Here is a 141,651-nt window from a genome sequence, read left to right on the forward strand (position 1 = left end):
CCACATCTCTGTTGGAGAGGCGTGGCTTCAGTACCTTGCACCGGTAGTCCATGACATCCTGGTCGGTCATTTTGGGAAAGGCCTGCTGGAACGTCGCCGTGTGACGAATCCATGTTCCGTACTGCTGGAACAGGGTCTTCTTCAGTGCCTCGGGAAGATGCTGAGAGAAGAGCTTGTCCTTCATGGCTTCCTCCACAGCCTTGGCTGTCTCTCCACAGGGGACGGGGACACCAGCAGGGCCAGCCTCATCAAGGGACTGGTACAGCCTCAGCACTCCCTCCATGACACACTGAGGGACGGCGGTCAGAACGGCAGGGTCTTTCAAACCTACCAGTTTCTTGACCTTGATGACGGTGCCAAACTTCTCCACCATGTCGCTCTGCAGTTGAAGCACGGTGCGCCTCATGTTGCAGAGGGGGGCAGGAAGCTTCTGGTCCACGGAGACACCGGGGACTCTCTCCAGGGTTGCCAGGGTGACAGCAGTCATCCTGATGGTCATGGCGAGCAGTTCCTGCTGGCTCAGCTGCTTCACACCACGGCCATTCAGAGGGTGGAGCTTCAGGAGGAAGCTGACCAGGAAGTCCTCCACCAGCTTTCTGCTGATGAGGAACTTGGGAGGGAGAGGATGGGATGCAGCCGCTCTCTGGCTGATCAGTCTCTCCTCCTGGTTGGCCGACAGCTGATCGGGGACCAGCTGGGCGATGCTCAGAGCCACCAGATGAACCAGGTAGCGAGACAAGATGTTGGAGCCGCTAGCCAGAGCTCTTGCCAGCACAGGCCTGGGGGCTAACACCTGCTCCAGCCTCTCCACAACCGCCTTGGCCACCTGGTAGGCAGCGGAGGACTGCAGGAGAGTGTTGGCCATCTGCTTCTCCTCGGTCACCTGGACCCAGGGGAAGCACCAGAGGCGTTCCTGGGTGTCGAGGACGAGAGAGCTTGTCTGCGGACAGAGCCCTTGCTGGAAGGCCTGGTGGTTGACCTGGAGAAGCACCTGGGAGATGATGTGCTTGATGGTCTGGCTGTGCACCACAACTTGCCTGGGCATCCTCCTGGTCTGGGTCTCAGCTCTCCTCACCCTGGAGCCCATGTCAGAGAGGGCCCTCTGGAGGGTGGTGTGGGTGAGGTGCCCTGCGTCACCACTCATCAGAGTGGTGCAGGCTGGCAGCTGGAGAAACACGAAGCATCAGCTTACATATCGAGACCTAAACAAGCCCACAGACCACTGTGATGGCAGTAGAGTGTATCAGAGATTAAAGCATGTGACTGTACCTGGTTGGAGAATGGAGAGGACTCGCATGCCTGCGTATGAAGCTCTCGAAGAACTCCCTGCTCAAGCTCTCTGAGCCTGTGGTAGGCCTTCACCTTCCACATCTGTGTGGACAAGAGCAGGCTGACTTTAGCATGAGCGATACATCTTAGACTTTGCCCATGAATTGCTCATTTTCAAAGCAAAAATGAATATTTTGAATGTGTCCTCATATCTGTAGTTAGTTAGTTAGTTGGTTAGCTAGTGAAAGGTAATCTGTTCCTCACCAACTCCATGAAGTGGAGAGGGTTCCCTTCCACCATTTCCTGAAATCTAAACAACACAATGAATGTATTATCAGCACTTTAAGATGTATGAAAGAGAGAGAGAGAGAGAGAGAGAGAGAGAGAGAGAGAGAGAGAGAGAGAGAGAGAGAGAGAGAGAGAGAGAGAGAGAGAGAGAGAGTATGAGTGACTGTGTTTCAGTGTGTGCGTGCGAGAGTTTGTTTGTGAGTGTAATAGTCAATAATTCTACCAAGTGGTGAAGGTGATCAGTGTGACTACCCACCTGTTCAGGAAGGCGGTCCTGGCATTAGACAGGATCCATCCCCTCATGAGGTGGATACTGATGTCAGAGGGGATCCCCCCCTTCTCCTGAAGACTCAGGAACTCCCTGATGAGCTGTCGCTGGAGACAGAGCAATTATTAGCAGTGAAACCTCTGAGCTAGGACACACACCTCATTTGATTGGCTACTGTAGGTGCAGGCCAGTTGTATGGTGTGGTGAGTGTTGGGCCTACCTGCTCATCAAGGTAGGACTTTACCCAGAGGAGAGTGTGGTTGGACATGGAGTCCATGATCACTCTGAGGGAACATGGATACCACAGGAAACGAATTAGAACCAGGAGGATATGGAGGGTACTTGGATACTGCTGACCTTTATCAAGCAAAACAGCTCAACAGAGATGTGTTCACCACTCTCCAATCACATTTATAAAATCATCAACTTCTTCAATGAGTAGAATCGACCCTTTACAAATATTTCAATCCAATTAAAGTGCATACCTTGGATGGATCTTTGAAGTAGAATATTGATATGAAATCAATACGAGTGTGCAAGAATGCAACAAGATGTCGAGAGCTATACAAACAGTAGTAAATACGCAGGAGTATATCGCTGGTGTGTATCGCAGGTGACTGACACGATTGACTCATTTGACCAGATTTTCCTGACTGTGTTCTAATTCTAAAGTATGACATCACAATAGGTTGCTAAGAAATAAGAAATGCTCCTTTTCGGATAACACTTTACAGTAACATGACATGCATTAAAACTTGCATTAATACTCACATATATGAACTAATGATGCATGCTAATCACAAACTAATGAAGAGCAAACTTTAACTATGACTTCATGTGAGAATGATGACCATCTTCATCAAAATCAAATCCTTTTTATTGTCACTCAACCATATACCGCAGTTCCAGGCAACATAGCAGTATAACGATTACCCTAGATTATCATTTACGCTTAACACAAGTTACACATCTGTTACACAACACAATGTACAATATACAGGAGATAAACAAAAGTGGCGTGGCGACATGTAGCTGTCGGTATATAGTCATTTGCCACTATGTTGTGAGAGCAGTATAGAATGTGAACTCAGCCTGAGGCTGATAAATACGGTGCAGATATACAGTATATAGGTATGTATCGTGAGCGATCAGCAGTTCAGAAGTTTGATTGCTTGGAGGAAGAAGGTGTCATGTAATCGGCTGGTGCGGGTCCTGATGCTGCGATACCGTCAACCTGATGGTATATTATTTCTGCAGGGACAGAAGCCCATGGCTCGGGTGGCTGGAGTCTCTTATGATCCTCCAAACTTTTTCCACACACCGCCTGGCCTACATTTACACTTTGTCATTTAGCAGACGCTCTTATCCAGAGCGACTTACAGTAAGTACAGGGACATTCCCCCGAGGCAAGTAGGTGCCTTGCCCAAGGACACAACGTCGTTTGGCACGTCCGGGAATCGAACCGGCAACCTCAGGGTTTGAGTGGGAGGGTCAACTTTTCTTTCGGGTCTCTATGTGAAATCGTAAAAAACATGGGGGTCCACAAATGCTTCTATTGTCACGTGAACCTGTGATATTGTATGGAGTCTCTATATCCACCTCTCCAGGGTCCTGCTGCGATGTGCACCCTGGACTCCACAAAGCCATGACAAGTTGGACACCATCATCATTTTATAACTCTACTTTGTGTTTCTGTAAAATTCTGTTTGACATCATTACAATTCACAATCTGTTTCCTCTTCATATCCTACATGATGAGGTTGCTACGGTCTTTTGTTGCCTAGACCTTCTCCATGAATAAATCTTGTTTGACTTTGAAGACCAACCGTTATGTGAAGACACATTTTTCATCTTTGAAATGTGAAAATACAGATTCAGTGGAAGATTCACAACCTGTTTTCCAGGTCAAGGGGATGAATTTACTACATGTCTGACCTCTGCGGGGAGCAACTCTGTTAAGCTATACTTATAGACCTCCCACCTTAGCCCTATTGTACTAGCAAACTGTAGGTCAGTGTTCGGTACTATACTAGAGGACAGCGTAGCCTCACTATACTAGCACACTATTGATCAGTGTATATTATTTCACTGGTATGGGTGAATTATAGATCAATATGTACCACCATTGTACCACATGAAGCAACCCAAAATGTCACGCTACACTAATACATTCAAATATTTTATTGAATCAAATAGAATATGAAAAGGGAGATTGAAAAACAATTGTGCATTGAAGATTCTATCGTGTCATATCTACAAGAATTGTACACACTTTCCTCCAATAGGAGACAATCTCCTCGATTAGGAGATGATTTTCAGATGTCCAGGACATTGGGAAGTAGAAGATTCACTTCAATATTAGATTCCCTACATCAACTGCATATGTTGTGCCATAGTAAAGGTATCTTCAGTTCAAGTGTAGATACTCTTCTCCGATATAGGAGATCACATCCTTGACTTCCGCCTGAACAAGCTGCATAGCCAGGCTGTGCAGCTCTTCCTCTTCCTTCGGGAGTCTTTAGGAGAGTAGCCGAACGTCTTCCCCAGCTCCTGGAGCTCCTTGGGCAGGGCCCCGTTCTCGGTGTATATGTCGTGGAGGCGCTTCCCCCAGTACTCACGGTCCTGTCCAGAGACACAACGAGCCCAAGGTGTGAATGGGTGCATGTCTATGTGTCTGAGAGTGTGAGTGTGTGTGTGTGTGTGTGTGTGTGCTCAGTCAGCTTACCTTTACCACAGGGGTGCGGAGTTCCTCCAGGGTGTCTCTCCTGTGCTTCTCCACATGCATCTCCAGCCAGGTCTGGGGCCTGTCTGAGCTGGCCTCTCTCTTGACAGGGAGGTTGATGCAGTAGGGAGTGTCGTCTCCCTTCTTGGTGCCGCTTGCAAAGTGGACAGAGGGCTTCAGGTTGGCCATCAGCTTGGCAGCGACCATGCTGCAGAAGATTACAGCTAGCTGTGGAATCTTTAGCAGGTTGACTCTGTTCAGCTTCATGTTGGGTAAGAAGCTGGAGGCTTCCTCTCTCATGGACCAGGCTATAGCCTGGCAAAATGTGGTCTCCTCTTCTGGGTGGGTGAAATGCCGCAGGGTGTTTAAGAAGACACGGTTGCGTCTGTACCTCTCTGCCTCCCTCTGCACCAGGAGGTGAGTGTGCTCCACCAGCGCTTCATGAAAGTCCTGCTGCTTCTTGCGTTCGGCTGTGGTCCAGGGCCAACAGTGGTGTTCAAACACACCAGTCAGTACCTGCAAGGGGAAGGAATCTTTAAGGTATGTTGACCTAATTTGCCTCCTTGTACACTTGCAGTTTATTAAACTATATCTTGTACAGAGTACAAAAGACCAGTTCTAACCTTTCTGATTATTGACACCTGGACCAGAGGCTCGGCCTTCTGGCCAAGGGCTATGATAGGCTTCTCTTTGTGGTCCAGGGGTGTGGTCTTCAGCCATTGGTTCCCTGGTGTGGTTGGCAGAACCTCAGGACAATCCCCTGCCCATGGTTGGCCTGGAGGTACGAGGGGCCCAAAGCGACGGGCCACTCTGATGGCCAACTTCTGGTCTCGAACCTGTTGAGGTATCGGTACAACGTCTAAGACAATCGGATGTATACACTGAAACAATAGAATAAGAGGTTTATCTACATGAATAGACCATATTCTCAATAGCAAAGGCTCAAAAAGTTGATCTTATCTTACCTTCGCTGAAGGCTTCTCCACACCTAGGTCAACCTTGGAGACGTCACCCTGGTCAGGTGTGACATCTTCAAAGAAGTCAGCCCGGGGGAACTGCCTATGGAAGGCAGCAAGGCTGCAGTCCAGGGCTAGGTGGTTCTCCATCAGAGTGCTGGCTGGACGCACCTTCCTCTCCTCCTCCTCCCTCTCCTCCTCCTCCTCCTCCGCCTTCTCATCACAAACAAGGTACCTGTGTTCCACCCACACCACATCTCTGTTGGAGAGGCGTGGCTTCAGTACCTTGCACCGGTAGTCCATGACATCCTGGTCGGTCATTTTGGGAAAGGCCTGCTGGAACGTCGCCGTGTGACGAATCCATGTTCCGTACTGCTGGAACAGGGTCTTCTTCAGTGCCTCGGGAAGATGCTGAGAGAAGAGCTTGTCCTTCATGGCTTCCTCCACAGCCTTGGCTGTCTCTCCACAGGGGACGGGGACACCAGCAGGGCCAGCCTCATCAAGGGACTGGTACAGCCTCAGCACTCCCTCCATGACACACTGAGGGACGGCGGTCAGAACGGCAGGGTCTTTCAAACCTACCAGTTTCTTGACCTTGATGACGGTGCCAAACTTCTCCACCATGTCGCTCTGCAGTTGAAGCACGGTGCGCCTCATGTTGCAGAGGGGGGCAGGAAGCTTCTGGTCCACGGAGACACCGGGGACTCTCTCCAGGGTTGCCAGGGTGACAGCAGTCATCCTGATGGTCATGGCGAGCAGTTCCTGCTGGCTCAGCTGCTTCACACCACGGCCATTCAGAGGGTGGAGCTTCAGGAGGAAGCTGACCAGGAAGTCCTCCACCAGCTTTCTGCTGATGAGGAACTTGGGAGGGAGAGGATGGGATGCAGCCGCTCTCTGGCTGATCAGTCTCTCCTCCTGGTTGGCCGACAGCTGATCGGGGACCAGCTGGGCGATGCTCAGAGCCACCAGATGAACCAGGTAGCGAGACAAGATGTTGGAGCCGCTAGCCAGAGCTCTTGCCAGCACAGGCCTGGGGGCTAACACCTGCTCCAGCCTCTCCACAACCGCCTTGGCCACCTGGTAGGCAGCGGAGGACTGCAGGAGAGTGTTGGCCATCTGCTTCTCCTCGGTCACCTGGACCCAGGGGAAGCACCAGAGGCGTTCCTGGGTGTCGAGGACGAGAGAGCTTGTCTGCGGACAGAGCCCTTGCTGGAAGGCCTGGTGGTTGACCTGGAGAAGCACCTGGGAGATGATGTGCTTGATGGTCTGGCTGTGCACCACAACTTGCCTGGGCATCCTCCTGGTCTGGGTCTCAGCTCTCCTCACCCTGGAGCCCATGTCAGAGAGGGCCCTCTGGAGGGTGGTGTGGGTGAGGTGCCCTGCGTCACCACTCATCAGAGTGGTGCAGGCTGGCAGCTGGAGAAACACGAAGCATCAGCTTACATATCGAGACCTAAACAAGCCCACAGACCACTGTGATGGCAGTAGAGTGTATCAGAGATTAAAGCATGTGACTGTACCTGGTTGGAGAATGGAGAGGACTCGCATGCCTGCGTATGAAGCTCTCGAAGAACTCCCTGCTCAAGCTCTCTGAGCCTGTGGTAGGCCTTCACCTTCCACATCTGTGTGGACAAGAGCAGGCTGACTTTAGCATGAGCGATACATCTTAGACTTTGCCCATGAATTGCTCATTTTCAAAGCAAAAATGAATATTTTGAATGTGTCCTCATATCTGTAGTTAGTTAGTTAGTTGGTTAGCTAGTGAAAGGTAATCTGTTCCTCACCAACTCCATGAAGTGGAGAGGGTTCCCTTCCACCATTTCCTGAAATCTAAACAACACAATGAATGTATTATCAGCACTTTAAGATGTATGAAAGAGAGAGAGAGAGAGAGAGAGAGAGAGAGAGAGAGAGAGAGAGAGAGAGAGAGAGAGATGAGTGACTGTGTTTCAGTGTGTGCGTGCGAGAGTTTGTTTGTGAGTGTAATAGTCAATAATTCTACCAAGTGGTGAAGGTGATCAGTGTGACTACCCACCTGTTCAGGAAGGCGGTCCTGGCATTAGACAGGATCCATCCCCTCATGAGGTGGATACTGATGTCAGAGGGGATCCCCCCCTTCTCCTGAAGACTCAGGAACTCCCTGATGAGCTGTCGCTGGAGACAGAGCAATTATTAGCAGTGAAACCTCTGAGCTAGGACACACACCTCATTTGATTGGCTACTGTAGGTGCAGGCCAGTTGTATGGTGTGGTGAGTGTTGGGCCTACCTGCTCATCAAGGTAGGACTTTACCCAGAGGAGAGTGTGGTTGGACATGGAGTCCATGATCACTCTGAGGGAACATGGATACCACAGGAAACGAATTAGAACCAGGAGGATATGGAGGGTACTTGGATACTGCTGACCTTTATCAAGCAAAACAGCTCAACAGAGATGTGTTCACCACTCTCCAATCACATTTATAAAATCATCAACTTCTTCAATGAGTAGAATCGACCCTTTACAAATATTTCAATCCAATTAAAGTGCATACCTTGGATGGATCTTTGAAGTAGAATATTGATATGAAATCAATACGAGTGTGCAAGAATGCAACAAGATGTCGAGAGCTATACAAACAGTAGTAAATACGCAGGAGTATATCGCTGGTGTGTATCGCAGGTGACTGACACGATTGACTCATTTGACCAGATTTTCCTGACTGTGTTCTAATTCTAAAGTATGACATCACAATAGGTTGCTAAGAAATAAGAAATGCTCCTTTTCGGATAACACTTTACAGTAACATGACATGCATTAAAACTTGCATTAATACTCACATATATGAACTAATGATGCATGCTAATCACAAACTAATGAAGAGCAAACCTTAACTATGACTTCATGTGAGAATGATGACCATCTTCATCAAAATCAAATCCTTTTTATTGTCACTCAACCATATACCGCAGTTCCAGGCAACATAGCAGTATAACGATTACCCTAGATTATCATTTACGCTTAACACAAGTTACACATCTGTTACACAACACAATGTACAATATACAGGAGATAAACAAAAGTGGCGTGGCGACATGTAGCTGTCGGTATATAGTCATTTGCCACTATGTTGTGAGAGCAGTATAGAATGTGAACTCAGCCTGAGGCTGATAAATACGGTGCAGATATACAGTATATAGGTATGTATCGTGAGCGATCAGCAGTTCAGAAGTTTGATTGCTTGGAGGAAGAAGGTGTCATGTAATCGGCTGGTGCGGGTCCTGATGCTGCGATACCGTCAACCTGATGGTATATTATTTCTGCAGGGACAGAAGCCCATGGCTCGGGTGGCTGGAGTCTCTTATGATCCTCCAAACTTTTTCCACACACCGCCTGGCCTACATTTACACTTTGTCATTTAGCAGACGCTCTTATCCAGAGCGACTTACAGTAAGTACAGGGACATTCCCCCGAGGCAAGTAGGTGCCTTGCCCAAGGACACAACGTCGTTTGGCACGGCCGGGAATCGAACCGGCAACCTCAGGGTTTGAGTGGGAGGGTCAACTTTTCTTTCGGGTCTCTATGTGAAATCGTAAAAAACATGGGGGTCCACAAATGCTTCTATTGTCACGTGAACCTGTGATATTGTATGGAGTCTCTATATCCACCTCTCCAGGGTCCTGCTGCGATGTGCACCCTGGACTCCACAAAGCCATGACAAGTTGGACACCATCATCATTTTATAACTCTACTTTGTGTTTCTGTAAAATTCTGTTTGACATCATTACAATTCACAATCTGTTTCCTCTTCATATCCTACATGATGAGGTTGCTACGGTCTTTTGTTGCCTAGACCTTCTCCATGAATAAATCTTGTTTGACTTTGAAGACCAACCGTTATGTGAAGACACATTTTTCATCTTTGAAATGTGAAAATACAGATTCAGTGGAAGATTCACAACCTGTTTTCCAGGTCAAGGGGATGAATTTACTACATGTCTGACCTCTGCGGGGAGCAACTCTGTTAAGCTATACTTATAGACCTCCCACCTTAGCCCTATTGTACTAGCAAACTGTAGGTCAGTGTTCGGTACTATACTAGAGGACAGCGTAGCCTCACTATACTAGCACACTATTGATCAGTGTATATTATTTCACTGGTATGGGTGAATTATAGATAAATATGTACCACCATTGTACCACATGAAGCAACCCAAAATGTCACGCTACACTAATACATTCAAATATTTTATTGAATCAAATAGAATATGAAAAGGGAGATTGAAAAACAATTGTGCATTGAAGATTCTATCGTGTCATATCTACAAGAATTGTACACACTTTCCTCCAATAGGAGACAATCTCCTCGATTAGGAGATGATTTTCAGATGTCCAGGACATTGGGAAGTAGAAGATTCACTTCAATATTAGATTCCCTACATCAACTGCATATGTTGTGCCATAGTAAAGGTATCTTCAGTTCAAGTGTAGATACTCTTCTCCGATATAGGAGATCACATCCTTGACTTCCGCCTGAACAAGCTGCATAGCCAGGCTGTGCAGCTCTTCCTCTTCCTTCGGGAGTCTTTAGGAGAGTAGCCGAACGTCTTCCCCAGCTCCTGGAGCTCCGTGGGCAGGGCCCCGTTCTCGGTGTATATGTCGTGGAGGCGCTTCCCCCAGTACTCACGGTCCTGTCCAGAGACACAACGAGCCCAAGGTGTGAATGGGTGCATGTCTATGTGTCTGAGAGTGTGAGTGTGTGTGTGTGTGTGTGTGTGTTTGTGTGTGTGTGTGTGTGTGTGTTGCTCAGTCAGCTTACCTTTACCACAGGGGTGCGGAGTTCCTCCAGGGTGTCTCTCCTGTGCTTCTCCACATGCATCTCCAGCCAGGTCTGGGGCCTGTCTGAGCTGGCCTCTCTCTTGACAGGGAGGTTGATGCAGTAGGGAGTGTCGTCTCCCTTCTTGGTGCCGCTAGCAAAGTGGACAGAGGGCTTCAGGTTGGCCATCAGCTTGGCAGCGACCATGCTGCAGAAGATTACAGCTAGCTGTGGAATCTTTAGCAGGTTGACTCTGTTCAGCTTCATGTTGGGTAAGAAGCTGGAGGCTTCCTCTCTCATGGACCAGGCTATAGCCTGGCAAAATGTGGTCTCCTCTTCTGGGTGGGTGAAACGCCGCAGGGTGTTTAAGAAGACACGGTTGCGTCTGTACCTCTCTGCCTCCCTCTGCACCAGGAGGTGAGTGTGCTCCACCAGCGCTTCATGAAAGTCCTGCTGCTTCTTGCGTTCGGCTGTGGTCCAGGGCCAACAGTGGTGCTCAAACACACCAGTCAGTACCTGCAAGGGGAAGGAATCTTTAAGGTATGTTGACCTTATTTTGCCTCCTTGTACACTTGCAGTTTATTAAACTATATCTTGTACAGAGTACAAAAGACCAGTTCTAACCTTTCTGATTATTGACACCTGGACCAGAGGCTCGGCCTTCTGGCCAAGGGCTATGATAGGCTTCTCTTTGTGGTCCAGGGGTGTGGTCTTCAGCCATTGGTTCCCTGGTGTGGTTGGCAGAACCTCAGGACAATCCCCTGCCCATGGTTGGCCTGGAGGTACGAGGGGCCCAAAGCGACGGGCCACTCTGATGGCCAACTTCTGGTCTCGAACCTGTTGAGGTATCGGTACAACGTCTAAGACAATCGGATGTATACACTGAAACAATAGAATAAGAGGTTTATCTACATGAATAGACCATATTCTCAATAGCAAAGGCTCAAAAAGTTGATCTTATCTTACCTTCGCTGAAGGCTTCTCCACACCTAGGTCAACCTTGGAGACGTCACCCTGGTCAGGTGTGACATCTTCAAAGAAGTCAGCCCGGGGGAACTGCCTATGAAAGGCAGCAAGGCTGCAGTCCAGGGCTAGGTGGTTCTCCATCAGAGTGCTGGCTGGACGCACCTTCCTCTCCTCCTCCTCCTCCGCCTTCTCATCACAAACAAGGTACCTGTGTTCTACTCACACCACATCTCTGTTGGAGAGGCGTGGCTTCAGTACCTTGCACTGGTAGTCCATGACATCCTGGTCGGTCATCTTGGGAAAGGCCTGCTGGAACGTCGCCATGTGACGAATCCATGTTCCGTACTGCTGGAACAGGGCCTTCTTCAGTGCCTCGGGAAGATGCTGAGAGAAGAGCTTGTCCTTTATGGCTTCCTCCACAGCCTTGGCTGTCTCTCCACAGGGGACGGGGACACCAGCAGGGCCAGCCTCATCAAGGGACTGGTACAGCCTCAGCACTCCCTCCATGACACACTGAGGGACGGCGGTCAGAACGGCAGGGTCTTTCAAACCTACCAGTTTCTTGACCTTGATGACGGTGCCAAACTTCTCCACCATGTCGCTCTGCAGTTGAAGCATGGTGCGATTCATGTTGCAGAGGGGGGCAGGAAGCTTCTGGTCCACGGAGACACGGGGGACTCTCTCCAGGGTTGCCAGGGTGGCCCTCATGGCCAAAACAACAGAGAACATGAAATCTGGAGGCCGGGTAGACAGAGTCGTCCAGAGCCGGCCTTTCTTTCTCTTATTTGGAAGAGCTCCACAGTTGCCCATCGATTTGTTATTTAATCTTGAACCTGAACAGCAGACACAGACGTGACAGGAATACGCACAGACCTGGGCTTTTCATATGCAAGAGGCCTATTGCATCGCATCAGAAAATAGCAAAAGCTGCTCAACGAAAGAAAAAAAGCATTATGATCGGGGTTTCAAAGAAATCGTGCTTGAACCAGGTGACCACGTGGGGAGCGAAAGAGAGACAGCATATGAGAAGTTTGGAAAAACATCGAAGTAAAGAGGGAGTGGCGGTCCTAGCACATTGTGCTTCCAGGGCGAGTTTATCACTTGCACCCCCCGCCCCCCCCCCCCCAAAATGCCAATCCCCCACAAACTGAAACGATAGATTACACAAAACCACACAGAGATTTCTTTTTTTTAAATGCTCGTGTTCCCCCCACTTGACATGAAAAAAATGCCCGGTCTGCCCTTGCCTAAAACCGCCCCTGTAAAGAGGCAACATAAAAGGGTTAGTATTCATTTTTACATGTGGCCCTCCTCTTTTACAGTTTTTCAAAAGAGCAACTTCGATTTTGGTCCCATTTCCAAAACAAACTCAGGGCTCTCAAGTTTTGAAGACAGGCAAGAGTGACTTTCCCCCACCCCCAAAATATGACATTATATTAAAAGTTAAAAGAATTATTTACATTCTTCGCTGGATTCGATCCTACCACCTAAGACATCCCAAGCGCCGCCACTACCAACTACGCCAACGAAAAGCTAGATAGAAATGGTGCGGATGGCATGTTAGTTACCTGACGAGTGAGTTTCACTGATACACATGTTACATCTATGAACTACTTGTTCTGAGCAGGTGTTGTCAGTGAACAGGCTGTAAAACTGTTGGTTAAAGAGACTCGTGAAAAACTGATGCTAATTATCTGGGAAACATTTTTTAACAGCAGTCAAGTTGTCATTGTTTGTGTCAAACAAGTTGTGAATTTGTTGTAGCATTAAAACAGGATATCATGACTGTGCTCAAAATACTCGAGCTCCAGCGGTTTGCTTTGTAGGTGAACAAAACTTTCGGAAGACGTAGCAGAATCCCGAAAATGACAGGATATGCTTTTTTTCCATTGTTGCATAAAATCTTACCCAGATACAATGGTGCTATTTTCCGATTGGCTATTGTATAGACCCTTTCTTTTTTTTGAGAGTGGGGCGGCCAGAGTAATTTTGGTTGGGTTCTGCGGCATATTAAATATATTATAAATATTTTTTTTCGGCGTGAGAAATACAATGTGTGGCGGGAGGGCGTGACTAAAGACCGAAATGAGTGACTGTCACTCTCAATGCGTGACACTTGAGAGCCCTGAAACCAGAGCTTGTTTAAGGAGAGCCTGCCCACTCCCTATAGACCAATTATTTGTTTGTAAACAATCGGGATGCGCGCGCACTGTGGCTGCAGAAAACCGGGAAAGGATAGCATTTTAAATGGCAAAAGGACCACGCGGATAATACAAATAGTTAGATTTAAAAAGACCAAAAGCGTCGAGGAGGACATGCCTATAGGAGAGAAAGCGATTACCCAATGATCTGTCGCATCAGAATTTTGATTTGGGTCACGAAGGTCTTGAAATTTGAGTGAGAATGTCGCCCGGTACAGACCGCATAGTCGAGCGGCAACCATGTCTTCACGTCATGTCACAAAGTTCATAATTTTACACTTTTACAGTCAATTCTACATTCAAAAAGTCGAGCAGGGCAGCTTTCAAGAGATATGGGAATTCTGCTTTTAGTCAGCTGGTCCGATTATTTTTCTGATTTGTTTAAACTGGCAATCTGACTCAGATTCTGAGTGAGACTACATCCCAGTTACACTGTTTTGACGTTAGACTCAGTCAGACTCGCTCACTGGCAGTGTGCACAATGTTGTATTTCACTCCATTCTACACCATAAACGTCAGGGAGGACTGCCTAATGTAGATACGAGTCTGGTGAAGATAGCCAGAATCTCGGATTTCTTTAACCTGTCTGTTTCATTCGTCATTTGCCTGAGAAAGCGACCTTCGTTAGCCAGACTAGTTTTGCCCGATCACTTGGACAGGCTATTTAAGGGTATCGGGGTCAAGTGACTTTTGTGCATAGACAAGTGAACGTAAATGTATTTGTCCAAAGGCCAAGAGCCTCAAAAAGTTAATATCAAGCCCTGCAATCCAGTGGCCAGAGATATATGATGACCTGAACGACACTCCAAGAGTAATAGAACGGGGAGAAGTTCGTCTTTTGCAACCCACATGCACAGTTGAGCCTGCTTGACAGTTGTGTGACGTAGGGTGATAATTGGTCTATTAAGCCCCATTGTACCGAATTTTGTTGCAGTTCAGTTGCAGTTTGTTGCAGTTGCAGGGGACAGATGGCTGACCGGTGAGGGAGTCGGGCTTGTAATCAGAAGGTTGCCGGATCGATTCCCAGCCGTGTCAAATTACGTTGTGTCCTTGGGCAAGGCACTTCACCCTACTTGCCTCGGGGGAATGTCCCTGTACTTACTGTGAGTCGCTCTGGATAAGAGCGTCTGCTAAATGACTGAATGTAAATGTAAATGAATGTAGTTCCACCAGAGTTCCACTGGGAGTGATCGTGGTCGAGTGCAAAATGAATGGGAGTCTATGGAGCTAAACGGCTAAATTTGTCTCTTTCGCCTGATTGTTGTTGATAAATCTCAGATTTGATTGTAGTTTTTGCATGTTCAACATAGATTACAAGTCAAAAGTTGAATGAACGACTACTTACAGTGCCCTCCAAAAGTATTGGAACAGTGAGGCGAATTCCTTTATTTTTGCTGTAGACTGAAAACATTTGGGCTTGACATCAAATAATGAACGTGAGACCAGAGATCAACGTTTCAGCTTTTATTTCCAGGTATTTACATCAGGATCTGATGCACAACTAAGAAAATATCACATTTTGTTTGAATCCACCCATTTGTCATGTGAGCAAAAGTATTGGAACAGATATACTTAAAACATATTTAAGTGAATAAGACTTAATATTTAGTTGCAAATCCTTTGCTTTCAATAACTGCAGCAAGTCTGTGACCCATTGACGTCACCAAACTTTTGCATTCTTCCTTTTTGATGCTTTCCCAGGCTTTCACTGCAGCCTCTTTCAGTTGTTGTTTGTTTTGTGGGGTTCCTCCCTTCAGTCTCCTCTTAAGCAGGTAAAATGCATGCTCTATAGGGTTTAAGTCTGGAGATTGACTTGGCCAGTCTAATACCTTCCATTTCTTGCCCCTGATGAACTCCTTTGTTGTTTTGGCAGTGTGTTTTGGGTCGTTATCTTGCTGCATGATGAAGGCTCTGCCAATCAGTTTGGTTGCATCTTTCCTTAAATTGGCAGACAAAATGTTTCTGTAGACTTCCGAGTTCATTTTGCTGCTGCCATCATGTGTTACATCCTCAATGAAGATTAATGAGCCCGTCCTAGAAGAAGCCATGCAAGCCCAAGCCATGACATTACCTCCACCGTGTTTCACAGATGAGCTTGTGTGTTTGGGATCATGAGCAGTTCCTTTCTTTCTCCAAACTTTAGCCTTTCCATCACTTTGGTAAAAGTTAATCTTTGTCTCATCAGTCCATAAAACTTTGTCCCAGAATTTTTGAGGTTCATCTCTGTACTTTTTGGCAAATTCCAGCCTGGCCTTCCTATTCTTCTTGCTAATGAGTGGTTTGCATCTTCTGGTGTAGCCCTTGTACTTTTGTTCATGAAGTCTTCTGCGAACAGTAGATAGTGATACCTTCACTCCTGCCATCTGGAGGTTGTTGCTGATCTCACTAACAGTTGTTTTAGGGTCTTTCTTTACACAATGTTTCTGTCATCAACTGCTGATGTTTTCCTTGGTCTACCTGTTCGACGTCTGTTACTTAGTACACCAGTAGTTTTCTTCTTCTTCAGGACATTCCAAATGGTTGTACTGGCTATGGCCAATGTTTCTGCAATGGCTCTGATTGATTTTCCATCTTCTCTAAGACTCACAATTGCTTGTTTTTCACCCAAAGACAGCGCTCCGGTTTTCATGTTGTTTTCACCTCTGAATACAGTCTGCATAGACAAAACCTATCTTACCCAATCTGAACCTGAGTGTAGACATTCAGTGGTATTTATTGATTGAATAATGTATGTAATAGGACACACCTGGGCAACAAAACACACCTGTCAGTCATATGTTCCAATACTTTTGCTCACGTGACAAATGGGTGGGTTCGAACAAAAAGGTGATATTTTCTAATTTGTGCATCAGATCCTGATGTAAATACCTGGAAATAAAAGCTGAAACGTTGATCTCTGGTTTCACATTCATCGTTTGATGTCAAGCCCAAATGTTTTCAGTCTACAGCAAAAATAAAGGAATTGGCCTCACTGTTCCAATACTTTTGGAGGGCACTGTATATCCTTTCGATTTCTTACATGGTAAGTCGTTGTGGCCCATAACACGCTAGCATTCTGCTAACGAATGCTGATTGGTTAGTGAAGGACTGACTACGACCAGAGATCCCGCTTGATGGCATCCGAAGCAGAACCAGAATGTCAGAGCATTAGCAACATTAGCAACAACATTAGCAAGCCAAAACAATTTCTAGCATGTGTATTGACAGGGAGAGCCTAACCTGTCAGCTGTGTTGTCGATGCCTCGAGAGAAAAGTGGAAGTAACCAGAGCTTGCCGTCAAGCAGTAGCTCTGGTTGTACGTTGTGTATGACGTCAATGCCATTTTCTAAGGTTTTTTTAGAACAGAAAGGCGACTTAAAAAAATCACCCCATGGCGTGTATTTTTTTTGCATCCCCTTTCGATTTCAGAATTCAAATTACTAGACAAAAAATTATATCCTGAGAAAAGTGGATTTTGAGGGGTATAGCTCCATAGACCTCCATTCATTCTGCACTCGACCGTTAGCGCCCTCATATGGAACTTGAGTGGAACTGCAACCAGTTCAGAACCCGGAAGTTTCCCTAGAGTGGGAGTTCTCTCTTTATTAGACATTCTCTGCTGAAACTTCTCAGATGTTCTCTCTCTCTCTCTCTCGCTCCTTGGGGCCGAAAATCAAGCTGTTCCATTTAGCGCTCCCCCTAGAGGCCTGGACAACATTTGCAGCGCGTTTGCACATGTCGGCCACCCTACATGACAACTTCTCAGACACTGTTAGCCTATTGGCGGAGGCCCGAAAACCACATTATTTGGGGGCAGGAGGATCACCAATAAAAAAACAGTGAAAGTGGCGTCAACTGTGCCAGTGATACATCGAGTCGAGATACCATTTGAAAACAAAAGTGTTTTGTTTTGAGTAATCTATTAAAAGTCTGGACTGATAACGAGGATGTAGAATGTAGCGATTGCGCGGGAGCTTAATATAACGACTGTATTTCCAGTTTTTGACATATGATGATATATGCACAGTATTAAATACATATATTTAGTTATACAATGTGTTCTGCAGTTATCTAAAGGTAGGATATGGGATGTTATCCTGTATTCCATGCAGTCGGGCATCTCCCCCTCCTACACTAGCCTGGTCCTAACCAGACCCTCGTACATTTCATTTGTACAGAGGGTCTGGGATCTCTCCATTGACAAACGTTAACTTCCTTGAAGGCGGGTCCTCTGTTGAAGTTTAAAACTATTGGATCCGCCCAGAGCCACTCTGATTTGCCATAACCAATCGCAAGCGTTCGCCTTAGCCAACTCCTTCACCACTACTGTAACGAGCTAGCTGCCGTAGCTGGAAAATCAAACTTTTCCCGAACCCCGTGGGGAGGAGGGCCACAACATCATGGCCACCAACAAAACTCAGCTAGGAATGTTCTTGTTTCGGCTTTAACCTATGGATATATGGCAGCATTGCCACAACCGCAGAATAGTTTCGCTCTCATCTTTCTCCGCCGCCATTACTGAACGACTCAAACTAGTGCACGACAGTAACGTCATCGTTCTCAGCCACTCCCTCTGTTTGCTGATTGGACCTACAAAAAATGTGTTTCTGAAAACCGACTTCAGAGCCGAGCCCCCAGACCTAGTACAGAAGCATAATCCAAATTGAGCGGAAGTACGTAGGAGGGCAGAGCCAGGCTACTCCTACACTCCCGTAGTGGACAATCTGATGGTGAGACAGCAGGGGTGTTATTAGACCCTTTTTACTTGGTTCGTGCCCCAGTATGAATCTGTTGTGCCCCAGTAAAATCAAAAGTTTGAGTGTTAACAATTTATTTTATTAGTCAGTCCATTCATTTAGATTGATAATCCCGGAAAAAAATTACGTTGTATCCTAATCAATGCTTGTAAAATCAAAGCAGTTTAACTGAAAACAAACCGATGACCGCAGAATTCGATTTCAGCGCGCCTTTCTGAGGTTGCCAAACAGCCACTGCAGCACGCACACAAAAGTCCAGGTGTCGGACTTGGCACACAAGTCAGAATTGAGGTAGGCTAAAAAAACATTACAAAACTAAAGAAAGTTTTTAAATGATAGGCCTACCGCTCATCTTATTTTGACTAAAACACAAAAACAATATTACATGAAGCTCAAAAAACACAGTATTTGTGCTCAAATGAATGCGAAACAAATGTGCGTGCTTGCATTAACTATTGATGTCCCTGCCAAAGCTGATTTCAAACTTGCGTCCCTGAACTATTGTATAGTCGGTTATGCAAGGGGAGTTTCTATAGCCGAGTGCATTCTGCACAGCAAGCTTGGAAGAAAACAAAGGGATATGAATAGGGGCCTGTGCCCCAGTAGAGCTTTATGTCTAACAACGCCCCTGTGAGACAGACAGCGCTGAATTTTGATTAAAAATGTTAGTTGGATTGTACAAGATGTTTATGGACCAATTATCACTCAGTACAAGCGCAAATAACACTGCTGGATTTAATCTTCATGATAATTATTACATTTAGTCATTTTTAGCAGACGCTCTTAATGATGAAATCGAGGGAGAAAAAAACATGTGTGAGGAAAACAAAATATATAAATATTACGAGTAATCGTTCTTCCCACATTTACTTTCTGCAGTCTGACTATAGTACGGTAATCTGCGTCGCCAATTCCAACTGTTTCCAAAATGTGCGTAGGCCTACGGATGGGTCAGAGTTTGCGTGGAGGACCGCACATTCTCCCGTCAAGTTAGTTTTTTATGAATCACAACCTTTGCGTGGAAAATGGCGTACGCACATTTTTAGCCCCGTTTTGTGTATATGCAAGCTTTATAAATGAGAACCCAGAGCTTGCAATAAAGCAGTATCTCTGGTCGTACGATGTGTATGACGTCATTGACATTTTAAAAGGCTTTATAGAACAGAAAGGCAACTTTTAAAACATTTAACACCCAGCAGTGTGTTTTTTGTGTACCTCCCCTTTCGAATTCAGGATTCGATTCGTTCTACACTCGCTTGTTAGTGCCCTCATATGGAACTAGAGTGGAACTGCAACCAGTTCAGAACTTGGAAGTTTACCGAGAGGGGCAGTTCTACCCATTCTCTGATGTGTCTATCTCAAGCCCCCATCCCACGCCTCTCGGCTTGAGGCAACAGCCCCAGTGGATGTAGGTGGTATTGCATTTCCGATTTTCAACCCGACTCGTCCGGTCGTTTTTATTCTATTAACTCCAGTCAACATATCTAAAACTATCTCCCCCAATAATTTTTGTTTGATTCTCGAACCTGGCTCATACTACTAGCTTTTTCATAGAATAATTTTTCCTGATTTTTGCTAAGTTTGAAACCAATCCGAAATGGGTAAACTAGCAGCCCATTTATTTGCTTACGTCAAGAAAAGTTGCCTGGAAACGTGTTCGCGGATACGAACAGGGGACGCGCACAAAAGGCAACATCAGCAAATCGCTGATTTACCTGAGCTGAATGAGAACAAGGAGAAACATTAATGTTTCCTCTTTCCTTCCAATCAAAACGATTAAGTTCATGATAATGACAGAGTTACTTGGACTAGTTGTTTGGTTATCGATGTTTACGTTTAACACTGCAATTTATGCTTTTGCATACATAGCCTATGCTACATGCTTCGATACCCAAATAAATGTTCTGGTGCACGTAACTCTGCCAGGCTATTATATTTTGTACTTCTGTCGATCAATTTCTTATTTCTTGTTAGTTAGCCTACTGCATCCAATCAGCGCTAAAGTGTAGTACCTACCCTTTCTGTTCAGAGTTAATGTAATGTGTTTTTGAGTTAATGTAATGTCGTTTTCCATTTGGGCGAGCGCATTTTTGTATTGGGGGGAGGTGAACAAATCATCCGATTTGGGGGGAGTTGACTCGTATTGGGGGGGAGCGCGTTTCTGTATTGGGGGGAGGTGAACAAGTCATCCGATTTGGGGGGAGTTGACTCTATTGGGGGGGAGCAGGTTTTTGTATTGGGGGGAGGTGAACAAGTCATCCGTTTTGGGGGGAGTTGACTTGTATTGGGGGGGAGTATTTTCATTTGGGGGATGTACTCATATTAGGGGGTGTGGTTTGCACTTCAGGGCCACCGTAATTTAGCGCTCTCGCTTGCCTCACTGCGCCACTGAGCACTTTTCATAGAAATGAATGGGGACGCCATCTTGGAAGACAGAAGTAGCTGTCTCTAGTTATATTAACTCTATGGTCTATCTGGGCCACCTTTTCTTCTTTGCTACATTCACTTATACTCTAAACTGGATTCATTGCGCATAGCGCCACCTAGCGCTAAGATTGAAACACCACACTTCCCATCACCTGTAGGAAACCTCAAATTTAGCCCATTGTAAGCATGGACGGATTAAGAAACCACGGGCCCCTGGGCCTGGACGTGTCAAGGGCCCCCCCTCCCCCCCTTTTTTTACGCTGTTCATTTTTTTATCGCGAGATTAACGCGAGATTCTTTTTTCTTTTTTTCTATAAACTGTTAAAAATACAAAAATGTAAGCTCATGTAAGGAATCTCACTTGTCCTGAGTAAGGCCTACCAGTAAAACATATTTAAAGGATCATACAGTGAAATGTTATGATGTGTTTTGATTGAGGGGCTCCATTCAGACAGATCAGGGGTGGATAACATCATAATGGGGTCTTCATGAAGAACAACTTTACAGAAATGCCACATAAACAGCGCATTTGTGTGTAGGTTGGGGGTGGGGGTGCTTAGACAGAGCTCTAATGCTATTGTTTTGCACTTGCTTTTTGGATTTCTCCCTACAGAGTTGAAGGGCCCATATTGCATGGAGTACTCAGCCACTCTAAAGTCCTATAGATAAACTGAGGGGATAAACACTCACTTGAAAGGTATCATGATGGTTTCTTTCTTGTGACATCTTCAAAGTGAATGTTTAGGCTATTCTTTAGTTTTTCAGTAGGACTTTTGGGGAACTGTTATTGGCATGAATGACTTAAGCCTCCATATGTTCTGTGTACTTATATGTTATGTTATTCCAGGTGCTTGCGTTGTCTTGTCTTAAGAATTTCAGTGCCCAGTCTAACCTTGTGTTGTTCTGTGTACCTGACAAATAAAAGACTTGAACTTGAACATATACCGGCTATGGCACATCATGTCATATCATCATAATAATACAAAGTTAATAAAAGCGACTTAATAAAAGCGGCTTAGGGGCCCCTAACCAGCGGCTCTGGCTTAGGGGCCCCCTGAGCTCATGGGCCCCCGGTGCCGGTAGGCTCATTTGGTAATCCATCCCTGAGTAGGACTATTGGGGCCCTGTTACTGACATGAATGATTTAAGCATAGCATATACCGGCTACGGCGCATCGTATCATATCAATACAAAGTTAATAACAGAGACTTTACGCAAAGGATCTGGCTTAGGGGCCCCCTGAGCTCATGGGCCCCTGGTGCCGGTAGGCTCGTTCGGTAATCCATCCCTCAGTAGGACTATTGGGGCCATGTTACGGACATGAATGAATTAAGTCTGGCATATACCGGCTACGGCGCATGGTGTCATATCATCATATTCATATCAATACAATGTTAATAACAGCGACGTCACGCGCGGAGGCTATGGCTTAGGGAACCCCTGAGCTCATGGGCCCCTGGGCCTGGGCCCGGTAGGCCCGTTCGTTAATCCATCCCTGATTGTAAGGCCCACATCACATTTTCTCTACTGGAAGGGGCTTCCTCTAGGAAACCTCCCTACATTCTCTCACCTGTAGAGATACCCTATGCAGCACTGCATCCCATGTTTTTGTACTGGAAAGGGCATCCTTTTCACAACTGTCATGTATGGGCACCTTTTTCCATTGAAGGGAAGAGCACCCACCATCACAATGTCGTGTTTAGGGAACATTATAGGGTAATGCATAATGTTTTCTGCACTTGAAAGGCACTCATGAGGACACATTCAAAAAAATGCCCAAAAAAGGAACATCATTTCTTGCATGAAGAGGCATCCAGGAGGGCACTCAATCATTACTTTACAACAGCACCCTTCACAAGTGCCAAATGTGGAAATTGTTTTAGAGGTCTTATTCGATACCATACTGAGTTTGGGTCTTACCAGAAATGTTACAAATAAAGTAATCAAACATATCTTACATCGAAACGCTTTCCAGTCAGAGCAGTCATGCTTTCCGGTCTACAAGACTTGCCTCTTGCACTCACATCACTTAATCTTTGTATAACAAATTATGTTATATTATGTTTGTAATGCATTACAAATATTTTTGTTGACAAAGGTTAATGCATATAGGACAAAAACAATACTTTGACTCGTTGCAATGCTGTTACCCACCATTATTTTACCTATAAGTTACCTATGAGTTTCAATAATAGAGCTATACACAAAATTCCACCTTGTGGAAACCAAATGTCTGCCCATCTGATTTGTTCTAGAACCGAGCCTGGTGAAATAGATCTCACAAAAACAATGAATGCATGGAGCAAAACAAGTAATTTTGGTTCAATACTTGATTTGCTTAATTCACTTTAATCTTTTTTTGTCATCATATACGTTCTCTTAATTGACATAAGTCAAGTTAGGCAGTGTAGAAATATATTCACTACTATCAGATTTGAATACCAATAATATAAAATGCCTTTCAACATGTTCCCTATGAGATGGTGCAGCCCCTACAAGGTAAAGTCCCAAGTACATGAAACTTCATCTCAAGTATCCTCACATATTGCCTAACACCACCCATCTAATAGTTTACATCTGAATATCAAATTCATCAATAGTTTTAAATGGAATAATGTTGTGCCCAGTGACAGATTTGGGAACCATAAAAGCACAGTCGGCCAGATCACTGCTGCTGGTCCTCCATGTATCAACTGGTACCACATGATCAGACAGAATACTTGTAGAGAGAAATTGAAAAACTAGTTACACGAAAAGCAGTGAACTTTAAGTACTACTTGCCTCTCACCCAAGTCACAATAAAAAATACAATGAAACTCTCATGTACTGTAGGTGTGTAAATTATAATGCAAACTTAGGAGAGAGATTACATTGTTCATCTGCATCCACTCCAAAAATGACAAAGGGGGAAAAGTTTGACACCGGAGTATAATTTGAATGTCTTTCTTTGCATTTTCTCACTCAGTAGCAAAGTGACCATCTGGTATTAGTGTTCTGTGTTGGCTGGAGGTGGACAGTTGTTGCTTGCTTTATGTGATGTCCTTCTGTCTTGGTGGCCGGTGGATGTTTCTGACGACACATTTCACCATCCACTCGATACCTTCATTCACACCATCCCTGAGAAATGAAATATAAAAATGTATTCTCAGACTACACTAGGAATTTGCCTCAATGATTTGGAAGACAAATGTTTTGTATTTACAGATGTAGTACAAGAAAATAAATGTTCCTCTTTAGTACATACTCATGCTGTACAGCTAATATTAAAACAAGCCAATATAATACATCAATTAAACAATACATATGTAATTCTGTCATCCATGCCAACAATGTACCATCATTGTTACAGGAGATTATAGTTTATGGTTCAGAAATGGTGGCTCACCCTGTTAGGGCAGTACACGGCTGCACCAGACAATCTCTTTTCCCGATCTTAGGAGCACAGTCGCTAAAAGCAGTTTTAATGTCTGGCACCGACATACAGTTCTAGGAGAGGAGGATTCAGACATTAAGTGATCACCCAAAATCTTTAGACAGGAACACTTTTTTTGTTACTTTTGCCAGAAATTGGGGCACAACTAATCCTAACACTAACAGTGACCTTAAGGTCAACATAACATAAGTAAACATAAGGCAGTTTGCTTTAATTTGAGGCTATTAGGCAGAGGAATAGGTCAGAAACACTGTTCACATGTACATGAGTCCCACTCAACGATGAGAAGATGATTAGCAGTTGAACAAAAGGAACCTAAAACACAGCGTTCAGAGAAAGGACCAACTCGCAGGCTTCTTTAGCATGTCCAGCGTTTAAAATTAAACGTTGAAGAATGCTGGTCTCCATGAGAACTTCTGTGCATGTTCAAAACTTTTTTTTGGACCAGCGTTCTCCGTCGATCACCAGCGTCCACACAACGCTCTTCTGGTGCTATACCAGCGACCATGGACGATTAGCAACATTTCCTCTAACGTCATAGAATGTCGACCAGAACGTTATTGTGTGACGGGGCCTTAAGGCTATGTGGCCAAGTAAAAAGGTTTCCTGTACATGATGTTTATTGACTATTGTTGGAACTATGTACTAAAAGTGCTAACATTATCAAACATGTAATTAAACATATATGATAAACTAAAAACTGAAATGACACCATGATACCTTATAACTATCACAATCGAAATAAACTTAATGGATCTTTCCAAGGACAATAATATAAATTAAAGAATGACATCCAATAACTTATTAGACACACCAAATAAGGTAAATACAAAAATAAGGTTTCAAATAAGGTTTCATCATAACAGGGTTTACTAGGGTTTTTGTAAAGCTCTCTCTTGGAAGTCGCTCTGGATAAAAGCGTCTGCTTAATGCATAAATGTAAATGTACAAGCACTTTGTCTCAGCTGAGTCAGTGTTTGACAATATCCATACCTCTACATCCTGCTTGTTAGCCAGCACAAGGAGTGGGACACCTTCCAAAACCTCACTGCTAATCATTTTTTCTGAAAGAGGAAAAGGAAAAGCTCAAAAGTAATAAAGAACACCAACATGTAATCTAATTGGGAGGATAACCGATCATTTTGGCCAGTGCTTAACACATTCTTAGTCTGGGATAAAATGCTGTAGTAATTCAATAGAAAGTTCAAATAGCAGATCCCCATTGACATGTTTTAGTTGAAGATACTCAAAATGAAGAAGTTATACACTCACCAAAGGCATCTTTTGATTCTGACAGTCGCTCCTCATCAGTTGAGTCGATCACATAGATCACTCCATGGGATTCTGCATAGTACTGTTGGAAGTTCAAGTCATGGGTGTCAGTGCTTCTCAATACGTATGGTGATCTTTACATTAGACCCAATAATACCATTGTACAAACGTGCTGACTTTGTCCCATAGAGACTGCAGTTCCTCTTGCCCTCCAAGATCCCAAAACATCAAGCGAGCTTTTCCTACATCGATTGTCCCAACTAGGAAAACAGATGAGCATAACACAAATAGATTACCTTTATTGAAAATCGGTGCATACATACATACATACATACATACATACATACATACATACATACATACATACATACATACATACATACATACATACATACAATGTGAAAGGACTTACTGTTCAGGCCAACTGTCGTAGTGATTTTGGAAAGATTCATTCCTTTGTAATTCTTGCTGAACCTTGTCTTGGTCTGTTCCAAAAAGGTCTAAAGAGTTGAGAATAGAATTACAATTAAGTCAATGGAATAAAAACAACGTACAACTTTGACCGGTGTATGAGTAAAGAAAGATTCCAGTCTCCAAAACAATATGTACAACTGTATGCCATTTAACCTATACAGTCGGAAGTACCATACTATGGTAGCCTATGGTCCATAGGCTACAGTAGCCTTTCAATTTAAAAGACAAACGTCTCACTTACCGTTTTCCCTGCATTGTCCAACCCAAGTATTAATATACAGTATTCGTCCTTTTGGAACATGTACTTATACAGGCCAGACAGTAAAGTATACATCTTCAAATGTTAACAGGAACGATATTACTGTACAAAGTTAGCTAGCCTAGCTAGCTGGGTAGCTAACGTTACTTAGCTAGCTCTAGCTAAACTAACTAGCTAGCATTTCTAATTGTTAAAAAGGACGACACATTAGCTCATTGTATCAAACAATAGATTGTAACTAGCTTGATGGCCATATCAAAGTATTCAATTTTCAGGTACTTTACGCAACGTAAAATGTCTAACTTTAACATCAAGGTATTCTGCATAAACCCACATAACCAGAAGAAGAACGATGTTGTTTATACGTGACGTAGCAAGGTGAAGCCAGGCTCTGAAAATACATTTCCGGTAGATTTGTTCAAAATTCTTCAAAATAAAAGGTTATGAGGCCGTTTGTACTTTTTATTATTTGAATGGGGAAAGAAATGTTTTTACCCCAAAATGTACAAAATATATATATTATATTATTATATATACTGAATACAATTTACATTAAATAATGCAATTAAACATAATGCCATTGATATGAACAATGTAAAGTACTCACTAAAGAAAAATCTGGAACTATCAGGATGTGACACATCATGGGAGACCAGGAGAGCTGCTAGGAGGGTCTCAGGAGTTTGGGCATTGCCGTGCAGAGAGTGAGGAAGTAATTCTGAGACTATGAAGGGGAGAACGGTTATACAATTTGACTAAAGGGACAGATAATTTAAGAGAGAAAAAAACTAAGATAGTGCAAAGACTAAGCTAAAAAGAGTAGTAGCAATGTCAAAAAAGATAAGAGAGAATTCAAAAGAATTATGGAGCAAGTTATCAAGTGGGTTGTAGGAAACCGATTGGGAAGGAAGACACAGCAAATGAGGCAGAAAAGGGGTGGCATTTTTTAAGTATGAAAAGATATCCAGTAGATTACAGGTATTGCAGAATTGATTGTACTTGTATTAAAGTATGTGCCAATTAGAGAGACTTACAGTAAGTACAGGGACATTCCCCCGAGGCAAGTAGGGTGAAGTGCCTTGCCCAAGGACACAACGTCATTTGTCACGGCCTGGAATCGAACCAGCAACCCTCTGATTAATAGCCCGATTCCCTAACAGCTCAGCCATCTGACCACATTTTCTTAGCTTATATGTTTATGTCTGTGTTCTACTCTCTAGATCAGGGGTGTCGAGCTCCGGTCCTCGAGGGCCGCTGTCCTGCATGTTTTAGATGTTTCCCTGATCCAGCTCACCTGATTCGAATGAATGGTCGTTATAACAACCCTTTTAATTGAATCAGGTGTGTTGGAGCAGGGAAACATCTAAAACATGCAGGACAGCGGCCCTCGAGGACCGGAGTTCGACACCCCTGCTCTAGATGATGAGACAAAGAAAACTGGCAAAGGAAAAAAGATCAAGGCCAAGGCAAAAGTAGAACCAATGATAATGGAGGAATCCAGTGATCGAAAGCAAGAGAAATAAGTCTGAGGAAGAGGTGAGGATGGGAAGCAAATGCTGAATGATGGAAATAGTAGAATGTGGGGGAGACAACAAGACCAGCAGTGTAAGGATTTACCTCTATGTTCGGTGTATGTATGTTCTATATACAGGTGGGGATAATGTACATAGACATACACATATTACAAAAAATACAAACAATACAAACAGTGTAACATAGTGCAATATGCAAGGTGTCAAGGTGGCATTGTGCAGATAATGATTTAAGTCAGTGGGGCTGTATTCTTTCTGAAGTCCACAACCTCTCCACTCTCTTAAGAGTATTGAGCTCTAAGTTGTTCTGGCTACATCAGGTCACCAGGTTCCCACCTATAATCAGACTCATCCCCCCCAATGAGGGTGGTGTCGTACACAAACTTCAAGAGTTTGACGGATGGGTGACTGGAGTTGCAGCTGTTGGTGTACAGGGAAAAGAACAGAGGGGAAAGGATGCGGCCCTGAGGAGCCGGTGCAGATGGACTGGGAGTCAGAGACTTGTGTTCCCAGCTTAAAGCACTGCTTCCTGTCAGACAGAAAGTCTGTGATCCACCTGCAGGTAGAGTCAGGCACGTTCAGCTGGGAGAGCTTTTCCTGAAGCAGGGCATGGATGGTGGTGTTGAAGGCACAGCTAAAGTCCACAAACAGGATCCTGGCGTTGGATGCTGGGGAGTCCAGGTGCTGTAGGGTGAAGTGGAGGGCCATGTTAACTGCGTCCTCCGCAGACCTGTTGGCTCTGTAGGCAAACTGCAGGGGGTCCAGTAGAGGGCCTGTGATGGATTAGAGGTGTGGCAGCACCTCAAATGAGCTGTAGTCGGATCAAACGCCAAATATACACCATTTCCTGTTGTCTTGTTGTTCTCCCTGTTTCCTAACTAGACATCGTAGAGTGAATGCACTGCTATGAACCAAAATAATTTTTCCATCCCAATGCCTTGATGATTAAATTAAGAATAAGTAACTAAACACAGATTTTAGTTGTTATTTATTTCAAAGCTCTTTTATTAAGAACATGTACATCTGTACATGAGTTACATTCATGCATATGTCCTTTCCCGAAAGACAGAAAGTTATTTTAATGGAGAAAAATGTGCCCCCCCCTCCTTAAAAAATATCTCCAGTGCGCCTTGCAAGTAGCAAGTGCTTCAAAACCTACACTAGCCTAATCTAACAATATAGGCAGGCTGTGTGTCAGTGGCTTGATTATCTCAAAAACCTGGCACTGTATAAAGTTGAAAAATAGTCAGTGTATTGCCCAGGACCCAAGGACCAGCAGTGTCACGTGTTAAGTTGTTTGGATGAGCTAAATATTCAAACAAGTTGCCACCATGATAGCTGCAGTTCAAGCGATGATTGGGTTGGGCGGATAAATCCCAAAATGCGTATGGTGGTCTATTGGCCTAGTGTATTTTACTATATTGAAAGCCATATGGCAGTGCTGGGCAACAGAAAAGTGTGGTATGGGAGCTGCACAGACAGGGACCGCAAGGCCCTACGAAGTGTGGTCCGGTCTGCTGAGTTCATCATCGGCAGGAAGCTCCCAGCCTTACAGAACACCTACCACACACGTTGCCTAAGGAAAGCCGGCAGGATTCTAAGAGACTGTTCCCACCCATCCTTCAGTCTCTTTACCCCGTTGCCTTCTGGCAGGCGTTACCGCAGCATCCGGTCGCGCACACGCTGACTGGACAACCGTTTCTACCCAAGGGCCATCAGGCTTCTGAATGGACACTGATATGGACATTGATTTACTGCACACTAGTCACTTATACACTGTCACTTTCAGCTACTGGTTGCACTATCAGCAACATTGCACTACTGTACCTCACTGTACCTCGCCACCAGGCTCCTGTATGGTCATTGACTTAGTCACTGATCTGCAAATTTGCACTATTGTACTGTACTCCACTTAGGTTAGAATAGGTTATAGGGTTGAAACAGGTTTTATGTGCATTAGGGTTAGTATAGTGTACTATTTATTGCTATCTGTATATTTAGGAAGTTTCACTTATTTAAGCTCAGCATAGATGTAAATTATGTTCCGTGTACTTATATGTTATGTTATGCCAGGTGCTTGCGTTGTCTTGTCTTAAGAATTTCAGTGCCCAGTCTAACTTTGTGTTGTTCTGTGTACCTGACAAATAAAAGACTTGAACTTGAACTTGAAAAAACAATATTTTTCAGATTCCCATTATATGCTAGAGCTGGAAAACATAGGACATTTGGGACATAGGCCCCTAGGAACATGTGAATAGCACACTACTCTTTCCTGTACTCACACGCAGAGGTGGAATGACCATCCCATTTAACAAACCTTCCACTGTGGTCTCAAGGCCATCGCTTCTTGTGATACCAGCAACGTTTTCCTTTCCCTACACTTCAAGATCCTGTTATTACACTGTCTGGCAAGAAACTGCACCCATGAGTAGTTGACGTTGCGCTGTATTAGGAATTACACTGTATTAGACACAACTGCAAACTATTGAGATGTAGTTGCAAGACTATAGCTGAGGTATTAAGATGTTGTCACTACACTGTAGTATTATTATTTTTGTTTACCATACATCAATCAGCTAGCTATGTAATCGAGATGTAATAGTTGCGCTACAGTTAAGCAATTTAAATGTTGTAGTTGCAATGTAGTATACTCACTCTTTATTTAGGTTCTTTTCACCTGCTAGCTGAGATTTTGCCTAATTACTTTTCAAAGTGGCAAGTAAATACATACTTTTCCTTGACTCTAACCACAGAAATGCTGTAGAACTATGCACATCTGATCCTTGATCTTCTGTTGTAGGCTACTTTCTATGCACTATCTGAATAAAAGCATTGACAAAGTAAATACAATGTAACGTACTGGACTGTGTTGCAGTCAGAGCCATATAAATATTTTCTATGGTTCTGGTTGCACTCAATGTGAATTTGTGAAGGCCACGCCCCAGATTTCAAATAAATATGCGTGGTCTCCTTAAGAGTAAGTTTACAGTCACGTGTACTAGACTAGCGTTAGTTCAGAAAGTTGACAGCAGCAACAGGGTTTACAACATCAGCCTGCTACTTTACGTCAATGCTAGTTTTTAGATAACTAATTACATTCATCATTTTGCCGAATGTTTTGGATAAGTTACCCTTGACATAGTTTATACATTTTAGAAATTCGTAAAGTTACTGTTAGCTGTTTAAAGTCACCATGGATGTTTTTCAGGTAGGACACACGAGCTAAAGATAGACGCAAGTGCTAACAAACTTTAGCTAACGTTAGCAAGCTAGCATAAGTAGCAGGAACATTACACATTTCGATGTTTGTAATTCAACAATTGTCACGTTAACATAATCTTAATCAGCCAGCCATCATATACGTATCTGGTTCGTATATGAAGCTGTTCGGAAAGAAACGATAATACTGTAGATAGCACCACTAGCATTACTACTGTAACTATTCTCTAGCGATCAACCTTTCAATGATTCAGGTATTTTTTCCCCGTCATTTTTTTGTATTATCAGAGGCTGGTATCTGGATTCAGGCTGGATCTGGGACCGCTCAAAGAACCTTTGGGGTTTATTCGGGTATTAGAGTGGGTAAGTTAGACATTTCTTTTATTTTTTATAGTTTTGTAGGTAGGCCTGTCTATAAAAACTAAACTAAATGCTGGACATAATGCGCAACATTCAGTTTATTTTATTTCTCACATCTGTTTCCATCTGTGAATGTAAGTAAGGGTACCGTAGGCCAACACTTATTTGTATTTCTTTATGTTGCCAGCAAGTTGGGCTGCGCCCTTTTTAGTAGTCGTCAATGTGACTTCTTAGTTGGAATTCAGCAGTGCATTGTTATTTTAATAAAACAGCTTCTGCATATTTATGAATTACATTTGTGTGATATGAGGATCATTAAGGATTCTCTCCTTGGCATTTGACCTTCAATAGTTAAATTGTGTCTAAGAACATCTTGGCTACTGATTTCTTAATAAGGGACTTCTGCGCATTGTTGTCTCTGTAGTGAGAGTGCATAGTTGGAAGCAGCAATACCTGTGATCAGCATTAAAACAAAGTGGGACACTTATGATGTTCATAAATCATACCATTATATATTTTAGCGACAGCATGCATGCCTTTGCAACTAGTTACTAGTGTAGTTGTTTACATTTGCAGTGGGATTTGCCATGAGACAGATAGTGAAAATGCCAAACTGTCAGGACATTAGAGGGTCTTAACACTAGGACTGGTAGTGTAAACGTAATTGCAGTCTGAGTTGCTAATTAGCCAAAGTCAAATGTTTTTAGTTGATAGTCATTTTTATATTGGGATGTTGCTTGCTTGCTTTGTTGAAGAATGCCAGAAGCTTCAACACAGATAGCTTGGATTGTATGATCTGCTTTTTTCACATTTAACTAAGAGGTAAATGTGACTTTCAGCATTTAGGGTTTTGCCTGTAACTTGCTAGGCTGACATGGCTTGGATCGCTCTGTCTGTATGCTCAAGGTGTGGACTGTAACTGTTAAAACAGTCCACCCTGCTTTGGGCAATTAACATAGCCTTATCTTATAGGTTGGAGTTTGAATCCTCCTGAAGTCTGTTTGTGTGACTATAGCCCTAAGCAGTTCACATCTAGCCATACCGAACCCACAACACATAAGCTTACTTACTGTGTTTTTGCTGTTTAGCTATGCTAAATGTATGCTTGGTTTTTAGACGAATAGAGATGTTATTTGTCTGCAAAGTGAAGGTCTTTGAATGTGGTTAACTATCGCAAATGCACATTACAGAAATTTGCCCCTAATGTTCACTATAAATACAAGTTTTAATTTCTGTATAAAAATAATAATAATCTGTAGTTGCACAAAGAACATAAAGCATGGTTCCAATTGACATCTGTTCCAGAATGCTTCAGTAGCAACTAATTTGAACATAACTAAATTATCTGTAAACATAGAAAACATTTGCACATCGGCAACATTTCAAAGTCCATGCATACTTAAAGCACCATTAAGAATCATCATCGGTGTATTTCGTGGATCATAAACCCCTCTCCTGTTTGTTTGTGTCAACAACATACCTCTCCAGCAATGGGGTGGGGGGGCAGCATTTACCAGGAAATGCTCTGGGAATCCTACGCATGGCTGTGCAACCACATTCTCAAAGTGTCTTTCCAGGGGCCAGGGTTACTCAACACACTCACACATATAGACGACTGATCCACCCATCTCGCTGCATTTTGAATGAGGGTTGTGAAATATTGTATTCAAGTTCAAACAGGGTGACCTGTAAACCAGTGTTCTAGGGATTTGACCTACAATCGGTAGTCTTCCGGGGACTTCAAAACATCATCATCATCATCATAGATGCGATTGAATGGTTATGAAATAGATTTCCCACATTTTTTTGCATTTCATCAAGTACTTAATTTTTGTTGTTGTTATGCATGTTGCCAACATGAACAGCAATAAGGATGGTCTAGACTCTAGAGCTGTTTGCACACATTTTCAAAGATTTTCTTTGCTGCCCTATTATGTCACTGACATGTATTTTTGTGTGTGTTTTCACATACTTGTGCAGTGTTTGTGTGTGCATTGAACTTGTGGCCCACCTCTTACTATTTCGTCCACTTTCTTCCTCCATGGGACTTGACAATTTAACTGCTTCATTTAAATGGTGACCATGTGGGGACAAGCTTAACCTTATGTGGGCGGAACAAGCGGAACAAAGGGCATTATTCTGGAGAGTAAGTCCGGACACGCCACACGCCCCTATCAACTGTTTTAATTGGAGGAAGGGTTTCCTCACAAGGCTCCCACTCTAACACTAACCCAGACACTAAACGATTGATTGTTTAGGCCTACATTTAGACTTGGCATTGGCCATATTTCAGACAGTGACAAAGTCGTTCAGTCCAAGATTACATTTTTGAAGCAGGATATCATATGCAGGCATCAACTCGGTATGCAAACTACTTCCATAATGTGTGAGAAGGATTGACTAGGCCTCTCTTCCAAACCATTGATTCACAAACTTGAAAGAAGGTATCGTATAGAAGAGTTATCATACAACGATGTATAAGTTGACAAGTTGTTCAACCACTCATATTAAAAGGGCTGCTGGCGAGAGGGAAGGATCATGCAAAAGGTAGAGAATTTAGTTGACTTTTTTTTTACCTTCTTCTTGTTATTATCAGTGACAGCCCTTCAGCGTTTACTCTTTGGGACAGGCAACAGTAGCCAGCGTCTGCCACTCTGCTGCACTGTTCATCATTTTAGCATTAGCAGTGTGCACTCTAATCTCAGGCCAGGAGGGAGAGAGCTTCCTGTGTGGAAAGAAGATGTTGGAGGGGGAAGTTGAGGAACATCATGGGGGGGTCTTTACCCTTTGTTTAAATTGAATTAAGTGGTGTGTGGCTACTCTTGTCCTGTCAGCAACACAACACAGAGCGCTACAGAGGCAAACAAGTTAGCCGCAGCATCCGAGGGGCCTCTTCCTGTTAAACCCTGGTTCCAGTCAGGCGTTGTTCTTGAACCTGAGCTTGCTGAGTCACCAAGGCGGTCTGACTCCTCTGAACAATCCTCCTGTGCAGCATCAGGGACACCTGACCACCTTGATCAGCTGCACATCCCAAGCTTGGGAAAACAATAAATCACCGTTTGGTTTAAATAACGTTAATACAAGCAGTGGGGGAGTTGCGAAGATCCACATATTTCTAAATGTCAATCTTCAAGAGTTAAAAGCTTTATAAATTGATGCACTGTTAAAAATAAAGGTAGATGCCCTTTTTTTTCATTCTGAAAAGAACTTCACATCCTGATGGCAACCAATGAATATAAACAGTTTGACAGTAAAATAAAAAATATCTGTTGGCATTGCAGGACTGTAATAAACATGTTTGGACTGAACTTAATGATTTCGAAGGCATTTGGACTGAATGCAATGTTTGGATGGGCTACTTATCTGTCTACCTACCTACCTCCCAGCAGTAGTCAGGCAGCACATTCATGTGCTTTGGGGACGTGGCTTTAAAGGAAGGGGGTGGGATATTTTGGTTTGAATCCTTTCGAACTCAAGCCAAAATTGCTAGCTTGGCAAAGGTTACCTACCCTGCCTTTAAGACACATGGATTAGGGCTGCATTCAGTTGAGCATGTGCATAATGCTGAAAGAAAGTTAATGCTTGCAACTGAAACCCCATTCAAGCTCCTTTAAGCTACCAAAATATTTGTGTTTTTCACAGTCCGTGACCAGGTGAATGTACATACACTAGTTTGTGAAGAATAACGCTAACCTCTGGTTCCTTCTCCTCTTGCTGGACAGGTGTTCACCATCTTTGCCTTTGCCACCACAGGGGGGTACACTGGGACCTCCCACATCACTAGTAAATGTAATGCCACCGCCACTGAGGTGGACGTATCGGCTACATTCGGTTACCCCTTCAGGTGATTGATCAATGCCACCATTTTATGTTTTTCTGCATGAGTTCACTTACACTTCTCAGTGGTTAAATTTCATTGTTTCCATCAGAGTACTGTATAGGGTATGTAAGAGTTATTGACACAACTTTTTCTTAAGGTGATAATGCTAATTTCGTTATCCATCTCCGCGAAAAACCTTCTTTCATATATGATGGGCTTTCCGACTCCTTAAATGTTTTCTCTGACCATGTTGAACATTTCCATTCAGATAGTCTAGAAAGGAGACCTCGCACTGGCACTCCTTGACAAACTATTCAGAACCTCTTCAGGGGGACAGTTTCTTGGGAATAAGTCTTTCTTTTCTAATAAGAATGTCCAAATTCTGCTTAAATTAACGTGCTTGATCTTCATTTCAACCAAACAATCAGACACCCTGTAAACACACCTTCGTCTTATTTTTTTTAGGATGCCGAGCACTCCGTACCTTGTGCCAACGTGCATCGGTGGCGGTACCAACACAACCTACCTTATGGGTGACTATTCCTCCTCAGCAGAGTTCTTCGTGTCTGTCGGTGTGTTTGGCTTCCTCTACTGCACAGCAACCCTGGTGCTGTACCTGGGATACCAACATATCTACCGTGAGACCAGCCGTGGACCCATCGTAGTGAGTACCTGTGTGTTCGTTTTGAGTTTGTGACAACTTTGGCCACCCGTATGCTAGCTGCAACAGCAGCCTCAGACACATTATTGTGACAACATGAGGGGTATTTCCGGGTAACTAGAAAGCAGAATCTACTATGTAGCAGAAGGACAGTTTTTTTAATTTTAGTTTTATGTACTTTTTCAAACTATCAGATCAGCCTGTGATGGCCTGAAACAACACTATGTTGGATGTTAAATATTGCTCATCAAACTGTAGTAGTACTATAATTGTAGTAAAGTTAAAGCTTAATTTACCAAATCTTCTAGTTCAACTACTACCAAGATCAGCTCTAGACTCACTGTAGTATCGGGCTAGATGTGTGTGCCATCATATGCCGCTTTCATTGGAAATATTTTTGGTTCAGTTCTAGCCCCTATCAGAGGCTTGGCAGTCAATCTTAATCCAACATCCGTACTGCAGAGAAGCATGCAGTTACTCCACTTTCATGTTTCAATATTTGCATAAAAACATTTGGTGCAGTAAAGTAATATTCGTACTTTATAGATAGAATTCTCCAGTAAACAATGTTTTCATACTGCGCTCTTTCCTGCCCCTCAGGACCTGTTTGTGACTGCAGCCTTTGCCTTCCTGTGGCTGGTGTCGTCCTCGGCCTGGGGGAAAGGCCTGACCGACGTGAAGTGGGCCACCAACCCTAACAACTTAGCACAGAGCTGCACCCCACTCTGCACCCCCGGGGCCTTCCCACCCATGGGACGCCTCAACGCTTCAGTGGTGAGGACAGGTTTTCATAGCACAGTATTATTGTATGCACTGGTGCACTGTTTTTAAAATATGAATTCAAATTATATTATAGTTATATAAATGTTTTTTTATCGTTCTATTTATATTGTGGTTTTTAAATAGTTTCATAATTAGTATAATAATAAAGATATTACAAGGCAGTAGACATTTCAGGGAAGAGGTAGCACTCATAGCCATAGCAAACTCTTCTTCCAGTTGAAAAAAGTGCAAACAGTGATAACAAATGATCCTTAACAATGTTTAGCAGACATTCTTATGAAGCCGCAATTTGTCCTCCAGCTAGTTTGATTTACACATAAAATAACAGAATTTAACAGAGTTACTCTATGATCTATATTTAGTTTTGTAATAATTGCCTTTCTTTTTTGCCCTTCCCATAACTAGATTTTTGGGTTCCTGAATCTGATCCTTTGGGGAGGAAACTGTTGGTTTATATACAAAGAGACTCCTTTCCACAAGGATCCTAACCCACCTTCCACTATGGAGGAGGGCGAAGTCACCGGAACCTAATTCACTCCTGAAGGTCCCCTTGCTACCCAAACCTACAATATCACAACAATGCTTGGGGTCCCACACTGGTTCTTGTGTAACGCCGCTAGATAATACAACTAAATCACCAAGGAAAACAATGCTTTTTTTTTTACTACACTAATCTCACTTTTATCATTACAGGTGTTCAGCTCAAGTTCAATCCTAAGTTACATTTCCTTTTATTTCAAATTGATCAGTTTATCTGATGTACAGACCTACTCCAATCAGTTCTACCTCTTCCGAGGTGAAAACTAAGTGCCTTTTTGAGACCTTTTTAAATGATGATGCCAATACAAAGTGCCTTTACCTTACATGAAATGTAGTTAGATACTGTAAGCATGCCTTGAGCTGAATACTTTGATAAGAAACTGTCCATCTATAATATTGCTTGCCTCCTACTGAGCAGGTGCATTCAGGTCTACATGAATAATTCTGTTAACTTTTTTGGGGTATTATTACTAAGTAGATGTTAATAAATTCAGTAACTTGCTGTCGGTCACTCAAACCCCTCTATGTGCAAGGTAAGGGAGACAGACATGTACAACTTTAACACACCTGCTGTACATTAAACCTATGACTATGAACCAGGATTTGAGTAGTAAAGTAAGAATAACCTTTGTTTTGCATTTTAGCGTCACTTCCCTTGTATACGACTTCTATATGTTTTGAAAAAGACTTCAAGAGTGGGTGGAGAAAAGCACCGACCTAAACTGTGGTGGCTACTTGAACACACAACGGTGCCTCATGCTCATCCATAAACATGTTTATTGTGCGAGACATGGCTTGTATTTTATTTCTTAGTGGTATTGACATGGAGAGTGCCAAGGTAATTACCACCAAAAATAGCAGTAGCTCAGCCCAGCTGGGCATCCTAAAATAGAAGACATCTCAATTTATGTTGACTGATTTAAGTTGAGCTAGACACAATGCTAGACGCTGCCAAATTTAGACCTTCATGGGTGCCAGTATGCATTGGTACATTATGTTTAACTTAGCTTCCAAAACCGAGCTTACCATGTTCAGTTATTTTGTTGCATTTCAAAACAACAAAACTAAGTTTCCTCAGTTTGTGACTTTTCCTCTTGAAATATTTGTTTGAATAGCAATTTAGATGTTGTTATTTATGCAGTTGTTTGTTTTTTTACGTTTTGGTCTTTAATGCGTTTCCCTAAAGTAAACGTGTTTGTGTGGCTTCTCTGAGTAATTTGTTGGACATTGTGGTTGTGATTTCCTTTTTGCTGTTGAATTGTCATACCACTGGGCAAGCTGCAGGGTTTATCGTGAATTTAGGTTTAAAAAAGTGAGCAGAACATTTAGCAAAGTATTAGTGCCAAATAAATTAATCCTGCTGTATTCCTTCATTTTTACTGCTATTTAATTTAATCAAATCATTGGCAATGCATTTCATTTTTCTTTGTAGTTCATGTGATCTACGTCAGCCTCACTGTAGGGAAAGTAACAGAACTTGTTTTAGCATTTTTTTTTTGCACTAAGGGTGTCAGTTAATTAAGTCTTGTAATATGTAAAATGGTTCTAATTTTGAGGGAAACTGCTACTGTTCTGTATAATCTTAGTATGTAGTGATTTACAAAGAGCAAGCCTAAATCAGTCTTTGGAGTTAAATTAATTGTGCCACATTGATTTTTAAATAATAATTTCATTATTTAGGGTAGACTTATGTTTGTTTTCTGTTTTCCAACATTATCTCTGGCATTTGACTGTTTTGTATGTTGTGCCTTGTTTCTGAAAATGTAAATGATAAGTGCATGTCTTTACATCTGACAAGCATTAAAAAATAAGAGTGCACTGGTCTTTTTACTATACTGTTGTACTGTAGTAAAAATTGAAGTTTATTTTCTGACCTCTGGAAGGTTCAGTACCAGTCAACTCAAGTAAATAAGCCAGTCAACTAATACATCTGGAAAGTTTTGTCCAGCAGGTGGTGCAGTTTAGTTAATTGACGAATTGTTCTACTGTGACAACATGGCTTCTAAATCTGGGTGCTAACTTTCATGTCAATTGCATTTGTAACCTATTAAACAATCCTCTGGTTCATATCAATCATTGTTGGGCTGGAATAAAATAGATCAATAATAATGTCCTAATAGGTCCCTATCCAGCCTGTGATACCATACAGATTCATACAGAAGAAAAAAAAAAAACTTCATCAGAAAGGTCCTTCATGTATGGTCACAATTTGCCTTGTTGGAATATGTTATGTATCATAAGTAGTGAGTATCAGGTCATCACAGAAATAACTGACTGACTAAAGCCTGAAGTCGGTAAGTACAGTATGGGGAGGGTTGTATTTATCAGCTGAACAAAAGTACAGGCTGTCTCAAACTGTTTCTCCTGTTCACATGAAGACATGATTCGGGTTATCTTTAAAACACAATCAATATAAAATTCCATATATTTAACCCAAAAAATATTTAACAAAATTACAAAATATAATCTGTCCTGTCTTGCACTCATGCAAATCAGCGTTCCCCCTTCCTCACGCTGCGCGTGTGGGTGGTTCTTGAACGCGCACGCAGGTACTTCCTTTCGGTTCCCATACTGTCGGGAGCGCGAGATATGACGTAAGTCACTTGCCGCGCAGTGATGATGGCGGTACGTGAACGCGCAGTAAAAGTAATGGCTGCTCTGGAACGGCGGGTGCCTAGTCTCGATGATTTCGTGGGGCAAAGCTGGAGTGCCTGGGCCGAACGAGCCGGTGTGACCGCATCGGAAGGTAAGGGAGTATTATGTCATCGATATTGCGCGAGATTGCGCGAATTAACCGAAAGATAGAGGTTTATTTTCGTGGAAACGGATGGCAGCGCTAACCATGTTACCCAAACAAAGACCCTGCTGGGTCCTAGCGCTGGGTGGATAACATGTTGCTCTCTCTCCCAGGTCCTAGCGCATACGGTGTCTTAAAAAAAATAAGTAATAAAATTGTTTTTACGGCCTATATTGTCTCCTAATGAAATGTATGTAAAAAATGTCATGGCATCATCTAGTTATGCTTATATAGCAATGTATGAAGCTAAACAGTTTGTGGCCCAAAAGCGGAAGGCAGCTTATACATGGGGATGGTTGGGCGAGCAACTTCTTGCCATGGAGAGCTAGCAAGCTAGCTAGTAATGCTAACAGCAGGATACCGGCGACGGAGGAGGAGTCTGATGCTGATACCACCATGTAAATGCTAGCCTAGCTTTTGATCTCAATTCGGGGTGTGTGAGGTGTATTCCATAATCTAATGCTCGTGTCGTCTACGAATACAATAAATGCTTACAAAACATCGAATTAAAAGCACAAATACTCATATCTTTGTATTTTAAAACGACACTGTGTTTCCCCATAACGCTCCAAGTGTGTACACGCACTCATTGTCTGGCGTCTCTTCAAGTGGCACTCTTCACTTAACTTTTAATATAAACTCTCTGTCCCCCTCATAGGATACAGATACAGACTGTACAGGCGCACTTCATATCCAGGATCATGAGGGACAGCCACATTTCCTTTTACAACAGTTGCATATGTGGTCCTCCTTGAACCAGTTATAACGTGCCCCAGCGCTATTGTTAAGCCATGACTCATTAGCCCGTCATTAAGGAAGCTGTCTCAAGTTCTAATTATCGAAAATGATGTAGAAACAGTCTAGGTTCTACATCATCTACTTGGGTCCATCCACATGTAGCTTATTTCCCTTGTTATCCTGACCTCCTCCTCAAGGAGCAGGTGTGTCACATCAGCAGCCCTAATAGGAAGGAGATGCCTATCCACTGAAGTCAAATGAGACGAAGGTCTTGGATTTTAGTCTGGTTTATTGTCTTGTCCAATATGCGTTTTGCGTGTATGTGTGTTCTAGGGCACGAAGTGGAAGACTGCAACAAGAATGGAAAGAAATCTGCTGAGGCCATGTCACTCCGGAAGGAGGGTAAGTTATGGTACACTGCTGAGGCGACACTTTGTATTATTTGTCATCTACAATCAATCTGATATGTTGTACAGTTTTTTTCTTTCAGTTCTCTACAAACCTGACTTTGGTACATATACATGTGCATATGCTTGCCACAACAGTGTCTCTTTGTGTTTGTGTGTGAGAGATGGATTGATGAATTGACTACAATCAAGAGTAACCCTAGCTCAGACTCCACTTGTTAGCCTTCCCAGGCGAGAGTGGCAAATGGGGAGCTCTTAGACAGGGCTGAGGAAGGGTGTGCACAGGGGAAGGGAGTGTGTGTGTGTGCGTGGGGGGGGGGGGGGGGCGTGTTTAAGTCTGTAGACTGTTGTGCCCTCTGGCAACCAGGCTGGCAGTCTGCAGCAGCATCTGTCAGACAGACGCTCCCTGGTGTGTACATTTGTGTTTGTCAGATTGGACAGGCAAATTATTTAAAGGGATATACATATTGTCTGCACAGCATTGTTGTGCATGTGTGCTTGAATACTCCTACACTAACCTGCAGAGCAAACCTGTACACCTGCCCTAACCTACAGCATGTGTGCCTCAAGTTTGTTATACAGCACACCTTCTCCCATAGCCCATTCATCCTCCTCTTCACTTAACTCATTTCATCATACCTCTTGTCCTATCAGACATGTCCATTTTTGGCCACTATCCGGGTCAGGACGATTTCTACCTGGTGGTGTGCAGCCACTGCAGCCAGGTGGTCAAGCCCCAGGCCTTTGAGAAGCACTGTGAGAGGCGACACGGACACCTGGGCAAGCTCTACGCTCGCCTCCGCTCCCCGCCGTCTGCCCAACAGCAGCGGCCCCGCCACGGCCACTCCCCGTCGTCCGCCCACACCAACTCGGCCTCCTCCTCTTCCTGGGACGGGCGGAGCCAGGGATCGGGGCCGCCTCGGGCAGCTCCGCCCTCCCCGTCCACCCCCCCCCAATACAGACACTCCAAGACTGGCAAGGAGGGAGTTCGGTAAGATGGGCGAAATGACAAACGGTGTGAAGGGAGGAATTTGGGGATTGAATAGAAGGACGTGGTGGAGAGAAGATGTGATGGAGGGAGACAATAGAGAGAAATGATGAGGAGTATGTACATGTAACCGGTGTGAATCGGTGAAACTCACTCCTAAGGTATGTAATGGGCCACCCGCGTCAATGAATAGCTAGCTGTTCTTTGGCGTATTTGGTTGTGGTTGCACTTGGAAGTCGAGAGGTGGCAGGTTCGACTCCCCGTGGGAGTAACCATTGGTCAGATACCTCTGACGGAGCTTGCAAGACCACGTCTGTTACAAACCCGTTACATACAGTAAAGTACTGCGAAAGAGGGAGGGGGGGTTTCGCAAGGTTGAACGTTTCATGTGACCGTCCCAGATTTGCCAGGTATTTCAACCTCTCCTTTTTTCCGCTTCTCAGCCACTCCCCTCTGGACAAGTCCTCCCACGGCAGCCAATCGGAGTCCCCCATCTTCAAGCAGCCCCCGCCTGCTGAGCCCCCGCTGAGCACCCCGCCCCCCTCCCTCAGAGACCCTCCCTGGCCACACGGGGGTACCCCGCCTGGACGACCCTCTCCCAGCGACAGGGTCCCCTCCCAAAGAAAGGAGTCCTGCTCGGCCCCTTCCCTCCAAGGGCATCACCGAGTCCCCAGACCCTACAACAAAGTGGCCTCCAGTGAGTACAAATGGCCATAGAATAAAAATAAGCTTTTGAATGTGAGCCCACATTACATATGTGGATGAATAGTGGTGTGAGTTCAAACAGGTTGCTTCCTGTTACATTCCCTGGTAATTCTGGTTTTACAGGAACAGGAATTAAAGACTCATGTCTCAGTTGCTAGCCTCTCTGGTGCTAAGCATGTCCTTACATTTAGTCATTTACATTCACATTTAGCCCTTATTTGACCCAGCCAGAGATGTTGCAATAACAAAATGACTTGACTTGTGACATGTGATTTCTGAGACACCCAAATCAGTCCTGACTCTCCCTGGTTGTCGTCCCCCCACCACTCCCTCCCTCAGGGAGAGAATGTGACCTAGACAAGCACTGTGGAGTCCTGGACCCCGAAAGGAAGAAAGTCTGCACACGTCTGCTGACCTGCAATGTAAGCTCGTCTCATCTGGCCATCAGGCTTTCCTCCTTACCCTCCTCCTGTTAGTAAACAAAAAGCTAACAGAACTGTAGCAGGGCCACTGGTCCCAGACCCAAGGCTGCAAGTGATGATAACATGTCAGACTATCCTTTTAGAAAACACTGCTAGTTAAATTTTCCAGCAAGTATTTTTTATCCATGACACAAAGGCACTTTTGATGAAAGGGGTGATGATTGTGGAGTGCTTGCTTTTTGCTTGACCTGCACCTGAGTCACATTCCCAATTTGTAATACTTTCTCTGTCCTAAACTCCTGCATTTGACTAGCTACACTCCAGTCCTTTTTTTAAACTATGTTTACATGACTAAACACTGTGTTGATTCATATGTCAGGGTGACAAGTCGTTGAGCATCTGTAGAGTAGTAGAGCGGCAGGAACGTGTGTACGTCTGAAAGTGAAAGACGACGTACAGCTGTGGACAGACAGGATGGACTGAATCACAGGAAATGGTAGGAGGAAAGGAAGTACAAGAAGAAAAGAGCATCCCTCACGCATGTGTCTTGATGCCTAGAGTTGTACAAAGTGTTCTTGTTCATTTTCTTACTTCACGTCTCATTGTGGTTTGCTGTGGGTACTATGTTTGCACAAACAAAAGGTACAAAGTGGCCCAATTCGCTCCATGTACTGAGAACTTCATTAAAAACGACATAAACGTGTAGGCAACAACTTCTTATGCTTCCAGCCTTGGTACAAATAATGCAATTGTAATCTTTGCCTGTCTAGCTATTATTTAACGGCTATGTCGGCTGCTGTAGAGCAGATCAGATTTTGCTTGGCTTATGTGTCTGTCGCGGCACTATTAACATGCTAATGAAATCCCACGTTGTGTTGAGACCCATCTGTGCATCAGATGTGACGAGGAGTTTAGTGGACAGTATTACTCTCACTGTTAAACTTGATGTACTTCCACTTGATTTATATCAGCACTAATAAGCTATTAGTGTTCCATCTTCCATTTTGTGGAATTGGAAGGTTTTAGTTTGGTCAACTCTCTTTAGAATGTTGCCATATCTCCAGTGTTCTAAGATTATTGAGCTTCTGCTCACCCTTTCTTCCTGGTCTCATCTGCCCTCCACAGATTCACTCCATCCACCAGCGTAGGAAGGTGGTTGGCCGGAGTAAGAACTTTAACCAGCTGGTCGCTGAACTGAAGACAGGGGCCAGGATCCGTGAGAGGGGCGGTCCTGTCTCGGACGGGGGGGGCAGGGGGCGCTCTCCCAGCCCGGAGACACCCAGGGACAGGGACTATTCAGGAGCCCCACACTGCAGGAGACCCCTTACCAACTGCCCTGCCTTCAGGTAGGGGAATTTATAATAATAGTTTAGGGTGATCCATCCCATAAGGGATTCACCTTCCATCTTCAGGGAATTCCTGATAACCAGGACCCATTTTCAAGAACAGTGATGATGTAAACAGTATCACTGCATTGAAAATGTGTATGTGTGTGTTAGTCGTTCCAGGACATCTTCAGAGAGTGCCCTGGAGGAAGACAAGCCTAGGCAGGAAGAGAGCGGTGTTGGCGCCCTGTCGCCCCTCACCTACGGACGCATCTCCAGTGACGAGAGTGAGGCGGACGGTTCCGACGAGCTTGCCGAGTATCCGTCTTCTGCCACGCACCCCAAACCACTGGCGGTAAGGAGACACTTGTGCAATATCATTGAAAAGTCTTTGTAGAACTAGGCTATCTCTACATTGATCCTTAAGTCGTGTGCTTTACTTTTAATAACCTCACTCCTCACAGTCGAGGTCAAATGGGAGAAAACTGTTTGTCCTCTAACGTCTTCTCAGAAGGAGGCATGGATAACACATTTAAGAAATGTAGTTTAAAATGCCACGGTTACAATACCGGAGTGCTCATATTACAAACGGGTCTTTATTGTGTCAGGGAACCCCATTGGCCAATCCGTATGTGTGGTATAAACTACGTGTTACAACCTGCATTTTCCTCTCTCCAGCGTTGCTCTTTTGGCAGCCATGCACTGGGCCATGGCGTGTACACCTTCGACCGGAGACTGCACCACCTGCGGTCAGCGCTCAACAACATGGTTGAGCAACACCTCAGTGGCCATCTCTGGAAGTAAGACTACTATTGGTCAAAACAATAAAATAAATAAGTGTCTGCTAAGGAAGTTGATTACAATGTAATGTAGCAGAAAAAAAGTGTATCCCTCTTTAATTGAGATCATTTCTTTTGTTCCTGTTAGGAAAATACCTCAAGCCACAGACCTTCAGTCCCACAGCCCCTCGACCAAGACACTTCCCTCCTCTTCTCCCTCCTCTTCCTGTTTGTCCTCTCTGCATTCTAAAGTCAGGACAGGAAGTCACATGAGTTCGTCCCTTAGGACTTCCATCTCTCTCGGACCAGCGAGGGAACCACGTGGTCATCTCTCCACCACTACCCTTAGTCAATCAGAAAACTCTGGTAGTTCTAGTGGCCAGCTTGTGGCCCCCGTGACACCAGCTGTGCGTCAGACAGGTCCTGGAAGGCCCAAGAACCCGGTGGGCCGCCCCAGCAAACAGATGCTCCGCCTCCGAGAGGAGGCTGCCGCCGCTGCAGCCGCCGCGCTCCGCAAGCGCAAGGCGTCATCGCAGGAAGGCGAGCACTCGGGACCCGACAGGAACTGCATCATCCCTCAAGACCGAGGCAGGCCCCCTTCTTCTTCGTCCTCGGTGACCCCCAAGGCCGCCGCCCCCTCCACCATTCCTCACGGCCAGACCAACGGCACACTTTCCCCCGGGGGGAAGCTCCGCCCCCAGCCCTCCCCCTCGGAATCTCACTCGCCGTCTGCGGCGGCTTGGGCCTTCAAAAGGACACACTCCTCCGCCTCGTCGACTCACTCCTCGCCCCCTGAGGCCACCCCGACTAACTCCCACAGCCGAGCAGGGCCGGGAGGAGGGGACTCAGGACTGCACGTGCGGGGGGGAGGCGGGGGCTACGAGCACAGGGGACTGGTCAAAAAACGCAAGGGGGGCAACAACGGTGAGCCCTCGCCCCCTGCCAAGCCCTCGCACCGCCCACCCTCCTCCTCTTCCACCTCTCCTCGCTCCAACTTCTACCCCTGGAAGGACAGTAAAGGGGGGGTGTTGCCCGGAGGGGTGGAGAAGAAACTGGGTACACAGAAGGTGGGTCTGAAGGGGTAGGAGGCCACCAAAGCATAGTTCGGCATACCTCAGTTTTTCTTAAAGCATTATTTGTCCTGGAAGTAGTTTAGACTAGAGACAATAAGATCTATGATGTACGAGTCTTTGCATAGATTCTGCCTCAATAGTTGGCTTTCATTGAAAAGAATAGGGCAGTTTGGTCTGTCCTGACCACTTTTTTTTTTTTTTTTTACTTCTGCCTATTCACACAACAAACAAAAGGAACGTTTAAGTGTAGAATTTAAGGAACATTCTGTTTGAATTTTTGGTCCTTTCCATTGTTCACACTATAGAAGAGCTTCTTGCTGACTTCCATCTCTCCTCTTCCCAACAGCCAAAATTGCACCATTAAGTGTGCCTGCCTTACAAGCCACTAAGGGAGCCAGCTCTGCATAGTCCCACACCTTGCCTCTGACTGTGGCAACAGGACTGGAGAGAATGTGTGAGTGTGTGTTTGGTGTCATGGTTCTCAGAACAACATTGCGTATGTATGCCTTCAGATGTCTGTTGAAGCCTAGATGTGAGTGTGTGCGTCTTGTGGATGTGTGCGTGCACATGCGCACAATCAATACAGTATGCGTTCCAGAATGTGGAGTTCAGTGTCTGAATCAGATGTTGGGATGTGTGTCACTGACTTTGCAATGGTTATGTGTGAGTGTGAGGGGAGGGGGGTGAGAAAGTGGACAAGTGAATTTTTGTGTATGCATTTAGAAATACCTCAAGACCTTCTGGTTATGCTGCTAAATGAATGTTTGTTTAAAAAAAAAAAAAAACGGATTAAAAGTATCCTTTACACTTGAATATCACTTTTTTCCTATCGTGACAGGCTTTTATATAGGCTATACAGAAATGTTCAGATATCAGACTACTCATAATAGAAACACTTGTCTCAAATGTGGGAAAAGGAATGTCAACTCAAGAAATATTAATTACATTTTTAAGTAATATACAGTGCCCTCCAAAAGTATTGGAACAGTGAGGCGAATTCCTTTATTTTTGCTGTAGACTGAAAACATTTGGGCTTGACATCAAATAATGAACGTGAGACCAGAGATCAACGTTTCAGCTTTTATTTCCAGGTATTTACATCAGGATCTGATGCACAACTAAGAAAATATCACATTTTGTTTGAATCCACCCATTTGTCATGTGATCAAAAGTATTGGAACAGATATACTTAAAACATATTTAAGTGAATAAGACTTAATATTTAGTTGCAAATCCTTTGCTTTCAATAACTGCAGCAAGTCTGTGACCCATTGACGTCACCAAACTTTTGCATTCTTCCTTTTTGATGCTTTCCCAGGCTTTCACTGCAGCCTCTTTCAGTTGTTGTTTGTTTTGTGGGGTTCCTCCCTTCAGTCTCCTCTTAAGCAGGTAAAATGCATGCTCTATAGGGTTTAAGTCTGGAGATTGACTTGGCCAGTCTAATACCTTCCATTTCTTGCCCCTGATGAACTCCTTTGTTGTTTTGGCAGTGTGTTTTGGGTCGTTATCTTGCTGCATGATGAAGGCTCTGCCAATCAGTTTGGTTGCATCTTTCCTTAAATTGGCAGACAAAATGTTTCTGTAGACTTCCGAGTTCATTTTGCTGCTGCCATCATGTGTTACATCCTCAATGAAGATTAATGAGCCCGTCCCAGAAGAAGCCATGCAAGCCCAAGCCATGACATTACCTCCACCGTGTTTCACAGATGAGCTTGTGTGTTTGGGATCATGAGCAGTTCCTTTCTTTCTCCAAACTTTAGCCTTTCCATCACTTTGGTAAAAGTTAATCTTTGTCTCATCAGTCCATAAAACTTTGTCCCAGAATTTTTGAGGTTCATCTCTGTACTTTTTGGCAAATTCCAGCCTGGCCTTCCTATTCTTCTTGCTAATGAGTGGTTTGCATCTTCTGGTGTAGCCCTTGTACTTTTGTTCATGAAGTCTTCTGCGAACAGTAGATAGTGATACCTTCACTCCTGCCATCTGGAGGTTGTTGCTGATCTCACTAACAGTTGTTTTAGGGTCTTTCTTTACAGCTCTCACAATGTTTCTGTCATCAACTGCTGATGTTTTCCTTGGTCTACCTGTTCGACGTCTGTTACTTAGTACACCAGTAGTTTTCTTCTTCTTCAGGACATTCCAAATGGTTGTACTGGCTATGGCCAATGTTTCTGCAATGGCTCTGATTGATTTTCCATCTTCTCTAAGACTCACAATTGCTTGTTTTTCACCCAAAGACAGCGCTCTGGTTTTCATGTTGTTTTCACCTCTGAATACAGTCTGCATAGACAAAACCTATCTTACCCAATCTGAACCTGAGTGTAGACATTCAGTGGTATTTATTGATTGAATAATGTATGTAATAGGACACACCTGGGCAACAAAACACACCTGTCAGTCACATGTTCCAATACTTTTGCTCACGTGACAAATGGGTGGGTTCGAACAAAAAGGTGATATTTTCTAATTTGTGCATCAGATCCTGATGTAAATACCTGGAAATAAAAGCTGAAACGTTGATCTCTGGTTTCACATTCATCGTTTGATGTCAAGCCCAAATGTTTTCAGTCTACAGCAAAAATAAAGGAATTGGCCTCACTGTTCCAATACTTTTGGAGGGCACTGTTTATATACATCAAATGTGGCTACCTTTTTTTGTCCTGAATTCCATAGATTGTGGTGTATTATCTTGTAGTGTGAATCATGCTATAGTAGTATAGCCTTATGGTAACCACGGTTGACCTGTTGGATATGGCTGTGAAAGGGAGATTTGCTCATGGAATTACTTTTTTTGTGCCAAATCAAAGAATTCTAGAATACTTTATGTAGCCTACTCTACAGAACTCCCAATTGTTCAGAATCAGAAAGGGTTTTAATCGCCATGAAAGTTTGCACAGACAAGGAATTTACTTTGGCAGGAGGGTGCATATATACGAGTAAATCTTAAATAAGTGGTGTAAGTTTAAGCAAGTCTAACTACTATACTAAAGGTGCAAAGTCTAACTAATACTAAGGGGGCAGGTTTGTAGAATAAAATAAATATAAAGTAAAGCCAACATAAGTGATACCCGAAATGACACCTAGGATAAATGGCAAGAATGTCCTTAAAGTAGCTTAGGCTACGTCAATCGGCGGTAGGGCGTGTGCTGGGGGAAGTCGCTTTCCGCGAGAACAATTGTTTATGATGCGGCTAAACATCGTTAATAGATGCCTGCCTAATCTGACGGGAGAGTCAGTGACGTTGCCATTTTCTAAACGCGCCTCCTAACCATGCGTGTCCACTACAGCGGAGCGGCGCGGAGCGGCGCGGAGCGTCGGCTTCCAATTCATTTTCAATGAAACCGGGCGTTGACGCTCGTGTAGGGGCATTGTGAGAGCGTACGCGAGTGTCAACGCCCGGTTTCATTGAAAATGGATTGGAAGCCGACGCTCAGCGCCGCTCCGCTCCGCTGTAGTGGACACGCACGGTAAGACTCCTCTTACAATCCCGGAAGTAAAGTCAACGGCCCACCTGATCTTGAAACAATATCAGATTTCGTACACAGGATGAATGAAGACAACCAGTTTGCTGGTTTCGTTCTCTACGGTATAGCCTGAGATTTGTGGATATATCTAATTCAGTCTACGCGTTTTCTTTAGGCTCTGTGCAGGTCAAGAGCAGAACACTCGCTGTCGTCGGGTAGCCGAATCTTGGAACCGAAAAGGATTTTCATTGCCTACTAATCCAGTGAATATACTATTCACCATCCGATATAATCGTTTTGAATCGTAAATTATTACGGTGTCCCATCTAATATTTCGTTTTGACAAATTTCCCATTATGTTTGATGTTAATATGTTCATAGACTGCATTTGAATACATTTAACAAATGCACTTAAAAAAATGATGGACCTGTATCTGCAACACTGCAATACTATAAATGCTTTCGGCTCAACTATTGCAAAGCCTGCAAGAATACCCTTGAGGTAGCCTGAGCAACAGAGGCGATGCGGGTCGATATCGAGTACAGCCCGGTCGGCGAGGGGCTGGTTATGAGCGAGTTCTGGCTTTACGTGTGGATGCGAAGAGTCTCGGTCATCGCTGCGCATGTCATTGCCTTGGGTCTGACCATTCTGATTTCGCTACTGTCCCGTCCTGGAACAAGTGAGTTTTGTTTTACGTATGTGCTACTGGTCTTTGTAGCATAAGCATGTTTAACGAGCATGGTCAACATCCCGCCCGCTTTATCGCAGTGCAGACCTTGACAGAGACTCAAACTGTAATTGTACTCGCTCTCAGTACCAACATCTGATGTATTTTTGACTACGCATTGTATTCAGTTGTGTTTGGTGTTGGTCAAAAGCTGCATAGGGTTAGAAATGTTGGATGTCATCGCAGCCACAACTGGCATTGAGAGCACTTATTAATTGGTATACATCCCCTTACTGAGTACAAAAACACAGTTCATTGCATTTGTATTGCAGGTCTCTTCTCATGGCATCCAGTCTGCATGTCCATCGCTGTGAGTATACACTGTTATCCACGAGTTGTTCAGATGTGGACCGAAATAAAATAAGATTGTTGCTTCTTCTAGGAGTGTAGATTCTGGCCAAGGTATCCTAGACCTACATAAATTATGTATCATTCTTATCCTCTCTAGCTTCCCTTTCTCTCGACACCACCCTCCCTTTCTCTGTCCCGTCTCCTCCCTTTTCTCTTTCGTTCCGCTCCTCTGTTTCTCTCCTTTGTGAATAATAGATAGGAACAGAAGGAATAAAGGCAGGTTCACCCGTTGCCCATGGCTAATTATGTCATCCTCAGATATTCCATTACACGTGACCCAGAATACTTTGGGTGCATACATTTATATAGGGGCTGATATATTTGAAAGGGGTAACACTATATAGCTGCAGTGAATAGAAAGTTTTGTTTTCTGATTCTGCATGTTAAAATGATCTGTGTCTTCCATGCACCTTCGTCATTTGGTCGCTTGCTCCCCCCACAAAATGGACACACTCGCAACCCAAATAAACAACAAGGCTCCAAGCCTCTTTGTCTGGGTATATAGTATTCAGAAATACAGTATCCTTACACACAGCTACACACCTTGTATGTTTGAGTGTGCTAACCTCTCTCCTCTCCTCCCCCAAGTACTGCCTGTGCATGACCGAGGGCATCCTCCTCTTCTCAGCCGAAGGAAACACCTTCTGTTTCAAGTCGCGCAAGGGCAAAGTCCGCCTGCACTGGTTTCTCCAAGCCCTGGTCCTGGTGGCAGCCACGACGGGCGTGGGCTTCATGATCGCCAGCAAGAACGTCTCAGAGCGCCCCCATCTGGCCACCTGGCACAGCCTTCTGGGGGTGGCGACACTGGCGGCCACCTTGCTCCAAGCCGCCTGTGGCCTCTGCCTTCTCTTACCTCAACTCAGGGTAGCGTCTCCACCCAGGCTGAAGCTCTACCATGCCACCTGTGGGTTGGTGGTGTATCTCCTGGCGACGGTTACTGTGGTCGCAGCAGTGTTCACTGATTGGTTCCAGGCCACAGTGAAAGGGTTGGTGTGGTATGCCTTTGTGCTGCTCCCGCTATTTCCAGGACTGGTGGTGATGAATCAGATTACGAATGCTTATCTGCCTCGCAAGAAGATCACTACATAGGAGGACACCTCGGGAAGGGATCATCAGTCACTATATTTTGAAGTGGATGGTGATATAGGCAACTACTTCCGTTAAAAAGGATGAATGATGACTTAGTTGCAGAAGTTTGTTGAAAAAATCATACTTGCAACTCAGACACACCATGTGTACACACATTTAAGGCAGCTCTGACATTTACAAAAAAGCTAACATACAGCCTGTTACACACACACCTGCACACAGTACATAGTGTACTAAACAAAAAGCTGTAGCTGGCTCTGGATGCACTTTTACATAAATACCAGGGTGTGGGGATCCAGAAGAACTTGTATGGCTAACCTGTCCTATGAGGTAATAGAAAAATCTGCACTGGAACACATAGAATTGTAACTGAAGTCAGGTCTTCTGCTCCACCTGTTACCTCAGAGGCCATTTTGCACAATTCAAACAAACAAAAGAGGGGCACTGTATACAGTAACAAGACTGGTTTTCTCTAAAACAGGGAGATTCAAACGTTTTCCATTTGAATCTCTGGGGAAAAAGAGATAACCAGTGTTTTTTAGTGTGTGTCTTTAAAATGTGGACTTGGCGTCAACTGCAAATGTCTTTCCAGAGATCAGCAGAAGAGTAATTTAGCCGCCCAAGCTACACCCACAGGCTCTATAAGCAGAGAAATATTTCCTTTATCCCAAAATATTTAGTGGGTGCCCAGTCTTTAAACTAGCTACCATTTTATTACATACATTTTATTCTTTGTGACAACCAACACTGTCAGGTATTGACCTTCTCCCAGCAAAAACGTATCCTAAGCCAGACCTATTTTTCTAACTAAGAAATCCCTTGGCTCTTGCACTAGGACCTATTGGATGTATCGTACCTATGAGCTGTCAGCACGACACCTTGGGTTCTCTGTCTCGTGTCTATTTCTGTCGTTTGTTCTTTCCATCACCCCTTGCTCAGAAAGTATGCAACATGTGGATCACTTTGCCAGCGTCTATTCCCAAAATGTTTAACACAAATACCTTAATACATGTTGTTCCTTAAAGGGGCCACTAATTATCCATGGTTGTAAAAGGAAAGTAAGGTCAAAACACAAAACTGTTATAAAGAGGTTTCCAATGAAAAACGTGTCTTGTGTCAATCATGCCTGTGGTAGTTTTTTAGAAAGCGGGATATTTCAATCATTCAATTACTGTCATTGGTAGGATTGACACATTTTTGTATTCAGAATCCCTTGTTATTGGTCAGATATCTAAATATGGCATTGCTTTCAAATTGCACACAACGTGTATATCTATGGTCATGTACCTTTGACAATGTTGCTGATGGGATGGAAGACTTTTAGATCCAGACCAGTTTTTTTGGTATGTTTGCGTTTGTCCTCATATGAACTACTGCAGTTTATTGTGGACGGATTCATACAAATTAGGCTAACCTGGCTATACTTGACCTGCAAGGATAATCAGTATAAAGTATAATTTATGTTTAAGCATGCATATCCTTCAGTTTGGTTCTACTCAGGGCTGAATCTAGAAACTTTTTAATGATTTCACAAGCTGAGTATTTAGGAGGGGAGATCAGCCAGTTGTGGGCACGACATGTGGTGAAGTGAGTCAGTTGAAATGGATATTTCAATAAAGTCATAGTAGCTGTGTGGTTGTACATTTTGATTTGGGGACTCTAATAACATGACTATCATCTGAAAATATGATGATTTGATCAAAGTAGATTTCAGCATATCAGTGGGTAGGGGAGGACTAGGAGAAAAAAGCATCCCAGGAGTTACTGTCAGACCGGCCCACTCAAAACACGGCGCATTGCCCACTCAATGCATCGCACATATCGACCAGTCATTGGCCTACTTGGAAAAATACCCATATACACTTTAATACATTATTTTGGATGATTACAAAGAAATTCCATCATATGTTTTTTTCCCTCGGTATTCCCGATGGCCAGTCCGCCCGTCAGTGGGCCACAGTTTTACACAGTGAATGATTGCTGTATCTTCCAAAATCAAAATTTAGAACGCTAACTGGTACAGCACCCAGCAGTGTTTTAGAAATATTATCAAGTTTATTAGACACACATGCTTCCCTCTCACACAATACCATAGCTTCATAAATACTGTACAATGATGTCTGAAAGATTGAAGAAGGTTATTCTTGTAATAGCGACTGTCAGTGGTCAAATGTTCTCAGATTGGTTTATATTTCCTTGGAAAATAACCAAAGAGGTATCAGTGGCTTGGTAAAAGCTGTGTATTCAAGCAGGATTCCACCGATCCATTCATAATATCTGTGGTGATCTCAAGGAAGGAACCCTCCCATGAGGATTGTGATGGGGCACGCGTCTCTGACGACAAACACTGTTCAGTCAGAGCTTAGGGTCAAAGTTCAAGGGTCACTGGCCATCCCTGCAGATGAAAGTGACTGTTCCATTGAGCAGGTCCTCCACGTTGACAGCCAGCACCTCTGTTGGGGTCTCGCCACCCTCCCCGTCTCCCAGGGCAACGTACACCTGCCGCGGGGACCCGCCCATCTGGGATTGGTCTAAAGAGATCCCCTGATGCTCGGTATCATCTTCCCGTTCTTTTATCTGAATGATTATGGACGACAAAGTATACATTTTTAGTATAGGGAGCAATGAAGGGTATGGCTCAGTGCTTAAACCACTGGACTGCAGACCAAAAGGTCACAGGCTCAAATTCTCAAATGTCTGCTAAATGAATGCATCACATTAGTATTCATAGTAAGAACATTCTCTAAATCCAGGGTCATGTACCTTTGTGTCTACAGACACCACGGCCATTATTTACAATGTGTCCTTCCTTCAATGTTGCCTCTCGTTGGAAATAATGTCATAATCTTACACTGTTTCAAAAGTAGGCTGCAATACATGGCTAAGAAAAAACTTGAGAAGCTTTACTGTCTGAGATGTGGAGGCCTCCTCTTCTCCGTCCTGTAGCGCCCCTATGTGGCAGGAGAGGAAGTGCTCCTGGAGTTGCAGCTGAGAGGGGCACACCAGGGGGCACAGAGAGCAGCCGAATGCTGCCCCCTCCTGGCTGAAGTGTTCACTGCTGGCGTGCTCCTGCATTTCCTCCTCGCTGGGGAACAGAGCAGGGCAGTACGGGCACTTCACCGCGCTGGAGTCTGGGGAAGGAACACGTCGAGTGAATTATATGTAGAGACACAGATTCACAATAAATCTAGAGGATGTTCAAGGTTTAGTATATTTATCAATATCATATGTTAATACAAATTTTTGATACAATATGATGAGCCTATGTTTTTTTGTCATCACATAGGTTAGATTAGATTAATGATTAGTATTTAATATGCATGTTAAATGTTTTAATGGACAAACTATTAATGTGTATCCAACACATGATTAATATTAGATTGTCAAAGACTTATGATATCAGTAGGACATTCCAACCCTCACCTGAAGATAAGTCACATCCAATCACCAGCCCGTCAGCATCAGTCACGCCTTTAGAAATGCAGAAGTATTTGACAGGATTTAAAATAATCTAAAAACTAAAAACCTATCACACTGAAAGTTCTGTTTTGAATTTTCCTCCGAAAGACAAAACAAACATGTCAAATCGGCCGAATGAATTTCATCAAGACATACTGACATTTTGTGCTAGAGTGCATTTTTTCAAACTGAAGAACGAGGCTTGTTTGTTTGTTGACCTTGTAAACAGCCTTTCCTGGGGTTGTGTGGGGGTGTGGTTGGCCTCACCTGGGTGATCGGCCCTCGTGTGTTTGGCCAGGCTGCCCGGGCTGGGGAAGAAACGGGGGCAGGTGCTGCACTGGACCAGCGTCTTTAGCTGCTTGTGGCTCTGACCCGCAAACACCTCCGGATGAGTGGTCCTGTTGTGGTACCACAGGCCTGACAGTTGCTGTGATGAGAGAGAACGGAGGGGTCATTGTGTGGGTTTGGTCACACAAAACATGATCAATAAAATAAAGAAAGAATGGGAAAAATCGTCCTCTTACCTGGTAGGACTTCTGGCAGATTTTGCAGCTGAAAGGTTTGCTGCCCGTGTGGCTGGCCTTGTGTTTGTCCAGCAGGGCGGCGCTACTGAATGTCTTCTGGCAGAGGAGACACTGGTGGAACTCCTTAGGGTGGCTCTCCTGGATGTGCTTCCTGTGATCCTCAAGAGAGGGGAAGCTCAGACGACACTTCTGACAGTCATAGGGCTCTGTGATGTCTGAGTTGGAGGAAGGGAGAGAGGGGGAGAAATGGAAACAGGGATGGAGTGAGAGGGTGAAAGAGAAGAAGGGTGAGAGGGTAGAGGGAGAGGTTAGTTGGCGAGGGAAGGAAGGAGGAAGAGATGGAGGGATGACAAGGGAAGAGTGACAAGTGTTAGAACAAAAAAGAGAGTGCACAAGGAAGAGAAATCAAGTTTGAGTGAGAGAGAACATGAGTGAAAAAGAAACAAGAAGAGGACAGAAGACGGTCAGACGAACCAAACAGGACATCGGTGTCACAAATGAAAAACCAGCAGCACTTACCTGTACATAACTTCTCGTGGTAATAATTAAATGAAATGTCTTGTGCAAGTTATATGTCTTGTACTACTGACTCGAGATATTACTTTCCGTTGAGTCTATGGAATCATGCGGTATTGTAGATGAGATGATACTGCTGTTGCACTGTCTTGTAAAATATAGACCGTTCCTAGTCACTATATGCTGTTAGAATGATGCACTTCGATTTGCTGCACTTGCTATATGCACTATGAAATACATATGAAATATATATGCATAAATGTAATGTATGTGTGCATTGGTTAAATATGTCTGTTGTGTTTTATCTAATACATCAAAGAAAACTCAGAGCAGGTGAAAGACACAAAACGTTTAGCTGTGTCCAGCGCTGAGGGTGTGGCTGTATGTGGGACTCACTGTGGAAGGTCTGCAGGTGGACAGAGAGCCCGTTGGCCTGACTGAAGCCTTTTCCACACTCGCGGCACACGTACGGTTTGTCTCCAGTGTGCGTTCGCACATGACGCGTTAGCTCGATAGACTGGGCAAAGACAGCCTCACAGTACTGACATGAATACATCTTCCCTACAAACACACAGGCACACACACACATCAGGGCGAACAAATCGCTTTTGGGGCAGCTGGTTGTGTGTATTGTGTGTGTGCATGACGTCGTTCGGCATTCGTGTGAAAGTATGTGTAGGATGCGGGCGAGTAAATGTGTGTGGGTTCGAGGCTGAACCTTCGGAGTGCTTCTTCTTGGTGTGGTACGCCAGTGCTGCGGCCACACTGAAGCTCATGTCGCAGTGTTTGCAGTGGTAGGGTTTCTCCCCCGTGTGCAGACGCATATGGTTCTTCAGAGAAGAGTTGGCGGCAAACTTGGCCCCGCACTCCTCGCATGCAAATGGCTTCTCCTCAAAGTGTTCTGTGCGCTTGTGGTAAAGCATACCTAAAATAAAAATAAAAAACAGAACAGCAGTCACTGGACACGGGACTTTTAAGAATGATTAGTTCCACATTCATTGGGCAGCACATACACAAAGCGCTTCCAGTCCAAACACTGCATTAGTGAAGCTCGCTGATATCTAACCTGAGGGGTGGGCAAAGGTCCTGCCACACAGGTCGCACACCACCTTCCTCTTGGCACAGGCGGCCTCGGGGTGAGCGTGGGCGCTGTGACGCTGCAGTGCCCGCACAGTGGGCAGCACCTCTGGGCAGTGCGGGCACCGCTGTTTGGCCTCCTGGTTCAGGCAGCAGCTCTTGGTGTGGGCCAACAGACGACACTTGTAGGCGAAGGCCTTGGAGCACCAGCGACAGGAGTAGGGCTGGGAGGAGGTGGCTTTCGCTTTGGCCTTGGTTTTCCTCACTCCGTCATCCTCGTCATCTGCCGGTTCCCCGTTGTCTCTCTCAACACTGTCTTCTGCTTTGTTCTCCTTGCCTTCCTCTTCCTCGTTGGTGCCATCGTCTGCAGTGCTGGAGGAACAGGGTTGGGTCTCCTGTGATCCCACCTCTGAGTCTGGAAGGCCCCGCCAGCAAGATTGAATTCCATATAAATCGTTTGTTGAACATGTAGACATGGTCAGAGCAGAACACAGAACCGGCAGTTCAGCGTGGCCCCAAACATCCTACACATGCACCCTTGAGTGCATCCTCACTGGATGCATCACAGCATTGTACTCTAGCTGCTTGATTGTAAGACTCTGTAAAAAGAGTTGAAGACTGCAAACCGCCAGCAGGCAGCAGGGTGCCTAGCCTAGAGGACATGTACCTAACCAATAGAACCCATCCCTAACCTACAGTACACTTACCTGGCTTACAGGATACGTACCACCTGCAGGAAAGTGGACTATAGCCACCGAGCCCCCAAACGGTCTGACCTCTCACCGTCTGGCAGGCGGTCCAGGGCTCGCACTGCCAGACTCAAATACAGCCTCCACGTCCAGGCCACTTGACTCACTTTACTAGGCCATTTGGACATTATAACCTAATGTTTTTTGTTTTTTGCACCTGCGACTGCACTACTAATTGCACTGTTCCTCAATTTTATTTTTAATATTTGTAACTCTTTATTTAATCTAAGATTGATTAAATAACTGCACCCACAGCCTCATCTTAAGAATTTTAGATGTCCAGGTGAAACTGTCACTGTTTATTTGATAAAAAAAATATATATATATTTCACTGTGAATGGAATAATGACCAACACCGTATTGTATGTGAAAGCATACATACAAAACACACCCAAAAATACCCTGGATGATACATTACCTCCAGCGTCCAGTGCGCCAGCTCTCCCCACCAGCAGCTGGCTCAGTCGGAGGGAGGGAGTGGGGGCCATCTCCTGGATGGTGTAGAGCAGGGACTCTAGGCCCTCCTCACTCACAGCCCCCTCTTTGACCTGCCCCATCAGCGTCTGTACAGTCAGACCCGGGTCTCCAATCTCACAGCACTTACACACTACCTGTAAACCATACAAAATACAGTAGCAGTAATGGCATTATATTAGAGGATGTGTGCGTTTGTGCTTGGGGCTTTGGCCGGCAAGATACCAACAAGAACAAAAGAGAATCAACCATGCCAAATCTATACATGTATACAGTACAGGTATGTATGGAGACGACACACGTGTCGTCCCATGTAGGTGTCTGTCCGTACTTCTCTCTCGTCCTCCCCCAGACAGGTCCTGGCTGCCTGGGCCAGGAGCCCAGCGATGGAAGGCAGCTCAGTGAGAAGCTCCATCAGCTCAAAGTTGCGCTCCAGAAAGATGCTGGATCCATTCCCATCCCCTGCCGACACACTCGGCTGGACCTTCTCCTCTACAGACTCACTCAATGTGGTCTCCCCAACTGGAGACACGCTGCTCTGGGCATTTGACTCGTCAGGTCCTGCGAGTCATAACTACGTGTAAGATGCACTCTTCATTTTTGCATGTGTACATTATTTTGATTTGTGTAGCGTAAGCATCGGAATAAAGTTTTGACTGTTCATTTGTATGGATTTCTTAACTTATTGAAACCTACCTGTGCATTCTGGGAGTTGTAGTCGTGGTCTTTTACAAGCGGATACATCATTTTCTTCCTTGGCCACCTCCTGAGGGTCCTTATCTACTCCCCCGACTGAAGCCCCACCTTCCTCCACCTTCTCCTGCTCCCTTTTCATCTGAGCTCCAGAGGGGCCAACCGTGGCCTCATCCTTAGCTAGGGAAGGGGCAACCTTTTTAGAAGAGGTTATCATCTCAGCCCCCTGGCTCTGGAGATTCGTAGCTTGTGGCTGGATGGTGACCGACGTGGTTGAGGGTGAGGTGGTAGTTGACCGCTTCATCAGACTGGTGAGGATGTTCTTGCAGCCCACCGCTACATCAAACATCTGCAGGCTGTCTGCAGCTGCGATGATGCGGGTGAAGTTGTGTTTTCCCGGCGGCAGTTTTCCGCTGTACACCATGTCCAGAAGGCAGGAGAACTCCTGGTTCGAGACCACAGTTGTGTCTATGGAGATGCTGTCAGAGCCCTCCAATAGAGACCTACGAGAAGGAAAGTGAAGGTGTTTGCTCTAGAGGGTTAGGCTGTTCAGGTGTTCTGTTCAAACGCGGGAATAAAACACCTTTGGTGAATTATCTATCTGTTGCACTAAATGACTTGTTTTAGCATTTACAAAAAAACAATAACCTGTGCATGTACAAAGCAAGGTTGGGTTGTTTTTAAATTGCCAACTTTTATCAACACAAATGCAAACTTTTAATTCCTTTGTCAAACAGCTCATAGGAACCTGAAGAGTAGACTGGCTGCAGCCAGGACCAGTTTGTGGGCTTGGTGGGGGTTGTCTCCCACCATGATGGTGCAGTCACAAAACTGTCCCTCTTTCCTCAGGGAGAGCAACTGCTGCATCAGCTGTCTGCTGTAGTTAGGAAGCTCCATGGCTCTCTGCAAGCCGTCTGAGAGGGGAAATGAATACAGACAACGCACATGAGTTTTGTATATTTGGTATGTCTATGACAGGGGTGTCGCACTCCAGTCCTCGAGGGCCGCTGTCCTGCATGTTTTAGATGTTTCCCTGCTCCAACACACCTGATTCAATTAAAAGGGTTGTTATAACGACCATTCATTCGAATCAGGTGAACTGGATCAAGGAAACATCTAAAACATGCAGGACAGCGGCCCTCGAGGACCGGAGCTCGACACCCCTGGTCTATGACAAAGGTCGTGTTATGTCAAGTTTGCACCGAGACAATGAGCCAAGTGTCGCGTTACGAGGCTAGGTGAATACATTTCTGGCCCCCTTGGACTATGAACTCTGGAACCTCTTTAGCGTAATTTAGGTGATATATAAATCAAAGAGTCAAGAGACTTGTTCAATTAAATCTTATAGTTTAACAAGCGTTGCTTTTGGTCGAAAGGGGAATTTGGGGATTTATAATGACTAATAGCTGGTTGGCAAACCAAGCAAATGCAGGTAGCTACTGTCAATGACATAGCTTGCTAATCTTTTCCAACATTAGATGACAAACTAGCACAGGAGCTAAGTGTTCGTGAGACCATATTTCACTGAAATTCAGCACTGCAGTTCCACATGCAAGCATCGCTTTCTTTACCTTTAACGTAATTCAAATTATCCGTCTCTTTATTTAAACTCAAATGACAAACAACTGTGTTTTCACAGCGCAATAAAGCTTCGGCGTTTTGAAAATGGCGATTCTATGGCTACTTTCACGTCAGAAAACCTACCAACTGCGCATGCGTACTGGCACCCTGTCTGGCCAAAGACAAAAGACCGATAAAAGAGAATACGCTTGACGAAAAACACCTATTTACGTAACAAGCTTTTAAACCGCTGAATAAACGGAGCTACCTGTTCTCTATTGCACTCTGCAAGTGATAAGGGCTGTTCTCCAGTGACAGTAACAAAAACCTCTATTTCATAATAATGTTATGGAAAAACTACTGTAAAATAGAAGAAACAATTACTTTATTGCCAATATGAAATAAAAGAGAGAAAAAAACAATTCACACCAATGCCTGCTTTCTTGCTCTGGATGCAGAACAAACCTAATCTAACTTCAAAATGTTTTTAAGAAATATACAGATATCATTGCTATCTCCTCTAAATGTCATAGGGGGTTATCATATTTTATTTATTGTTGAGGTAATTCACGTTTATCCACCAAATAGTTATGATTCCAATATTTAACAGTTGCTCATGCATTCTTTAAATGTGTGTGAAGAAAATTGCAGTGACACCACAGGCTTCTATCAAACAGAAAGATGTTTCTTGGAAGGGTAACTTTCAGGGTAACTTTGCATCCTACAATGAAAGATGCAAGCCTCTTCTATGAATGGCATTGATTGGAGAGCACTGGAAAATGTTACTGAACTTTCTACACCCAATCACAGTCCGGGGTAAGAGCACAAACACAGTCTCAGAGAATGCATAAGCGTCTTTAAATATTAAAAGCCAGCAATAATTTTGAAAACAGGTAAACGAAAAAGGTTTGCAACATAGTCACAGTTTAAAAAAAGAACAAAACAAACAAAAAAACAGAACCAAATTAAAGCACTTAAATCCAAGTATGGACACTTGACAAATTCAAGCTTTAGATATTCTCTTCTGACTTTAGTCTATCAAGGGCATCTTCAGCAGTGTTTTTCTCAGTGTCCAAGAAGCCCAGTGCCTAAAAAGACATACAAGACAATAGTGGTTAGATAGAAAACTATTTCAATTCAAGCCAAAGTTGTCTACATACCAAAGTAGTGTTCCTATGTGACAACAGGAATTTTATGAGCTGTGCTTACCTTTAAATCCTTCTTCAGGCATACCAACTGGGAAAAAATAACCCACAATTGATTATTGTTGAAGTTTTGTGCTACAATTCTCAACTACTACAAACCAACCATAAACTGGAGTAACATGTCCAGCAGAAGTCACATGAATGAGCACGTACCCTGATAAACATCGTCCATTGCTGCATAATCTGCTATGGGTTCATCGGCCTGCAAATATATCATCCAATGAAAGTAAGAGACAAAAGTTTTTTTTTTAAAGTTTGAGGATGATTCAGTTGCATACTTCTAAAGATAGCGGGTGTTTACCTTAAGGCAGATGATACTATCTGGGATGACACCTAGACTTCCCAGCGTGGCCGAATCATCTGTTAGACACCGCCCGTCGATGGACAGGTTCTGGTCGAATGGAGCCACCGAGAAGGCGTGCATGATCTGAGGGCCAACAGCAGATGGTGCAGAAAGGTTCTCGTGGAGGTACAGAGTTTGGTCATTGAGGGGACTTCCCCTCAAAGCATGAACCCTTTTTTCCCCTCACCTGTATGGGCAATATTTTCTTCCTGGAATCAATTAAGTACTACTCTACTCTCATATACGGGAGAAGTGATTTTTCAGGTTGAGGTAATTACATTAAGATAAAATCATCACCATGTATAGCTTTACTTTAACAACAAGATCATAATAATAGGAGTACTAGACCCTTTGCTGGCTACTGAAATATATAAAGGCTATGAGTGCACTAAGTTGAATATGTCAAGGTTGAGACGACGACATCATCACAATGCGAAAGCTCGGATTTCATGGGAGAAGTGGTAAATGCTTCAGAACTCATGGAACTCGTCACTTCCAACAACCAAGTTCTCATAAATCATCATATCATGACAAGCATCAATGTAGATTAGAAGCTCAATTTGGCTAATCCTGCAAGCTCCAGCCCCACGTCTTCATATATTCAACCCAGTGTGTGCATAGAGATTAGGGACAAGACATACGTAACACATACAAGTATTTTATAAACTATTAGTTTAAGTTACTATAATATCATAAGAATCATGAACGGTCCTTAACCTTGGCACACGGACCTTGTTATATTGTTTCCTCCCAGTAAGTCACAAGATTTGGACAGATTTTGAGTCCCTACCTGTATCTTCAGCTCCTTGAGTGTCTGATTGGCTGAGACAATAAGAGCTTTCTCCCCCCGCAATTTCCTGTGACGCGTGCTCCGCCGGATGCTGCCTGCTTTGCTGGTGCTGGTGCTGGAGATGGGGGCGGGGCTTGGGGAGGTTCCGGCTGCGACGTCATCGCTCAGTTTCAGACGCTTGGCCCCGTCTTCTGACTGGACGAGACATGGTCATGTGAGGGGGAAGCGAGAGTGCCGCATGGCAGGGTCTTTCGTCTAGTAAAGGCCTCTTACCTGGCTGAAGTCTGGGTCCCTCTCTCCGTCTACTTTAGTAGGCTCTTCCCTCTCCTCCTCCGCCTCAGATCCGCTCACATTCATCTCAGGAGCCGTGTCCTTTATCATCTAAACACAGGTCCAGGGGTTAGAGGGAAAAAAATCCTGAGACAGAACTTTTTTGAGGGAGGGGGGTTTGGAGAGAAACACTTTTTGTCTTCTGCTAGTTTTCTACACAGGGTGACCAGTGGCTAAGAAATTGTGAATGAAAAGTCATGTTCCGCAATAAATGTGCAAATGTAAGTCGCAGACACGGTCAGTCATAGACAACAGTGTGTGAGCTGTAACAGTTGCTTCCGGCACCGTCGTGGTAAGTTTGAGTGCACGGGCAGCGGCTCTATGACATGACGAGCAAGCACTTTCTTACCGCTGCTGGCATAAAGTAGCTTCCTCGAGCAAAATGTGCAGAAACAAGCACCAGGCTCTCTCATTTTCTGCCAAAAGGCTCGCCGTCTCTACCTTCTTCTATCCACGTCCAGCACCATTTATTTTTTAGTCATTTATCTATGGGTAGGACATCATCCCCCAGGCTTCATGAATTTGCGCTCCATGCTCTCACCGACAACGCCAATGTGACGCATGGATCTCATTCACACTGTCAGGACCCGCCCTGCTCTGCTTCCGATAGGTTTGTAACGTTAGTTATAGCTGCGTTCCTCTCATATAATTGGTAGGGGAAATCAATTAAACCGCATGCAAGTTCCCCCCCAAAAATTCTCATGGCCGGACATCCGGCACCAGAATACTTTGATCCCTGCAGGTGTTTACTGCTGTTATCCTGAATGGCTGCGAACGGACAGGCTGGCGGCGGGACAATGCACACAGACAGAGAGAGAGTCTTACCCTCTTGTCATCGACGACTTTGCGGACATAGACGGTGGCCTGGGCATACTCCCTCAGGTCTCTCTGCTGCTGGAAGATGAAGCCGTCTCTGCACTCCCTACACAGCTCTGTACGTTGGCACGCGTGGACACAAAAGCGGGGGTCAAAAAGTGACACGTTGTATACCTCCACACACTACGGGCACATCCCACTCCCATATCCCCTTTACCAGGCTGAGTGGTGTACTCCACAGTGGGGCCAGTGGGCGTGGTTTGGCTGAGGCGGCAGATGGAGATTGGCTGGTCTACCAGGAAGAGTCTGCTGATCACCTCCCACTCGCTGGGCCAGAGAAGAGCTATACTGTGCAGAGAGAGCCGCACACAACATGAGAGCGTCCGTCGCCGGCCTTCCTCTCTCCTTCACTGCAAATATTCTACAAGACTTGTGTAAATCAAACAATTCCAATATATGAAAGAGACAGGTTGTAAAGTATTATGGAAATTGACTTAATCAGCAAGGTATGAAACGGTAAGCTTTAATTTAGTTGAACTTTTATGAATAAATTATATTTGAAGCACAGTGAACTGAGAATAATTTAATAAATTACATGCTTCCATATCATGAACTATTATTTCCTACACTTACTATGCCTTAAAAGCTTATAATGTTTAGTATAACTGGCAAATACTAAGATGACATACAGCCTACATTTGTAGTTTGTCTTGCTAGCAAGGCAACTTTTCAAGTACCGCTGATTTACAAGAGAAAAGGTCTTAGCTTGATTTGGTGGCTGACACTCCACTTGAAAAATATATATCTTTATTGTAGTCATTTTGTAGTTTTTAGATTTTTTGTAGTTTGTAGGCATACTGCTCAGTGTCCACCGTTTAGAAAGACTGTCTTTGTAGGGTAGTGACCTTATTTTTTATTTTAAATTCTGCTTATTTGAAATGAAGTCTTGCCTTGTGACTTGCTTTTTGTTACAGATGTGATCACTTTTATTTCTGTTCAAGGACATGAGACAGGAGGCACTCACTGCTGGGCGTCTCCTTTCAACATGGAGTCGTAGGTGAACATGAACCCCCCATGAGGACAAAGCAGCAGGCTGTTCCCCACACTGGACACTGGCGTGGTCTTTGCAGGCCTCCTAAAGCGAGACAGAACCAGAAAGGAAGAAATGGAAAAGTAAAAAAAGAAAAATGGACACTTATCAATTTCTTGCAAATTGTATATTCTCAAGCAATAGACACTTAAGTACTCTCTAATAGTGAGAATGCATCATATGCAAGGGAGAGGACCTTACCTAATGAATTTCTTCCACTCGTCCACAAAGAACATGGAAACCACATAAAGCGTGTCTGTCTCCTAAAACACAAACCGGTTTGCATCAGACACAGTGACATGGAGCCCTGAGTATGCTGGACAAACAGGGGCTGTACATTTCAACATGTTCCTTTACATGTGTAGGAGATAGATAGCACTTGGTGTAAAGTTAGTGTGCAGTTAGTATACGTGTGACAGCGGAATTGTGCGAAGAGGAAGTTCTCCTCTAAGATCTTCTCATTGCATAAATACAAATGAGAGGTATTCAATGCTCTGAAGCCTGGGAGCAGAGTTCCTCAGCTATGATATATATATATATACTGTTTGTGCTTATTAAACCATAGAAAGATAGTCTAGGTTTGCTCCAGTCTTGGTACCTGCCATCACATCCCCATAATCCAGAGATTCTCAGCAGACTAGAAGTGTGCTTCACTTAAAGATATTAATTTCGATCATGTCGTCCTAAGCCACTAAACTATTCCCTAAGGGTGTTTTCCACACCAGCTGTGAGAAGGCCCTGGAGATGGGACGCTCAGCTGGTACCTGAGGCCACTTGGTCAGCACAGGCCTGTTCTTCTCTTGGAAGAGGTTGAGCAAGGAGCTCTTCTGATCCGATGCCATCATCCTGTTAAGGGCCTCGTTCTCTTTCCCCTCACGCTCCAGCCTCTGTGTGTGTGTGTGTGTGTGTGTGGAGGGGGGGGGGGGGGGGGGGGGGGGGGGGGGGGGGTAGAGAGAAAGGAGAGGGAAACTGTTAGAGATGCTCATTACCATTTTCAACATTAACTCAAATAACAACAATGTGCACTCATGTAAACCTACTTTAACAAATCCCTGTTTTGTATAACTTCAATGTACATTTTCCATATGGCATTTTGTATTTGATGCATACAGTAATCAAATATTTCAACCTGAGGAAATGGTTGACTATGGTTTCTGTTGTGGTATTAGCAGTAGCAATGACTGGTGAGCATTCGCGCACACACTCACACACCAGTTGTGTTAAAAGTTCAATTCCATCTATAAACACACACAGTCCATCCCCTTTGCTTGTGCCATCCAATCCTCACCAGGCACTGTTGGCATGGCTCCTGTTGCTGGGTGAACTGAGGTGCCTTGGGGAAGTACGCCCTCAACTTGGACCACACCTCCTCCGTCACCAGGCGCCGCTCCGTCTCCAGGATACTCAGACCTCCTGTAAGGGCCCACAGCACAGCCAGAAAGCAGTTAAATGGCAAAATAACCATAATTTGAATCACCCAAAAATCCCGCCGACATCCATCTCACTTCTGAAAAAAAAACTAATGTCTGTCATCCTTGGTGTTAGGGTATTTGTTTTACCAAATAAATACCTCTAACTCCAGCATTGAGTTAGTGCTCGGATTCAGACTAGTGGCTAGCGTTACATACTGTATCGACACTACTGCTCAGAGCAGCAGGGGTCCAGTTTAAGGGCTGTTACCGTGACAACAGAGGATGTCCTCGTTAAAAGTCTTCATCTCTTCGTCGCCGCCCCCCTCCTGAGGCTCGGGTTCATACTCTGGGTAAAAAAAACACACAGGTTAGGAGACACATCTGCAACAGCTCCTTAAATGGGAATTACTACAGGGTTTCAAATGACCTTGGCATCACAGGATGTTTGACCCCTAGACCAAAGGCACAGTTTGGACACCCTGTGTGGGAGATCCACCTAGCGGTAGCAGCGGGATAGCCTGGCGGGCCTGGGTACCTTTCATGGCGCTGATGTCCGGCCCTTCTCCGTTGGTCTTGCCGTTGCTGTGTCGGGTCTCCTCCTCGTCCTCGTCCAGCTGCTCCAGCGCCAGCACCCTCCAGACGCGGAGGGACGCCTTGCTCACCCAGTAGCCCACATCGCTGCAGCCACAGGAGAGTAGGGTTGGTACACATAGACACACACACACACACGAGCATGCGTATGTTCACACACTACCTCTTGGTGTTGCTTTTGACTAGGTTGGAAACCTCCCTGTAGTCCTCATGGAGCTGGTTCTTCAGACGGAGCACCCGGCAGCGCTGGCCAACACACTCCTCGCACAGAGACGTGTCTGGACACACGGGTGAACACACACACACACACAAGCAAGTTGGGACATTTTCAGGAGGAGCGCTCCGGTCGTTGACCATCAAAGGCCAGGTTCGACGACTCAGAGCTCGAACGAGCACGAATGACTGGAGGCAACGCTAAAATGGCAGTTGGAACTCTTACGGTCAAGTCGGGGTCCCCCCCCGTAGCGCTCGTGCAGGATCTGGGCGGCGCGCTGCGAGATCCTCTTGGCCTCGCCCACCTTGTCGGGGTGGAGCTTGCCATGCGAGCACAGGAAGTGCGAGTTGTCCATCTCCTTGGTGGCCGTGGAGTCGTCCAGCCACTTCTTCAGCCATTCCAGAGGGACAAACTCGTACGGCTCGCCTGCGAGGCAGAGAGGGAGGGAACCGGCGTGTTGTTGCAGTCGACATTCATTTAACACGGTGATCATTGGATCTTGTGATCGTTGAAGTACATTTTTGTCTTTGTTCCGTGATAAGGGATATTCCTTTGATTTAAACGTTTTGCATCAAACATCATTTTTTAAATTTCTTTGTGGAAATGCTGTGATTAAAATACTTTTTTCACTGGTTTCCATACGAGCCTTTTTCAACATTTAGGTTACCACATTAACTTTTTTAACTCTCACACAACAAAACACCATGCTGACTGTGACAAAAAATAATTAGTCATCATGAACCCAGTGTTGGAATTCGAGTGGTGTAGGGGTTACCAACCGTCGTCCGCGGGTAAAAGCTCGTAGAGTTCCTTCACCTCCTCGTGCTTTGCCTTGCCCTTATCCACGCTCTGCCTCCGCATGTCCGCCATCTCACAGCACCACTCCTCAAACTTACGGTTGTCCAGGTCCACCAGCCTCTGCAAAATAGCTGCCACCGCAGACAAAGGGTTTTCTTGTCACGTCACACACGCTTTGCTGGGGGGTTGCAGTCAACTCTGAACGTTCTATTCACAAGCGTTCGTCAGCAACAGTCAAACAAATGGCCTTGTGATAAACTGGTGGATAAAAGGCTCACAAGCATGGTCCTAAACCTACTGTATAACAACGGCTACTAAAATAAGCCCTTCAGGTGGATATGTGGGTAAACTATCCCTTTAGGGAGGCCCTGCTCACCTGGCACCTGGACAATGGTCTGTGAGGGATCGGTCACTTCCTCCTCCTGACACTTGTACACCAGCATGTAGGCGTTTCTGGAGCAGTGGTAGCCTTTGCTGCACTTGGGCTTCCGTGCTTGGGTCTTCACTGTCTCGGCTGGGGAGCGGGGAGAAAAAGAGAGGAAGAAGGGGGAGAGAATGGATAAGCACAACTGCGGCTGCATGAAACGACCGGCGAGAGTTGCCGCTTGCAGTCGGGGAGGAGTTATAAACAGCTCCGTAAAGTTGGACATTCCAGATTATCGTGGTTTGCTATGTTGACGTCAGTCATGGCCGATCAAGCGCTGTTTGCTTACTTTGTCGTTGACAAACTGCATGGTCGCGAATTTAATTGTTTTTGCATTAGAAACCAGTGGACTAAAATTTGTAATTTTATGTATTGGGCTATGTTAAACTTTTTCTCCAATCTGCAGATTTATAATACAACCAGAACTCAATTAAACTTAGTCTTTCCGTTTGTGAATAGAAGGACTAAACAATAGCCTACTATTGTCTTCAAAAATAGTAGGCTATCGCACTCTGTCAATAAAGGCAAATATTTAATTAAATTGTACTGTTTGTTCCGGATTTGAGCATTGGCGAAACTGAAAGTGTCAGAATAAATACAAAACACGCGTCAAGTGTCTTGTGTAAGTCTGGCCAATCATAAAATAGCTGTGTCTTCATTAGAATCCTTGCAGTTGCTCTTGAGAAAATGCCCTCAGCTACACAGCCGGCAGTTCTCGAATCGATCTCACGGTACTTTTGATGGATACGTCACAGTGACGTATCCTCGCCAGCGCTGCATGAAGTCGAACACACCTATTGTTACTAAACACTTTTGGACTCGCTAAAGAAGGGTTTAGGATTAGGGGTTTGTATTATTTTTTTTACTCAACACTGGATTTTCTGGATCTTCTGGAATAAACATTCTGTAAAAACACTCTGTTTGCTTGTTCATACTATGTTGAGTGTCAAGAGCAAGATACCAAGGTTAGAAAGTGAGGATTGACACTCGGTATACACTTAGCCTACGTTGTTCCAAAGAGCGAACAAAGCATGTGACCTCACCAATGTCCTCCTCGATGCCTAGCTGCAGCTTCTTGCCTTCCATTTTCTCGATCTCCTCATCGTTGAACTTGTACCAGTCGCTGGTGCGGGCGTCCCTGGCGTGTGCGATGTAGTGGCCTGAGTAGGCACTGACACCGCGGTGGATTAGCACGGCACTCAGCTCGTACACACACTTCTCGTCTGGGGGACACCACCCACGGGAGCCAAAACACACACACATACACACACAAACAACAGACTAACCAACTTTCCTTAAGATATATGTATCCACATTGGTCTTGCTATATTGTGACCTTTTGCCAGGTAAAAACTAAGTAGGCCATGGTAAAATATTTTGAAAAAAACATATTACAGCTTAGGGTATTGGTGTCCTAGCTCCGGGGACCGTACCTTCCAAAATACAGGAACCTTGGGTGGGGGTGGCGGCTTGGGGGGTGGCAGTGTTTAATATATCTGACTGTTCAAGTCTTTTATTTGTCAGGTACACAGAACAACACAAGGTTAGACTGGGCACTGAAATTCTGGTTGAGTACTGAAGAGTCTATCAACCGATATTGATATCAGCAAGTGATTTGACTGCCTGGGTGGGTGCGTACAATACATACATAAGCGGACTCATTTGTCTAATCTTCTGGGGAAAGTTCCTGCAGTAGAAACGCAGCTAACAATGGTCTGCATGAACATTCTAGTTCCTTGATAAGTAGTTCTGGGCAAATGAGGCCATTTATTGAAAACTGAACTTTGGAAAAATGTGATCCTTCCAAACAGTGTCCACTGTCATATTGATACGGCTGGTTGAACCATTGGGAGCTTGGCGATACCTTTGCCTTCCAGGAAGGGGCCCATGTCCAGCTGCTCAGGGAAACTAATGAAGGTGTTGAGCTTCTTCTTGTGGCCCGTTTGTCTGGAATAACAACAGCAATTCAGCCTAGAATTACCACATTGTTCCTCTCAAAGAGTTTATATCAAGAACTGTCTCCTGTATAGGCAAGTTAAACATGGACAGTAAGTAAGTAGCACTAACTAAAATAAGAGGATGTGGTTAATGTTAAAGCTGTACCGCTCACCTATCGAAGATGAAGCGCATAAGCTGGAGGTTGAGGGTGCGCGGCAAGCTGTGGAGTCTGATGCGCCGTGTGGCGTTCTGTTTGCTCTGGCAGCTCTCGCAGTAGTAGCGGTTATCCCCTTCCAGCTTCTCCTCCTACAGACAATGGGTGAGGGTCAATTTGGAAGAGCATTGATTTAAGGATAAATTAAAATATATATTTTAAAAGGAGGGTGGGGGGGGGGATTATGAGGTAACAAGGCATAATGGATGTCATTATACATTTATTTGTTTCTCAGAAAAATAATTGTAACGGCGTATCCATTAAAACAAAGTAGACACTACGTGATACATAACAAGTATTGTTAATCACAATCAGTAGACCAGCTACTGCCTTATTATCTGTCTTTTTATTCATTCATATATGTGTTCCTACGGTAACCTATATTGTGATGACAGTCACAGGTCTATGATGTAGTATCCGCTTCATTGAGTGACAAACTTCTGTTGGCTGTATGTTTTCTTAGTTTTTTTCTTATTCACTATCAACACTGTCCTCTAACCTTCAAGCCTCAGAAAGACTTTGCTACTCTCACCGTGTGCTTGAACTCTACTCTTCTTTTCGAAGAGTAAAGACTCTCCCTCCAATTAGCTGGTCACACATACTTTCCACCACATGCGACCGTTGCATTATTTCCAACGTTACCTTGAGGAACGCTGTGAAATCATAATGGGTTCCTACCTAAGGAAAGTTGTGTAATGTCATAATAAGCTTTCTAAGGAAACTGTGTGACGTCATGGTGCAACATTACCTTGAGGAACTCTGTGATGCATTCTGTGAGGTTTTTGTGACCCTGGATGTTGAGCTCCAGCTCGTAAAAGCGGGAGGGCAAGGGGGACGCACGGCCGCACTGGTTACACCTGAGCACATTGATCACAAACTCCAAAAATTATTTGTAATTAATACCTGACATTTTCACGCTAATGGTTGTTAGCAGTAGTGCTCATTCGATTGGATATTGACCAATTTTTATTGCTACAGTAGTGCATGCCTAGTGTGGTTATTGTATACCTCTAAATAAGAGGTGTACGTAAAAGAATAATACAATTATTCTTGATCAAAGACCATAGATGGCCAAAGATTGGCTTGGATAACATCAATATCCTTTACATGCTTGACGTCAAATCTAATGAAAACCAAATGAAGTGTCAGGATTATCCAGTCATAATGACTGGGGCATTTTTGAAACTGTCTTCACAACAGGAATAAATGCCTGTTAATCTCAGACGCTTTTACAACTAGCATAGTCAAGGATAAACGGACAGAATCCCCCTACACTTTGACACATCAAAAGTGTAAACAAAAACAACAACCGAAAGGCAGGAAAAAGGATATCTCCAGGGGCAACCCAAAGACTCCATTTTAGAGGCAACAAAACAATTCCGTTTGTATCCATTTTAATCCTTACACCTTCCATAGAAAAAACATTAGATTTGTTAACACTTCTTTATCTGGAATAAGTGAGCAGTCTGATGCAAGGAGGGTTATATTTGATGGGCCAAAGATAATACTGCTAATCTAGTTATCTTACACAGTGACGTAGGAGAACTGTCCACAGAACTGCTGCTGGATGATGTTCTGCAGGCTGGGGTTCTTCTGTTTGGACAGGGTGTCCTCTAGCAGCGATAGGAAGAGTTTGGAGAACTCCTGGGCATCCTGTAAAAGAAAGAAGAAAACCACAAAAAAGCAAGGATGGGTTGAGATACAAGAAAAAATACTTTCAGTTTGATCAAACTAAGACTTAGCTTGTCACAGCCTGGCTTTACAGTATATAATTTACCTGCTGTTGTCCTGTATCCAACCCCAGTGCCTTGACCAGCCCCGAGGGGTCAATGTACCTTCTGTTACTGTTCTGCAGCAGTGCAAACAGGTACTGCAAGTGCTCACAGATAGTCTGAGGCTCATAATCTGAGAAAGAAAATTGAATTATTTTACCAAATGAAATGACATGGCATGTCAAGTATTTGAAAAACAGTTACGTTTTGGGTGGATTATCCATGTCAAACAGCATTTTCCAGTTACAAACAAAAGTGCATCTAGTGGCCAGACCTAGGATAAAACAATCATGTTAGAAGACAAGCATCAAATATGATGTTATTGAGTAACCCACCCACCTCTAAAATCTACCTACCTACGGGTACAAATACATTTAGCTGAACCCCTTTAAGCAAATAAGCATAATTGTCCAATAATACCACCGCTGACAGCAATTGAACACACAGTAAATTCTTTGAAACTGAACGTTTCTAATATTTGTTGCTTACATATATGAGCTTTTACCTGAGTCCATGTTGTGCTCCTCAGCCCGGGCATTCTGACAAAGATAAAGGGTCTTGCGGAGCTCCAGGTTGTGGAACCACACCTGCAAGAAGGTGTTGACGTAGCATGTGGCACCTAGGTTGGTCAGTCCCACAAAGGTGTTCTGACAGCACAATGGACAGAGACGAAACAAAACAAACATCAATATTCAGATTGGAAGGTGATTGTGAGGTTGTTCTAAAGTGTGAACCTTTTCATCGCAAATTAAGATACCTTATCTCTACGCTCAGAGTTTGGGTCATCAATGTTGTGGAAAGTATTTTCATCAATCTCCCCCAACCAGGCATGTTCACCAATGCCCACAAGGCAATTAGGGTTTCCTTTACAATTCCGCCTGTATAAGAGCAAAGTCAGATCACGAAATTCCTACATCTTGCACATATCTGGGGTTATATTGAAATATAACAATAAAGCAACGCACTTAGACATGGAATAACTATTTACAGACAGACACATCTATTAGCCTATCTCGATGTAGCCATAAACTGACATTTTAGTAAGCTAGCTAGCTGATAGTGGCATGTTAGTTAAATTTGTAAGTTGTCAGAGCTGGAGATGAATATTGCAGAGTGATAACGTGTGAGCGCTATACCTGCAAGTACCTCTCTTACACGCCGGTACACCGATCCGGTACGCCAGCTCAATGTGCTCCCGTTGAATGTCCTCCGGTCTCACCGATTCGACCCAGCGCCAGGCTGCCTTCTCTAGCTGCAAGCGCGGTGCCATTCTGCAAGAGACAGGACGCAAAAATGAGTCCGTTGGCTAGTAGAGGTCGAGGCTGCTGCGGCCTAGATAACCCTACCTAGCCAATATGGCATAGGATATATCACTAGTCATTGTTGGTACTGGTAAACGTTAGCTTACTTTATCTTAACGTTATCGGACCGTAGCTGGCTAGCAAATCTCAAATTGCAGTTTTTCATGTCACGTGCATTTTTGATGATCGGATTTGGAACCTTCGAAAAGCACGATTTAGATTACTATTAAAATCTAGCTGACGAGTCGCTAGCTACAGTGGTTGCTAACGCTAGCTTGAAGTCGCAATGCTAAGTAGCCAGACGTTTTTTTCCATAACAAGCTAGCAACAACAGTGACAGACAAGTGCGTAGCTAGCTACGGTAGCGTTCAGCTATAGCTAGCAAGCTAACAAGCTAACATTCATTAGCAAAATCATTACATAGAATTATTTTCAACGAAATGTTTATTCGAACCTTTTGTGCGTGTATCACAAACTTCTGAATGTGCAGCTGCTTCAGTAAAATAGTTTTTTATTTAATTTTTACATTTTATTTACAATTTGTTTTAGATTTAGCGCCCTTGCGTCAGATTTTAAATAAATATTTCCTCCTTCAGTTTCAAAGCTACGCGGCGTGACGTACGGGGTTTCCTTGGCGTACAAAACGTCTTTCCTGCCGGCTGTGCTTGTTGCACGTAAAAGCGCACACATTTCTGATTGGTTCAGTTTTATCTTCACCAATGATACGCGAATGCGCACTGAAAATAGAGCTAACCAACCTTTATAAAATTATTTAACCACCAAGAAAATAATTAGCCTACAGTTTAGTCTGACTAAGATGCGCTTCTCGCCGCCCTACTCAGCCAGTATTTCTAACATCTTACATTTACAGCCTCTTCATCTAATTAAAATACCCCCCCCAATGGAATGCTGTGCCCCATTATTTTAGCGATACGTTTCTATAAGAAACCCCCCCATCTGATTCATTCTGGAGCCCAGCCTGTGCACAGTCCCTTCTTTTTCCCAACAGCGCAAGACAAACCTATACTTTATATTCAAGAAGTATAAGGAAACAGATGGCTTGTCCCGCGTCCACCGGCCCATTTGAATGTGTTCTTGAGATTGAATGGAGGCGGATTGAGGGGCCGACTGCCCCTCCGTTGTCATGGGAATGACAGAACACGTAGATAGATTCATCAAAGAGGGGGTTAAAAGGAACAAAAGCCAGTATGATGAAGAGTAATTATCCAGAGAAGGGAATATTCTTTGCGCGTCGTCAACGTTTGGCTCGGGGCGCACAAGTCTTCGCATGGCAGTCATTTTATTTAGCCAGATGATAACTTTTCACGTGTAGCAGAGATTTACAAGGAAACAAACACAGACGTAACTTTAGGTTTTGAAATATAACAGTTTTTTCGGGTGGGACAGTCTTGAAGAACACAAGGGAATACGTAGACCTTGAGACGGAGATGGAGATGGACAAAGAGAACCAATTTCAACGCCTGTCAAAATCGTTTGTTCTTCTCAGCTTAATGACACTCACGACCTGTGCTATTGAGACGGGTAAGGAGATGGAAGATCATTTTTTAAGATTGATTCAATGGCTGATTCATTTGCCAGCCACTTGTTGCCATCGGGCTGACGCACTGCCCCGTGCAAGTAATTTATTTGTGACTGCTGACGCTTCAATGCACTTGGAGCTATTGTCGTCTAGACCACCGATAACATGCTATTTTCTTCGCTTTAATAAAGCATATATAGATTTTTTTCTTGCTGTGTACATGTAACCCCTTTAAACCTTGATCTAGATACACTAGAGGAGAGCGTATGGAACGCAGTTATGCATTATCATAACGTTATTTAACGTTAACGTCAGGATATACACACACGCGGTAGGCTATAGTTTATACTTTAAATAAGCCCCGCTAAATATTTCATGTCATTTTGAAAACCTCCCTAAAGTCTTTATTCTTAGCCTCTGATTAGTTTAGGTTTGTTTACTTTTGGTGAGTCATTGACGGCTACAGTATCGTGTTAATGTTTGTACCATGGGGCCAGTTGCCCTCTTCATCTCTCACTACGTGTGCAATCAGGAGCTGTTTTCTTTTTTCAAATATTAATTTCGTTTTGAAGAGGGACTTCAAAACTTTAGATTTAAAGTGTTTAAAAAGTTTACATCACACACTTATTTTCTCAGTGTATGTTTTGTAGGCAATTAAAGCCTCAATGTTTTAACAATGATTGTGTGGCATTAAGTCGACTCACACTGGAACATTTCAGAAATGGCTGGTTTTCCTCCCCTTCTTGTGAACATTCCCGGAGGTCAGTGCAGGAGGATTGAGCAGTCGCCCCAGGAAACGGAGCTAATAAACTGGGGGGTGGACATAAATCTCCTCATTATTTGGCTTCCTGCCAATATAGGGGAATGTGAGAGCAAATCATCTGGCTGCATCTTGCCCTCACAGACAATTTGTCAGTTGTTACATTGATGAGGATGATATATTTACTATTTCTCAGACCCTAACGCTTGATGAAAATATAAGCATGTACCCATTTGAGAACATAGTATCTCTTTTAAGTTTATACTTTTTTATTAAAATGAAGCTTGTCCAACATAGACTACAAGAAAAAGTGTGTCCGCCATATGTGGTCAATTGAAACATCTTCCCATTTGACAGTCCCCCTATTTGTTTCTTGTAGTGAATGTAGTGGACTTCTGTGGACAGATCATCCGGGGAGATGGTATGATTGTGAACTCACACCTGGAGTCCAAGAAGTACTACTTTGTCACCATGGGCACAGACTGCCATCTAACGATGCAAGCAGCGTCTCCCAAGGACAAGGTCCAGTTCCATTTCCGTTTCTTCCTGGTTTACAGTCTGCTGCGTGTTGCACCCCTCAGTCCAGCCCCACTCTTTCCAGAGTCCCCTCGAGGCTCCTCCCCACTCGCTCCACGTTTGGAGCCCACACCAGGGGAGGGTCCAGGCGACCCATGCCACGCAGGATCCTACATCCAGTTCCATGACGGGCAGGATAAGAGCTCGCCTACCATTGGGCCACCATTATGTGGGAAGAGTCCACCGAGACCCGTGCTATCCACGGGCAACTATCTGACCCTGCGCCTGGTGACCCGGGGTACGCAGCCCAGAGTGGACTTTGTGGGAGACTTCACTTCCTTTAGACTGGGTGAGAGATGAAGGCATGGTTGACTGTAGTCTCAAACTTTTGTTGCTGTCGTGTCAAATACCACTGTTGCATAAGAGTTGTGTTGGAGTGTATAGTCAGGGCCTGTAGGTAGTAAACTGTTAAGTATGGATTTCCTTTTAAATTAGTTAGTTAATTAGTTCATTACTCACTCAGATGCATTGTTCCTTGTCTATCTGTAGGTTTCAACCAATCAGAGTGCAGTGGGGAGCCTTACTTCTCATGCCGGAATGGGAAGTGTATTCCCATGAGTCTGGTCTGTGATGACAAGGGAATTGACAACTGTGGGGATGGAAGTGACTTGGAAGACCACCTGCCCACAGGATGCAATTCAGGTGGTCCACAGGGATAAATTGAGCATATAAATTCCAATGACCAATAGAACTGAACCTCTCCCATTCCCTTCTCAGCAGGCCAGTTGTCTCCAGTGCAACCCCCATCCCCAGTTGTAACTGTTCCGCCACAACCTATCTTCAACCCGCCCACTGTGACAGAATCTACTCATAGGAACTGTGGTACACCAGACAGCATACCCAATCATGACTCTGTGACAGGTGAATTGCCGGTTCAATAGCCCACTGTTTTGTGCTAGTTCTTGGTAAGCAAGGATGAAGCTGGAGAAAGGGGAATGTTAGTATCTGAAAATTTGTTTTGTGGGTACAAATAAAGTAGAGTCCTATTCAAATGCAAAGCACAGCTATCTATGACAGAGGACATAAAGCTAACTGCGGTGCTCATAGTTGTTCATTTAATGTTGGCACTTGTTGTAAACCCATAAACTGTGATGGATACTCAGTGGTGAATGTGGTCCTTTGAGTGACCTGTCACTATTGTTTCTTTTCCTCTCGGTCAAGGTGCAAATAGATACATTAGAGACTGGCTGTTAGCTTTGGATTTCTTTTGTCTGTGCCAAGCCAATAAGATACCCGTTCAGGAAAAAACGTTTTTTTTTTACGAAACTAGATTGGCTGGACTATGGAAATTGTCAGTCATGTATAAAGCTGATCCACTTTAAATAGGCCACTTTTAGCCTCAATTGTGGTCTGCTAAGGCTGGTTAAGATAGATTTGTAAATTGATGAGCATGTTTTTGTTGAACAGACAACACTAAAGCTAAAGGGACATATCAATTCAGAAAGATCTTACGACACTTGAACTTGTAGGCAGACAAACAGACAAACGGTGTGTTCTTATATCACACCTCTTTTATCATATTTCACAAATATGCCCAGTATACAGTAATTATGCAATACATCATATTTCTATGATTGAGTACTTACAGACTTCCTTTACCTTTCCCCAGACTCCCCTTCCCATGTGTCTCTACTGGCCCTCTACATCGTCCTGGGTGTGATAGCTGGTGGGTTGCTCCTGTGTTGGTGCTGCTGGTCACCTGGCTGGTTTCTCTGGAGGGTTAGTCTCTGTCGCTTCTTGCCATGCTGCAACTCCACTTGTGCCTCCTGTCACTTGTGCGCCCGCAGCTGTGCCCACAAAAAGGATCACCGCCCGGCTAAAGTTACCCCACAAGAACCAATCAACAGCACTGCCATGGGAGTGCTCACCTCAACCATGGCTAACGCTAATGCTAACACTGTGGCAGTGTAGCATAGCATGGCTAGCTACAGTGGTTGGGAGATGAACATGCTAATCCTAAATCCAGACTGCGTGGAGGTAGCATCGGCTACAACAATGTGGTGTGGGTCAAACATTTGTCTTACTCTCCATCCTATTTTATGACTTTATAAGAACATGATTATCTTTTCACTATGTCATAAAGAATGTTACAGTAGCCAGAAGGAACGATGCAGGGTACCGTATGGGAAGAGTTACTGCGTAGTGAAACATTAGACATGTACTGTGCAGATACCAAATAGGTCTTTTTGACTTTTATATTGTTTTGAACTATTCTATATATTATAAAAATGTAGGATTAGATTAGTTTTTGTCACAACACTATGTTTCAATAAGGGTTAGTGTTAGGTGTTAGGGTTTTCTGATGGTGACCTGGCCTAAAAAATCCAGGAAAATAAGCCCCCTGTTGTCTACAGCTGCTCTGGTCTCCACTGATTCCCCCCAACTTTCTATCTCCTCCCAACTAAATGAAACTGACTTGTTGTTTCATTTCCCACATGAGCCCCTTTAGCAGTGGGGTCCCAACCGGTGTGGGCCAGAAGGGAAATATTTCAGCAGGGTAGATCCCACTTTACCGCCATTGTTTTCACTTGGATAGGTCCTTGGTACAAGGGAAATCACACACATACAGTTCTCATGTCTTCCATGCAAACGTCTATTAGGATCTTGATCGAGTAGCTAAATAACCTTTCCTGGTTTTCCATCTGTGGCTGTTGTGTAACCAGATTACACAGTACCCCGCCACTCTCTTTTGAGGGATTTTGAGCGGTGACCCCCTGGCTGTGTACAGGAATGCTGTTTCTACCCTCTGGGTTGCTGGGCTGCATAGCTGAGTATGCTCCCTCTTTCTATCTCGGTCTCTCTTGAACAAGCATCTGCACATAGATGCACTCACAAGCTTACTGACATGCGCCTTACACACACACGCACACACACACACACACACACACACATACTCTGGTCAAATCACCCGGATGCACCATATTACGTTAAGTCCGGGATTGAGCAGGATGTGTAAAGTGTTTTAATGCTGGGGTTTTGAAATAATGATGTATGGCTTGGCAGTCAGCCCTTGTGTCAGGGCCCAAATAGTGACTGCATTACGTAAAGAAAATCTAAATCATAGTGAGTGAGGGTGAGATACAAGTCGGTTGTCAGTTATTTTAGTTCTTACTTCAGATTGCTGGCACTAACTTGTGCATCTGTTGCAAAGTGCACATTCAAAGACAAAGTTTGTATCAATCTGCAACACATGAATTGTTATCTTCATTATTTGAATTTCAAAATTGCTAAGTCATCACTTTGTGTACCATTTGATATTTGAATGTAAAAATCATAAAATAAAAAAGTAAATTACTTTTAATGGTTAAACCATTTTACATCAGTTTCTGTTGTTTAGCATTGTAATGGTTGGTCTATGGAAGAACAAAATAGTATTTCAGAATATTATGTACATATCCTTTAATAGATAAAACAAGGAGGTAAAAAGTATTGGTAAAATATATACTTCTTAGATGGTTGATCACCACCAATGACAGCCATGTTGACAATAGAAAGAGCTATGCAAAGTCTCTCGAAGCCACTTACTATGTCTGTTGTCTCTGTAACCACCAGCAACCTTTCAGGTAAAATCTATCACTTTCTATAAAGATAATTATCTAGTTTTGAGTCTATGACTATACTTGTTTGTGTTTTATCTTTTTCAATCCATAAATTCATAGAATATTTTAAAATACTTGAAAATGGAATGCAGTCACAAGAACTTGTGGGTACTTGGGTAAAAGAAAGAGAGAGGAAACTGTACAAACTGTACATTCTCAAATACTATTATTTGTATTGTTGTCTGTACTTGGTTATCCTCACATGTAGCATATTTAATGTCAGTGAGACTAATTAACATATGTAAAAACTAAAACAACAAAAGATACACGTACACTAACAAACATATGAACGCAAACACACACAAACTATTTTTAGACTTATCTTACTACATGTGGAAGTAGATTTCTTGTTGTTGACTCAATGTGTTTGCTACCCTATTTTGACACAATGGTTTAACATTGTCTGCTTGGTATCTCTGTGTCCCAAGCCTCCGGATGCTTCATCTATGATTCACTCAGCCATGTGTGCTGACCCTATTAAACCAGGTCAGACATCAGTCTTCCGCTTTTGTGGTGTAAAGGTAAACACATAACCAAAGACAATGGTACTGTATCTTTTGGTTGCAGGAAGAGAAGATAACTTAATTCTAGTCTACCTAAACCATGAAATAGAAATTTTGAGGTGTATACCAAGTCCCAAGTATAATGATGTATCTGTAAAACACAAACTTTTATATTGGGGCAATGTGTTGCTTAGGACGAGATCTACTCGTGATTTTTTTGTAACAGAATTCTTACTTGTATCCTTTTTAAAATAATGGATCTTTTTTGTAGCAAACAGTAATTTTATAACAATAAAAAACATACAAATAGTAGCAATATTATACATTATTAAAAGAAATATGGCAGGTAGCCTACGTGTACAACCAAAATTCTCTTCAGTGTTTTCCATTCATAAACAGTTACATTATCAACATTTGCCAAAAGTTGTGAATTGACCACAGTTACATTTTCATCCTTGCAGTTTCAGAATGAATCCAAATTATGTATTTACTTGCATAAAAAGCACGTCTGCATCATGCCTGCAGTCACTGCAACATGCATTTTTAACTCTTGATTCTCTCAATCTCTGGACATCCTCTGTCTCTTTGTCTGCAAACTGGCACAGCCATTGCCCTCTTGATCATAGCTCGCAGAGTCTCTCTCCTCAGACAATATGGTGCTACAGGTTATATGAAGGACAGGGGCAACAAATGTAAAGGGCACTTATTGCACTTAACATAGACTAGTGCACAGTGCCCGTGATGCAGTTTGTCATGAAGATGTCAGTGGAACACACAAATACAGTGTGCATTTGTGTGCGCAATATAAAATTGGAGGAACACATATACACACATACAGATTCTTGGAATTATAAATAGGGCACAGTGTCTGTGATGATGTCGGTGACACACAAAGATTTCTGGAATTATAGACTGATTGTGTAGTGCTCGTGATGCAGCTGGTGATGACAGTTCTGTCAGTGAGTTGGGTACCTATATTTCTCAGATCATAATTGAAATTCTCAGGCTTCTCTCTAGTGGGCAACTTGTTCAATCTCCACATTATCTATTGTAGTCTCTTACCACCACAAATATCTAGACATTCAGTCATAACAGAAGTCATTACATGTACAATGATTGAGCCAGTTGTCATAATTGTAGGCTTAATTCACCATACAGCGTTTGCATGTACAGTTCTGCCTAAGAAGTGTTTGCTATGTTTACATAAACACTTGTATTTTTTCTTTTGTGCGATGCTATGCATATTGTATTTGTTTAATTGTATTTTCTGCATCACATTCACATAAATACTAAATTTGTACAAACATTGTTCCTGTCGCTATATCCATGCCTCAAGAAAACAACCAAGGAGGCTCAAGTGGAATAGTGCCCAAGTCCGTGATGCAGCTGGTGTTAATAATGTCATAGCACATTTGCAACGTGCAGGCAGTTTTGACATCAGTAAACACGTTAATTTATGTAAGAAAATTCACTGAACTATACTGAATGTATCCACTTTACGATGTTGGTTGGTTAGCTAGCCAGCATTTCATCCATAAAGAAAACCCTTTGACAACATCTGATTTATATGCCAGCAGTCAGCACTGCTAACCTGGCCATGTAGGTTTTAAAAGCTTTGATTGAATGCATATTGTCTCAGCGGAGGGCTAGTTACCTTCAGGAAAACAGTATGACCAATTTGGCATTAATGGCTTCAAACAATAACATAATCTTGATTGAGATATTGCATAGTTCCACAGATAAGACTACAAAATCATGTCAAATACAACATTGTAAATTGTCTCAAATCAATCAGTCTGTGACACAAGTCAATGCTACAAATCTCAAATACAGTTGAGACAGTGACACCGTTTTCATAATTTCTGGTCTGTATGCCACCACAATGGATTTGAAATGAAACAAAAAAGATGGATTTGAAGTGCAGACTTTCAGCTTTAATTCAAGGGGTTGAACTAGAATATTGTATGAAACATTTAAGAATTGTAACCATTTGTATGCACAGTTCCCCTTATTTCAGAAAAATGAACATAATAATGTACTGCTTGAAGTATGGAAGCCATGGACATCACCAGACGTTGGGTTTCCTCATTTCTGATGCTTTTCCATTCCTTTACTGCAGCTGTCTTTAGTTGTTGTTTGTTTGTAGGTCTTTCTGTTTTAAGTTTTGTCTTCAGCAAATGAAATTCATGCTCGATTTGGTTGAGATCAGACGAATCAACCTGGCTGCTTCTGTCTTCTGTCTGATCAATGAACACTAGTGACCCAGTGCCATTGGAAGCCATTCATGCCCATGCCATCACACTGCCTCCGTTGTGTTTTACAGATGATGGGGTTTGCTTTGGATCATGAGCCATTCCAAGCCTTCTCCATACTTCATTCTTCCCATCAGTCTGGTACAGGTTGATCTTAGTTTCATCTGTCCAAAGAATGCTGTTCCAGAACTGGGCTGGCTTGTACCCCCGCAAAGTCTAATCTTGCCTTTCTATTCTTGAGGCTTATGAATGGTTTGCATCTTGTGGTGAACCCTCTGTATTTGCTCTTGTGAAGTTTTCTCCTTGTGGGAGACCTGCATAATGATGCCTACATCCTGGAGAGTGTTCTTCACTTGGCTGGAAGTTATGATGTGTTTTTTCTTCACAATGGAAAGGATCCTGTGATCATACACCACTGTCGTCTTCCGTGGACGTCCAAGCCTTTTTGTATTGCCGCATATTGAAGTGCTGTAATTCCTTCCTTGAAATTGGATGTGGATACCCTCAAATTAAAGCTGAGAGACTGCATATTAAGTCCATATTCATCGTTAAACTGTAACCTGAATATGTTTTGGTAAACAGCCAAAATAAAAAGAATTGTGTCTGTCAGTGTCCACAAATATATGGACCTAACTGTATATCATGCAGAAAAGAGATTCAAAGATACCATGAGAAGGAATGTACTTAAGTGCTGAGTAAGTGACTTCAGGTCAAGTGCTTAATGTAGGAGTTTGAAAATGTGCTCAGTTGAACAGGGGGTTTACTACACCACTGAGGAGCCATGGTGGTCAAGCACCACAGGTGGGGGGGGGGGGGGGCTTTCTTTCTGGGTGCAGGTGTCATGTCCCAAGATGTCCCAACATCCTTGGGGTGGGGGGGCATGGTTGAAGAGACTTTTAAAAGTACCCTCAAGAGTGGTGAAAATGAGAACAAGTGTCCTTTTGGCTGTCCTTCATGTGGGAATACAATGATTGTGTGTCCTCCAGGATGCCCTTTCATGCAACAAATTATGATGATGTGCCCTCTAGAGGAAGGACATTTCATGACATGTCTTCATGAGTGCTCTTCTGTGTAGAAAATGTGATGCTGTACCCTATAAAGTTCCTTTTCATTGGTCTAAACATGACATTCCATATTAGTGCCCTTCCCTCCAATGGAAAAAGACTGTCATCATGAAGTGCTGTCTATGCTGCTCCTACATGGCCTGTCCCAAAGGGTTCCCTTACCAGTAGAGAAAATGGGATACAGGGCTGCATAGGGTACTCTTACTGGTGAGAAAAACATGAAGTGCCCAATTAGGTACTCATCTAATGGAGAAGAGCTCCTTAAGTGGATAAAATGTGATGCAATACTTTAAAGGTTGTTCTCACGTGTGAGAATGTGGGGAAGTGTCCTAAAGGAAACCCCTCCAGTGGAGAAAATTTGATGTGGTGTCATACAAGTGGCCTTACAATGGGCTTAACTTGAGGTTCCCCACAGGTACTTTGATGATGAAAAAGCTCATGAAGTGCCCGCTTAGATGCCCTTCCAAGTGAGAAAACATGTTGAAGTGCCCTGCAATGGAGAGACAAAAAATCCCAGTGAAGAAAATGTGATTCAGTGCCCTACAGACCTTTGACTCAAATCTGACGCCATTCAAGGACAGTTGCACAATTCTCTGAAGGGCAGGGGAGAAAAATTAAAAGGGAACCTATTCTTTACCATGGGGCCACACCAGCACAACAATGAATTAGTATTTTATTTTCCTATATTGTGTCACATTTAACAACCAAATTGACAAAATGTACTTTGTTAAACTATCAAATACAGTTAACCTAATATAATATAACCTAACCTAAAGGGTACATACATTGAAAAAGGGATTGTGCAGATACTAGCCTAATTCATTGACCCCTTTGCAAAAACACTAGTGTTGTCATCATAGGGCCCCTCGTTTATCCCAGGGCACCTATATTGCTCCAAATCACATTTTATCCACTGGCAGGGCACATAATTGGGCACCATGTTTTCTCACCAGTAGGAGTACCCTATTCAGAACTGCATCACATTGTATCCACTAGAAATGGCACCCTTTGGGACACTGCCCCAAAGAGGCAGCATAAAGGGTATTTCATAACAATACCCTTTTTCACTGGGTACCCAGAGGGTACTGCCCTATTTTGTGCCCCTTGCACATAGCGGGACCCTATAGGGCATTACAGGTTTTCCATTGTAAGGGGAACCTATTAGCGTACTGCGTCACATTTTTTTTAGCCCTTTATCATGTTTGATCTACCATTGGGGAATCCAAGAGGACACTTTTGCAGCATTTTAGTCTAACATGGGGCACCGGGGGTGCCGTCCCTGCCGTCCCTGCCCCTTTCCTCTCTTGAGTGTGTCACAGTCTATGACTAATACTTTCTTTTCTTTTGCAAGAGTAGAATATCAGATTGTTTGGTTTAGGCTACTGCAGAGTTGCGCCTTTGCACAGCAATGGTGTCAGAATCGATTTGGCTGCCAAAACGGACGGCATGCATCTGTGCACGTCCCATTTCCCGCAGGAGTGCTTTATCAACTAGAGAGAGGTGGTATTAGGATTTGTGAAACGTTTGCCCCAGGAAGAAAAATGCTCCGGTCCAATCTAAAAGCCTAGCTTACCTTTTCATCATCTCTCCTTCCATAGTCTCGGTTTCACCTGTCCTAGCCTTGCTGACAGGTTTTACTGAAGCAGGTGCAGTCTGTCTATGCAATAGCCAATGACAGGGAAGTCAAGTGGGGAGAAATCCTCAACATTGCATGACCTTTCACTTGCAGACGTTGCATTTCATTTTACAGACGCAAGCTACGGTGTTTTAGCATTGCTCTCCAAAATTTCTATTTTTAAATATAATCTAGCATTATTAACAGAATAGCGTACATCAAATATTTTCTTTATTAAGTTGCAAAAAGATTTCATACATTTACAGGATTGTCACGTAGCCCAGTCTTGCATATACAATGTTATTTATTTGGCACCACTGTAGCAAATGTAACTTGGGAGACTGCACAGCAGCGACCTTGTTCTTTTTCGTTACACGAAAAAGGACAAGACCTTCTAACCTTCCCTTCGTGGAGAAAAGTCGACAAGGGTCATTCAACTTTGCGTCAGGTCACACAAAGCAGCGTAGCGCAGCTCAGCAGTCAGACTCAAATAACGTTATAGTTGACTGTGTCTGCATTTGCTCTCGTCAAGCTTTTTCAGTACCTTTTGACGCGCACCAATGAGTTATAAAAGCTGCGCAGTGTAACAGCAAAAGACACTGGGAACTTTAAGATGCGTGGAGGCGGTTGGCTGCGTTTCTCTGCACCACCGTCTCCTTCTGCTCCTTGGGTTGAGTGACCTCTTTGGCTACACCTCCCTGTCTCCCAACTTCCAATTCTTCTTTCTTTCTCCTGGCCATCAGCTGCGCCAGCTCGGCATCTATTGGTTCGTTGAAGGAAAATAGTTTGCAAACCTTGTCCATAAGACCCAGGACTGTTCCCAGGGTAGCCACCACCGATCCGATCAGGTACAACTTTAGCATACTTCGGTTAGGTTTCTGCCTTAGCATCTCCTTAGCAAAGGGGATGATTTCATGTATGGTTTCCATTTCTGTCGAGAGACATCGAGTTATTGTTGTCGGTCCCTTTTTTACGTTCATATACAGCAGGTTATCTTTCAAAATATCGCTCGGCTTAATGACAAGTGACAAGCATTTCTATATTTATATGCACAACGTACACAAAGACTGCTACTTACTTGAATTGATTTGGTCTGTTCTTGGAAGACTTTGGCGAAGCTTGGTTTGGTCACAATGCGCACGGATGAAGGGGCGCTTCTCGCTTTTACATGAAGCTTTACGGGTTGCCGCCCATTTTCTGACGTTTATTGAAAGAGAACCACGAGTCCCCCACGCACAAGTCAAAATAAAGTCAAGATCAATTGAACGTGAGGTACGTGATCCGCAGTTTGCCACAGTTATAGTCAACGATTGGTGAGGCGTGTTTGTGTGCGTGATGCGTTAAGAGCTGAAACAAAAGACCTTTGGGCAAACCAAATTATCGTGCTTTGACAGACATTCCATTAAGTGGATGACTGAAAATAGGTCATTTCATTCAAACACCCATTTATTATGAATTAATTGTCTCGTCATCGGAAATGTGTGGTCCTAAGTCATGTCAACTTGCAAGTTTTCAGTTTCAATTGATAGCTAAAAGCTTTCTAACATCCATTTTATTTATTGTAGTCCCCAATCTTCCAGGAAACAATCAATAGTTTGAACCAGACTCAAACCCAGTCTCCACTTCTGTCATGTATGACAGTCTGTGAACTGACTGTGTAGAGACAGACACACAGTGACAAACAGTGACTAATGACAGCAGGATGGTACTGCTGATCACACCAGCCATTGCCATTACAAATCATCCTATTTCTTTTTGTAATATTCACCACTTTAACTTTGCCTAACTAATTTCAATATTCACAATTCATCTGTAAATATTACTGAAACCTTATTTTGCATTGCTTTTTGTCAGTAATAATATATTTAAAAATTTCATCAGTGGCCATATTCGCAAAACATCTTAAGCCTTTACGTAGCTCCTAACTTGCCGATTCAGGAGAAACTCTTAAAAATAAAGAACCAGCTCCTAAATCTGTGAAAAGTTAGGGGTAGTAAATAGAACTCCTAAGTCACTAAGACCAAATCACAAACAATTTTAAAATATCTATTGCTGCCAATCCACCTAGGAACGAAAAGATTTTTGAAACATGCTGTGATAATGGGCTTTTAAAAAGGTATTGCCTTAATTGCAAGGGTATTATTATTGTAGTAGAGTTATCAGGGATGCGGGGGTCAGATGGCTGAGCGGTTAGGGAATCGGGCTATTAATCAGATTTGCGGCCGTGCCAAATGACGTTGTGTCCTTGGGCAAGGCACTTCACCCTACTTGCCTAGGGGGGAATGGCCTTATGCTTATTGTAAGTTGCTCTTGATAAGAGTGTCTACTAAATGTAAATGTAAATGGATACAGTCACTTATAGAAACAACCTAATAACACAGAAGATCAAGGTTTTGACAACTCTATGCTACTTGGCCACAGGGTGGCTGCAGCTATGCAGCGCAAACAAACTAGATATAGTTCAGCCAGCCGTCAGTAGAACATTGCATATCACAATAAATGCCCTCTCCAGACCCCACATTGACCTATTTGTTTACGAGATGCACATGTTAGAGGCTGACAATTCGCTAAACATATACCTGTTTAATTAGTGACACTTAGCCTACAATTTAAACAATTTGCACAATACCTCGTTCTACAATATTTCTATGATTAAATCACTGTGAGATCACTGAGAGGCTTATTAACTATGTGAGCATAGTTAATAAGCCATAGCAACAAGGTAAATCCCCTTTTAGCTTAAGATTTTCCTCATTCCTCAGTAAAAGTTGGTCTCAGCAGCTTTGTGAATATGTTTTAGGAGGATACTCTTAGCTAAGAACCTTTACCTTTATTAAAATAATTATTAAGCCTGTTTGCAATCTATCATTCTTTTCTGGGGATGAAGGAAACCCACTTGGATTCCCATGGGTATAGTTATTACAGCAATTCTGGCCACATTGAGAAATAACAATGTGTGAAAAAAAAATATATATATAGATATTTGCAGACAATATAAATATTTGCTTCTGGTTGTTGTGTTCATATTCACACAAAAACACACACCATTTTACAAACATAGACACACAAACAAACACAGAAATATAATATTTATACACATTTGAACAGCAACATGAGATTTAAACATACACATATACCCTGTAGGATGACCAAAGAGGCAATGAGAAGCAACTGATCCTTGAGCAGAATATGGGTTTATTAATAATAATTTAAAAAAACTCACATGGTCTAGATACAGGTAAGTTACAAACCAACTTACCAAAATGGTCAGCAAAAGAGAAAGTATAGGGAGTGGCCAGGCCCAGGTCCATAGTTATAGGTGGATGTTGACATACAGAAATGATAAATTAACAAAAATGTCTCATATAAAAAATAAAACGTGTCACGATGGCTGGCAGGTAGACCCAAATGCAAAACTCAGACCACGGGAGTCAATTAACGGTTTATTGTAAGTTGGAGAAAAGATGGTAGCAGAGAATCCGGGGTAATGCTGGACTGACGAGACAGGACTGGAGCTGGCAAAGGTATGAACCGAGTCTAAAGAAAACAGACAGAGAAACCAAGTTACTGACAGAATTTGACGAATAGACTGACTACAATAAATCACACAGGCCGACTAACGTGGACTAATAGAGACGTTGAACTGGCGAAGAGTGGATGTCGAACCGGTGTTAATATCCTGATGAGTTGATGAGTTGATGAGCCGCAGATGTGATTAGTTAACAGGGTAGACGGACTGTGTGGACAGGAATGCTGGAGCCTGTAATTGAAAACCAAAAGGGACCGACAGAAAGAACAGACAGAAAACGAAAAGGGCAGGTCCAGGTCAGGGACATGACAAAACGCATCACGTACTACTGTGGGGTCGGTCACTGATGTGCAGCAGTCAAACACACAGACATAAGCACCCCCCCCCCCCACACACACACACATACATTCCCCCCGCATTTCTGGCCTTTTTTCCCAAATGTTTGTGTTGAACCACATTTTCGGCCACATTTTAGCCGACTATACTGTTGAAAGATCACTAGTTGTAATGTCTTCTATCTCACTGACCATCTCACCTCAGGATGAATCACTGATACCTTCAGGGTCCATGTGAAATGGTGAGTTGTCATCAGGAGTCCACTGCTATGAATATGTCCAGATTTGACCCCTCTGATGAACAGCTTAGCTGACAGGGCTGAACTTTGCTTTACCATCTTGAGCTGAAGGAAGAATAGCTTACCATAAATTAAATTAAGCTAAATACAATGTTGTTTCATATGGTAACCATCTTCTCAAAATACAACTCAGAGTTTTATTTGAATAAAGAAAAGATTAATAAAGAAACATTTCCGGATTTTTCAAAACCGGATTAAACAAGGTTACAATATGGCAATAAATTTGACTAATTATTTTGACTTTGAGAGTTATGACTATGAATTTGAAGAGAGCAAAACATACGATTTTTTTATGCAATGAAAAGGTATAGAACTTGCTTTTCTTAATTTCAACAGGTCTGCAAAGCAGAAATAGGACAAAAAGTAACATTTTCAGTAAGCACAATGATGTTTGGTCTGCAGCAACGTGATCTGTGTTGCATAGTGATGCACAAGGATACACCATATCTAATCTGAACTGGAAGCATATTGAAACTATATTTAAAATGTTTTCCTCTTCACACAGTGGTATGGGTGGTGTCTGCGCCGCTCCAGTGCCCAACCAAGCCCCCACTCCACTAACCCTGCGAGCACAAGGACCCTGGAGGTGAAGGAAACATCTGGCATTAATCACTCCTGATCAGCTCTTTAAGAAGCCTGGCTTCTTAAAGAGCTGTATATTCATTAGAGCCCAACTGATTTATCGGGGGGGCGATATTATCGGCCAATATTAGGCATTTTCCAAACTATCAGTATCGTCATTTATAATGGCCGATAAATATATTTATATATATATTTATATATATATAAAAACAACTGACAAAACACCCTTCAACCATGTTATGAGTGTTGGCGTTGCATAGTTTGTCCACCAGATGGCACTCTACAACGTCCCTGTTGGCAACATTCGTGTTTAGAACGTCATAAACCAGATGGTCCAGTCAGAGTCGGGCAGAGTGTTGGGGAAATCTGTTTATGTTTTGTTAGGCTTTTTCTAGATTATTTTTTTTAATATATCGGACAATGTATCGGAATATCCGATTTTTAAACCATCAAATATTTGTATCGATATCGTCCTTAAAAATCCTTCATCGGTCGGGCTCTAAAATTAATAATAAAATTAATATACATTTTTTTATATGAGTTTCAAAATTAAAGATCCGTAAAGTGGAATTGAAAATTAGTTTCAAGTTTATCACACCACAGAAGAATGTGTTGTTTACTACACATCCAAATTCAAATGAAAAAAATACACAGACAAGTATGTTAAATTAGGCTTTGAAATCGTGAGTAGCAGTCTTCTCTGCTTGAGACTGGGGGGGCGTGTAACCTGAAGGAGCTGAAGCTCCGCCCCCTCAAATGTATTGAATTTAGCAACAACAGCAACACTAGCTAAATCAATTGGAGATATTAGAGCAGCCATACCTGCATTCTCTGTTTTATGTGTTAATTACTTTGTCTTTGCATCGTACCAGCTGAGTAAAATAATGCAACCGTCTGTGATCTGATGTAGATCGGTCGCTGTGACGTAGATCGTCGGGTTTTGGCTCCGCCAATACAAAACCTGAGCTGAAAATGGAAGAGAAACTGTTCAACGGTCTAACTCAACATTTCAGTGAGACACATTTTAGCACTTTGCACATGCTTTCAGGAACTAATTTCACACGTATATAATGTACTGAGAAGCAAATCATGGAATTTGCTATACAGGATCTTTAAGATACAAGTATGGATATATACAAGTGAGTGTTATTTATATACATCAACAATACCTTAAATATTAGCAATCAGTAATTTGTGGGCCCCCTCAAGGCTATACTGCATGCTGCCCAGGCACCAAGGACCATTGGAACCCCTCTTCTCCACGGTCCATTGGTAACACCCTCTGAGCTTTACCCCGCACTCTCCCTAATGTCCCCAACACACTCTTCAAAGCTGCTTTTCTGAGCTTTATGGATACACTGTGTTCCTCCTTTCCCCTCCACACACTCACACACGCCAGATGTTCACTCGCTTAAATGAGTGTTAGCAGATAATCTGTTTATGTAAATGTATCCCAAAATATTTAGTTGGTTTTATTGGCTGTTGGGATCCAAATATATTCTGTGGTTAGTTAAAATAATAACTTGGCAGGAAAGAAGAGACGGGCATTCTGCTGTGAACTAATATGGTGTCATTTAAGAGGCACAAAATAGCTACCCTAGAATAAAACCCTCGAAAAAGTACAGTACAGCCTAGAGCAACAGTGATTGACCAACTGCCTAGTTACGTTATTGATTGGCAGTGGAAGCCTATCAGACGAGACCACACCCGTCTGATGGTGTGTGTGCGTGTGTGCTGCAGCAGATGAGTCAGAGAACACGCCCTTGTCCTTAGTCAAATGCACAATGAAGAAAAACAAAACGAGGCCTGAGGATACGTTTGATTACACACAGGTGACGATCCACGTACCACCTATGCGCCAACACAAGAGTACCCCCTCAGGGCACATGTGTTGGCCACACAAAGATTGCCACCCTGGAACATGCCTTGAGGGTACACGTTCTGGGTGTATGTGTATGTGTGAATTTATATATATAAAGTTGTGAATTTCTTCCGATTTTAAGGGATAAAGTCAGAAGCCTGGCATAACAACATGATGTGAAAAGCGTGTCATATCTCTTGACAGATTATCTCAGATACAGTTCTGTTTCATCAGAGGCTGCTACACAGTGAATGTAAAGAAAGTGTGCGTGGGGTTTTGATTGTGTATCGCTCACTGTTTATTTGGTTGTGATTATATTGAGGTTTACTTTATATCCAGAGGGATAAAGGATTAAGCCCTTGCCATGGCTTGTGATGTTGGTGTATGTGTATGTGTGTCATGTAGGGTGTGGCAGTGAAGTGGAGGTTGCCAGAGCTACCTTTTTGACACACACTGCATCATAGCAAAAAGGTGAGACAAGTGTTTAAAAGACAGACACACACATGTTGAAAGACTGAACAGGACACAGAACTACAACTGGTGAGCTTTGAGACGGATAAATACATACATTTGACATGGTTATACATTGTATCTAAAATTTGGTCTTCTCTTGTTTTGTCACTTTTCTTAAAGCTTTCGTAGCTTTTCTTGCTTTGTAGTATCTTGCCTTTCTGAAATATTCAGATTTGTCTGATTTTGCATTTGATGTTCACATATTCTGTTTTTAATCTTTAGTAAGAATATTTAAAAAGTAAATGAAGATGTGGATTGCTCTCCATTTAGCAGGTATGTTTTCAATATTTATTCAAACTTATTTGATCTGTTTACAATATATTTATCTTCCTTTCATCATGTATGCAATACTCTTGTGTTTACTTGACTCATTTATTTCTTCATCCCTCCGCTGTCCATACATATGCTATTATTTTTGTGCTTTTGTAAAGAATGTACGATGAAATACGATCTGCTGGACGCTACCTATTTTTGAATGACAGGCAAGCAAGCAAACCAACAGTGGTCATCCCATATTTTCTATTGACCCCTCCCTCCCCCATAGCCCTGGCTGCCATGGCGTATGCCCAGACAGACTGCTCCAGGGGGGCCTGCTACCCCCCTACAGGTGACCTGCTCCTGGGCCGCGGCCAGCTGCTCCACGCCTCCTCCACCTGCGGTCTGACGGGCAGTGAAGTCTTCTGCTCTCCCTTTCAACTGGTAGGTTTCTTCTCCTGCTATATGTGTGCATGCGTTTACTGGTACGTTCACACAGAAACACATTCTTGTCCAGCTTGGCGGACAGTGGATCCATTAGGCATAGGTTGGCTGCTGACTGGCTTGGTTTATTGGTTGGCTGTCTCACTGGCAGTTTGTCTGGTTTACTGGTTTCCTGGCTGCCTGTCTGGTGTGTGAAATCGTCTAGGTTAAGTGCCAAAGACACCCAGGGCTGGACACATGTTGCAACTGTAGACTTTGACCGCTGTCTGACAAATAAAATGCTGAAGAAGAGCATCCAGATCAGATTTGCTGTGTTGAGAAGAAAAATATATAAAATATACACAACCAGAACATTTGCATAATCCAACCAAATCAAACTGATCTTTGATTAAGAAATGTCACACAATAATGGTCTTTAAGGTAGTAAATATTCTCCTTTGGCGATTTTAGATACATAAACAATATAATCCATAATACTACAGAATGCTTACACTTTCCATAGTTTATGGACAGAGGTTTATGTTTAATTCCTGTCAGTGTCACTCAATTAATTTAACTTTTTACCTGAGCCACATATCTGTCAGTCTGGGAGGGGCAAGGAACTGTTACACTGTTTGAAGAGACAAAAACTGTATGAGCATGTCTGAGACTAGACAGACACACCCACATTCCCTCACACACAGGCATGCTCGAGCATACATACCCACACAATGAATCTGAACATTCCCGTAGACCATCGAAAACTTCCTGTTTACCATGTCATCATATACCAGTCTGATCTTGTCTCACTTGTTCCAAAGTAGTAGATATCTAATTCTAAATGGAGGCCAAAATGTCAATTTAACTTGTTCTTCACCCTCTCTCTATGATCAGACATTGTATACATGTTTATGAGAATTAATCATTTAGACCATAAGACCTAAGATAGAGCTACAGTGTGTGGGATTGATAACCGTGGTTCACGTTTTTTTCCTGTTAACGGTATTGGTTAAACTAAAGCGCTGAGATCATAGATCTCAGCATTTTAGTGTTTTGATAAGCCCATACACATTTAGTGATTTAGCTGAGGGTGGCAGTACACATCATGAATGATGTTTAATGTGGTCAATTTGGCCTGGCAGTGTCTAGACCAGGGGTCTCCAACCCTGTGCCTAGGGGGCTACCTGCCTGTTTTTGCTCGAACCACACTTTTTGGACCTGATTCAACAGTAGTTAGCTAACCACCCACTTAATTATGACAATCAGGTGTGCATTAGTGTTGAAGAAAAAATCTACAGGTATACTACAGACTTACCAGAAACAGGGTTGGGACCCCTGGTCTAGACTATTGGTGTGTGTGCGTGTGTGTGTGTGTGTTTGCGCAAGTGTGTGTGCTTGTGCTTATTTGAGCGTGAATCATGTCCGTAGGGTGGAGTTGTAAAGTCTGACACAGACTTTACTCAGCTCAAGTGAGACAGTGTGTGTGCGTGTGTCTATCCCCATCTTTTTGTGGTCATATCCTGGCAGTCATCAGTCACAGACCTACTGCCTTGTGGATTGATCTAGGACAAGCAAGGCTGTATGTTTGTGTGTGTGTGTGTGCATGTGTGTGTGTGTCTGAATGCATTTCCTACACTAAACCGTATATTTAGTTTGGCCTTGGCTCCTAGTTTGGAAAAGACACTTTAGTCAGTTCCATTATTTTCAAACCTCTCACTGAATAAATCCTGTATAAGACAAAGTTATTTAGTTTAAATGTGCCAAGCTTCAGCTTGAAGTGGTGGAAGTTGAGTTGGTTTCTATAATGTAAGCATGTGTACAGGTGTAGATACTCAACCTGTACATTTGAGAAAATCCACAACTAGTCCACACACTAAAATGTAAATGTGTGAGCCTTGAGAGATTGCAGAGGGAAGAAGAATAGGTAGAATAACTTGAATGGGGAACATGAGAAGGGGGGGCGGGATAAAGGGAGAGGGCTGAGATTGGACAGTAGGACATTATTGGTTTGACAAAGTAAACCAATAAGGTTGAAATAACCACACACTCAAACCTAACTTGTGCAACATTCTCCTCTAACCTTGACCTGCCCATGACTGTAGGAAAATTGTTAGGGTTAGCCTGCTGCCAACATGGCTTCCCCAAGAGGCCTCCTCTGGTCTCATGAAGGACCAATCAGAGAGTAGATAGGCAGGGCTGTTCCCGAATCCCATGAGACAGAGACGCCTTTAGCCAATGAGAAGGTTTATCAGGGCCCATCCAACTACCTTTTAGTCGGCTGTCCATTTTATTTTCTAGTTTGTCTGTGGTTCTTAAAATTGTCTTCTAAACTTTATTTAGTTTGTTTGAAATCGCCCTCAAGCCAACTGTCTCTTACCTGTAACCATCCAGATTATATTGCATTTGTAACACGTGTAATGTGTTTGTTACATATAACCATCTGGGATGTCGTCCTTTGAAACTGTTTGGAAAACGGCAGGCACTTTCAAAATAGACAGACAGACAGTATTCTGTAAAAAATTCCATTCTTCTTTGGTCACTTTTCCAGTGAGTGTAACTCCTGATGGTGACAGAGGACTAGATATTGGAAACAAAGGAGATGATGGGGTATTGTCTAAACACTATTATTATGTAACAAATGGTACTGGAAATGGACGGTAAATTGCGCTAGTGCAAAAGTCAATGGAACTAGTTCAAATGGTTGGAATAGTTAAATGATTTTGGAAATAGGCATTCCCCTTTTATCTTATCTCCACCAGTCTTATATAAAAACATAGACACATTGTACAGCTGTCAAAAATCGGTACATCTTATGTTTTGTTATTTCATCCATGCCAATGGTTTTCAACTGGTTTAACCTTAGGAGCCACATTTGTCCTTGGTCATTAAGTCAAAGCCAAATTATTTTCATTTCCAAACCATTACAATTAATTTCAGTTGAATGCGGGCAGCACCTTATGAGCCTATGCACATTTCAAAATAAAAGCGCACCATTGTATGTTCGGTAACGTTTTAAAATAAAAGCATGTGTCCGTGATCCTCTTCACACCAGCTTGCGACCCACTTTTGGGTCGGGACCCTCCAGTTGAAAAACAAGGGTCTAGTCAATCTCATATGTACTGCCACACAGCTCTTACGGCACTTCTCCCAACACTTCCTTCTAACTCTCCAATAACTTTATCAAGGGACTTCAAACCTTCTGCTGAGGCAACATGAATAATATCAAATGATTGGAGTGTTAGCTTTTTGACAATTGAAATGACCAAAGAGACTCCGAGGTCAGTGCAAGTGACACTGTGTACCTACATTGTTTCAGAAAAGATAGTGCAGCACATGATTTTATTTTTACAGAAACCCTTTTACAGTCAGTTCTTGGCCTTCTCGCCCAAAGAAGGTTTTTTTTGGCTTTGTTTAGGTTTCATCTAGGGGCCCAATCATCTTGGGAAGATTAATCAAATGTTTTACACTGTTATGTATATAATTTAACAAAGGACGTTTCTCCTTTCAATCATGCAGGCTTAGTCACATTACTTCATAAACCCAACGTATAATTTGATTAGAGTATAGACTTACACAACATTGAAGATCACATAATTCCATTTTCACTAATGCCAGCAAACATGAGTAAAATGCGATCAAGTCATTGATGTCAATGGGAAACGTTTGTAAAAGTATAGAAGACATGGAAGATGATATGGTTTTGTATGTGTGTGGATATCTGTGTGGTTTCTTGTAGACTTGAGTTGGGGTCAAAGATAAATGGAGAAATGAGTGGGGTTAGATAGTGTTGAAATAAAAGAAAGAAATTCACGATGAAAGGAAGGGAGAGGGTAGAAAATTACATGATACAGGGAGAGAGCAAAAGAGAGAGAGATAAAGAGAGTTTCTAGATGGACACTAACCTTGGCCCTCATTGAAACAACCAGTGCAGCAAGACCTTTTACCCACTGGGGAGAAGGCAGCAGCACAGTGTCCTCTGAGCAGAGGGGTCAGCAGGACTCAGACCATCCTAAACCTGCTGCTCCCCTTGGACACAAGCAGATGGAGGGGCAGAGAAAGGACGGGAAAAGGGAATGGGGGAGTGAGGAGCAAGGAAAAGGGATTGAGGGAAAAGGGAAAATCTAGAAAAGATGGAGGCAAGAAAATGCAGATGAATAGAACAGAGGTGGCAAGAAAGAAGAGAGGAGTTGGAAACAGGAAAGAAGAAGTAAGGAGTCAATATTGGAGCGATGACACTCCTCTATGTGTTTGTGTGTGTGGCACTGCCTCAATCCCTCTTCCAACACAATACAAGTGACCAATGTACAATTCCATGTATGCACATGTGGATTTTGGCTTAAGATATTGGATCACTTTCAGATAATCAAACACATAGAAACACACAATAGATAACCCAGACCTAAACATCCCAATGATTCTCTGCTGATCAGGTTTCATGTCACCAAGGTGATGGAGGTTGGCTAAATCCATATTCCACGATTGCATGACTGTGTAACACTGGGAATCCCCTCACTATGTGCTTAATGAATCACATGTCCACACACAGGTCAAGCACACAGCACTCTAACACACACACATACAACACACACAAGTGATTTTGTGTTCTTCAAAGACTTAAAAGGAAGACTTGTAAGTTCTTCAAAGACTGATATTTCACTTGACTAAGGTAATCTGCATTGTGCTTTATATTTTTCTCTCTGCGATCCCTCTCAAACAAACACAAACCCATTAACTTTTTATATATTTTTTTATCTGTCACTCAATATCTCTGCTTTATTCGTGTGTCCAGTACAGTACAAGGTTGCCATATTATCAACTCTTGTGCTAATGTCTTTCCATGAATATAACAGAATGAATAGGCTAATGACTCTAATGACGTTGTTTATTCTCTCTTTTTCTCAGTGGAAAATGAAGTGCTGTCCATGTGACTCTCGCAACTCTTTGAGTAGTCTGGCCCACACTGTGCAGAACGTTCTGTCCACTGCAGGACCCAAACGCTGGTGGCAATCTAAGAAAGGTATGGAAAAAGAGGATGAGGAATTCATTCGAGAGGGTAGGAGCAGGGCCGACCCAAGGCATAAACGAACTAAGTGGATGCTTAGGGCCCCTGTGGCTACCAGAGGGCCCCCAAGAGCAAATGAAATTACAGTTTCATGTATTATGTAAAAATATATATATATTCTTTTTTTTTTTTTGCAAAGATAAGCGATGCCGAGGAGCCCCCAAATCAATTTTGCTTAAGGCCCCATAAAGGCTTGGGCCGGCCCTGGGTAGGAGTGAATGATTAATGAATAGTTAACTGATACTAACTAATTAACTACTCAATCTTTCTGTAGATGCAAACCCAGTAACGCTTCATTTGGACCTTCAGAACCTTTTTCAGCTGGAGACCTTGGTTCTGAACTTCAAGGTAAAAGTCTAACTTCACAGAATTTATTGAATCAATTTTGCAATTTTTCTGACGTTTTTGGAAAAACCCTTGTCAACAGCAACATTAAATGGACTTTCAAAGTCTTGACCTTGTTTGGCTTGTGTTGAAAGGGTCCTCGTCCCAGCGCCCTTGTTGTGGAACGGACTTTAGATAACGGACAAACATGGCAACCGGCCCTCTACATGGCCAGCAACTGCCGTTCAGCATTTCCTGATGTCACCACTACAGCACCTCGCACATTGGACCAGACCTATTGCTACTCTATGTCTCCAGTGTCAGCAAACCCCTACCAGGACCAGATGGTGAGGTGGTCACTACCTTTAGAGATTGGAACTACAACTCCTAAAATATGTTGTGATTTTGTTATCTAAACGATTAGCTTTAACAACTTTAAAAACATGTGTTTGTAGTTTTCTTCTGTGCATTTTATTGAGTGAAAACTTTTCCTCCAGATCCAGTTCAGTCCTTTGCGTCAGTTTTCTGCTGTTAGAGTTCCCAATTGGCAGAAGATCGAAGGTTAATAAGAAACCACTCAATCTTTATTGACATTCTTGTTGTCTAATCAAATGCCTTGCCTAGAAACTGACAGTAGTCTCCATCCACAGAGGTGTCTGGATGGACAGGACTAAGGGTCAGGTTGACAGAACTGGGGCCTGTGCCCCGTCTCCAAGGCCGAGCTGCAAGTCAGTTCTACGCCCTCAGTGAGATGAAGGTTATTGGCAGCTGCATGTGCCATGGCCATGCAAACCGCTGCCTACCAGATATCTCTTCCAACCAGCCACGCAGTATGCAGGTGTGTGTGTGTTTGTCTGCGTGTGTGGTAGGAACTCACAACGTGCGTATGTCTCTCTCTTTCTATGAATTCTTGTGTCACATGTAAACTTGTGAATACATGTTTACAGGTCGGTGCTCAGTGTGAGTGCCACCACAACACAGCAGGGTTGAACTGTGAGCGCTGTGCAGACCTCTACAACGACTTGCCTTGGAGACCGGCGGAAGAAGGAAACACCCACACCTGCAAACGTACGCAACACCTAGCACAATCCCTCACTACCAAGACCTGAGACGGTTCTGGATACATTGTTATAATCAACCTGTCGTGTGAGCATAAACTTTTAAACTTTGGATTCTTCTGCCTTATACTTTACCCTTCATTACCGCCCCCTTCAGGATGCGAGTGTAACAACCATGCCCAACGCTGTCATTTTGACCGTGCTGTGTATGAGCTGAGCGGACGGAGGAGTGGTGGTGTATGTGAGGGCTGTATGCACCAAACCACTGGACCAAAGTGTGACCGCTGTGCTCCAGGATACCAACCCAACCCCAGGAGCAGCATGGACCGCCCGGATGCCTGTATACGTAAGCCACCTGAACTATGCACACACATTTCAGCTTTCTTTTTAGTTTGAAAATGGATTGAATTTGAATATTTTGAAGAAACTGACTAACGTTCTGAATGTAAACCTACAAAATGTTCACGCCGTGTCACACTGATTTTAGTTAATAGTGGACCATTTTTGTTAGCGCAATTTCCTTGATTTGTTCTCCAGACCACCCAATCTTTCTCTTCAGAAGATCTACCAGAGGATCACGTTCTCCAGTTTGCGTGTTAGTTAGTTGTTCTTCAAGACCAAGCTGTTACAATAACATTCACAGACTTTCTGCGTTTTTTGAGGCTGCACCTTAGTGATGGCGCCCTTGCACTGCTGCTTAAACAGGGGGAGTTAGACAGGGTAGTTAAAACACAGAGATTCTTGAGGGTGTCAGTTTATTGCTGAGGCAATACAGGTTCTTGATCACTAAAGAGCTATTAGGCTGCAGAGGTTTATTGTCAGGGGGGTTCTAATATTGTCTGACAACCAAAACAATTCCCCTACGGTTTAAAGAAATAAGGGGAAACTGAACAGTGTATTAATATTAAGCAAATATACTGGAATTACAGTTATTGGGTTAAATCAATGCAAGAATGGTCAAAATAAGTTAAACTAAATAGATATTTAATAACATTGCAAATGAATTGAATCAATTACAAGGCAAACTTGGTTTGAAAAAAAATGAAGGTTTTAAATCTAATCTTCATAGTGTGTGAGAGATATTGAGGCAATCTTGATTTGCTGCTGGTTAGGGCTGAATTACCCCACTAGCCCACAGGCCACTAACAGCCGGGGGTGTCACTCACAAGCCGCCACTGTACAAGAGTGGGGACTTGTACAAGAGTGACAGGTGACTGGCACGCCCTCTTGATTTGTTGCCCATGTGGCCTAAATTCATTCAGCCCACACAGGCCATTGACTTTTTGACCAAGGACAACGGATAGAGTACAGTCAGGGGCTTGTGGCTACTGAGTGTGATAGAATGGGGAAAGTGATTGTTGAAGTGGCTGGCGTTAGCAACATTTTGAATAAGGTGGATTATTTACTTTCTCATTCGTTTTCTTTGTAAGAACAGTTTGAAGTAAAGTGACTTGGGACACGCCGTCCAAACGTTCAAATTACACACTAAAGGACAAACGACAAAATCATAGCTACGTTTTGTGTAAGTTGGTTTGAAAGAAAGTACTGGCTAACAGCAAGTGTAGAGCTAAGAATTCCCTTTTCTGTTAAGTTATTGTTGTTGTAACTTGGTATCTCGAATGTAATCATGCATTTGCTGCAGTGTGAACTATTGATGAATGTATAATAGCCTACACGTTTATAGCCCACACTCACCCAATATCATCACCAGCCGTCACCGGGTGGCGGACAGGGTAATACCCAGCCTTACATTCTCCTACTCTCCTGAACCTTAGTTGAAGGTTCTCCAGTTGCAACACTTGATCCTGCTGACGAGAGTTTGGCACCGCCTTTCCATGCATCACCTCCTCCAGCTCAAGTTTACGTTAGTCCATCGTCTAAACTGCATCTCCTCTGATTTCTGGTGTCTAATAAACATAGCTTTCTTTTACCCGTCATCCCAAAAGGTTTTTCAGAAGGTAGGAAATTATCTGTCTGTGTTCACATCACTTTCATGTGCCAGGCCCAGATTACGATGTGTGTGTCTGTGTATCTGTGGCACTATTATATCCAGAACTGGGCATTGTTTGAAATCGGCAGGTGTATTGATCAAGGCCCAAGAACCTGCAATGTCGCAGTTGTTTGGATGAGCTGTTTTCTAGACATAAATATAAGCGGCAATGTAGTTGACCACTCCAATATGGTATCCCTCCGCGTGGCAGGATACGCTCCGAGACCTATTTGGGTTATTTTTGTTTGTTTGCAGACAATGTTTACCAATCACTGGTTATCATCTTAGTAAATTTAAAATGAAAGTTCCGTACGTCTGTGATGGTTTACAATTATATTTTGTGAACCATTATAGAATAATAAAAATTAGTGCATTACTTATTTTTTGTATATTATCAAAGACCCCAAAACAATCATCCATCTTCACATCATCCATTCAAATACCTGTATCTGCACTATTGACTTCCAAGAGCAAAAATTATTATATCCTTTCAACTTCCAACCAAAAGAATCTGAAAGGATTTTCCTAATGCAATCTCACCATTCAGTTTACTAAATCTCAACACTATTTAAATCTAGGTACTCAAGGTGACATTTTTGTATTAATCAAACTATGAAACCGTACATTTTTTTCTTATATGAAACAGGGTGTCATTGCAGTACAGAGGGGGCAGAGAATGGCGGTCTGTGTGATGATACCAGAGGGTCTTGTCGTTGCAAGGCCAACGTGGAGGGACCACACTGTGACCGCTGTAAGATGGGCTACTATGGCCTGACAGCATCAAACCCGCTGGGCTGCACTAGTGGGTGACCTTCAAACTTTTGCATTTCAACAAAGCCTCACAACATCATTATTTATTACTGTTGTTTAGAGAGATGTATGTAGTGTGTGGTGCTCATTTTTAGTATTTTTCTGAACACTTCTGCGTGCCTCAGCCTAACCCTCTCTCTCTCCCTTTTTCTGTCTCAGAATGCTCTTGCTCTATTGATGGCTCTCGGTCCACTGTGTGCGACCTCCTGACTGGGCAGTGTCCTTGCCGACCCAACTACCAAGGCTTGACCTGCACCCTGTGTTCCCAGGGTTACTGGAGCTCCTCCTCCTCTGGCGGCTGTGAGCCCTGTCGCTGTAGCCCCACAAACTCTCACGGCAACACTTGTAACGCAGTAAGCACTCAGTGTAACCCAACCTATCACACAAACCCAATTCAACTTGTAGGGAAATTTCACAGTTTTCAACATATTTTTCTTAGAGATGTTTATTACAATTTGTGAAACATAATGACTTTTGAGATATCAGAATGTTGTCAGCATTTAAACAATGCAGCTTGAAATAAATATGGACTCAATTAGATATATGTCAGTTGAATGTAGAAAAAGGCTATACAGCAAAAAACAATTTTCCCATCGTACAGTAGCTGATGAAATAACTCTGTGGTGCATGTTGGCCATCCATTTAATTATTTTCTCTGTTTTCTTTAGGTAACTGGTCAGTGTGAGTGCAGATCAGGGTTCAGCGGAAGAACCTGTACAGAATGCCCCGACAACTCTTACGGAGACCCTCTCATAGGCTGCAAACGTAATTGTCTCCTGTCCCGTCTAGTCATAAAAAAACCCCTGCTTTTTACCGTTTATTATTCTAATATTAATTTGTAACACTCCCCCTTTCATTCCCTCTCTCCACAGCATGTGAATGTGCTGTTGGTGCAACGGTACATGGAGGGTGTGACAAGCGTACAGGGGTCTGTCACTGTCGCCTGGGCATCACAGGTGTCCGCTGCGATGCCTGCAGCCGTGGTCACTGCAGTAGTTTCCCCACTTGTGATGTCTGCCCATCTTGCTTCTTCTCCATGGACGCCCAGCTCCAGAACCTCACCCTGGGGCTGATGAAGTTCTCCCACAACTTACCCTCTGTCACCGAAGTTACAGGCCCTTACAATGTGGGCCCACGTATTCAAACCCTGGAGACCCGGCTAATGCAGATACGTGATTCCCTGCCTCTCCCGCCTAATTCTGTTAGCCAGGTCAACCAAGCTCTTTCCCAGCTGGGCAAACTCAGGTGGGTGGACACCAGGTTGATGTTAATGTTGTTACAGTCACCTTACCTATTAACTTGACTCATTGTTTTATTTATTTGTGGTAATCCTCCAGAGACAAGATGATACAGGTGGATGGGAACCTGTTACCCCAGGATCGAGTGTCCAATCTGGGCTCGCAACTAGATGATCTCCAGGCACTCCTGAACAGTCTCGGCCTGAAGTACAACATCAAGAAAGACGCAGTCAGAAACACAGTTAGCTCCAACCACGCAGGTGAGAAGGAGAGAAATAGAAGGAGAGAGAAAGACATAAAGGAAGAGGGAAAGAAAGAGGAACAGAGAGATACTTCTTTGGAAACCTGCAGTTGTAACATGGATATTGGTTTAAACTGAAACAGAAAGTAAAACGTCGGTCTGAAGAACTTAACCATAGAACTGACTGTCAAAATCAATGTAAACCTCAGAATCTACCCTTGTCTTGTCTACCAGGTGCTATTGCTGCCATTAAAAAGGCCTATGATGAATCCATGGATGCGGGGAAAAGTATTGGCACCAGCAGTAAGACAGTCGAGCAGTCAACAGGGGTCAGAGGGGATGCTCTTGACCTTCAAAACCAGTTTCAACTGGCAAATATTAGAGACCTGGAAAAACTGAAAGACAAGTTGGCTACAAAGCCTAACCTCACTCCTGCAGCTAAACAGGTAACATTGACCAGAAAGTTAAGTCATCACTTGAAGTGAAGGCAATTACCTAATCAAAATGTATAGCATTTTTTATCCTCCACCCTCCCCTCCCCACCCCCTTTAAGTAAAGTACTTTTTAAAACCTTCTGTTTGAATCATTGTTTATACTAGGGGAAGACTATGGTGTCCACATGGTCAGTTTATTTAACCGTGGTTTGTTTGAGTAGATTTGTATTCAGATTCACCATCCTCTGTTTTTAGGTCTGTGGCGGTGACCGCTTGGCTCCCTGCACCCCTCTACAGTGCGTGGGGCAGCTGTGCCCAGCTGAAGGAGCACCCCCATGTGGCCGTGGGGAGACTTGCGTGGGAGCTCTGCCACTAGGGAACAGAGCTGTGAGTGATGCAGAGGAGGTAAAGAAGAGGTTGCAGGAACTCAGCAGGAAGATCACACAGACAGAAGCAAAGGTGAGTTAATGTCAGACACAGGCTAACATGTAGCACACATACATTAGGCAGGAGAATAGCTATACCTGTCAGCCTGTATATAGACTAGAGTTTGTGAAGTATTATGGAGATACTTTATTGGAGAATTTTTTTGAGCAATTCAGACTATGAAAAGAAAGGTAAAAATGTTTAACATAATTCTCGAGTGAGTGACAATTAAAACTATGTATATTTTAAGAGGAAAATTATCATGAATACCAGGGGTAAATTACATATACAATTTGTTTTACAGAATCCAAGCAATAATGTCAAGATTATAATGATTTTAGGTTCTCTCCTGTTGACCATGTGATAATATTTGGTTCCTCACATTTCTTGTTTCATAGATCCAAGAAACACAAGATATGGCCAATAAGGTGAGGAAGTCAACAGATGAACTGACGAATCAGATGAGGAAGGCTCGGGACGACCTGGAAGGAGATCTCAGGGAAACAAGTGACTTTGTGAAAGAGCTGAAGGACTTCCTGTCAGGTGACTCATCGAAGCACCATTGAACATCCTTAAAAGATAGATGGATAGAAGGACACAAATGGATCATTATAGTTGATTAACAAAACACAGAATTTCTTTTACTTCCTTTTACATTTCTTCTCCTCGCTTCCCCTTCTGTTCCACAGACCCGACCTCCAACCTGACCCATATTCAGGAGGTGAGTGAGTGGATCTTGAACGCCAAGCTGCCCTTCAGCCTTGCCGATCTGAAGAAAAAGCTTCAGAAGTTGAAGGACCTGGCTGCAGGGCTACCAGACAGCACTTCCTTACTGGACCAGACCATGCCACAGCTAGACACAGCCAGACGGTTGCTAAAGGAGGCCAAGGATTCCAGGTGGGCTGCTATAACTACTGTATATGAAACTATGGTAAAAAATGAGAGAAATGACAACTCACGATTACGTTTATTTTCTTTTGAGGATGAAAAAATCTTAAAATACTAACTTGAAGGGATACTGACTCGGCTAAAAGTAAACTTCAGTTGGATGACTTCTCCCTTTTCACTAAGTAACACATTTGCATGGTGTCTTACGTTGCTAAAAATCAGGGATGCATCATTGGGGGTGAAGGATGAGGCTGACAGGTTGTTGGACGGCTTCCGTTCAGTGGAAGGCTCTCTCTCTGGCCTGGAGGACAAACTTCAAGGCAGCAGGGACCTTTTAGAAAACCTACAGAAGAACCTTGTTGAGGTAAGAAAGAGAGGGAGAGAAAGAGGTAGATGAAGGAGAGGTAGGTACGGCTGCTGGGTGGATGCGTGGTTGTGGGCAATAGTGTACAGGTCGTTTTTGCAGACACTAGGTTCATTGGCAGCCCCAACGCAAACATTACATCATTGTCAATATCTATGCGCTGTTACATAATTGTAATAATAATAAATAATAATTATTAATAATAATCAATTTTTTTCACTTCTCCTTGGTAAGTTTAAATTAATATTCCAATAAAGTGGAGTGGCAAAGCACCCCAGTTTGTTGAATTTGAGCCCAACGACCCAAGTTATTTGTCAATGGCATTTAAAAATAGGCAGAACAGAACGAATGTTGGGAAACCTTTGGGGAAAAAGACAGCAGTAAAAGTTAGAAAATAGATTTGCATAGAATGTGTAACTATTTTGTGTAAAACATATTGTGTATATATATATTTATTATACAATATATTATGTATATATATATTATACAAAACCCCAATAAGGTTTGTTTGTTATGTTCAAATATTCAATATAATGGATTAAAATAATAGTTCTTCATTTACATACTTTTCCCTCTTTACTCTCTACAACATCTCCCTCCTTCCATTCTTTCAATCCCGTTCCTCCCCAGGCTCAGGCTCAAATGGACCCAGCGGTTAAGGCCCTGGGAGAGGTGACTGCCCTGAACAATGGCATGAAGCCTCAACTAGAGGGGCTCAAGGCACTGCTGAACTCTGGAGGCCAATTGGCCCAGAATGCAACAGGAGAGGCTGGGAAAGCCAAGAGAGAAGCAGATGCTGCAGCTGAGGTAATTGTGTTTTACATGTAAATATCCACAGCAACAAGAAGACCTACAGGAAAGTGTCTGTGTACAGCATGTTTGTCTGTGTGATCGATGAATTTATAAATGCTTTGCTGAGATTGTTTTTTTAAGGAATGATCTGCTCACATCTACCTGTGTGTGTGTAGGATCTGGTGACCCTGGAGAAGCAACTCAATAAGTTGCAGGCTGCAGCAAAGGCCAACGGGGATGGTGATGCGGTGGGGTCAGCAGGCAATCGTCTCCAGATGTTGCAGAAAGAGGGTGGGTCCTTGGCCCAGGACACAGGAGACATGATGAAGGCTCTTGCAGGTAAGGATGAACTCCAGGAAGACATAGCAGACACACCAAGTCTCCCGGAAGTTCCGGAAGTCTCCCGCATTTAAATAGCGGCTCCTGGACACCCGCAAATGCTATACAATCTCCCGGAATTCGGGGATTTTGTATTTAAAGCGAAGAGCGAGACTGTGCAATGGTCGAAACAAGTGCATATCGCGCGTCCTGATTGCATCCCGGGGAGGGGGGGGGGGGTTAATTTCTGCAGGTTGGGATGTCTGCATCGATCGGCTAGGCTACTGACCATTTACAATAAGTTCTTACGTCAATTATTAATTGGCAGCATTTATGCCGTTTAGAACATACTTTATGACTGTGAAAGGTGTCTTTATTAAGTAGCCTAACTTTATTTCTTTAGGGCAAATAGGACGAAAATATGTGCAATATTACATTAGCCCAGACCCAAGCCCCCACCTCTCGCCTCTCGGCTTGAGGCAACAGCCCCGGTGGATGTAGGTGGTATTGCATTTCTGATTTTCTACCCGACTCGTCCGGTCGTTTTTATTCTATTAACTCCAGTCAACATATCTAAAACTATCTCCCCCAATAATTTTTGTTCGATTCTCGAACCTGGCTCATACTACTAGCTTTTTCATAGAATAATTTTTCCTGATTTTTGCTAAGTTTGAAACCAATCCGAAATGGGTAAACTAGCAGCCCATTTATTTGCTTACGTCAAGAAAAGTTGCCTGGAAACGTGTTCACGGATACGAACAGGGGACGCGCATAAAAGGGAACATCAGCAAATCGCTGATTTACCTGAGCTGAATGAGAACAAGGAGAAAGGGCTTGATAATCTACAGTTGCCTGCCTTTATTGTAGCACGTTTTACAAATGGTTGCACACATACATGACGTTTGCTTTTAGAGTTTATGTCCGTTATTTTAAAGCAGATTTAACCATTTCGTAATTAACAAATTATTATGCTCATGGCATGACAAACGTAATTATAGCATCATATAATTAGTTGTAATTTCGTGGCATGTTATGGCGTCATTATTGATTGTTGACATGTTATTCTGGAGCAAAGACGAATATGAATAATATGTCTGATAGCCACAATATGGTTGTTATATTGTTAACTTTGTCAACACTACAACGATGGCATTAACAATAAGCTAGTAATAGTAAACAACACTCATCATCATTATAATAGTAACATAGGTAGGCTATACAGGCTTAATTTAGCTTGCTTTGCAAAGCTAGAACAACGACAGAGCCAGATATATAGGTTTACAGTTTATTTATCCAACACAATACAGCAGTCAAACTATAAACACGAAGCAAAAAGAACAACGTATAGGCCCTGCACGTATAATACTACAGTACTAATGGTATTGATCTTCGTAACGTTTACTTGCATCTGCTTCTTGATCGGGCTTGTACCACATTCTGACAGTTTTCTTCCATGCCTTAGCTCCAGCTCACAAGCTCGCGAGTGGTTGTCGCAAAGTATGACTTGTACAGCTAGTTGCAAGCATGCACGAGTTTCGGAACTAGGAATAAGCTTCTGCGCAAGACCGGACGAGTCGGTCTGGAAAGATGGCGCGGTCCATTTAGCGCTCTCGCTTGCCTCACTGCGCCACTGAGCACTTTTCATAGAAATGAATGGGGACGCCATCTTGGAAGACAGAAGTACCTGTCTGTAGTTATATTAACTCTATGATTAGACCAGACCAGGGGTCTCATTTATAAAGCTTGCGTACCACAAAACCGGGCTGAAAATGTGTGTACGCCACTTTCCACGCAAAGGTTGTGATTTATAAAAAACTAACTTGACGGTAGAATGTGCGGTCCTCCACGCTAACTCTGACCCCCGTAGGCCTACGCACATTTTCGAAACAGTTGGAATTGGCGACGCAGATTACCATACTGTGGTCAGACAGCTGCAAAAAGTAAATGTGTCAGAACTAAGGTTCTGATCTAACAGATCAGAACCTTAGTTACAAATAACAAGACAAAATACTAACCACTTGTCAAATTTTGTCTTTTTCAAGTTTGCTTTAGAATTATCAACCAACTAATTATGTTAAACCCCTATTTTCAGGCAAAGCCGACTCCTTGCGTGATCTGCAGAAGCTGGTCCTCCAGAAGTCAGAGAGGCTGAGTGGCCTGGATGCAAAGCTGCAGGAAATCTTGGCTTACCTCCGTGAGAAGGTTACCTACCTGTCATCTTGCCAGGCATGAGGGGTCAAAAGACACATCTCAAACACCTACAACATACTTTCACTGGTTGGCACTGCACTTCACATAGTTATCACCAGTGGAAGTTGTATTACACTGTCAGCCATAACAAATTCTCAGTATTCAATAGAAACTTTTTTTTTTTTTACCGTAAGAAGGTGGTAATGTAATACTTGCAGCCAATATTGGGCCAAATGTGTTCATCTAAATTATTTACATATTTAATTATATGATTTGCAACCTAATGCTTTTAATGTGCATTCCACTTACATGTACAGAATTACTGTTCAGCAGTGTTACAATATAATGTTCCTGATCCTAGAGATCATAGTAAAATATGCTCAATTATACTTTTTACATTTTTTTATTAAAATAAATAGTTTATAATGTTTTGGATGTTACCAACAAAACCTGTCACGAGGTCATGGAACCTTCTGGAAAACTTGAAGTTATCCATTTATATGTATTTAATCTTAAGCATACTAATTGTCAGCAATGTAGTGTTAGAACACATTATGGCGTGACATTCCTAGTAACATTTTAAGTTTAAAGTAATCAACTGCTGGGTAAAGATTTGCTATTCAGAGAGATGTTGCATATTTTTTGTGTGTACTCACAGTAAGCATAAAACTTTGTCAAATACCCGCAAGTCTTTTTCTCAATAAACAGATTATTCACTACTTTTCACAGCCTTTTAGCCTTGTTTGTTGTTCACCAGTCACATAATGGGGGTTAGGGTTGGGGGAGTGTGAGCGTATGCAAAGCATATTGTGATTCAAATTTATATTGAGAAAAGACAAGAAGCAAACAATTTCAATACAAGTTCATACATTTTACATACAGTATTTCGAAGTCTATTGATGATGATACTAGTATAACTTTATAGCGTGTATGGCATAAAAGTGGCACATATTAAACTCTACTGATAGTGGTCTTAAAAGCCAGACAAAAAACATCTTACGTCCAATGGCTTCACACAGTATGAGTTGTTGCATGAGACCCATGAAAGGTCAATTAAACAATTCAACAGCCAACACAAATTTCTCAGCAACTTCCTGCAGCAATCAAACAAAATAAACAAAAAAGGTTACAGCCATTAAATTAGAATTATACTGCTATGGTTGTCATTTTGTGTAGTGTCACATGGCTAAATTGATATTTCTTTGTAATGGTATTTTTGGTCACAAAGAAATCTTGGCCTATGGTGTGGTACATAATAACAGCAAAGAACGAAGAAACAATCGGCAAGTTTCAGAGGAGTCGAAATGCTAATATTGTAGGATGACAGAAAATATAAGACACAAAAAGTTATACAGAAGATACAAAAATACACTCTGATATGTCACCTTGATAGACGACAACTTGAAATCCCATTTCCCCAAAACACTTTTACTGATTCCAACACAGTCTATTGGTCACATGGAATTTAACAGCGCATTTCCTGCCACCCCAGCTGACATAAATTCCTGCAATTATATTCCCAGTAAATCATTTGTATATTGTCATATGTTGTATACATGTATATGTAAAATATACGATAATATTAGGAGCATTATAATGCAGTATTTTACTCTGCTGATGCCTCTTCAGCGGCCTGCCTCAGATCATTCAAAGTGTGAGGGTGGGTAGGTTTACTGCAATGACATTCCTGTTTTCCTCAGGGTTAAGAATCTGACCAATTTTTGGTCTTCAAGTCCCAGTGAAGCACTGCATGATTCAAACAGCAGGGTGTAGCAGCACCTTCACAATTCTACAGGAAGTCTTCAGACTGCTAAAGCTGAACAGCTCACCAAGAATAACTGGGAGAGAGGAAAGGAAAAAAGAGAAGAAATAATAAGCAGTGAGATTTAAACCAATTTCATTGATTAATAACTCTGTACATTTTGTGTCACTATATTTGTAAACCTGTTGTAGCACTGTCTCACAACAGACTGCACCCACACAATTGTCAATGTTGCCCTTATGATATGATGCTGTTTCTGTTGCACTGTAATATTGTACTTGCAATGTTGTTGTTGCACTGTAGTGGCGATTTAGGTATTTTTACACTGTGCCTAGTAGTTGAAATGTTGTTATTTTTGCACTGTGCTTGGTAAAATACAGACTGTTCCTTGACTCTAACCCCTGAAATACTTTCTGTATGCACCATTTGTATTTTGTTTTAGATAAAGGTGTCTGCTAAGTGAACAAAATGTAAATATACATTGGGTCAAACGATATTATGTTTAGAGATTATACCTTAAAGCGTTCTTTATCCAATCACATGATGGAACACACCCCGGTCTGTAGGTTCTGGCCTTTTCTATTGGTCCCTCTGTCTATGGCCTCACAGCTGCAAACCAAGAATACAAACTCGCTTGACAAAGAGACAAACTGCACAGACAATAAAGAAATTATCATCACTGGAAATGAGTTGCTGCATCTTTATGTTCTTTCATGATAATAAGTCGATATCAAAAATGAATTAGATGTATTTTCTCAATCATGAAAGTCAAGTGGAATGCTCCTGCATTGATAAATTGGATTACTTGGATAAAGTTTGGCGTTAGGTGCTTTTTTTGGTTATATATAAAACCTGATCTAAAATAAAAGCTTTTGCCTCTTCCCCTTCCTAACCCGGTATTGAGCTCCAGAATCTCCAATAGCTGTTTGAGCACACTGTAGTATAAAGGTGCAACCTCACTGGGCATTATACGAAATGTGGTTTCATCTAGTTGGGATGCTCACCTGCTAACTGCTGCAAATCCACTCTCTGAGTGGTAGGCGTGGGCACCCCTTCCATTCTCTGTGACAGAGGGGCAGTGCATGGGCTCGCTGTGACTGGCTCTCAGGGGCGGGCCCCTACACTGCTCGGGATCGGTAGTTTGAGTTGAGTGGTCTGCCGGTATGGGAAGGTTTCCATTGCTGTCCAGGGTGTTGTCTGTTAGGTTGTTGAGACCACACAAGGGATTCTGGAAGGCGTCGACTACAGCAATGTTGGGTACAGTAGGGGGAGCTGCTGAGGGAGCGGCATGAGAGAGCTGCAGTTTCATCATATGGTTGACTGCTGTTGTGGCGTTGAAGGCTTGCTGTGACATACACACACATAAAGTGCAACATTACAGGACACCATAACACAAATGAGGCATTGACTGTTACGTGATCCAGTTAGACAAAGCTGGTTTGAGTGCCTTCAACTCTAGGATTAAGCATTCGGATCCAATTTGGTTCATTTGAGGGAAGGCACAATGTTTCTTACCCTCCATTTGGACTTGACAAAGTTCCTCTGGATCTGCTCACTGACTGAGCTGTAGATGTCCTGGCCACTCGCCGTCTCCCCAATAATCCTATCGGAAATAACTCTGTTATTCTTACCCTTGCACAACCTGCGACTATCAATTTATTTTCTACTTCCTTGACAGACAAGAAGGCTTAATTAAGCTATCTCACTGATGGCAAGTGTTTGATTATTGCGCTCAGGCTATGGGAACATCACTTCTGACATGAATGTGATGTGTGTCTAAGGGGTCAGACTCACCAGGGGTGTCTGAGAGCCTGTTCTGTGGTGTAGCGCTTAGTAGGGTTCTTCTCCATCATGTTCCTTATGAAGTCTTTTGCTATGAGGATAACAAAAGGCAGAAGCAATGAAATGACAGGGTGCTGGTTATGGTGCAATGTAAAGATGTTACCAAGATTCATAAAATGGTTCTATACTGTAGCTCTGAGAATACTGATATGAACCTCTAAGTGAAAATACACTGTCTTCTATTTGTTATCCGTCTTATTTAATTTGTATTTTGTATTTAAGTGATTATATTATTATCAATAAATCAACCTGCCAAACAATGCAATGTATTACATTTGAACAAAGTAACTATTCATATCTGAATGTTTGTTCTGAAAGGGTGGGACGAAAATAGGATTACTTAGTATTCTGGCTCCCTTAATCAAAGCTCATGACCTCACTAAAGATGTTTATTTAAGTCTAGGTCAACCACTAGTCTCAATCTTAAAATGATGTCATTTGGGAACCATGAGACATGAGTAAATTCGTCTGAAATGTTTCTAGGACTTCTTCAATGGTTTTCTACGGGTTTTCCTGACTACCAATGAACTAACTCTTCATGGTGTTCGATGGCCTTGTGACTCACCGGACTCTGAGATGTCATCCCAGAAGGGGGCGTGGAAGGCGTAGTCTGCTCTCATGATCTTGGAGAAGAGACGCGTCTCATTGTCCTCGAAAAAAGGAGGGTAGCCGCACAATCTGTCAGGGAGACAGCCATAGCTAGAATACAGCCATGTATTGCCTAATTTCCTAGTATTTTAGGTTCACGTTCATGCTATTTCACAGGTACAACCTCTTCGTAGTTCTATTTCATTATTACTGTCACTGTTTGTTGTTTCATGCTATGGAATAGGCAGCAGTTCATATGCAAAAATGGCAGGGCTAACCAGCTAGCTAATAACGTGCTGTTTAACACTGACTTCTGAAGTTTTCCTCTGATGTATCTGTAGTGTAAAATCTATAAACCATTGAGCGGGTATGATATACCACACACTTCATGACTTCAATCTATCACATCTTTCCACATACTGTTTGGTATTGTTGTTTCAGTTATTCATACTCACAGGATGTATGTGATAACTCCGATGGACCAGCAGTCCACAGCTTTGCTGTAAGGTTTCTGGGCTAAAACTTCAGGAGCTGTGGAAAAAGAGTAGATGTAAGGATTGAGTGATCCATCTGCCTTAATTTGATTACCTTAACTTTTGCAATGCAACTGACCAACATATCCTGGCGTTCCACAGGCTGTGGACATGATTCCGTGGTCGGCCATCTTAGAAAGGCCAAAGTCACTGATCATGATCTTTGCGTTCTCATCCTGGTTGTAGTACAGCAGGTTCTCTGGCTACTCAGAGAGAGAAAAAGAGAGATGCAGAGAAAGTAGATCGGGGGTGATTTTCTGACCCTTTTTTAAAAAACTGTATAAAATGTTTGTAAATGTATGTAATATGTTTTGTGTAGGGGTGTATGTCTGTGTGTCTACATGCATTTCTTGCTTTGCGCATTCTTCACGTGTGTTGTACCTTGAGGTCCCTGTGTACGATGCTGTTCTCATGGAGGTAACTGACTGCCTTCAATACTTGAATGATCACTTGGCTGGCGTCCTTCTCTGTGTACACCCCCCGATCTAGGATGCGGTCAAACAGTTCTCCCCCTGACACCCTGGAGACAGACACCCACCCAAGCACACGCCCACGGTCACTGGCATCATCACAACAGTAAACATCACTGCATTCTTCATCCCTATCCTCAAAAAACATTATTGTAAAAAAAAAACTAAATAAATGCGAACACATTCTTGGCAATCTTTCTAGAGTTCTTAGAATTCCTAGACGGTGTTATTGTTCCAATGATGAACATGCCAACTCACAGCTGCATGACAAGGTAGTAGTGAGTCCGGGTCTCATAAAAGTCCTCCAGTCCCACGACATTTTCATGCTTTATCCTGAGATTGATGAAACATTTGTCAACATTAGTTACAGTAACTTGTATGATAGACAACTGACACGAATTACTAGGTTTATGACTGTGTGAATGAGGATGTGTGAATGGTGTGATTCTGTGTGTTGGTGAGTGCAAGTCTCACCTCCTTAGTACAGAGATCTCGTTCTCCAGGTTACTGTGGGCAAGGTGTTTTTTCTTCAGACATTTCAGAGCATAAAGGTTCCCTGTCGTCTTCTCTCTTACCATGTAGACCTCGGAAAAGGCCCCCCTGAACACAAACAAACACACACACAAACACACACACACACAAACACACACACACACATAGAGGGTGAGAGAAGTCCAAATGTAGAGATAGAGGGTGAGAGTAAAGAGAGGGGAATGGGAGAGAGACAGAGAGTACAACATTTTTATGAGACGTTGAGCATATTAACATGATTAAACCTGATTCATATTTCTGTAAATATATCATAATTAAATACAGGCTGTATATGAGATTATTTGTTGAAAACAGTAACTCATATTAAGCTCAATGTTAGAATAGGTTATAGGGTTGTAATAGGTATTATGTGCATTTTGGGTTAGTATAGTGTATTATTTATTGTTATCTGTATATTTAGGGAGTTTTAGTATTAGGGTTAGTATAGATGTAAATTATGTTCTGTGTACTTATATATTAAGCCAGGTGCTTGCGTTGTCTTGACAAAGAATTTCAGTGCCCAGTCTGACCTTGTGTTGTTCTGTGTACCTGACAAATAAAAGACTTGAACTTGATACAGACACTATAAAACAAAACAAAAAACGTGAACGCATTGAATGAGAAAGCAGAAGGGTTGGCAGTGTATGCATATATTTATGACATGTTGAGTGGAAGGACTCGTGTGCCTTCATGTGAGTGTGTGTTCTCTGAGCCTGCTTTGTCTTAACACATGAGCCTGGGAATAGCTACAGTGCCATAAGGATTAGGTCTCAAGCCTATTATAAACTACATGTAACCCGCAAAAGACAACAACATGGGTAATGACCTGACTATTGTCACCTGGAACTTTATTGTGTGTATATGTACTGTATATATGAGGGATCAAACAGGATATATATAAAAATTATATAGCTGAATTTATATGTAAATACAATTCCTGAACATAGAAAATATAAACCTGAATATACAAATCTAGATGTTTTGTCTCAAGGAATATTAGATTTAGTCATTTAGCAGACAAATATCTTTGAATATCATGTTGAGGCCTTGAATCAGTCACATCATCTGTTGGCTCAAAAACCATTTTAATTTCCACTGTTACAGCATTTCGGTACATTAGGCGCACAGCGATTTTCTTTCATACTTTGGCAATGACCAAACAAATGTAAATATATTCAATCCAAAGGTTTTGAATATAATCTATATATTAAAAACAACCTCAATACATATTGAGTACCGTATCATATCCTTTTTGCTTTTATGATAACTCTTAAAGGTTTCTCAACAGCCTGATTAAAAGACTCAGCGAAATAGCATGCAGACTACTTCCTCCATAGTTTGGTGTGCATTGGAACTTGGCATTGAGCCATTACGCAGTCTTTCTCTGCTTAAGTCCCATGCTGCAGCAAGAAACTCTGTGAAACCCCATTGGTTTAATACTTTACTAGCTGCATTTATATTATATAGCTGAATTCTATATATTTTTCAGATGAATTTATTATATTCAGGAATTCAATGTATGTATTGAGACTTATATTTCTACTGACTGACATATTTATTTTCTGTTTGGCCCCTCATAACATTTATATACAGTATATAGATATTCTTAAATTTGCTGAGTGAAACCCAAAGTATACTGGTGATTTTGTTCAAAATTGGACTGGATTAAGACCCAGGGTGTAACCGGAAATGCAAAGGCTCTGGGGTACCAGCTAAGGTACTGGAGTATCAGTGGCGATTTCTTTAAAACTGCAAGGGAAGCTCAGCTTCCCCTAACAACAACAAAGATTCATGGTCAAATATTTACTATTGTGTTAACATTTTAAATGCGTTAGAACACGTTCATACAGGGCCGGCGTTTGCTATAGGCGAACTAAGCCCCGGGGGAGGGGGGGGGGGGGGTGCTGTTGAAACATCCTGCCTAGGGCGGCGAAGGTAAGTAAAAAAAAAAAGGTTCAAAAAAGTAATAAGGCAAGCGGCCCTCCGGCCCAGTAAGTGCTTCGGCCCATCGGGAAATCTCCCGGTGCTCCCAATGGCCAGGCCGCTACTGTCTATCTAACACTATTGTCTAATGCTCACCAATTTAAAATAATTTGGTATCTTGTTCCCGCAATTAATCCAGAAATCGGTGAGACCTGCTCCACCATGTGGTTGGAATAACTGTGTAAGTATCTGGTGCCTATAACCAATCAGGTGTCCTACACTACAACATGTGGGGTTGTGTGAAAAGATGTGAGTAAATATACAGAGATTACAACCTAGATTTGTGAGGCTGATTGAAGTTTGCCAACGTAGAGATGTATATATTTTTATATATGAAGAAAAGATCTATAGAGAAGCTTAACAGCCCCAAAATTGCTATATTTAGAAATGCATTTACAATATATATTTATTGTAAAACGTCTGTTGACGTAAAACTAAAAGTTGATCAATTGCCTTATCTTAATAAGTGTTTTGACATAACTTGCCTACTTCATGCTTATATGGTAGGCTAATAATAGTATTTATGGTCATTCACTTACAAAGTAGTGTATATCAAGTATGTCATATAGCGGTATCTGCTTCGTTGACTGATTGATTGCCTTATAGACCTATTCAAATTGTGATTTTGAAAATTAATGATGTTGTGTAGGAAATGGCTGATAAAGAGGGAGCAGAATATACATATGCTCTATAATGCATATAATGCTCCTCTTCCCAACCTCTCCTCCTGAGCAACTCCTGAGTTAACTTGGCTGAAAAAAAAATATTTAATGCTTGGATAATACAAATTTAGACAGCTGCTTTACAATTCCTCATAATTCCAATGAGTTCAACTTTACGTTAAGCATCCTTGTTACAGTGCAATTGCAGTTACTAAAAACAAGTTACTAAGAACACTGAACAAGTCAGTAATGTGTAATAGGCAATACAACAAATTCAGCATATACTTATAACTTCAGAATGTGCTTAATATACTTATGATTTAAGTTAAGTTTTTATGTTTTACTTAACAAATAATGTTGTGGAACAGTAACAAAAACTCAAAAATAAAGTTTTACCTCGCAATGCACAATGAACAGCTCAACACAAACAGAGCCAGACTTCTGTGAAATAGTCATTTCAAGTTCCAGTCAAGCTGGTACCACATGCTAAATGAAGTTTGATCAGCTTCCAGAACCCTCCAGCCCCCACACACTTCAAGTGCCCCAGACAGACTATGAGGTCCAGGAAGAAGCATTGTATAGAGGTGCTGATATCCCTTAATCTTGGAATGGAACTCTCCTGTGAAGCTGAAAATGTGGTCATCTGTTCTACTGATGTGATGATCAAACAGATATACATTTAAAAAAGATTAAACTGCTTGCTGGCCCGCGGCCTTAGTCTTGTCTGAGCATCCATCCCCATAGATCCCGATCCCCTCACCCCAAGCTGCTTACATCTCTCACTGCGCTGCTGGTTAGATGGGCATGGCACAACCGTGTGTGTGTGTAGGCCAGGCTGCTTAGCACTGACGTCATTCACAGCAGCGAGGGTACATCCTCTTCAATTAAGGGATTAGAGGCCCGGCAAGAATGTGTCTGTGTGTGTGTTTGTGAGGAGGGGTCATAAAAGGTAGGTCTCTGAAAACTGTATGTAGAAGTGTTTATGTATGTGTGTTTGTGTGGATCTCATATAGAGGCATATTTTATATATATTGGCAGGTTCAAAAAATAAGTACAGGTATACCAAATTATTTTAGGGTTGTGTTCTCCACATAAGTGTTCTTAAACAAAATGTTGCATGTCCAGCAGAAGGTAGTTACAACTAGAGTGTGTACGTGAACTAATTCAACAAGACCACAGAATCCACTTCACCAATATAAGCCTATGAAATAACCTCTGTCTTTTGTGTTGTTTCAACTCAATACATTCTTTCCAAACTCAAGTCAGGTATGAACTTTCTGTAAGTGTATGGAGACCTCAAATACATTTGAGATAATTTCTGGTGATGAAGAAGGTTCCTGTGTGTCTTAGCTCATTAAAGAACAAACTTTGGGCTGTGATCAGGGATTATCTCCGCAGCGTTGCCAAACTGGTCTCAATTGCATGGAACAGTTAAAGTAGGTCTCTCCATAATCCACTTAATCCAGTAATGGTACTTTACCCTAAATTAAGAAGAGCCGCTAGTCACTAGAAATTGCTAGTCAGGCTCAAATAAAATGTCTGCCACCCATGAATGTTATGGCTTTACATTTGTGGTCAAAATTTTTCTATATTATGATACAAATGTGTTATCCAATATCAGGTTCTGCCTTTAGCCTTAATTGAGTGGGTGGTATCTGTCAAGGAAATTAATTCAGGCTGTTACAGAAAGTAGGTACGAATCACAATTGCAGAAGTATTAAAAGGAAGACTTACGATCCTAGGGTTCCTTTGAAGTCAAACACATCTTTGATGTTGTTTGCACTTTTCTTCCAACTGCACGTGATTTCTTTACGCCCCATGATGGCTTTGAAATCCTGAAGATAACACACACACTTATTTTACTTTTTTACTCTCTTTCATTAAGACTAAACACTTTGCTTGTTGAAATATAGAGACACATTGGTAGGTCAAAGTAAATTTACTTTAAAGTCACAGCTTGTGTCTCGTTTAGAAACATTTTATTCATTTATTAGGAGGAACACGAGAAATATACCAAATACTTTTAAGGTAATGTCCTCAAATCGATCTTATATAAAAGGTTCCATGTCCAATAAGGGGGTCAGTACTAGTTGTTCTAAGCTTGTTTGTACCTATCAGTTACAAAAGGCCCAAAGGCATGCAGGATTAGGGATCTTGTTACTTTTTCCATTCTGGTCCATCATCCCCTTCCTTGAGACAATTTTGGAAACAGATTACCAGTCTCTGACACTATCAAACTGGGTCAATTTATCATTCTGAAAATGGAGGACATGCTAGTAAACTATGCTATGTGACCAAACACCAAACAGTAATTAACCCTGACCAATATGCATTGTTACTTCTTAGTCACTTATCAGTCTCTGATATATCAAATCTACAATATATGCCATTTAATGTTAAATTCATTGGTGGAAGTAGTTTTTCTGAACGTAAGCCAAGTGTTCTCCTGTTTCAAACTACTGTACACTAGAAATTGATAAGTCTTTCAATAAATCCATGTTGTGTGATATAGTCGCATAAATCCTTATCGTCCGTCCTAATATGTTCTTCAAATTAATTCCTCTATGATAGAATTCCGTGTTAAGAAATACAGGATTTTCTGAAATAATTAGGTTACTAAATCCACATGCAATAAAAACTACCCTGGGTGTAATTGTTTTTTTTTCTTCTCTTCTGTAAATTGATCACGTAAGTAATTAAATCTCATACCTCATTTGTTTTTAAGACATACACATATTGTATTTGACAAAATTACATTTTAACTAGTTCACTTGCACATTAACAAAGCCAAAAAGGATTCGTTTAATTCGAATTAAAGGCAAACATAAAAGGAATAAATTGCAGTATCAAATTGATACAATTGTACTACTTTTTAACACCTTTCTATTGAATCACTGCAAAATACTAGAGTGCAATTATGATTGATCAAAAAAAATTATAAGGCAGTTACGGCTATTATTCGGGTAGGCTTTTGTATTAAACACGACTAGAGAAATGGTACCTGAAACAAATGTCCTCTTACCGTTGTGAAGGAGAAGAGGGACGGGCACTTGTTGAGGTATCTCAATGAACTACCTGCCTTTCTCCTCTATCCACTGCGTCTTCAGATGAGCAAGCACCGGGCGTGGTCTCCTGTCCTGTCACCTGAGCGCGTGCTTACGTTGGCTCCGCAAGACAACACGTGAACGGCAGCAAAACAATCCCTCTGTGCTAATGTAGTAGCCTAGCGTTTTACCCAATTAAATTATTTTATCTTGCACTGAGAAGAATTTCTAGCAGCCTCTATGATTTCCTTGCCACGCGGGCATTTCAAACAGTTTCTGTGGACTCTGTCAACAATTTAACTAACGCTTTGGAGAGAATCATGAGATAAAATCAGGGAAACATTTTCCAGAAAAGATGGGGTTGGTTTATTTTCTCATGACAGGTGTTTTGTGCGTGACTCCTATCAACTACATTCACCCAGTATCTGGAAAGCAGCTTCTAAACCCACACAAGACAAAACTCCCTCTGAACGTGATATGAAAAATATCACATGCATAGAAATGTGAATGAATAGCCACAGTAGCCTAGGTAATCTTATTCAAGTGCAGTTGACTTGTGATTCCTTCTAAATCCTGAAAAATATATGTATATATCAAAATGTATAAAAAATACATAAAACACTGACCGTGCTAATGATAATGGACAGAGGAAGGAAGCAAGGGGACCTGGGGTTCACCTCAGTGTGTGTGCAGTTAGGGCTAAACTAGAACAATTCTGGATTTTCATTTGGATGTTATGGATATCTGTACACATTCTTATCAGCTTTGAGTTACTAATGTGCTGCCATGCATTATTTGTATATTTCTTTGGATAAAAGATTCTTCAAAATACTTTTAAATGTATAGAAATTGGCATCACGCTTAAAATAGCAAATTCAAATTAAGACTGGATTAGAATCTTATTTTAACATGGGTACCAAATATGTATATAACTTTAAAGCAGGGCTCTCAAGTCTCACACATTTGCCGTGAGACTCGCACATTTTAGCCATTTCTCACACTCTCATCACCTGGTATTTCTCACGCATTTCAGCCATTTCCCATACTGAGAAATAAGAGATAACTTGTCCCTCTATATGCAATTAATGGACGAGGTGCAGGCATACTGAGGTGATAATTGTCTTGAGTTATACATAGGAAAAAGCAAGTCAGAAAACATTGTTGCAAACGTTGACAGTTCTCATGCTAAACTTTAATAACACTTGAGAGCCCTGCTTTAAAGTGTTGGCCTAAAGAACACAGTTGCATTTAAATGTTGAGAGTACCTTTGTCATATGCACAGGCAACACACATGAGAAAACATGCAGTCTAAAACGAGAATGTGTGTGTGAAGATCTGAGTGAATGGATGTAGGTGTGTGTGTGCATGCAAACTTTATTTGTAGACCACCCTTCAGGCTTCATCTGGAACTCGTGTCAGTGTAGGTGCTGCTGTTGTTGTGACAGTGTCCAGTGCAGGGAACACATGCTCCCTAATACACGACACCAGACACACAGCTAACAAGCCTATGAGGAGCAGCTTAGGCAGATGCAGCAGTGTTGTAACTGTTACCTCATTATCCTGAGCTGTCACTGTAGCTTTAGATTCTCTCACCAACTGCTTGGTCATACAGACAGGTATTTACACAATTAACTGCTGTGTAAGGTGTTCATCTATCAATGTTGGATGTAAATACACAGGCAAGTGAGTTGATGCTAACTCAATGTGTACCGGGAATAGCACTAAGTTCCACTCTGAAGCAGCTTACCTACTGCATGTCCACATGTGCCATTAAAGCAATGCTTCATACTATAATGCTATTATTTGGGTACTTTTATCCATAGCATGATACAGGGAGAATTTGAACCTGCGACCCAGGGGCGAATATAGGTTCCCACTTTTGGGGGGGGGCTAGGCCCCTAGATAAAACCTATTATTTTTCCTGTGACCCAGCAAAACTAGGGGGGTCTGGGGGCATGTTCCCCCAGAAGAAGTTTTTGAAAATACCCTTTTAAATAGTGTCCTCTTGTTGGTTTTAGGAAGAGAAATGATCACATTTTGATTTATTTATATGTATATAAAACATTTGGGGGGCTAATGAAAGTTTTGGGGGGGCTCAAGCTAAAATAGGGCTAGATACGCCCATGTGCAACCGATTGATCTGTCAAATGCTCAACCACTGAGCTATACCCCTATTCTACGTATACTATGGTCTAGAATAGGTATACCATGCGTCAATACTGTAGGGGGTTAAATAATGGCCAAACAACCAAAACGAATTTCTGTATGGTTTAAAGGAAGATGGGAATGTGTATTAGTATGAACCCAGTGGCGGCTGCTGGTCTTTTAAAGAGGGGGAACTAATTTTCGGCCTACATCCTAAACGTTCCATTTATTTGGCTAGTTCACTGGTTAGTTCACCCCTACAACACTAGCCTAACCTACTGAATGAATTAATGAATGAACGAACAATCTAACAAAACATTATTAATTTCGAGGAGGAAATGTGGAAATTAGGTTAAACTGAAACAAGGAACGAGGTGTATAATTGTATGAAATGTATGATGAAAAATTGGTTTGCGATTTCGCCAAGCAAATACTAAGAAATAGATTGCTGTAGTTAGAGCTTGTAGAGCTTGTAGAGCTTGAATAGCTTCTATGACATTTTTATAGTAAAAGATTACTGTCAATCAAAAGGAGATGCAGTCTTTCGACAGACCCTCCAATCATCATGCAGAAGCCCAGCGTCCAGGCCAGCCCACTCCTCCATTCACTCCCAGAGACACTGAGCGTCCAGGATGGGACATAAACGCAGCATTTATCCAATGACCGTATAGTTTCGAAGCACTGAAAAAAACTGTTCAAAAGAGCCCCATTGAATTCCATGGAAGCTGAGCTTCAACAGGGAAATGCACTGTGGCACTACGGGAATTTATGAGAAGGAAATCAGTCAGTTGACCTGCTAAAATACTGTACATATTACACATACTAGTATGACTAAGAGACAACTTCCATATCAGCCTGACAGTTAACCTGGCCCGGACCAGATAGTTTTACTGCATAAGTTGCAATGGTAACTGAGCTTGAACTAAATGAAACTTGTTTTTGGAACCAAATCAACTGGAAATGGATCAGACTAATGGACATAAGCCTGACTTGTTATTTGGTAAACTTGCTTTATGGAACAGGCCTCTGGACATTTTAGTTAAGTTTAAGTAAGTAAGTAAGACTTTATTTATATAGCACATTTCATACAAGAATTGTAGCTCAAGGTGCTTTACATAAAATCAATAAAAACAATAATACAAGTGATAAAAGTAATAATTAAAATAGCAACAATAATATAACTAATAAAGTCATGTTTGAAAAGGTTGTATCTTTTTAATCCATTGAAATATGAGATGTTTACCAAGTTTGATTTATTCAACTAGTAGGCCTATGTTGTTACAGTCAATGGTAGTGGTAGAGAACAGAACAATTTATGAGAGTTTGAGGGTGTGCCTGTGCCGTTTGCACTGCTTATCATGGCTCAAGCTCAGAAGTAGACAGAGATGCAGACTCCGACACAGGAGGTAGCTTCCAAAAACCATAAGACTTATTTAAGGCGAGAGTAGTCGTGGACAGGCTGGCGGTGAAGTTACAGTCTGGTAGTAGGTAGAGTAATCGTAATCCAGGGGTAATCAAAGGTCTAAACACGGGAGATCAAAGCACAAGGCAGGAACAGAACAGGTAACGCGGAAACGCTCGGTAGTTACACACAAGGCGAACTGGCACTGGACCAACATAAACCAACTGAGTAAATACCCAACTAACAAGCAGATGAGACACACCTGGAGGGGGTGGGGCCAAACAAACACACAGGATGTGACACAGCTCACACCAAAATTACCAGAACGCTTTGTCCCATCAGCCCTGTCTTGCAAGGACAATAATCCACAATAATAATATATAATACTTACCCTAACCCTGACAATTTGATTGGTCCGAACAGCTCCTGTTCGGACATAGTTTTTCCCGAACCGAGGTACCCCAGACCCAACTTCCCTACCAATTTTTTTTTTGTGGGCGGGGCTAAGTTGGGCTGGCAGCCAGGCTAACTAGGATCCATCGTTGTTGGGAAACGCAGCCCTGAAGAGTAAGTTGACCTCAAGCTCACACAGCTCAGAGAAATGAGTTATGGTTATGTTTTTATGATGCGTAAATTCTGATAAGAATGAAAACAGTGATATTTGGCTGATAAGTGCTTATTACAAAATATCAAATGATCTTTGAGAGTTACAAGGTCCAGTACAAAGAATGTTTGTCCCAAAGTAACCGTCCAATGTACATTAATGATTTCATTGTAGCTGTGTCCATAACCAATATATTGATTTCCTTACTGTGATAAGGCATTACACCTGTAGTGTACTTTGTGTATTACATTCTACATAGTTTATCCTGAAATTTCTGAATATCGTATCATAGGTTTGAGTCACAAACCCTAAGTAGTCGCTTTGTAAAAAAATAAAATAATAATAATATAGCTGCAAGCAGAAATGCGGGTTCCTCCGCAAAATATGATAAAATATTATCAAATGTACAATGTAGGTCAAGAGTTGGACAACAAGAGAGCAAAACGACTTCATGTTTGGCCAACAACAATAGGCTGAATGGGGATTTGAACTCATGAGCATAAGACTACAAGTCAACCTCTCCATCCTCTCTGCTACACACCAACTGTTGAGATTTTATGAATAGAAAGGGAAGATTATTACCTTTGGTCATCTTTGGGACAAAGGTTAAGAAACGGTTGACATTTCAATGTCACATTGCGTGAAATTGCACATGGTACTACTTCAGAATGATGTCATCTCGAAGCCAATAAGGTTTGAAAAACCATCAGTCAAAATCATATTTGATTATTGACACAAAGATATTGAGGCAATGTGGTATGGAGTTAGATTAGTTTCATAATTCAAACAAACAAACGCAACACGATTCAAACAAACTTAACACGATCCAAACAAACGTAACACGATTCAAACAAACGTAACACGATTCAAACAAACGTAACACGATTCACAAATGTATTTAGTGATTCACAAATGTAACGCGATTCACAAATAAATGACCCTATTACATTTGTTTGCAACCTGACAAACACAAGTTACAAATCCCTGCATTCGTTGGTGTGAATCCTTGCATTCGTTCGTGTGGATTTTTGGAACTTTTTTGGAACCTATCAGATGTCACCAATTTTAGCCAATCACCGGAGAATGTCTAATATGGGTAGACGGGCTCTGCGTTAGCCTAGGAAACACGGAAAATGACTAAACATGAATCCTGCCATTCTCAACAATATTTAATCAGGTATGATCATCGGTTTAATAAGATTAACAAGCAATATTTCACCTACATGCTACCAGACTACATTGCTCGTGATCTGAAGGAGACGATGTCCGTCATTATGGCAGGTTGTTGAAGTCCACATAGACATGTTAATGTGATAGGCTAAAATTGGAAGAGACGATCTGATAGGCTGCAGAGGATATCTTTTAGAAAAAATGCATTTGTGGATCAAAGCGCGTCAGGAAAGTTCCAAAAATCCACACAAACGAATGCAGGGATTCACACCAACGAATTCAGGGATTTGTAACTTGTGTTTTTCAGGTTGCAAACGAATGTAATAGGGTCATTTATTTGTGAATCGCGTTACATTTGTGAATCACGAAATACATTTGTGAATCGTGTTACGTTTGTTTGAATCGTGTTACGTTTGTTTGTTTGAATCGTGTTATGTTTGTATGAATCGTGTTACGTTTGTTTGGATCGTGTTAAGTTTGTTTGAATCGTGTTGCGTTTGTTTGTTTGAATTATGAAACTAATCTAACTCCATAATGTGGACACTTACATAAATACACCCCTTTCAGCCATTTTGTATTGCATTTCCTATTCAATTTGACCCTTTATAAAAACATGTATTCTACATATCTGTAACAAATTTCAAGTCGATTAGATCTATGGTTCATGAGGAGAAGGGTTTTGAAGGTTTTACCAAATTTGGACAGTACAGCAAAATCTATCATGGCAGACCTTATGGGTTTTTGAGGCTTTTTGGTTCTCCATGAGAAATAAGGCATGTATTCCAATTTTCAGGCATTTTGGAGCAATGGGGCGCTGGGGAAATCACGTAGGCTTTGGGCGTGGATTATAGCGCCACCTATGGGCACACGTGGGCCACTAGCCTTCTGGGAGTAGTGAGTGACCTGTTGTATCATTGGGCCAAATTTAAAAAATCTGGTCAATGACTTTTTGAGCTATTGAGCCATTTAACGGAGAAATATAATAATAATAGGAATACTAACAAAAACAATAGGTTTCCGACTACCGGAGGAACCCTAATAAGATTTGCATGACCCTCCTGAAAGTTTGCAACAACACACATACCCATACACTAGACTGCCGTACAGAATATAAAGCTACAGTGTGTCCTAATAAGGAAATGCAGTGCAGTACATTTTGTGCACGTTCAGTATAATGGTGTGTGTGTGAAATTAAATGACAATGTCAAATGTACTAAAACACTAAATCCTCCTTTAAATATCTGGGTACATGTATTTTTGGTGATGTGTATTCTATTTGTAATACTGTTATATCTCTTTTGTACTTTGGCTAATGAGCAGGAGCGCTGCTGGGGTTTCTGGGGGCCCTGGCTAATTTGTACTCAGGGCTCCAAAATCAAAATCATACAAGAAAGTATACAGTTCTCCTGGACCTTGATTGACCAGGGCCATTAGAATCATTCTAATCTTATTAGTATTTAGCAAATAGTGTGAGGCTTAGAACGTGCTTATAGTTGTGCAGATCTGGGCTATTGTTTTGCTCCTTGAGTGTCAGGTTTCACTAACAGTGTGTTATTTGACATTTTTGTGTCCAAGCAATCGGAAAAAACTGTAATTAGGCTTACATGCTAGTAGTTCTGGTTGTGAACCATTGTAGTTCATAGTATCTCCTCAATGGGATTTTGATTAAAAGTAGAACATGGATATTTTCTATTTATGTAGGCCAATTGTTTTAACCATTTATTGCGATGGAAATTTGGTTTGTCTTTGGCAATGTGGTTCCAAGGGGTAACTCCATGCCATGGATACATCGCTAGCATAGCAGCATAGCAGCGATGTACCCAGTACATACGATACCAAGGCAGGGAGCATTTTTAGGACGTGGGCAGAAGCCAAAGCCTTCACAGAGCAACATCTATAGTGACGATACAGAAGGAGCTGGGAATGGTAGGCAGCAATATGTAGGTACATACCAACTTATAATGTGTGAGCGTGTGTATCTGGTTCTGTGACTGCATTATTCAAGTCCTCTAAAAAAAGATGATGATGATGGATTCCTGTTGAAATCTTGTATTTGCCATTTTTGTTGTGCACATGACACATATGCATGGTGATAAAGTTTGCGGAAGTGTGTTAAAGTACAATACTGCCAATGGGCGCCAGGGGCTGGCTCCAAAAAAACGCTGGTTCCAATTGACTCCCATTCAAAAATGGCCAACAAATGGTGATTTTTTTTTCTCACAATTGTTATGAATTATGTATTAAAGATGCTGTTAAGTGGAATTGAAAATTGGTTTGAAGTTCATCACACCACAGATGAATGTGTTGTTAACTACCCATCCAAATTCGAATGATAAAAAAAATGTTAAATTAGGCTTTGAAATTGTGAGAAAATCTGCAGTCTTATATGCTTGAGACTGGGGGGGGGTGTCGCCTAAAGGAGCTGGTAGCTCCGCCCCCTCAATTTTTTTGAATTTAGCAACAACAGCAACACTAGCAATATCAATTGCAAATATTAAAACAGACCTGCAGTCTCTGAGTGTTTTATGTGTTAATTACTTTGTCTTCGCATCGTACCAGCTGCATAACAGAATCAACCGTCTGTGATCTGACGTAGATAGGTCGCTGTGACGTAGATAGGTTGGGTTTTTGCCCCGCCTATACAAAACGGGAGAGAAACTGTTCAAAGGTCTAACTCTACATTTCAGTGCGACAAAGTTTTCGCGCTTTGCACATGATTTCAGGAAATAATTTCACATGTATATAATATACTGATCATGGAATTTGCTTTACATAATCTTTAAGTATGAAAATGTTTGACATTAGCTAGATTCCCTTCTTCTGTGCCCTGGTGGTCCATCTGAACATAATTTGATAATTAAGTATATATTAGGCCTCAAAGATTGGTATATCTGGGGGCGTGGCTGACTTGATTGACAGGTCCAGTCTAGAGTGATTGACATCCCGTTTGGACAAGGGGGTCTTCTCGATGGAAGCTAATGATGTTTGCAGTGCCTTTGCGCGGTTTACTAGCCAGGGGCATAGAGGCAAGTAGAGGAGAAAGGCCGGTAGCAAGGTGGCTTCTCGGTCAAACCCGCCCATGGACCCACCCTTCGCCCATTCCCAACTCCACCCTCTTGTCCAAATATGGTCACTTCTGGCTAAAAAAACCCAAGATGGCAACCAGGAATTGCAAAAATCGAGGCTTCAAAACGTTTTCTTTTTTTACAAACCAATGGGTGACGTTACGATGACTTTGTCCATTCTTGGTCTATGGTAATAACCCATGACATGCTTCCCCCCCCTCCCGGGGGAACTTGTCCTTTGCGTTTCTCCCATTCATGACTGGCCTCCTCCCAGGACAGTCAGGAACCATGGGCAGCCTTCATTTACGGGCCCGGGGGTCAGGACCAAGCGCTCACCTACGTCTTGGCAAAGGAAACGGGTATGAGAGCATCTGTTCTGCATGTTTTTTTTGTGTGTAGGGGTTATCAGCGGAGGAATCCCAGGTGAGCATGGGGAGAACATGCAAACTCCACACAGAAAGGCCCAGGAGATAACCCACCTGAGCACCGGTGGGTCTCAAGTGGGAATCAAACCCAGGACCTTCTTGCTGTGAGGCAACAGTGTTAACTGTTGGGGCAACAGTGTTAAAGGTCCCATGGCATACCGTTTTTGGATGCTTTTATATAGGCCTTAGTAGTCCACTAATACTCTATATCTTTCCTGAAATTCAGCCTTGGCGCAGATTTACAGCCACTACGTGCAGTCCCACAATGAGCTTTCCTTCGGCCATGCCATTTCTGTGTCTGTAGCTTTAAATGCTATGAGGAGGAGAGAAGCGGGGCGAACTGCCATGCTTCGGTCGTTTGCAAGCCATGATGTCTCTCGAGGAAAAAACTATATCGCGTAGCTCATTTTCTCGTTGTCGGGCCAAATTCTCTGGCCGGGCAAAGCAGCGAAAGGGGAGGTATCCTTTCCCCTTATGACGACATAAGGGAAAAGGTTCCAGATCGGACTGTTTGAGCTTTCATTTTCTCAAAGGTCGGAGAAGAACACCCAGGGCTTGGTGTATGCTTATCAAACTTTCTAGCCACTGGGAGACCAAAGGCAGGCTAGGGGAACTCATATTAATGTTTAATAACCTCATAAAGTGAAATTGTCATACCATGGGACCTTTAAAGTGGAAGGCCTAGACCTTCAGTTAGCACACCTGCAGTTGATTGTGTGAATGACATCAGCTAATGATGTCAACCACTAACTAGTTCAGGAGTTCTGTTTAACCTTTGCTATGCTTTTATTACACTGAGCTGTTATCCCCTTTTCACAAGTCTTAGTGCAACATGGGCACGGAGTGACAATATCCAGTTGAAAGATGGCAATAAAAAGACCACATACCTATGATTTGATTTAAGAGCAGATATAATGATTTATGTATTAGAAAAATAAAACACAACTTATATTTTCTTTTGAATGGACAACATTGGTGTGATCTTTGTGATATGCTAAGCAGTAATCAGGAGACAAACAACACAGTTTGCACTGTATGGTAAAATATAAAAGGCACACATACAATACAGATGTCTCATTAAGCACTGATTTGAGCTCAGTCTTGCTGTTAACCTCCCCTCCTCTCTACAGTGTCTTCCCTGACCTCCCTATTGTAGTCTCCTTAGGCCTTGGCAGCTGGCCTGAGTGGGAGGTTCTCCACAATGTCAGGAGGAGAGCAACAACTTTTGCAAGATGGTGGAGGAAAAGTTTAACTATCAGATAGGGGTGAACAAAGGGAAGATTTTACCAATTTTTTACCCAAGCAGCAGCTCATAAGAAGGTAAGTCCCAGTGTCACAGTATAACTTGAAATCAATCTGGTAATACCCCCACCTAACTCCCAATGGCTCAAAAAGCCCAAATACTCCCATTTAACTCCCAATGGCTCAAAAATCCAAATCACAAAGGCCGGGTTTCCCAGATTTGTGAAGAAGCTCTTAACGCTAAGATCTTCTTAGGAACGTTCTTATTAGGGACGTTCGAAGAGAGTGCTCAGTGGGTCTCAAGTGAGCACTCTCGAAGAACGTTCCTATGAAGATCTTAGCGTTAAGAGCTTCTTCACGAATCTGGGAAACCCGGCCAAACACAACAATGGCAGCATACTCATACAAAGAAGGTATTATTTTATGTATTTATTTAGTCATTCGTACTGTGTATAGCCTATCCCACAAAACACTGTGTATGATGAATTTCTGTGTGACCTGAGTGTAAGGCCGAATCCCAATTCTCTGTCTTACCCCTTACCCCTTCCCCTCGATAAAAAAACGAGTATTGGAACAGCCCTTACTCTCACATGAATGCGCAAAACTAAGAGGAAGGGGTACGGGGTATGGGTAAGACAGACAATTGGGATTCGGCCTAAGTGTCCTTGAAGTCTGAGTTTAAGTCTTATTTCACAAATGGCCTTGGCACTGGAATTTCCTGTTCAAAGAAAGTGAAAAAGGTTTACAGTACATTTCTTCAATTCTCATAGCAAAGGGCTCTGGCCACCTTTAGCATAAATAAATATAAATGTATTCATACAAAAACCTGATAAAAAAAAGTAGCTATAAGATAAATTAGTTTTTTTTCTCAGCTTCTAGGCATGAGAAATGCAAGTTACAAATCAGCAGTTATGCATGAATTGAATAGCATGTCTTGAATATGTACAAGAAGTACCCTACGTGGAAATAAATTGCTGAATATAATTAAAACTTGTCTGATTGCAGACTTTGAATTGGAAAAGTATGTGTTCTTCAAAAGTAAAAAAAAAAAAAAAAAAGTACACACAAGAACGCAGATTGAAAAAGGCCTATGGATTCCTCAGTTTCAGTTCCAGTCTCATCACTGTACACAATACTCATCATGACTCACATAACTTCGGTTTCTCTGTCACAGAAGAACTTTCATGAACATGCCATGTCACTGAAGTTTGCAGGAACAGGAAACTTGAGACTAATCTTTCTGGTTGAGGATCATTTTAAGTGCTTTGATTGTTTTGACAACGATTGTTATCTAACTGTCAGTTGTATTTTGGAAACTAAGTCTGAAAATAATTTATTTCCTTGTCATATGTTTCCTTGTCTCACACATTTCATACACGGCATTCTACTCTGCTTTAGTTTAATAACATTCCTTAATGAAAATAAGTGTGGTAGAGGGTATTTTCTGTTTTGTGTGGGCTGTACGTTTTATAGTTATGTAGGCTACCACCAGTTTTCTAAAATGTAATGAATTATTACGTGCACATGCAGGCTACAACCAGGTAAAACGATGTTATAGTGTTAGCCACCACAGCAGGGGCATAGTTTTTTTTTACATGGATCGGAAATTTCCTTTTTGAAAACGGTAAATATATTAAAAATAAAATGTAATGGCCGCATCTTCAGTTATTTAAAAAAGCTGTCCAAATCACACAAACAAAACTACGTAACATCCAGGCTATTTACACAATGCGGAAAGAAAGCAGTGGGGAGCCTGTCTTGGAGAGGAAACGAAACTCATTGCCAATGTTGCGGGACTATATAGTAGTGAGATGGTTAGCATACTTAATACATGACATTCTACCTACATCGCAGCCCACAGTTGGTCTTTTTCGGTAAGTTCAGCATTTGGAGTTGTCTATACACTATGAATAACTTTGTGTCTGTTCTTAAGATAGACCTGCATTATGTTTACAACCGTGGTGAAAATTGGATATTGATATTTGGACAACCCTTCTCGTTTAATTTCCCGAATTTCATCTGGGGTTAAGCGGTCGGTAAGTCAATGCATAGTCTACAGGTGATTGTCAACAAATTACAGAATACACATTTCAAAAGTTAAAAGTTGGTCAGGGTAGGCTGGCCTACGTTTTAACCGTTAGTTCTTTTCGGTGCAAAAAAACAGTTTGACAAAATAAATTGACCACAAATGTTTCGTTTCCATTGGTGGGTGAGCCTTCAGGAGTAGCTTGCTTCTGATTTCCTACAGCGCCCTATCATGTGCGCTGTACACTGAAGGTTATTAAGGGTTTACCTCTTTGCCATAAAGACGGCCTTTAATTTTCAGAATATTGGCGTAATCTATTATTGATCATGCCTATATTCAGGGCCGATGGAATTCTGGACCCCCTGAAAGAATATCGGGGTGGGCCCCCTACCCCCAACTTTTAATCGCCAAAGATCCATTTTACACCACTTTCTTTAGATTATAGGCCTAAGTATTAGGCTACATATTTTTCTTTATTTTTCAGTTTCTTTATGTTTTTGCCAGTGCCTGACATAGCTCTAGAGAAACAGCTTCACTTTATTATTGTGTCACAGGTGGGGGCGCTGGTGCCTCCACTTAGTCTACTCTCACTGAGGAGCAAAACGTATCTCCCACTCAAAAGATGCCAAAACTCGTAGAATCGAGGTATAAAATGTATTAGGTTTATTGGTAAAAAAATAAAAAGAAAAGGAAGTCCTTGTTGTTGATCCCTTTAAGAGGCTCTGGCAGGAGATAAGGTAGCCTGGTTCCTCTGGTGGCCGCTGATACTGGCCTCCTCCAGCAGGGGGAAAGGGGGGTTATCCGGAGACTGCTGGAATAGTCCAATTGATTATTCTGCGCATACTGGACGTAATCATATCGCCCACCCGGGACTGCAGGGTGCTCCAACCAGTGCATGAACGGCAAAATCTGTAAAACAGTGGAACATGGGCACACCACACATCAAACTCACGTGTGCAAGCGTAACACAACTGTGGATAAAACCTCAAACTCAGGTGTATCAATAGGCCGAGCAGTCCGGGCAGCACGTTCCACAAGCTTGACTGGGTAGAATTCACGGTACTCAGCTTCGGCGAAAGTTCGTCTCCGTGCGCGCTGTGTTGCAGTCCCTTGCTCCCCCAGTCCTCTCTCTCTGCTTCCAGTCCTCTCTCTCTGCTTCCAGTCCTCTCTCTCTGCTTCCAGTCCTCTCTCTCTGCTTCCAGTCCTCTCTCTCTGCTTCCAGTCCTCTCTCTCTGCTTCCAGTCCTTCTCTCCGCTTCCAGTCTCAGTTCTCCTTCCAGTCCCCAACGCTCTTTGATTGACGGTGATCTGAGTTTAAAAACCCTCCCAATCCCCCGGTTAATTGCGACCAGCTGGGTGCTTCCCTGCTGCACACCTGCAGCTAGTTGGTTTAATACGGTACTGAATATGGTCCCCGTGACATCCTCCCCCACTATAGGGTTCTAGTCCCTAGACCCCATCTCATGAGACCCAGTTGCCGTACCTCGCAGGGGGCTGTCCCTGTGTGTCCCGTTGGGAGCGTCTGGCCTGTGGTGGGGGATCCGCTTCGTCTGTGGTCGGTCTAGGTCTTGCTGGTACCACGGCCCACCTCATCCCAGGTGGTCTCGGGGTTGCTGGTCTCACGGGTGTATCTTGCCTTGGTGTTGGGTAATTTGGACAGGGACGCAGCAGGTTACGATGTAATACCCGGTCAGGGCCTGGCCTTCCTTCAGGCCGCACCGTGTAGACAGGGCGGTCAGGTCGTTGGTTACATACCACATAGGGCATGGCCTCCCACCGGTCGCTCAACTTGCCTTTCCCTTGTCGTCGGCAGTCCCGAACCAGCACACGCTCGCCCGACAGCAGGGGGGCGTCTTGGGCTGTCCGGTCGTACAGGCGTTTGTTCTTGACAGCCGCAGCACTTAAATGCTCAGTGACCCGTCTGTAGGCATCATGAAGCTGTTGATGGTGTTTACTCACCCATTCTGTTGTACTCTGGGGTCCGTCCCTTGGCGCCGTCCCAAGGAGCAGGTCAACGGGTAGGCGCACATGCCTCCCAAACATCAGGTAGGCGGGGGCATAGCCTGTGGTACTATGTACACTGTTGTTATAGGCCTGCATTAGGAAAGGGAGATGGTCCACCCACCTACTGTGTTGTTCCACTTCCAAGGTTCCCAAAAGGCTCAGCAGGGTCTGGTTGAACCTCTCGCATCCTCCGTTACCCTGGGGGTCATATGGTGTGGTATGGGTCTTTCGGCAGCCATAAAGCTGACACAGCTCTCGGATTACTTTGGATTCGAAATTCGGACCCTGGTCAGAGTGGAGGATCTCTGGACAACCAAAAGGTTGGAACACCGCGCCCCAAAGGACCCTGGCAGTGGTGGTGGCGGTCTGGTCGGTGGTGGGGATGGCCCAAGCGTACTTGGTAAACAAGTCGGTCACCACCAGGATGTTCTGGTAACGATCCGTTGGCCGACTCAGTGTTAGAAAGTCCATACTCACGGTATGGAGGGGAGCCTGAGACAGTATGGGCACTAAGGGGGCTTTGGTGTTTGGTCTTGCTTTGAAAAGCATACAGCGTGGACAGCCCCGAATGAATGCCTCCACGGACTCCTCCATCTTCGGCCAGTAAAAGTTCCTCCTCAGCAGGGACAAGGTCCTTTCCTGGCCTTGGTGACCCATCTGTGTGTGGTAGGCTTGTAGGAGGGATTGTACCTGGGTCTGTGGCACTACTACCTGAAACATGGTGTCGTGGGTTACAGAGTCATGAACGGAACGACAAACCACCCCTTCACGCACACTGAGTTTGCTCCAGTGACTCAGGAGTTGCCTCACAGTTGGAGTTTGGGCCTTCCTCTCTGCCGCCGAGGGTAAGGAGTTCTGGTTCAGGTAGGTCTGAACTGCCACCATGTCGTCATCCTTCCCCTGTAGCTCCTCCCATCGGTTTGGGTCCCAACCCCAACTGGCGGGGACCAACTCGCGGCTTGATCCTGGTGCCTCTACCACTCCTACCAGTAGCCCGTCTTCAGGCTCAACGGGAGGGGTTGTGGCTGGGTCAGTCCCACCCGTAACCGGGAGCCTAGACAGCACATCAGCATTAGTGTGTTCCTTACCCGGTCGATAGTGGATCTGGTAGTCGTAGTTGGCCAGTTGGGCCACCCACCGCTGTTCTACAGCCCCAAGTTTGGCTGTCTGTAGGTGGACAAGGGGGTTATTATCAGTCACCACCTTGACCTTTGCGCCCCATAAGTAATCTTTAAACTTTTCACTTAAGGCCCACTTCATGGCTAGGAGTTCTATCTTAAAAGAGCTGTAGCGGGAGTCGTTCCGCTCAGCTGGATGGAGACTTCGGCTTGCATATGCGATGACCCGCTCTACTCCTTGTTGCTGCTGGGCCAGTACAGCGCCCAACCCTGCGTTACTGGCATCAGTATAGAGGATAAAGGGTTGTGAGAAGTCTGCATATGCAAGGATGGGGGACTGCAACAGCTCTTGCTTGAGTCTTTGAAAAGCTGTATCGCACTCGGGGTTCCAGGCCACGGAGGGGGATCCCCGACCACGAGAGCGTCCTGTGCCTACCAGGAGTCCATTCAGGGGTTTAGCCATTTTAGAAAAATCCTTAATGAAGCGCCTGTAGTATCCCACAAAGCCCAGGAAGGACCTCACCTGTCGGATGGTCTTAGGAGGTTCCCAGTCTTGTACCGCCGATAGTTTTTCTGGGTTGGGGGAGATTCCTTTGGAACTGACGCGATGGCCCAGGAACTTAACCTCCTTCTGGAACAGCTGGCACTTCTCCGGTCGCAGTTTTAGGCCGTACTTCTCCATGGCCTGCAGCACTTGTTCCAGATGGTTCAGGTGGGAGGAGAAATCTGGGGAGAACACTATGACATCATCCAGGTATACCAGGGTGGAGTCGACCAACTGCCCGCCCAGACATCGCTGCATCAGCCGCTGGAAGGTTGCTGGGGCGTTGCAGAGGCCAAAGGGCATCCGGTCCCACTCAAACAGGCCAAAAGGGGTGGTAAAGGCAGTCTTCTCTCGGTCGCTCGCTTCCACCTGGACCTGCCAATATCCACTGGCCAGGTCCAAAGTGGAGTACCAGGCAGCCTGTGTCAAGCTGGTGAGGGAGTCTTCTATCCGCGGTAAGGGGAAAGCATCCTTCTTAGTCACGCTGTTCAGCTTCCGGTAATCGACACAGAACCTCCAGGCCCCAGTCTTTTTTTGTACAAGTACGATGGGTGCTGCCCAGGGACTGCTGCTTTCGCGGACAATGCCTCCGTCCAACATCCCTCGCAGTAGCGTGCGGACTTCCTGATACAGGGTAGGTGGTACTGGGCGATATCGCTCCCGGCTTGGCGCTGAATCTCCCGTGGGAATCTGGTGTCTAACGATGTTAGTACATCCATAATCCTCCTCGTGGGTGGAGAACACATGCTGCCATTTAGTGAGGAAACATGGAGCTGGTGCTGCTGGTTTTCGTCCAGACCATCCCCCCGTAGTGACTCACCAGTGAGATGTTCGGGCATGGCCGCCCTGGGGGTACCCATCTTGTGGCCCGTCTGGCTGATATCAACCTCGACCACCCCACAGCTGACCTGATTAAAGCGGACCTCACCGCTTTCTCTTATTTGTTGGGGCCCCACTGCTGTGACTCGGGCCAGACATTGATGGCGATGGAGGTTGACTGGGTATGGCCTGGCATTCCGCACTCTCACCGGGACTCGACCACGGTGTACGGTAGCAAGGCCTCGTGCCACCTCAATAGTCTGGCATTCCGGGTGTGGCTCCACTGTGACCCAGTTGTCCGGTCCATAGGCCCGGGCTGGCAACCTGGCCCAGACTATGGCTTCACTCTGGGCTGGGATGGAAAGGGCATAACGGCAGGCCACCCGGCCAGTGTCTTCCTGGTCCCACTGGGTCTTGGCCGTGTGGATCCTACGGCAGTCTGCAAAGATGTGTTCCCACTGCTGTCCCTCTGTGGGCTGGAGCGTCTGGGTAGGTTGGGTTTTGAACAGCTCCTCCCAGCAAGCGGAGATGACGTTCATGCCCAACAGGGCTCGATGGGTACCCAGACAGTGGTCTCGGACGATGACAACCCCCTTTTCCGGCACGGTGATGCCTCGAACCTGGAAGTCGCTGACCACATAGCCAATGTAGGGGATGTTGAGTCCATTGGCTCCCCGCAAGGTCAGCCATGGTGCTTCCGCTCCCTGGAGTTGTTGATTAAACAGTTCTTTGCACAAGCTTTCCGAGAACAGGGTAACCTGGGACCCAGTGTCGACCAAACATCTGATCTTCTTACCCCTGACCTGTACCTCGATGGTGGGGCATTGTCCAATCAGGCTGTTTCTAGGGAGAGAGAACGGGCCAATTGGAAGGGTCCCGGCCACTTGACCCACAGTGACCGGTAAAGCTAAAAATCCCCTTGTGACCCCCGACGAGGCCCAGGACCACACTGGCGGCTAATGTGGCCTGATTCCCCACAACTGTTGCAGACTGGTCTCCCCTGGTCATCCCATTGGAACCTTGGTCCAGTCGCCCGACCCGGACGCCTTGGTGGCTCCCGGCTGCCATCCGAGTAGGAGCGTTCACGGGGGAAGGGGGGGTTGCCAGGCTGGTGGCTGGACTGACCCCGGCGTAACTCTTCTAAGAAGGTTTTAGACAGCTCAGCCATCTGTTCCTTCACCTCTTTCATGACTTCAGCACGCACTTCTCGCTTCCAGTCGGCCGTAGAAGGAGGGGCAGGGGCGCAGGCAGTGCTGGTAGCCAGGCATGTGGGTTGGTCAGCCGTCTCTGAATGGTCCAATTCCAGGGCCGTGGCCTCTCGCCGGAGGTCTTCAAAGGTCAAGTTTGGATCATGACGAAGCTGCAGTCGCAAGCTCTGGCGGATGTTGGTGTTACAGAGCCCCATGAGGAACTGGTCCCGCAACAGGGTGTCTCCACCGCCAAGGCCATGGTCGCGCCGTCCTTGTAGCCGGGTGAACAGCTCGCGCATCTGTAACACAAAAGAACGGAGTGATTGTGTGGGCCCTTGCCTACATGTGAAAAACTGGGCCCTCAGAGTGGCCACCGGGGTGTGGTCGCCATAGAGCCCGGCCAAGAAGTCGAACACAGCATTTGAGTTGTTGCGTCGGTCTTCTGGTGCCGCCTGGACTTCACGTTTGGCCTCGCCCTCGAGAGACCCCAGTACAAACTGTAACCTCTGATGTTCACTCAGCCCCTGCAAGCCGGCCAGGTATTCAGTCTGGGACTTCCATTCTTGCAGACTTAGTTCCGACCCTTTTCCTCCAAACCTCTGTGCCCATGGTGCTCCCATGAAGACAGGCATCACTTGGGGGCGTGCTGCGGGTGCCTCGTCATCCACCATTTTGGAGGGTTACGGTTGCTCAACTCAAAGGAGATCCTGCCGACTACGCCACTTGTCACAGGTGGGGGCGCTGGTGCCTCCACTTAGTCTACTCTCACTCTGAGGAGCAAAACGTATCTCCCACTCAAGATGCCAAAACTCGTAGAATCGAGGTATAAAATGTATTAGGTTTATTGGTAAAAAAATAAAAAGAAAAGGAAGTCCTTGTTGTTGATCCCTTTAAGAGGCTCTGGCAGGAGATAAGGTAGCCTGGTTCCTCTGGTGGCCGCTGATACTGGCCTCCTCCAGCAGGGGGAAAGGGGGGTTATCCGGAGACTGCTGGAATAGTCCAATTGATTATTCTGCGCATACTGGACGTAATCATATCGCCCACCCGGGACTGCAGGGTGCTCCAACCAGTGCATGAACGGCAAAATCTGTAAAACAGTGGAACATGGGCACACCACACATCAAACTCACGTGTGCAAGCGTAACACAACTGTGGATAAAACCTCAAACTCAGGTGTATCAATAGGCCGAGCAGTCCGGGCAGCACGTTCCACAAGCTTGACTGGGTAGAATTCACGGTACTCAGCTTCGGCGAAAGTTCGTCTCCGTGCGCGCTGTGTTGCAGTCCCTTGCTCCCCCAGTCCTCTCTCTCTGCTTCCAGTCCTCTCTCTCTGCTTCCAGTCCTCTCTCTCTGCTTCCAGTCCTCTCTCTCTGCTTCCAGTCCTCTCTCTCTGCTTCCAGTCCTTCTCTCCGCTTCCAGTCTCAGTTCTCCTTCCAGTCCCCAACGCTCTTTGATTGACGGTGATCTGAGTTTAAAAACCCTCCCAATCCCCCGGTTAATTGCGACCAGCTGGGTGCTTCCCTGCTGCACACCTGCAGCTAGTTGGTTTAATACGGTACTGAATATGGTCCCCGTGACAATTGTATGAGGACGGCAAGCTGTAAGATTAGCCCCTGTTTAACATTAACAAGGCTCATGTCAACAGGCTACCATATAGCAGTTTAGTTTTAGTTAACACTCATAGTCCTGTTCTGCTATTGGAATTTTTTGACAGCGTATTATAATGTTTGGCGAATTATAACCTTACTGATCTTTTCTGTGGATGATATTTAGTCGATCATTTTGTAATATCAGCCTTGTCAGGCGATTATTTTACACTGCTGACCACACGTAACGTTAAACGTTAGTGTCATTCGGTTAACGCAGTAATGTTAACAGGGCTCTCAAGTTTTGAAGACAGGCAAGAGTGACATTCCTCTCCCCTTACCCCCGTCAGGGGGTCAAAATTAATAATTTAATTGCTTTTTACCTGCCATCTTTGAAAGGCAGCAATGATTAATCAATCAATCAAAATGTATTTGTACAGCGCATTTCATACCTAGAGGTAACACAATGCACCTCACAGTAAAAAGAATAAAAAAGGGGGAGGGGGGGTTAAAAACACAAATAAATAAATAAATGTTCCATACATGTTAAATAAATACATTTTACAGTGAGTGATAAGCAAGATCAAAGAGGTATGTCTTAAGTGTATGTTTAAAAGCTTCAACCAAACGTCTCAGCCATTCTAATGCATTCTGGCAGAGTGTTCTGAAGGCTGGGAGCATAGAAACTAAAAGCTGCTTCCCCATGTCTATTTGTCCTGGCTTTTGGAACTGTTAGAAGTTCAGTAGAAAGGGAAAAAAATATATAGACCAGATAAGAAAAAATTAAGTTATTTTAAAGAATAAAACATAATTAGTCCTTTTGTTATGGACTGTATACTTTCATTTGTATTAAATAGTATGAACTGAGGAATTGTGATGGCACATTAAGAACACAGAGGGCGTGCTCTCTCTGAGTCACTATA

The 141,651-nt window shown here is 43.2% G+C and overlaps 9 protein-coding genes across 11 annotated transcripts; 5 read left to right on the forward strand and 4 right to left on the reverse strand.

Annotated features, from left to right (window-relative positions):
• Positions 1-22,942: 22,942 nt before the first annotated feature.
• Positions 22,943-26,452, reverse strand: arfrp1 (ADP-ribosylation factor related protein 1). The gene is made up of 7 exons (XM_047025877.1): positions 26,048-26,452; positions 25,745-25,832; positions 25,510-25,592; positions 25,333-25,414; positions 25,054-25,124; positions 24,013-24,113; positions 22,943-23,744 (listed from the first exon to the last, which is right to left on the reverse strand). Exons 1-7 carry the CDS (start codon positions 26,138-26,140, stop codon positions 23,657-23,659), a joined length of 606 nt encoding a protein of 201 aa, XP_046881833.1. The 5' UTR covers positions 26,141-26,452; the 3' UTR covers positions 22,943-23,656.
• A 4,130-nt stretch (positions 26,453-30,582) lies between these two features.
• Positions 30,583-38,803, forward strand: sypl2a (synaptophysin-like 2a). The gene is made up of 6 exons (XM_047025862.1): positions 30,583-30,805; positions 31,105-31,179; positions 34,899-35,020; positions 35,462-35,660; positions 36,258-36,431; positions 36,846-38,803. The coding sequence occupies exons 1-6, from the start codon at positions 30,791-30,793 to the stop codon at positions 36,969-36,971; spliced, it is 711 nt and encodes a 236-aa protein (XP_046881818.1). The 5' UTR covers positions 30,583-30,790; the 3' UTR covers positions 36,972-38,803.
• Positions 38,804-39,487: 684 nt separating this feature from the next.
• On the forward strand, positions 39,488-47,162 carry atxn7l2a (ataxin 7-like 2a). The gene is made up of 10 exons (XM_047025782.1): positions 39,488-39,726; positions 40,849-40,917; positions 41,577-41,913; positions 42,354-42,607; positions 42,955-43,037; positions 44,163-44,383; positions 44,537-44,717; positions 45,041-45,162; positions 45,290-46,208; positions 46,561-47,162. The coding sequence occupies exons 1-10, from the start codon at positions 39,597-39,599 to the stop codon at positions 46,576-46,578; spliced, it is 2,334 nt and encodes a 777-aa protein (XP_046881738.1). The 5' UTR covers positions 39,488-39,596; the 3' UTR covers positions 46,579-47,162.
• A 2,426-nt stretch (positions 47,163-49,588) lies between these two features.
• Positions 49,589-53,474, forward strand: LOC124471372 (probable transmembrane reductase CYB561D1). Its single transcript, XM_047025863.1, has 3 exons — positions 49,589-50,355; positions 50,676-50,713; positions 51,343-53,474. Exons 1-3 carry the CDS (start codon positions 50,199-50,201, stop codon positions 51,841-51,843), a joined length of 696 nt encoding a protein of 231 aa, XP_046881819.1. The 5' UTR covers positions 49,589-50,198; the 3' UTR covers positions 51,844-53,474.
• A 273-nt stretch (positions 53,475-53,747) lies between these two features.
• zbtb40 (zinc finger and BTB domain containing 40) lies at positions 53,748-61,163 on the reverse strand. Its single transcript, XM_047025777.1, has 13 exons — positions 60,907-61,163; positions 60,084-60,249; positions 59,339-59,838; positions 58,974-59,203; positions 58,587-58,779; positions 57,409-57,834; positions 57,061-57,267; positions 56,739-56,903; positions 55,827-56,041; positions 55,570-55,729; positions 55,267-55,314; positions 54,751-54,974; positions 53,748-54,420 (listed from the first exon to the last, which is right to left on the reverse strand). The coding sequence occupies exons 2-13, from the start codon at positions 60,230-60,232 to the stop codon at positions 54,226-54,228; spliced, it is 2,712 nt and encodes a 903-aa protein (XP_046881733.1). The 5' UTR covers positions 60,233-60,249; positions 60,907-61,163; the 3' UTR covers positions 53,748-54,225.
• Positions 61,164-61,263: 100 nt separating this feature from the next.
• On the reverse strand, positions 61,264-74,774 carry usp48 (ubiquitin specific peptidase 48). 2 transcript variants are annotated; one of them, XM_047025764.1, is made up of 28 exons: positions 74,588-74,773; positions 73,969-74,103; positions 73,590-73,710; positions 73,338-73,479; positions 72,838-72,965; positions 72,589-72,713; positions 71,809-71,917; positions 71,019-71,152; positions 70,773-70,855; positions 69,952-70,131; positions 68,861-68,998; positions 68,466-68,615; positions 67,912-68,112; positions 67,636-67,750; positions 67,417-67,559; positions 67,150-67,227; positions 66,758-66,882; positions 66,234-66,356; positions 65,671-65,732; positions 65,404-65,514; positions 64,597-64,727; positions 64,389-64,495; positions 63,507-63,614; positions 63,234-63,428; positions 62,402-62,527; positions 62,254-62,302; positions 62,105-62,131; positions 61,264-61,983 (listed from the first exon to the last, which is right to left on the reverse strand). In XM_047025764.1, the coding sequence occupies exons 2-28, from the start codon at positions 74,100-74,102 to the stop codon at positions 61,961-61,963; spliced, it is 3,168 nt and encodes a 1,055-aa protein (XP_046881720.1). In that variant the 5' UTR covers position 74,103; positions 74,588-74,773; the 3' UTR covers positions 61,264-61,960. The 2 variants fall into 2 exon arrangements, with proteins under 2 accessions (XP_046881720.1, XP_046881721.1); XM_047025765.1 differs by lacking the exons at positions 61,264-61,983; positions 62,105-62,131; positions 62,254-62,302; ... (1 more) ...; positions 63,234-63,428; positions 63,507-63,614 and having other exon boundaries at positions 64,405-64,495; positions 64,597-64,722; positions 74,588-74,774.
• A 583-nt stretch (positions 74,775-75,357) lies between these two features.
• Positions 75,358-78,920, forward strand: ldlrad2 (low density lipoprotein receptor class A domain containing 2). The gene is made up of 6 exons (XM_047024564.1): positions 75,358-75,675; positions 76,813-77,298; positions 77,499-77,651; positions 77,727-77,870; positions 78,619-78,694; positions 78,797-78,920. The coding sequence occupies exons 1-6, from the start codon at positions 75,582-75,584 to the stop codon at positions 78,918-78,920; spliced, it is 1,077 nt and encodes a 358-aa protein (XP_046880520.1). The 5' UTR covers positions 75,358-75,581.
• A 14,178-nt stretch (positions 78,921-93,098) lies between these two features.
• Positions 93,099-110,677, forward strand: LOC124471301 (laminin subunit beta-3-like). The gene is made up of 23 exons (XM_047025762.1): positions 93,099-93,188; positions 93,384-93,434; positions 93,706-93,860; positions 98,742-98,856; positions 99,176-99,249; positions 99,381-99,572; positions 99,723-99,786; positions 99,876-100,063; positions 100,173-100,293; positions 100,441-100,629; positions 102,920-103,075; positions 103,243-103,436; positions 103,752-103,848; positions 103,956-104,328; positions 104,421-104,581; positions 104,797-105,008; positions 105,252-105,455; positions 105,821-105,965; positions 106,112-106,319; positions 106,533-106,674; positions 107,305-107,481; positions 107,643-107,805; positions 109,877-110,677. Exons 2-23 carry the CDS (start codon positions 93,404-93,406, stop codon positions 110,014-110,016), a joined length of 3,501 nt encoding a protein of 1,166 aa, XP_046881718.1. The 5' UTR covers positions 93,099-93,188; positions 93,384-93,403; the 3' UTR covers positions 110,017-110,677.
• Positions 110,678-110,778: 101 nt separating this feature from the next.
• camk1ga (calcium/calmodulin-dependent protein kinase IGa) lies at positions 110,779-121,435 on the reverse strand. 2 transcript variants are annotated; one of them, XM_047025833.1, is made up of 13 exons: positions 121,368-121,435; positions 120,080-120,180; positions 115,644-115,769; positions 115,428-115,502; positions 115,081-115,219; positions 114,779-114,902; positions 114,622-114,697; positions 114,144-114,256; positions 113,531-113,609; positions 113,252-113,339; positions 112,741-113,081; positions 112,252-112,345; positions 110,779-111,812 (listed from the first exon to the last, which is right to left on the reverse strand). In XM_047025833.1, exons 2-12 carry the CDS (start codon positions 120,163-120,165, stop codon positions 112,273-112,275), a joined length of 1,320 nt encoding a protein of 439 aa, XP_046881789.1. In that variant the 5' UTR covers positions 120,166-120,180; positions 121,368-121,435; the 3' UTR covers positions 110,779-111,812; positions 112,252-112,272. The 2 variants fall into 2 exon arrangements, with proteins under 2 accessions (XP_046881789.1, XP_046881790.1); XM_047025834.1 differs by lacking the exon at positions 121,368-121,435 and having other exon boundaries at positions 120,080-120,236.
• Between the last annotated feature and the right edge of the window lie 20,216 nt (positions 121,436-141,651).

Source organism: Hypomesus transpacificus, chromosome 9, assembly GCF_021917145.1.
Source record: "Hypomesus transpacificus isolate Combined female chromosome 9, fHypTra1, whole genome shotgun sequence".
Classification (NCBI taxonomy): Eukaryota; Metazoa; Chordata; class Actinopteri; order Osmeriformes; family Osmeridae; genus Hypomesus; species Hypomesus transpacificus.

What these genes read in the sequence shown, in the direction of transcription:
- LOC124471301 (XM_047025762.1), top strand. Translation starts at nt 93,404, where the DNA reads ATGAAGATGTGGATTGCTCTCCATTTAGCAG. An exon ending in ACCAGCCACGCAGTATGCAG is followed by an intron (nt 100,064 to 100,172) that starts GTGTGTGTGTGT and finishes ACATGTTTACAG; the next exon opens with GTCGGTGCTCAGTGTGAGTG. An exon ending in AAACACCCACACCTGCAAAC is followed by an intron (nt 100,294 to 100,440) that starts GTACGCAACACC and finishes CGCCCCCTTCAG; the next exon opens with GATGCGAGTGTAACAACCAT.
- LOC124471372 (XM_047025863.1), top strand. Translation starts at nt 50,199, where the DNA reads ATGCGGGTCGATATCGAGTACAGCCCGGTCGGCGAGGGGCTGGTTATG. An exon ending in ACTGTCCCGTCCTGGAACAA is followed by an intron (nt 50,356 to 50,675) that starts GTGAGTTTTGTT and finishes TTTGTATTGCAG; the next exon opens with GTCTCTTCTCATGGCATCCA. An exon ending in CAGTCTGCATGTCCATCGCT is followed by an intron (nt 50,714 to 51,342) that starts GTGAGTATACAC and finishes TCCTCCCCCAAG; the next exon opens with TACTGCCTGTGCATGACCGA.
- usp48 (XM_047025764.1), bottom strand. Translation starts at nt 74,102, where the DNA reads ATGGCACCGCGCTTGCAGCTAGAGAAGGCAGCCTGGCGCTGGGTCGAA. An exon ending in GTCAAAAGCAACACCAAGAG is followed by an intron (nt 67,560 to 67,635) that starts GTAGTGTGTGAA and finishes CTGTGGCTGCAG; the next exon opens with CGATGTGGGCTACTGGGTGA. An exon ending in TCAAGGAGCTGAAGATACAG is followed by an intron (nt 62,528 to 63,233) that starts GTAGGGACTCAA and finishes GTTGGCCCTCAG; the next exon opens with ATCATGCACGCCTTCTCGGT.
- zbtb40 (XM_047025777.1), bottom strand. Translation starts at nt 60,232, where the DNA reads ATGGAGCTTCCTAACTACAGCAGACAGCTGATGCAGCAGTTGCTCTCC. An exon ending in CAAGAAGAAGCACTCCGAAG is followed by an intron (nt 56,904 to 57,060) that starts GTTCAGCCTCGA and finishes GTGTGTTTGTAG; the next exon opens with GGAAGATGTATTCATGTCAG. An exon ending in TCTGCCAGAAGTCCTACCAG is followed by an intron (nt 55,730 to 55,826) that starts GTAAGAGGACGA and finishes CTCTCATCACAG; the next exon opens with CAACTGTCAGGCCTGTGGTA.
- camk1ga (XM_047025833.1), bottom strand. Translation starts at nt 120,165, where the DNA reads ATGGGGCGTAAAGAAATCACGTGCAGTTGGAAGAAAAGTGCAAACAAC. An exon ending in TGGAACGCCAGGATATGTTG is followed by an intron (nt 114,698 to 114,778) that starts GTCAGTTGCATT and finishes CTTTTTCCACAG; the next exon opens with CTCCTGAAGTTTTAGCCCAG. An exon ending in GGAGTTATCACATACATCCT is followed by an intron (nt 114,257 to 114,621) that starts GTGAGTATGAAT and finishes TCTCCCTGACAG; the next exon opens with ATTGTGCGGCTACCCTCCTT.
- atxn7l2a (XM_047025782.1), top strand. Translation starts at nt 39,597, where the DNA reads ATGATGGCGGTACGTGAACGCGCAGTAAAAGTAATGGCTGCTCTGGAA. An exon ending in ACCAACTGCCCTGCCTTCAG is followed by an intron (nt 44,384 to 44,536) that starts GTAGGGGAATTT and finishes TGTGTGTGTTAG; the next exon opens with TCGTTCCAGGACATCTTCAG. An exon ending in CTCAGTGGCCATCTCTGGAA is followed by an intron (nt 45,163 to 45,289) that starts GTAAGACTACTA and finishes TGTTCCTGTTAG; the next exon opens with GAAAATACCTCAAGCCACAG.
- arfrp1 (XM_047025877.1), bottom strand. Translation starts at nt 26,140, where the DNA reads ATGTATACTTTACTGTCTGGCCTGTATAAGTACATGTTCCAAAAGGAC. An exon ending in TGGACAATGCAGGGAAAACG is followed by an intron (nt 25,833 to 26,047) that starts GTAAGTGAGACG and finishes TCAACTCTTTAG; the next exon opens with ACCTTTTTGGAACAGACCAA. An exon ending in CTAACAAGCAGGATGTAGAG is followed by an intron (nt 24,114 to 25,053) that starts GTATGGATATTG and finishes CTCCTCTCCTAG; the next exon opens with AACTGTATGTCGGTGCCAGA.
- ldlrad2 (XM_047024564.1), top strand. Translation starts at nt 75,582, where the DNA reads ATGGAGATGGACAAAGAGAACCAATTTCAACGCCTGTCAAAATCGTTT. An exon ending in GACCTGTGCTATTGAGACGG is followed by an intron (nt 75,676 to 76,812) that starts GTAAGGAGATGG and finishes TGTTTCTTGTAG; the next exon opens with TGAATGTAGTGGACTTCTGT. An exon ending in GCCCACAGGATGCAATTCAG is followed by an intron (nt 77,652 to 77,726) that starts GTGGTCCACAGG and finishes TTCCCTTCTCAG; the next exon opens with CAGGCCAGTTGTCTCCAGTG.
- sypl2a (XM_047025862.1), top strand. An exon ending in ACATTCGGTTACCCCTTCAG is followed by an intron (nt 35,021 to 35,461) that starts GTGATTGATCAA and finishes TATTTTTTTTAG; the next exon opens with GATGCCGAGCACTCCGTACC. An exon ending in CCAGCCGTGGACCCATCGTA is followed by an intron (nt 35,661 to 36,257) that starts GTGAGTACCTGT and finishes CCTGCCCCTCAG; the next exon opens with GACCTGTTTGTGACTGCAGC.